This window comes from Nyctibius grandis, chromosome Z (assembly GCF_013368605.1).
Source record: "Nyctibius grandis isolate bNycGra1 chromosome Z, bNycGra1.pri, whole genome shotgun sequence".
In the NCBI taxonomy this organism is placed as follows: domain Eukaryota; kingdom Metazoa; phylum Chordata; class Aves; order Nyctibiiformes; family Nyctibiidae; genus Nyctibius; species Nyctibius grandis.
In genome coordinates, this window is record NC_090695.1 from 47,148,545 (window position 1) to 47,256,464 (window position 107,920).

The 107,920-nt window shown below is 40.4% G+C and overlaps 1 protein-coding gene and 1 long non-coding RNA gene across 10 annotated transcripts; one reads left to right on the forward strand and one right to left on the reverse strand.

Annotated features, from left to right (window-relative positions):
• Nucleotides 1-24,315: 24,315 nt before the first annotated feature.
• AGTPBP1 (ATP/GTP binding carboxypeptidase 1) lies at nucleotides 24,316-98,602 on the reverse strand. 9 transcript variants are annotated; one of them, XM_068422772.1, is made up of 28 exons: nucleotides 98,422-98,602; nucleotides 88,463-88,594; nucleotides 87,380-87,450; nucleotides 76,336-76,463; nucleotides 75,700-75,767; nucleotides 75,222-75,285; nucleotides 74,733-74,879; nucleotides 74,320-74,451; nucleotides 70,046-70,139; nucleotides 68,552-68,589; nucleotides 66,789-66,997; nucleotides 66,154-66,331; nucleotides 63,770-63,867; nucleotides 62,630-62,746; nucleotides 60,469-61,181; nucleotides 57,164-57,247; nucleotides 56,800-56,886; nucleotides 56,563-56,711; nucleotides 54,955-55,042; nucleotides 54,099-54,243; nucleotides 51,642-51,795; nucleotides 50,837-51,017; nucleotides 49,266-49,395; nucleotides 48,768-48,899; nucleotides 46,937-47,113; nucleotides 41,314-41,474; nucleotides 31,128-31,177; nucleotides 24,965-25,049 (listed from the first exon to the last, which is right to left on the reverse strand). In XM_068422772.1, exons 3-27 carry the CDS (start codon nucleotides 87,409-87,411, stop codon nucleotides 31,150-31,152), a joined length of 3,534 nt encoding a protein of 1,177 aa, XP_068278873.1. In that variant the 5' UTR covers nucleotides 87,412-87,450; nucleotides 88,463-88,594; nucleotides 98,422-98,602; the 3' UTR covers nucleotides 24,965-25,049; nucleotides 31,128-31,149. The 9 variants fall into 9 exon arrangements, 8 of the variants coding, with proteins under 8 accessions (XP_068278869.1, XP_068278872.1, XP_068278871.1 ...); XM_068422768.1 differs by lacking the exon at nucleotides 31,128-31,177 and having other exon boundaries at nucleotides 24,316-25,049; XM_068422771.1 differs by lacking the exons at nucleotides 31,128-31,177; nucleotides 98,422-98,602 and adding an exon at nucleotides 98,162-98,217 and having other exon boundaries at nucleotides 24,316-25,049.
• A 123-nt stretch (nucleotides 98,603-98,725) lies between these two features.
• LOC137676445 (uncharacterized) lies at nucleotides 98,726-104,014 on the forward strand. Its single transcript, XR_011050083.1, has 3 exons — nucleotides 98,726-99,157; nucleotides 101,268-101,503; nucleotides 102,477-104,014. It is a non-coding gene; the product is annotated as an uncharacterized lncRNA (long non-coding RNA).
• The last annotated feature ends 3,906 nt before the right edge of the window (nucleotides 104,015-107,920 follow it).

Sequence of the window (107,920 nt, forward strand, 5' to 3'; positions counted from 1 at the left end):
AAGTGGAGGCTTAATATGAACTTATCCTGAATTTATCTCGAGTGCACTTCAGATGCAGTAGTTGATGGATCCCACCCAGCGTACTTGAAGAGCAGTCATACTTGAAAGACAACCTCTTGACTTTTTCTTCCTTTAGAAAGCACAGACATTTTCAGTTCACTTCTGCTCCCTTTTTCCTGCCACTGAAGCGGTTTGTTCGCTGTATAAAATGGAGCCAAACAAGGTGATTATATGAGTCATCAGAAAAGAGCAACAGCAGTAGATGATTGCTGATCGTGATCAGCCTGAATTGCTTACTGCCCCCCCTGCCAATCCCTTGCAGACTTTGGCATCTGGAAGACAACTGGGACTTGTCTGGGGAGCAGCCTCGGTGCCCATGAGGCAATAGGTAAAACCAGTTTTATCTGAAACCTAAGCTTGCGTTCCCAAAACATTGCACATCTAACATTGTAGACTACTGCCTTAGCAGATTGCAACACATGCAACACATACAATGCCAGTAACGGAAAGTGGAGGCATTCCCTTCTAAGTATAACAGAGAATACATGCCTGCCTAGTCATGAATACAGCTATATTGCTAGATGTTAAAAGAGATGTCACGCTGCCACATAAAAATGCGTTCTATTGTCCTGAAGTTGATAGTTCAATCAACCTGTCATCAAATAGAGTAAGTATCCTTCCTGCTTCCATCTCATAATGAAAGAAAAGAAAGAGCAGATACATGTGGCATTAATTCTCATGTTCCATTACATTTTTTTGGTATGAAGAAATAACATATTATCAGAGCAGAGGTAGGTAAAGAGAACAGGAAAAGAAAATTCAGTCTGTTTGAGACTTTGCTATGCAGAAAATCTCTTCTTGTCTGCCACACTTCCACACTGCCATCTGAGTTAGAATTTCACATCATTGTGCAGGTGGGCATCTGGCAATAGTTGGAGTAAAAAGATTTTGAGGCACATGCCATCAGTATGTATATAAAAATAAGAAAGCCTAAACAATTCCAAACAATGCAAGGAAAATACTGAAATTAAAAATTATTGGAAAATGTGTTCCCCTTCTTTAATCAAATGGCAGTACGGAAGAAACTCAGCAAGCCACAGCAGTTTACACTAGAGAAAATTTATTGTTCACCGCTGCGTTTTGTAGTTTCTTTTAGTCAGCGATAAAAGTTTTGTTCATTCTGTATTTTAAAACAGGGGAAAGGGGGAAGTGCAACATTGGCCGGATCACGATATTTAGGCACTTCTTTTAGGTTCCTAGACAGAAATTAAACGCAGTGGTAGAGGCAAATTAACAGTATTATTTCATGCACCTAAGAAGTCATAAAAGGGAACTTCACTCATCCCGCTAATAGACACGACCCAGGCAGGGGGTGGCGACCGGTGCTCCCCGCCAGAGGGTCTGTGGCGGCGGAGCGGGGGGCGGCGGGAGCCCGGCCCCGCCGGAGGGCGGCCGAGGGGCTGCCTCCGACGGGCAGCGCGGACGGGCGCCCGGGCGGCGGCTCCCCGGCGAGGAGCTCGGCCTCGCTGCAGGGCTGCGCAGCCTGGGTTTGCTGGTGCTACTGGTGCGCGTCCCCGCTCTGCCCCTCGCCCCGCCCAGCAGGCAGAGCACGGAGCTCGACCCGCAGGAGACCCCGGAGGCCGCCCCTCACCCCTGCCTGCGCCGAGCGGTGCTTGTTTATCCTCCCGTTCAGAGACGGTGAGAAAGTGCCTGTGAACTGGAAGATTTTGCAGCGTGCTCTGATCTCCCAGGGATTTTGGCTGGATCTCGCCTCCTCGAGGAGCTCTGGCCACAGATGAGCACTCTCAGCCAAGAACATTTTGTCTCCACGTCTCACATGCTTCCCTCTTTTCTTCATTGCCGTGCGGTCCCGGGGGGCAATGCTGTCTCGGGACATCGCAAAGGGCCTGGCAGCTTCTCTGGTGGTCGAGTCCCGATCCGTGGGGAGTGTAAGCACAAAAGCCCAGGGCACAGGGATGCTGGGCAGGATGCAGGCAGCAGAGAGGGGATGGCTTCAGATGACACAGATGGTGGGCAAGCTCAGTGCAGATGGCCTGGCAGTGGCCTCAAGGCCTTTAAAGAGAAGCTTTGGGAAGCAAGAGACATTCCTGCCAATTCCCCCAGCATTAGAGACAAAAGATGCGGTGCAAAAAGATCAAGCATAGGGTACAGGGACCAGCCAGAGGCTTTAGCTGAAATTTGGACCCGTTGCAGTCAAAGCAATACATTCTGCGTGAGTAAAGAGGGGTGCAGCAAGATTCACGCCCTGATGCAGTTCCACACCCATCATCAATGTAGGCACCTACATTTGCATCTTGTGAGCTGGGGGTTGCCTCCATGCTCAGGGCTCAGGAAAGGTTCCCCTGCTGCATGCAGGGTGGCACCACCTGGCAGCTTCTCTTAGCCAGTAGAGGTGAGCTATCATCTGTGCTGGTGATGGGTCATCATCCTTTGCTGGAAGTCCCCAAGCCCACGGTGGCACTTCAGCCATGCATCAAGCTGTACCCTCAGTCCCAAATGTGCATCTCCTGGAGACATTACGGCACCAAAAGCATCCCCAATGGGTTCGCCCGCAATGAAAGGAGAGACGAGAGGAAGGTAAGGGGCGAGAGTGGGTCTGTATCTCACCATACCAGCCGAACTCAGCGCTGTTATCTGTGGGGGCCAGCAAGGGGGAGGGGAAAGGCAGAGGCACCAGCCATGCTCACCGTCCCCTGCTCATCCTCAACCCACAGCTCACACCACGGTGGGGGGGTCAGGCTCCTATGGGCACCAGTGGTCTGGGAAAAGCAGCTTTCAACCCATTTTGTGGGTGCAAACGGAAGACCCTGTAGAACAAAAGACTATTGTTAATTCCCATCTGCTGAAAGAAGGCTGCAGCTGTTTTGAGAGGTTTTCCTGCAAGCTATGCAGATCTGCTCAGAATTTTAATGGTTGTTTACCAACCAAAGTGTGCCATTGAAAGAGCAAGACGTTTCCAAGCAAACAAGGTGTGAACGTCATTTCAGTCTGGAAATAAACTTCTTCTTTCTTCTGAATGTTTTTCTGGGCGAGCAAAGACATTTGTGTATCTGATATTGTTTCAGTTTTCAGCTGTTCTTTTTTAACTCGTCCTCTCCCATCTAAGCAGCATACAGAAGAAGAGATTCCTTGAAATATGCAACGCATTTTTACACAAGCAAAAAGCCTTTTTAGAGGGGAAAAAAAACAAAAATTCTCTCTGTGTGGTCTCTAAATGACTGAAAGAAAAGAGTAGCCCCACAAAACACTGGTCCGCAGTTGAAGTAGTATGTGCATAAAACTGGTATCTGACCAAAGAGCCTAGCAAGGCCTGAAGAAAAACACAGCATACAAAAGATTAAAGAAGGGAAAAATGAACAGGCTTTGTTATATTCTGGGGAATGACAAGACATACAGCAGGCTTTTTCTCTTATATTTTCTGCAGTGGTCATAAACTTCAAGAGGATTGTTATTGCTAAGAAATTAACATGTCTTTAACCAAACTCTCTAGTGCATGTTATTTATATCAGGAATTAAGTCTCTGCAACCGTGCCTGTAATTTATAGCTGTGTATAACTATAAGCCCTGCTTCTGTGCTATTAATACATGCAGTTTCTCTGCAACATGTGTATCGTACATAGCTGAAAGGAGCACTAGAGAAATGCCTCAGATAGATACACATAAACAAAGATTTTTCACTTCAGTGCATTTGCAATCCAAGCTCTTTTTCTTTATCCCAATGGACTTCGAACTGTCTGACCTGCAGAGGGTATTTACAGCTGAAATGACAGTCCCTGAACGCAGCCTAGCATTTCTGGTATCACTGCTGCCATTGGGGGATGGGAAAGATCAGCTAGCATCCACCATTTAGCCAAAAAGTTATCATCAGCATCACGCATTTAGAGCGGACTACGCCTGAGAAACTGAAAAGACAAGAGATTTAAGTGACGTAGTAAACAGTGGCCAGGAAATGACCAGGAAATGAATATAACATTGAGGCAGTGCTAAGGACAGGGTTGGACAGCCTGCTGCTATTCTGTTGGGTCATGCAACTGAAAATATTAGTGAGAAAATTAAACTATTCATCTTTCACTAAGACAGAAAGGGAAAGTGATCTGGACAGTCTGACCTTCTAATCTGAGTTAAGTCAACACATGAACAATAAAAATGGACTAATATTTCAAGGAATTTCTTCTTAACAACTGTAGCTGTTCAAGTTACCATGAGATATTTTCCTGTAATATAATAGAATCCCACTAAATGGTCATTATTTGACTTCTGGTAATGGAGACACCAAGGCTCTCTGTGTGTTGTGTGTTTCTATTACAGGAGTCCAGAAGGTAGATTAGGCTACTGAGATGGCTTTCACCCATATAGACATGAACTTATTCTCTCTTAGTAAGTGGCAACCTTTAGCTTTGCATAATGGTGGTGCAAAGTGAATTTCTACTTTGTGCTAGCTAATTCATGGCAATTAACTTCTAAGACAGCATGTAATTGCAAACAGCGGTGGACTGTTAAATATTAAGGATGATTACATAAATTTTTTAAGAAATATCACACTTGCCCATTCCTTACAAATGGTTTTTCTGCTCTGCAGTTTAGCTTACAGCATAGCATAAACAATGACTGAAACAAGTGTTAAAAAAAAAAAAAAAGATAGGAAATTAGGGGAGAGATAAACACAGTAAAGTTAATGGCATAGTCTAAAATGGCCAGAGATATCAACTGAATAAGCCAAAGGGAGAAATCACCTCTTACTGCCCAATGTTTTCCTTATTAAGAGAGTTGATGCTCTCACATCTTTTGGAAGTATTAAATAGGATTTAGCTATATAATCCAGCCACCCCCAATCTTCTTTATTCATGCTGGCATTCATGGACATGATATCAAAGACTTTAGGCACTTTGATTTACTGTGAGACAGTATCAAGAAAACACAGTACCTGAAAATAACCTGATTTAATACACCACACAATTTTGCAACACTCTGCATGTATGTACAGGTGGATAAAGAAATCATAGAATCCTAGAAGCATAGAATAGTTTGGATTGGAAGGGCCCTCCAAAGATCATCTAGTCCAACCCCCCTGCAATAAGCAGAGACATCTTCAACTAGGTCAGGTTGCTCAGAGCCCCATCCAAGTTGACATTGGATGTTTCCAGGGATGAGGCATCTACCACCTCTCTGAGCAACCTGTTCCAGTGTTTCACCACATTCATCATAAAGAATTTCTTCCTTATATCCAATATAATCTACTCTCTTTTAGTTTAAGACCATTAACCCTTGTCCTATTGCAACAGGCCTACTAAAAAGTCTGTCCCCATTTTTCTTATAAGCTCCCTTTAAATACTGAAAGGCCGCAACAAGGTCTCCCCAGAGCCTTCTCTTCTCCAGGCTGAACAACCCCAACTCTCAGCCGTTCCTCATAGGAGAGGTGTTCCATGCCCCGATCATTTTTGTGGCCCTAATCTGGATTCACTTGAACAGGTCCATGTCTTTTCTGTGCTGAGGACTCCAAACCTGGACACAGTACTCCAGGTGAGTTCTTATGAGAGTGGAGCAGAGGGGGAGAATCAATCACCTCCCTCGACATGCTTTTTATGAGGCCCAGGATACAGTTGGCTTTCTGGGCTATGAGCACACTTTGCTGGCTCGTGTCCAGCTTTTCATTCAACAGCACCCCTAAGTCCTTTGCAGGGCTGCTCTCAATCCCTTCATCCCCCATCCTGTACTGATACCAGGGATTGCCCCAACCCGGGTGCAGGACTTTGCACTTGGCCTACTTGAACCTCATGAGGTTCACATGGGCCCACTTCTTGATCTTCTCCAGGTTCCTCTGGATGGCATTCCATCCCTCAGGCATGTCAACTGCATCACTCAGCTCGGCGTCATCTGCAAACTTGCGGAAAGTGCACTCAAACCCACTGTCAGAATCACTGATAATGAAGATACAAAACAGTACTGGCCCCAATATAGACCCCTGAGGGACACCACTCATCACTGATGTCCATCTGGACACTGAGCCTCTGACCACTACCCTCTGGATGCAAATATCCAACCAACCCCTCATCCACTGAACAGGCTGCCCATCAAAGCCATATCTCTCCAATTTAGAGAGAAGGATGTTGTGGGGGACCATGTCAAGGACCTTACAGAAGTCCAGATAGGTGTGCACATGTTCCACTGTGCTGTTCTCTCTGTTACAACGCTAAGTCCAAAAATGAGTAAACAAGACTGTTTCAAGAAGTGAACCAAGTAATCTACTAGGGTGTAAACCGAAAATAATTAAAATAATTGAAGGCCAGTATAAGAATTCGATGGGTGCTGAGAACACATGGCTCTGAGCTGGTAACACAAAAATCTATGAAGTTGGTGAGATTTGTGGGAAATGAGACAATGTGGCACTTGAGCAGAAAATCTGGATCTGTATCATAAAGTCATGCTTTGCAGTACAGGATCAGACTGATACCATTCTGACTGCCTGCTTGTTGTTTCTGTCAAGGACAGCTGACTTTAAAATGCTTCATATTTGTGAGGAGAAGAACTTAAGAGTTAGTACATAGACTGCTGTAAATGGTGAGGATTATTAGGCTGCATATCCCAAAACAGACTAGGAGGAGATTTAGTGCTCCCGCTGTTACTCTGACATGCCTGATCTTTGGCTCTCAGCATTTCCTGGGACACTCCTTTTCCGCCAAGCATGAACAACTTCGGAATGCACAAGGCTGGCTGCAGACATCGACTTTCCCTGGGGACACTGGCTATTGCCTGAGGAGGAGTGATCGTGGCCTGAGGCTGCCCTCTAGGCACCCAACACACTCTTGCACAAACAGAGAGAGACCAACCAGGCAGATCTCCAGAAGAGACCTCCCCCTTGCAGGAAATCCTTTCAAAGAAGTGATGAACAGCATTGAAACTTTGCTCTCTGAATATACTTTCCTTACAAGGATCATCAGCTAATGTGTAACTCCCCAGGTTTAACAGTGGGATCCTTGGATCCTAGTGCACTCCATGCAAGTGAATTATACCTTTGCACCTTGCTGCCATTTCCACAGGGTTCACTCACAGCGGTGAGGAGCTGTGCTGGGGAAAGTCCTTCAGAGACCACTCAATGAAGGCAGGGGGTGGTGGTGGTGAGGGGTGCTGGGGAACAGATGACACCCATCTGGTGAAGAGGGGTCATTTCCAAGCTGAGGGAAAAAAAGGCGAGTGCCAAGGCAGGATCTTCAAGTGCAGGATGAAAGCCTGTGTTTGAGAGCAACAGCATGTTCATTTTTCTCTGGTTGTGCAGGGCCTCTTTGCCCTGAGCCAAGCACCGTGGGGCCTGGCCCTCTGCCCTCTCAGTGCCTCTTTGCACACAGCCGAGCAGAGTGGGTCCTGGCCCGGAGTCATGCAGGACCTCTTTGTCCCAGTTTGAGTGCCTTGCCAGTGCAGGCGCCAGGCCCCATGGCGGCCAAGGCAGAGCAAAGAGGGCCTAAAAAGCACAGAGCCAGGCCCCATGGCAGCCTGCTCTTGGGAGAGGGGCCCTGCCAGGCCATCCTGCCCAAATCACAGCAGAAAGGCTCTCCATGAACAGCCGGCAAGGCCCCAGGGAGATCCAAGTCCCCATGGCACTCATATCATAACAAAGAAGACCTGCAAGTTCGAGGTCCAGGCACCATGTTGCTTATATCAGGGGAAAGGGGTGCTCAAATCAAGAAAAATTGCCCTAGCAAAGGTTGGAGGGCTATGTCCCATAGCTCTCGAATGAGGTGGAAAAGGTCGAGCCAGACTAGTTGGCCAGTCTCAGTGGTGCTCAAAAGAGCTTACAGAGCCCTTTAAGACCAGAATGCCAGGCTCAATGGTGATCGAATCAGGGGAAAGAGGCCCCACAAACCCATAGTGCAAAAACCATGGTGCCTGAATGAGGGGAAAGACCCCTGCAACAGCAGAGGGCCAGGGACCATAGTCCTGAGGCCAGTGAGCCCAACAAGATGAAGGGAAGAGTGGATGCAGATAAATAAAGCAGCTCCTCTGTAAGGCTGGTGTGGCTTTACCCAGTTCCTTCATGCTTGTCCCGCTCAGACTTTCCCTCTGGGCAAAAGGAAGCGCCTTGGCAGGGACAGGGGGATCCCTGCATCCCCAACCCCTCTGGCTGTCCCTCCTCTTCCTCCCTGGGGGAACCAGAGAGGAAGAGCAGCCTCGAGCCATTGCCCGCTCACTAGCCCCAGGGCATTGCCTGCTGGCATGAGGCAAAGGGCCCTACCAGTTCCTGCCTGCTGGGTCTAGGGCTCCTCCACCTCTACCAGGAAAAAGGTCTGCACAAACCCACCACAGATACTGCCCTCCAGCCCCTCCGCAGCTTAGGACATTGATCGCCTCCAGCTGTCTCACCACAGGATGCAGCTGGCAGATTTCAGCCTGGGAGACATGGTCAGGACCACCACCCCAGCAGAAAACACGTCTGAAGGTACCAGGGTTGAAGAAGCAGCGAGCACAGCCCCAGGACAGGCCCAGAAGGTGGTGTCTCTCCTGCAGCTCTGCCCTGAGCTGCTGTGCCCATCTGGGAGGACTCAGGACTTCCTGCCAGAGCATTCCAGCTGCAGCAGCACCAGCCTGTGCTCTGAAGCCACCTTTCTCCTGCCCCGCATGCCCACCTCTCCAGCAGCAACGCTGCTGCATTGCTAGTAATGACAGGTTAAGACTCAGTCTGTAGTTTTCATAGTTTTATTTTCTTCTGAAAGACTTAAATTACTGCTGAGAGCCTCCAAGCCCCCTTGGGGACCAACACGAGCCCCAGCTGCTGGCCTGGCCTTGCTTTTGCCAGCACCTGGGGTGCCCTCCTAATACCACTGGTTGGGTGGCCTCTTCCATGGTGCTGAAGAGGCGTGGGAGCTGCCAGCCCTCCTCTTTGAGGGGTGGCGGTACCCCCCAGGCAAGCAGTCCCTGCCCCGGCTGGGAGAGGAAGGGCCTGCAGCCCTCTGCCCCTGCTCCTTGTGATGCTCCTCACAGGGTTTACCCCGAAGGGCAGTGACCGAGGTGCTGGGGAGCTCATCTGCAGTGGGAGCAGGAGGGCTGCTGGACGGGACCAGGCTGGAGATGGGAGCACTCTCTGGGGAGGCAGCAGGGCTGAGGGCGGCCACAGGGCGGCCCTCCTGCCCCCCAGTAGTGTGGGAGCCCTCCCGGTCCAAACATCAGCAGGCTTCCTTGCTGCACCAAAGCACAACAAAGTTGATGAGCCAGCAGATGAACAAGTCTGTGTAGTCCTGCAGGGAGTGCTCCAGCAGCTGGACCAGGGCCTCCTCTTTCAGCCCAAAGATGCGCAGGCTGGACAGGATGAGGTCCTCCGTCACAGCCATCTCCCAGCGCTCAGCCCCAAAGAGCAGCTGCAGCTCCCGGTGCAGCCAGGGCAGCACAGGCTCGAGGATCTCTGGGTGGTCCCGAAACCGGGACACACAGACGTAGGGCTGGAGGCCGCCCTCAGCAGGCCTGGGCATCGGCCACGCAGCCCATGGTGGGGAGGCTGTGGGGTGATAGGGGATGTGGGTGTCCGGGCATCCCTGAGCTCTCCCTGACTGCTGGACGGTGACCAATGGCTCTGCGGTGGGTGTGATGATGACCTCTGAGAACTCATCCTCTGCTCACACCAAGTGCATGATGGAGCTGATGCACCTATTGCAGAGGGTGCATTCAGCTTAGCTCTCACCCAGAGCAGGATGCAGCCGAAACAGAACTGGTGGAGACATGGCATCATGTAGGTGGCATTCTCCCAGGTGTCAAGGCAAATAGGGCAGCAGCTGTCCAACTCCATGACCATGCTGACGTGCACTGAGGTGGACTAGGGAGAGCTGGGGATGAGGAGCTGCTGCCCCTCGACAGTGCTGCAGCAGTGGGTGTCACACTGCAGAAAGAAGAGAGGCCGTGGTCTTTTGCTGGCCTGGAGAGAGGTGGAAGGAAACTCTCCAGGTGCCTCTGCAGCTTGGCTATTTCATGTTCCCCTCCTGGGAAGGGCCAGGCTCCAGCTGTGTTGCAGGCAGCTCCCCGAGCCCAGAGCCCACCCCACAGCCACACCAGGGTGAGGTGTCCCTGCGCAGCTCACCTCTGCTGCTGTGAGCACGCTGCCTGAACCAGGCAGGGCTGGGGCAAATCCTATGACACCTCTGAGGATGGGCGTTGAGAGCTGCTGTCAGCAGCGCCCAGAGCATGACCCAGCACCAAGCCAAAGCCTTGCTCTACCCTCCAGGCCTTGCTGACATGCTCAGCTGGAGTGAAGGCACAAGACAGCTGGGCGAGATGCTTCTGCCACACAGAAATAAGCTGCAAGGGCTGTGTGGTTACAGTCCGTCAGCTGGGGATGTCACAGACCACTTCTCCACACCATCACCATGGGCCACCCTCACCCCCGGCACTCACCCCAGAACACGTGTCTCTGGCTACCACAGTGCCACTGTCCACTCCACCCCCCATATCTTTTGCCTTGTACTCGCCGTCGGCATGTCACGCCACTCACCAAGGCCTCGGCCGTGACCTCCCAGGGCCCTGTCAGGTTACTCTGGCTGTGGCACACATCTCCAGGCAAATATGGCAAGAGGGTTCATTTGATAACACCTCGTGCCTCCTTTTGAGGTTGCAGGACAGAGTCCTAGGTGCACAGGATGTGACTGCAGGCAGGCAGCGTTTGCCCTCCGTGCCATGCCCTGCACGTCATGGCCCCACGGCCGCCATGTCCTCTCCCTGTCTGGAGAGCCAGGCAGTGGGAGCACGGCACTGGGCTCAGCACGGCCCCCCCGCAGTGTTGGACAGCTTCTGTTTGGGCACCCTCAGGGTGAGAGGACAAAGCACACGGCTTTGCACTGTGAAAACCAGCTCAGAGCGTGATTGACATCCCTCAACCAGGGGAACCTGCTTTTTTGCTCTTATTTTTTTCTTTTCTTTTTTGTATAAAGAGAGTAGTAAATCAAATATCTTAAAGGAGGAACTTGATCAAGGGGACATCTACCCTGTGAAAAACAGGCTCAGGACTTTACAAATTCCATTATTTCAATTCTCACCTTCCAAACTGGGCAGTTTGTATTATAATCCATTATGTCTCAGAAGACCTCATAGGAAAAGCAACAGCTATTTCCTAAAAGAGAATTTTAAAGGTTCTGGCTGGGACCTAAATTCAGGGCAAACAGCTTATTCTGCTTCCCGCTTGGAATGCCATTAACAGGATGCTGTATCCTCTGCAAAACTGGGAAAAGCTGAGGACAGCAATTGTTGTGGCTTTTTGTTATAAAGCCACAAATGGTCCCAATCTTGGTTTTTAGACATCTGAAAAGCTGTGTTTCATATTTGTATATCTTCTGTATTTCTCTTGTATTTTTAGCAATTTCTGTAGGGACAGAATAGATCGACTATAAGAATTTCATTTTGCACTTTTACATTACAAATATCCCAAGCTTAATTCTTTATATGGTCCATTTCTAGGCTAATGAGACCCTGAATTAACTTTTTTTTTCACTATTTCTGACATTCAAGAGAGCTACTTCATCTTTGATAACCTCAATTATGATGCCAAACAACAAAAACAAACTTCAAGTTTGCAATCCTCCTTCTGCTTTCTGTAACTTTGTATCTTCCAACGTCTGTGGAAAGAAAGGGCAATTATCCCTTTTTGCTTTTACATAAAGAGCAAACAAGAATATGAATAACAGCCCATGTAAAAACCTTTAAAATAAAAGTAATTTATGTTCAGAGGAAGTGACAGATTTAACATTGGAGGTAAGTTTGCTTTTGGCAAATTACTATCTTTTATTCTGCTTCAAACATAATTATTTTGCAAAATTTCCTTTGAAAATAAAGCACAAGGTAAAAACAGAGGTTTGAATTCTTGCATGGGGATACTTTAGGGAACTTTGAGCTTTTTTATTATGTAAGTAAACTAATAATATTTGTCCTGGTTTGGCCTAAACCAGGCCGATTTTCCTTTCAGTGATTTTTACTTTCAGCTAAGTCTCCTCTAAGTAACTGCACTTTCTGAAACTAACTACATGTTTTGCAGACAGTGTCTGCTTCCAGGACTGATAACGCTCGAAGTTTGTAGTTATCGCTGAGGCACCGGTAGGGATGTTGTGCAGTAAGGCTCTTGCTGTACTTGTTCTTAGAGAAACCAAGGTCACTGCTGAATTCCTCACTGCTTATGAGTGAAGAGCCGAAGGGGGGGTCGCAGCTGCAGGGGGGAGCAGACAGGGCAGGTGACCCAAAATTGACCAACGAGGGTATTCCATCCCATACACGTCATTCTCGGTATAAAGCGGGGGGATCACGAGGGTCTCGCACTTGCTCTTTTCTGCTATGGCCGGTGTCCAAGGAGGACTCCGACTGTTTTCCTGCTGCCCCCGATCCCGATCCGTGCATCCCTGAATCCAGCTCTCGACCGTCGCTAGGCCCAGCCTGGGTCTTCCCGGAGCCTGCCCTGCAGTGCCGGTGGTGACGTTGTCAACATCGGGGGAGCTCGATCTTGGTTTTGTATATATATTTGTATATATTTGATTATTCCAATATTATTATTATACTCTTTTTCATTATTATAGGTTTATTAAAACTGTTTTAACTTTCCAACCCGTAAGTCTCTCTCCCTTTTCCCTTTCCCTTTCCCTTCGGGTGTGGGGGGAGGGTTAACAGAGAGCGTCTGCTGCAGGTTTAATAGCCAGTCCAGCTTTAAACCGTGACAATATTCTACAGTTCTCCTGTCAAAACATCTATGTGTTCTACATGTGTTAATACAAAGATGAAGAAGTTCTTGTCACATTTTTTGTTCTTTTTTCAACATGTATAACTTGATGGAATCATTTGAAGACAGTGAGATTGAAGCAGCATTTACTGGTTGCTGGAGTGCAGTGAAAGACCTAACTGTATGCTCCATATACGATTGCATTGATGTAGTAATAAAGCTGCATTCAAGAACTCCAAAGTCGTTTATACATACTCCATTCAGCCCCCATATGCTTGCAAATTATGGTGCAATCTTTAGGTATAAATTCTTTTTTCCCCCTTGCACCTGTGCCTCATTCACTGCATGAAAGAGACTCTGTACCCTTAATGAGTGAGTATCTGATACGCTATCTCTGTTGTTCAGTGTGGGATCTCCTGTCTTATTAACTTCACACTATTTAAAGTATTCTGGAAGCAAAATCCTCAAGTTCCTTGCAGGACTCTTAGGAACAGATTTTTAAAAATACAGTGATGTTCATCACTGTATTTCTATTTAGTGAACTCAAAATGTTAAGTAAGAGAGTGGGGGGTTTCCTCCATTTTTTTAGCTGGGACCTGGAGTGTTGAGAATTTAAGATGTAAAATAACTACAGATGCTCAGTGCCCTATGAGAAATGTAAAGCATTACACTCCACTTCATATATTCAGAATCAGCTCCCACCAGTTTCAGCAAGTGTTTCGGTGGTCTCAATCAGTCATTCAGAAACTGCCACTCACCAGCTGCTGAGAAGCCAGGAGCGGGGGACCCAGCTAACTCCATGAAGCAGAGGTAGCAGTGGACACCAAATCTAGATCTTCAGACTGGCGTTAACAGCTCAGCTTTATTTGCCACACAGCTCCCATGGTCAACAGAGAGGAGTCCTTCCTACCTACATTAGGCTCGCTTATGACATACTCACTCTTTTCCACATCACTAGTCCACAGTTTTCATAGGCATTAAATATTAAAATATTAAAATTTTTAAATTGCTTCTACAACCTGCTTAAATTAAGATTGTCATAAGTTTACATTGGATTTCAAACATGCATATTTTTGAAATGGAAAACTATGTTCAGTGAATTTTTGAAGTTTCATTTAAATTAAAAATCTCATATAAGTCTCTACATTTTGCAAGAAGAATAGAGACCATATTCTCCAAAATGAGCATGCTTACCTGCTGAATACAGAGTAAATTGCAAGACTAGCTGAGCTCACAAGTTTTTCTGCACAGAAGTTCAAGGTCAGACATCTGACTGTTCTGGGATAGGGACTATCGTTTTGGAGAACAATAACATAGGCAAAGAGGTTAGAGTCAAGGCAGATAGACTATGTGAAGTCTCAGTGCAGAGACCATGATATACTTGGATGTATGTCCAGGAGAAGGCTTAGTAGAATCGGAAAAACTGGTATACCACTGCCTGCAGAATCGGGTAATCTGTGGGTATGGTGCAGGGCTATGGTACGGTCTCTAATGGCCACTGCTGAACAGGAGCTGGTGACACAGGGACCACTCAGAAAAAGCTGTGAGAATGAATCCCAGTTTAGAAAGACACTTTACAGGAAAATGGGCTGAAGAAGTGTGGTCCGCTCACTTCAACAAAGATGAGATTGAGGGATGACTTCCTTGTAGTGATTTCTGAAGTGTATGCAGGTAAAGACAAAGTGAGATCAAGTACTAGATATCAACAGTTAGATACACTAAAACTAGAAAATGGGATTTTTCCTTGTCAATCACCAGAGGTAATCAGCAATTTAAGAAGTTTTCTCAGGATTCAGCAGTGCTGAACTACAAATACTGCTCTCAGTCACCACTGACCAGCCTGAGACAGGAGCTACTTAATGACTCTTTAAGCAGCATTAATGAAAGTAAGGTGTAATGGTGCCTCTTGTCCTGAAAATCTAGAAAGTCTCAGCTAATTTTCAAGCAAGTCATATGAATTCTATTTAAAAGTAGTTTCAGAATCAGCTCTTTTGAAAATTTACTGCATGGTCTCATACCACTGTCGCAATAAATAAAAAAAAAAATGGAATAATGCAGATCTTTCATATTTCCCAAAACCTGGAAACTCACAGAACTTCCAGGCATTAGAACTGAAAGGCGGGAAGGGCAGAAGGGCAGATTTGTGGTGTTAGCTGTCATTTCTTTCCATGAGAGCATTACTGCCAGCTTGGAGTATTTGAGTGCTTCTGTTCTCGAATAGTCCCTCGAATAGTCCCTCTCTCTTCCATTGTTTTACCTGCTTAGATTCCTACCTGTTAACTCTGAATTCATGATGATAGTTTAATGGCATCGTTAGCACACCTATTAAGTCTTAACAGGTATCCTGGATTTTCACTGGCTTGTGACTGTAGCCATTTCCACCTAGAAATACAACATGTGGCCTGTGGCCATCTATGGTCTCAGACACAGCAAACAGGGAATATTTAGTAGGACAGAAAAACTGTAGCACAAGACTTTCACAGGGATAAAACTGTCCCAGCACGTCATTTAAGTGAAAATATTAAACCATATTGAAAATAGCGACATCTGCATACACTGGGTATGTATGGTCAGTTAATGAAGGGGGAAAAATCCCTCTTTTGCTGCAGGGTTTTAAACAATCTCTGGCTGCTAGGAGTAATCTGCCTAGATTAGCCAATAAATGGCTCCTCATGTCTTTCCTAAAGTTGTCAACACTGGCTGATGGCAGAGATGAGGTTACAAACCCTTTCCCTGGTTCAGTAGCACAAGTCCAATGACTTTTCCAGTCTGTGAGGAAAGAAAAATTTTAACCTGGAAATTGTGCCAGTATATAGAAACATAGTGGATATTTTTTCTATGATATAGGTAGCTCTAGTTATCACCTCGTTCATAGGTTAATCTCTGACTGTTCAATAAATAAAAAGACAACAGCATAAATTAAAACAAACCAGAGGAAGAAGGTACGGGAAAACATTATCTTAATGATTCCTGGTAACATTTCATGGTCAATACCTATTGAAGGACATCTCCTTCTCCACTTCATTAGGCCAAGGCCTGCCTTGTCGTTATAGACACACATTCAAAAAGAGCAGTCACCAGGGAAACACAGTGTAAATATGACCTTCAGTTGCCACTCATAGGGCTGCCTGGAAAGGCTCCTGCCCGCGAACAAGGAGCGACATTTGCTTTTCTCCTCCAACACTTCCACAGATATGGTGTGCAATCTTCTGTTTATTTGGTTGTAAGATATTAACTTGCAGCCAGTTGTGGATGGTGAAAATAATGAAATTTAAGATGCATAAACAGGAACTCTGTAAAAATAAGATGCAGCTTCTCCTCAGAACAGTCTTGCAGCTTTGAAACATGCTACACTGCTGAATGCCATATGGACTGCCTTTTCACTTCTTTACAAGCTTTCTCAATGGATTATTCTAATAAGGGGCATCATGTGGGGATTTGAATCTTTTATATAAGTAATACTATTGGGCAATACATTCTAAGTGTACTACCAGTCATCATAGCTTTTATTACAGCAATCAATATTTTATATGCTTATATGATGTAATATAACTGCCCTTCCCAATTTACAAATCTTGGGCTGGAAAATGGTATGTTTCTTTTACAGTATTGACCTACATTATGAATGAAGCTTTAAAGGACATCACTAAAAAGAAGAAGAGAGAATGGGCTTGGGTTCATGCTGGTGGTCTTTTGTAGGAAACAGTACTGCTTCGTGTGTCAGTGTATCAGGAAAAATTTCTTTCCTATCAAGACAATACTGAAATTTAGTTAGCTTAAAAATTAATTGAGAACCTGAATTTTAGAAATTCAGAGTTTTAGTGATTACAGAAATAATAGTGAATTTGTTGTATCCAATCTGTGTCGTGTTCCCCTTTTCCTTTTTTTTTGAGGCACTGAAAATAAGTACATTTAAGCTATCTGAAACCTCTTTGCCATCTCCTTGATTTGCAATACCATAACCTCTTCGCTTCCTCTTTTGGCATAGTTTAAATCCTTAGCACTTAGAGGCATATAGAGCCTTTTAGCTGGGAATGAGAAAATGCCTTTCCAAATTTCCTGAGAGTTACTTAACCTCCAGCAGACACATTTGGTTTAAGTGCCTCTTCCTGCAAACCCCAGAGCTCAATCAACACATAAGGCTTCCCGCATGTAAGGCTGGGGTCTCAGACGCATTCTTTCTATCCTCGAATTTGACAAATACTTCTAAAGTTTTGTTGAAGTACCCCATTTATATTATTTCATTCACATGAGCACCTGCTAAGGGTGAACATAAATCCTTGCAATGTAAATCACTAAATTTAACGGGGATAACTTTGTAAGTGGATCCAGGTTTTAAGGTGATGATTTTAAGTTCTAAGGGAACGCTTATATCCCATTTTTGTAGAACATTTTTTTTCTCAGATGGAGATATTGATACAGCTGGCAATAACTGAAGATCTGTATGAATATAGGAGTGAGAATGGTAGAAATAAAACAAGCAAGTCATAACCTAGAAATACACAATGACCTGGGATCCGTGGTCCTCCTGCTCGCAGAACCATATGCCCAAGGATTCTGTTTCTGCAGACTGGTGGCTCTGTTCCTCAAGGGCCAAGATGTTGTATGATTCACTCAAGTGGGTTGATCAGTGATTGTAAGACATGTTATGACTCTTCTTTTGGGTCCATTTATTCACACATCTTATTCTGGGTGCAAAGAGATGCTACAAGCAGGATATACACAACACAAAAGCACAAAGCAATTACACACTGGCTGGCATGCATAAAACGCAGCTGGGATTTAGTGAGCTGTTAGGCAAATCACTAGTGTGCTGACCACCCCAACAAGGCTTTGGGGGCCAGGTAGGCATTGGTCCCACAGGCAGGGTTGGCTCCTGTGGGATGCTCAGCCCCAGAGAGAGCTGCCTGCCACCCACACACAGGCACTGGCACCTCAGCCCAGTGGCTCCCACCTAGCTGCCCTCTGTGTTTCCCCTAAGATTTCTAGTCTGATGTTTTCTTTCTTGAATCCTTGACCCATCAATGATCCCATCTCAACAACCCTGCTCCTGCCTCCAGTGTTACATTTCACTGCGCTGTGGGGATGCTCTCACAGCTGTGCCAGTAGCCTGGCCCCAGGTCAGGCAGCAGTGTTCCATCAGGGCCCCCAGCACCCGGCCAACCCTCGCCACGGCATGGGAGGAAGCTCACAGCAGGGATTGCGGAGAGGGAGTTTCACAGGTAGCCGAGGATCTCCTCCGGCCTCATTTGCCTCTGCTGTCCACAGACTAGAAACAAAGGAGGTATTTCCTGTGTCCATCTTCTGTTTTCTTTCACTGGCAATAGGTGATTTGCCCATAGCACCTTACCCTGGTGGCAAGTCACGGATGAAGGTGGTTGCTCTTAAGCACTAGCCTGTGTGACCCTTAGGATTGGCTAATTGTAATTTATCCTTCTCTCCCTCTCCCCATACCACAGAGCACAGCCCAAAGGCAGAGGAAAATTTGCCCACAAATCTCTAAGGTCTGTGAGGCAGATGCAGCCAGGTGAATGATGTTAGGGTAAAGACTTCTTCCTCTGCTGTGAATGACAGCATTTTCTCCTCAACACAGGAAGCTGTGTGAGAGGGAATACCAAGTGACTCGGCTTGCGAATAGAATTAGCTGACCAGGAGCCACCCCTGCTTGTGTACATCAGATTTGATCTACTTCTACTAAAATTTGGGTCCAGATGCTTAGCATAAAGGGATTTGTATAGTTAATATCTTTCTGAATTCATTCATTCCGGTAACATAGATCTGAAAAATTATTATTTTGAAATATAGTCTACTCCTGTTCTAGACATTCAGTCTTTGGACAAAAGGAACAAGTACCTGACATACTGAGTAATGAGCTACCATATTTAAACAGATTATTTGGGGCTCCTTCTTTCATTCTGGAACACACTCAAGGTGTAAATTTGATAACAGCAGAGTTTTCAAGCAATCCTGACTGATGTGATTCATAACAGAAACCTTTTGTCAACAGTGAGGTCAAACCCCAAGGAAGACGGAAATGTCACTGGCTAATCACTTAAGCTGAAGGACTGGCTTGACCAGACTGGATTCTTTAGAAGAACAAAGCAACCTAGAGCAGATGTGGAATAAATTGAACTTGCACACAAGTGTACACAATCACAAGATCTATGTAAATTGAACTCGTCCCTTTTATGATTATACACGAACTGTAACAGCAGGATGACTGTTGCAGAGAGCCTGCAAATTTTGCAACAGCCTTCACAGGACAAAAAAACCCAGGCATACAGTATTTTGCAGTACTGTCTGACACAGTTTAGGACTTTTCATTTGGCAGTGTATTGTACTAAATTAAATTAAGTGGGATGCTGGATCAAAGCCAAGTATTAAGGCAGACTGTTGGCTGAGGGTCTGTGTGAGACACCTCATTCCAGTTTGTCTTCACAAAATGTACAACTGAGTCATTTTAATCCATGGGGTCAGCTTGTATCATTAATAAGATTTATGTAAATGTGGTACAATTAAGCAAATATTATGCAAAATATTAAAGATCATCTGTCTTCCATACTCTATGCTTCATGTCTTGTTTACACTGAAATGTTTTCATATTCATTTTCTTTCGGGAACAAAGTGAGCACAAATGCAATGCTACCATTTGAGGGTGGTTTATGTTGCCTTAATAATTAGCCAGATAAGATAATGGTTCTGATTTAACCCTGAAAGGCTAAGTGAGACTTGCTAAGGAGAGTGGTCTGCAACCAGTCAACTGATGAAAGACCACCCCAGTGCAAAGCAATTCAACTCCGAAAGCCAGTAGCCTCCCAGAGCTGTTTCAGGTGCTAGGGTTAAACATAAGAAGACTGCAAGCTGTAAATAAAACATGGGCTGGGTGACCACCTGGATTTTGGTTTCAGCCTGCATCACCTTCCTCAGCTGCCTGGAGGGCAAATAACCTTTGTTTCCTTTTCATGTTTGAGGGGAAGCAAGACTGTTGTTCTGTAAAAGCTAACCCGCTGTCTTGGCCATTCCTGGGCCATGGACCTACATGTTCTGGGGCAAACCTCATTTTGACCTTGACAGCTTTTCTAATAAACTTAGAATTTACCTTAAATTGAGACACTTTATGCAGATTAAGCTGTATGAAGACTTCTACAACAGTATTACATTATTTTTAGACTCCAGTTGCCTTTTTCAGGGGGAAAAAAACCCAAAATAATTAAGTAATAAGAGTTTTTCTCTAAACACATGACAAGCTAATGTAGACCTTTTTTTTTGTGAAGTGAGGAGGACAAAAGATAGCCAAGAGTAGTCTGAGGTTTGGAAAAAAGTTCTTCATACTAAATTGTGGAGATCCTTTTGCACGTTTATTATCTTACCTCTGCAAGTCTGGAGGGACAGCACAAAGAACAGTCCTATTTCAGGCCATTTTAAGTCCATCTCCCCACTCCGTATTAACAGCAGTGTTTCATGTATTGAAGTACTATTGTGGAATTTTTAGGCAGGTTCTCTCATTTTTTAGCATTCAGCTTAGTGAAAATCTACAGTAGTGCTATGGGGTGCTGCTAGTTTAAGTATGCATTCTTCCAATCTACCATGAAAAATGAGGCATGCTAAATAACCCCATTCCAAGAAAGGTCACACACTAAGCACAAACATCTCATGGTAAGAATGCTGCATAGGCAGCAAAAAGTAGTGGCTGGCTGGCATTTGGTAACCACGTAATTTGGATCAACAAATCCTATGGTGTGCTGTTTCCTTTGTTACTAAACCCATAGTTTTCAGCAATGATTCTTTTTGAACTGCTTCAAAAGCTGCACTGACAACATTATGCTTTTTACCAAACAAACAAACAAACAGCTTTTTCTAATAGCAGAAGAATTAAGGGTGTGTGTTTCATAGTTATGAAGTAATTTACAGGGACTAAACAAATTCTCTATATGATACTATTAAAAATAGCCAAGCCATCCATAACTTAAGCTAATGTATTCTTTACTAGGTGTCAAAGCTGTTTAGCATTTCATATTTTGAAGCTCTTCTTTCAAACCCAGCTACAGTTCGTTTCTTTAAGCAAACAAGATGCAAGATCACATCTCAAATGCTTTACATCCTGATGACCTTAGAAACATTAAGATCAAAGAAATATATCCTCAGACTAATTTAAGAGTCACTGTGACTCTTCTACACCCTACAACAGTTTGGACAACAAAGCTTGTGAAGGAAGTTGTTCAACTTAAACTCACACGACAGACATAGTTGAGTAAACTGCATATGTATTTGCAAAAGTGACATTGATGATTCCTACTAACGACTTGCTCTTTTCAGGCAGCTCCGTGCAACTAGAAGATCTGTTTTTATCATAAGCTTTCCCTCAAAAAATTGTCTCAACTGTTAAAATTGCTACTGCAAAAATATAAATAGTAAAATTAAATTAGTCATCAACTGCAGTTTGAGTTGAAATGTAAAGGGATGACTTATTGAGGAATAAACTTGTGCCTTTCCTAGATCAGATGAAAAGTCTGTTAGCTGTGTAGGAGGGAAAGACTCTCATCAAAAGACTCTCCTCTTCTGTGTGCTCTGCAATGGCCTTCATTGTGGTTCTTCCAAAGTCTTCATAAGTTTACATACATTGTTGAATATTAAGCTTTTTAAAAGAGTTACAATTCAATCTATTAATATGCAGATGGTACTCTAAGCCTGCAGCACACTCATTTTAACCTGACAGAGAACAAATATTTCCTTTTTGAAATGCTAAGCACATTGCAATTCTTACAGGTAGGTACACTGCTGCAAATACTGTGATGAGAAATCCTTTAAAGACTTCTAACCAATAATAGGGAAACAAAGTGATTATAATTATTTATTATGTATTTTTATTAATAAGTATTGTTATTTGGGGCATGCATAATAACACTGCAACAATTATATCTATCACAGCTTTACAATAGAAACTATCTGAAACCTTGAATGTTTGCATTTTGTGAACAGTGTTTACTGCTACTGCAGTCTTATTTGAGATTCAAACCAGTTCTCCCTGATAAGTCAGGCTGATAAAGCAACCCACCTCCAAAAACGACCAGACAAGATTTTGTCACAAACTGCAGTCTTAGCTGTAAGTTACACTACACCAGGGGATGTCACCAGTGAAGACACCACCAAAATTTGTGCTGCAACTTGACTTATACCTGGAAAGGGAATACAGTAATTCATCATTCCGCAATTATTTAGAAGCAAGACAGTAAATAACACAGATGTAATTGTTTTTTATAACCTTATATGTTGTTATTACTGGAAAAAGATATAAGTATCTTCTTTTCCTATACAGAATCAGTCATGCTTATAGTAAAGAGCATCATTTAAAACCAGAAACCCACTGGAAATGCCAATGCATAAAATAAAGACAGTCAACTCTCTGGACAGGCCATGCTGGATGACTGATTCATGACAGTTCAAGAAGCTGCCACTCTTTGCTATCCATCCTGCCCATTTATTTGGGGTGAATGCCCTAGTAACAGAACAGAGCATGTGCTCAAGCCTCAGCTGTTCTGTTTTCAGCTAAATCCCAGACTTCCCATCAAAACATATTAAAGGGGATAGCGGCATGTGCCTACCAAAACCGCTGCAACAATGGCAACATGTAGTAGAGATGGGATAAACAGTGTGAAGCAGCTACCACTGCAGCAGTTCTTCCGGTGAACTGGCATCCCTGTGAGCACGAATGGAGACTCTGCCTTTCACAGGGCACATTAAGAAGTGCTGCAGAACGTGTAAGAGGTAACGGCCTTTGCATTTTCAGCAACGTGTGAGATAAGGACTAAGTTTCACTCTTGTACCAGAACTGCACTGGTAGAAGTTCAGACCCACAACTGCCAGACTGACAGCTCATCTAACCAAACGCTTACATCTAACCTAATGCATAAACGTAACATTATTGTTTTAGGAAAAGTGCCTGTTATCCTGAGCCAGTATATAAGTCATTCATAACTCCTCATTTTCACAGACATGAGAAGAACATATATGCATATTTCCTCAGGATGAAAAGGTGGTTTTGTACTACTAAGCCACAATTCTTTCCAGATGGATGACATACATTTCTGGTCTTGCCTGTAGTATGAAAATAGTGTTCCAGGATTAATACAGGATTCATATGGAAACTAAGGAGAAATGCACAATGGGGTTAACTAATATGTGGCATCCTGCACCTCCTGAAATTTAAGTCAAAATTATTTATGTAAGGTACTGAAGTACGAGTCCTTAAGGATGAAAATCTATTTATGCAGATAACTAGTATAAAACTGACACAGCACTATGGGCATTCTGCACTGCTCTCACTGGGCTAACTTAAAGATAGTTCAAATTCTGTGGCAAGGTTAATCCTTCTGTTTAAGCAGATTCCCAAATTCCTCTACAGTTTCAATGCAGAGGGCTCCTTCTCAACAAGGTATTAAATAAACTTTTTAATTTACAGTACGTAGTTCACAGAACACAAGGAATGATAATTTTTGCTAGAAATTTATAAAGGGACAAGAACATAAATGTGTCCATTATACCCTTACATCTCAAAATCGTGGGATTATTAATATAAATTTAAGCCTTTAAACAAAAATACACTAGCATATCACGAGGGATCAAAAACCCTTCCCCAGTTTCAGAATCAGGATGGTATGGATAGGCATCACCAAACAATGCTGCATTTGAAACAGCAGATCCTGGTGAAAATCAATGTCCCCACGAAAAATCATTGATATAGTTAATTCTCTTCAATTTTTTTTTGTCCTTCTACCAAAGGCACCCTTCCCCTCCAAAATAGTTTTATTTGCAACAGTGAACATACACAACTTTCTCATCAGTTAAAAACCTGCTGTAACTTACGAGTGTTTTTCTTCATGCTCTTAGAGCCCTTGCATGTGCAACAGAAAAGGAATGCCACAACTAGGTCACATCAAGTAAAAACCATTTTGCAAAAATATTTTTCATTGCAAAACATGTCAGTTCTGTAAACAACGTGGTACACCTTCATTTCTCTATTAGATCTTATTCTAAGCAGAGGCAAGAAGCAATAAGAATTGGCAGATGACACGAGAAGATGAAGAAGTGTAAATCCCATGCCTGACAGCTTGACTTCAAACATGAAAAACAGAGAATTACAGAATAATTATTCAGGCTGGAAGAGACCTCGGGAAGTTACAGTCCAATCTCCTTCTCAGAGCAGGGTTAACGCTGGATTGAGACCAGGCAAAAGATGTTTAAATCAAAATGCACCTTCCCCTCTTAAAGCATTTGAATTGGATATATAGTTAATGTGCCCCCAGTAAAGTCAACTCTTTTTAACTATGTGCATATTGAACAAGAAAAAAATCAGCAGCTGGGTAGCTGAACATACATACAGCGTACATATCTAACCACTTCTTCTGGTCATGTACACTAAAAAAAAAAAAACCCTCTTCATATTAAACCATGCCTATTTTATGGGAAAGAGTTTTAAATGAGTGTACTGTTCTTGTAAGCACAGGCTGCACTGGTCACTGTGCAAAACACCCCAACAGTGAACAGATATATTTTCACCTAGTACTGTGGCAAAACCCTATAATACTCAGAAGCAAGAAATAAGTGCAACAATTCATACATCACTTTTTCATTTTTAATTTAGTAATTACTGAATGGTTACAGAGCAGGCACTACATTACTTCAAACACCGTCAAGTATCTTTGAAATAATGTTTAAAAATAACCTCTTCACCTCAGTATACACACGCACATACACACTTGTCACAGTTTAAAGCATACACAAATTAATTTAGAAAATCTGTACATATATATTTTTCAGGAAGCAACTCAAAGAACCGTACCACAAAGAATTAGTTTCTGTACTCTGACACACCACAAATTATAATCCATTTTTCTGAATACAGGTTTAAGGATACAAAATGCCATGCGGTGCTATTTAGTAGAAAATGAACCAGTAAATAAATTTATCTATTTAGTGCTAAAAGAAAACACAGAACTCCTTAAATAAAACAAATGCCAGTTTATCAGAAATCACAAATGTTTATTGTCCTTGAGCTAGGCAGGCCCCAGTTATTTGTGTTTCCTTAAGACTATCCCCTTGGTAGACAAAGCAAGGAAGTATTTGACTATGAAAATCCAAGATAGTTCATTTCCTATTCCTGGCTGCAAAGATGGTTCAAGAAAGGAGTATCCTTGTTGAATCTGAGTCTGAAAGTCCACCTTCTTGATTAGATGCCTCATAATCACCCGCATTATCAGCTAATTCAATGTCTTGCTCATCATTACTCTCTGCACTGTAATCAACTTCTTCAAGGAAGTGAGGTTCATCTTCATCCAAAACGTATCTAGTTGGGCTATAATGAACAAGAAGTTGCATGAATCATGTTAAAAGTTTTACTTGGAACAATACATTCAGATCATGACTTGTCCCTATCCTGACATACAATAATCCAAAAATTACCTCAGTAAAGGCACAGTTTACCTGAAATAGTATCGATTTTTTTAATCACACGTAGAACAGCTGGGAGCCAAAACCACATTTGTAAGACCCTGAACTAATTAGTCAGTCATACACAAGTCGTTATCCAAATGTGCCATGACGAATTAGCTACACATTATAGACCTACACTAATAGCCTGTAAGAACTTCATGTAATTATAGCAGTATCAGAAGTTGTCGCAGAAAGATACAACTACATAAAGAAATAGCAGTAGCTGTAAGGTATAAATAAACTAAAAAACAGATGAGAGTCTAAAAATTCAATTGGGAAACCTCTGTATTTTATTAAAAGACATATTTTACTGAAAAGCATTATGAGCAATTAAACAGTACGTACCAGAGATGACAAAACAAGGAGTCATGTTTACACCTACAACTAAGATTAAGTTCCCATATGAATCACTTGACTCATATCAGGTCCTCACACACTTGCACGCAGTTAAAATTTGTACGTTAAGCCTTGCAACTTGAAGGCAGCGGTTTCAAGGAAGTGAGCCACTGCCCACAGAATGGTCTATGCCCTTAACTAATGGTCTTTAAGAATAAGAGGACTAACACCTTTAGCGTTAACTGGAGAAAGGTTAAAATAAAACTTTCCAATCCTCTCACTTCCCTAGGATGGGGCGGGGCAGGGGAGGGAAGTGTTTTCCAAACAGTTTTACTAACCTCCCTTGGGACATAAAAAGCTATCTACTTAAAAGCACTAAGTAATCCTAAATATTTCATAAGTAATTTTATATTTCGATTAAGTCCTAAGAAGGTTTTGTAATGCATTTTACCTCATAATCAAATAATACAGAACTCATACAAAACAGTGAGAATGTTCTTATTGAGAAAGATCACAGGGTACTCATAGAAACGTTTGCATATTAATTTTGATGAATTTTGTCTTAAGGCATACAACAGCCTAGCTTGGCTGTGGCTTTATAATTAAAAGGACTAATCACTGCTGCTTTCTAAAGGTCTTTTAGGAGCTTAAGTAGATGACCTGAAATCTGCAATGCAATTTCTTTGCAATATAAATAAATTTCACAGTATCTTTCCTCTACCTGTAGCCTCAATGACATGCTACACTGTAAGGTTTTGTGCTGTTAATTAATTAAAATATTGGGAGAACAAATGAGAAGAAATGTTAGTCCTAGTTTAGGAAAAAAAGGACAGAAGAGCTAAAATAGTAGAAAAATAAATTATCAAAAATTAAATTCAGTCATAGTCTCTGGATTTACATTTAAAACAATCTGTATCATGGTTCACTAAACAAGCTCGTTTAAGCCATGGAAAAAGGAATGCTCCACAAAACGAAACACTTCTAAAGATTACTTAAACTGTAACTATGGCAACAACCCACTATGTTGGGTAACGATCTGGGTGTTTAAAACAAAATTGTTTCCATTTAGGAGAGTCAAAGAGTGAGGAAAAAAACCAGTATCTTCGCTAAGGTGCCTCTTTCATTTTACAGCTGGGGAATCGAACATACCATAAGGATTCACGCTTTGCATGAAGAACCTGTGGTAGAACCAGCAAACGAATACAATTTTTCTGTGCTTTCATCCTGTGGCGCTTTCCACCCTAGAAGTCACTACCTACCAACACTTCTTCTAAGGGAAAAAAAGTTGAGGGAAAAAAAAGTTCAAATGTTTCATTTATTTAAAGAACAAAAGGAAGGGAACGTCATCAAATGTATCACGTTCCAACAAGCGCATAACTTTTTTGCAACTTCTGCTTCTAATCACTTAACACAGATATTGATTTGTGAGCTTTCGTATGCAAGGAATCCACACTGCAATTGCAGAATAGACTGTGTAATTCAATTCACAGGAAATGGAGCCATTAAATCTGAATGTTGGCCCAATATTAACTAATAATTCTGCATACTGAAACAAAAAACTACAATTAGCTATGTCAATGACAAAATATTTTATTAACCACTGACAATGGGATGCTAATGCACTACAGTAGGCACTTATAAAAATTCATGTTAGTGAGGTATAAAGTAGAATAGTAAAGCTCTTAAAAAATTCTATACACTCTTTTTAATAAGTGTCGTTATTTGGAAATTAAACTCACATAGTTGATCCAGTTAAAAAAATAGCAACCAACAAAACCTGTTTTAAGGAGAAAAGACAGAAGTGGACACACAAGCAGATCACATACTTGACCTCTTCAAAGTGGCTTGTCTAGTTACAGAATATGTCCCATTTTGTATTGTCTTGAAAAATACACAAGTATATGTACTCAATATATACTTTTGTTATATTTGTATAAATTTATTTTACATATTCATGCATGTGTAAGCATGCAGGCATGCCCTTAACTTCCAGAGATTCAGCCACTGTGCAGTTTTAAAGTCAGCGTGCCTGATGTAACACATTTTAGGCATTTGCTCTGGCATGTGTACATTCAAAATTCTCATCCGAAACTTAAGGATGCTTTTTGTTGACATTTCCCATTTAACAAATTAAAAATCAACATTATGAATTACTTTATTCAATAAAAGTACCATTAGAATAGATGAACAGATCTTATTTTCAAAGCTATATAAACCTTTAATGTAAAAACTGGCTCTGAAATATGCCTCATAATAATCTTAGCTTTCTACTACCATCCAGGACAATGTACCATGACTTCTCAGTCATTTATGATTAGAATATTTATTTTCAGTAATATTTATTAAGATTTTTTTTCACTTTCCCCTTCTTGAGTCTTCAGCCCTCACAAAACGGTATCCAAGTACTTTCTATATTCAAAGGAAAAACCTGTGTTGAATACCACTCATGTACATTTGCTTTCCCATGGCATGTTTTCTTCTGATGTAGCAAATGTTAACCTTGGATATTTACTTTTCCAGCAATCTTTATTCTAAAGGTTTGCATGAATCCACAAAGCGTAATCACCACTCCACTGTTTTACTGAGGCTGGGTCACAAGAAATGTAGAAATCAAAACACCTGAAAAAATTTCTTGCTGTTTAATCAAATTCTTTATTTGCCTTCCTGCTGCTCCCCACCCTTGGCATTTCTTGTGACAACATATTTTCAGCTGCCGTCATGCTGATTCTATGGGTTTAATTTCCTAACTTTTCCCTTGGGCTGTTTCTAATTAACTTGCTCAATAATCCCTCTTCCTCTACCCCTACACCTCCCGCTTTTCCTTTTTAAAAGAAACCATTATTTTTCTCAGGTTAGCAGAGGTTGTTTATCACACAACTACAGTTCTGTAATGTAAGGGAAGCCATAATCTGGGTATTTTCGTTGAAGTCACAGCAGTTAAAAGACAATACTGTACGAAAAGCTGAAGTTTTGCAGATTTTACTTCAACAATGTTTTACAGGTAACAAGATGAACTCCTAAATACCTGATTAATATACCTGATACAATACTCAGGTCTTCATGTTTATGAAGATCTTAAAGAATATCCCTTTCATTCAAAAAAAGAGTATTTTCTACATCACTTGCCATTGAATACACTGAATTTAGGAATGAATACAACTTTTTTTCTAAAACATGTTTATTATTATTTTTTTAAATACCTCACCATATTTTTTCTTATTTACATTAATGCTCCAAACATATTAAAAAATAAACCTAATTCACTAACATGGTATATTTTTTCAAAGAAAAATTTTATTTGTCCTTCAAAATATATACTTCAATTTTTCATTATCCACATGACTCGATTACAGAGAAATTAATCCACAAGTCAGACACAACCATTACCAATTTCAGTCCCTTGGAGATCAGCAGTTTTCTGAGACTACAGAGGAAGTGTATACATTTTAAAACTTTGGAAGAAAAAATTAAGAAACATTCCCTGCCAAACTATGAAGAGTTGCAGCTACTTGAGGAGTTGGGAAAGGAAGGAGAGAAAAATCTGAAGAATCAATGATTCCTTTTTAAACTGCATTGTCAGGGAAGAAAAAGTTTTAGAGGACTAAGAGTCAGGAAGTATCACAAAGGAATCATTTCTCCATACTTTTCCTTTTAATCTCCCTTTAGGGTCTATATTCTCTTCCAGGGATCAACAAAGCTGCTACAGTAGGCAATGTCACACATGCAGCTACATGTGCTGTCCCCTTCAGGAGCTCTTCACCTGTATGTTTTTCCCTGAGTACTAAGGGTATTTCCTCAAGGGAATTTCCAAGACTAAAGAAGGGAACAACATGTCCAACTCTTTTCTAAGCCATAAGAACCTGGGTATCCAAATCCCATTTAAGTCTTGTTTTTAAATATCCCCACTTTTAGAGTTAGAAAATTTCATTCCACAGCTTAATAAAAAATAATTTCAACACTTTCTTTGTGCTGTCACCCTGAAATACATCTTGTGAAAATCAAAACTGGATTAAATTAGTTTGATTCAACAATCGTTGACTGTAGCCCCCACTAATATTTGGATCATACTACCAGGACTGGAAGAAAAGCTGGAAAAATGGTATGAAGAATATATAGGCAACAGCCCACTTATTTTTTTCTATTTGGTCGGTGTCGTGTGTGTGTGTGTGTGTGTGTCCCCCGCCCCGATTACTAGTTTCCTTATTTTGCCTTAGAGAATACAAACAGTACTCTGATGCTATGGTCTACACAGAATTAACAGCAATCACTTTCACTTAGGTGGAGGAGGGTCTTGGTGCACAGGCACTGCCACCAGGCCCAACGGTGAAATTCTGGGTCTCACTTTTGATAGCTTTTTCTTCCAACCTTCTGAAAGGGACAGAGAGGACAAAATTTGCAGCACAAGATACCTTCTTTTCAACTAAGTTGTACTCCTAAGGTACTGGAAGAAAGGCCAAGAAAAGCTCAACTGTTGCAGGAAAGTGGGAAGGAAAAAACTTTTACTCCCAGGTGAAGGAGATTAAAAGTATGCAAATGTCTGGACAAAGTTTAAGAGTTATTAAGAGGGAGGGAAATAAAGTAGGACAAATCCAGTTTCTTTCTGGCAGCCTAGAGACTCTCTGCAAGAAGATCTTGGACACATTCTCACTGCACGTACCTCTCACTCCTTGCCCCACCGGTCTGATGTCTTTTCTCAAGTATAAGACTAAGTGCAGGAAATGAATTTTGCATCAGGTTTTTTCTTTCCCACAGCTCCTTTTGGCAGTCTACTTTTTCTACTATTTTCTAGACATGCCAGGTCCCAAAAGCTCAGTCTGCTTCTCTGCTATAATTAAATCAAATTAGCAAACAAAAATATGCCATGTTCTAGAACACACCACTGAGCTTCAAGACAATCAATGAAACGACTAGAATTCCCAAAAAGAGGTCAAGTTATTGCACAAAGGACAATTCCAGTAAGTCCTAACAGTTATGACTGCAGTTATGTGCTTTTGTTTCATTGCATACAGACCCTATCAAACCTGTCAGCATAACAACTATAATTCTTACTACAAGATCAGTATTACATTTAGTCTAATCTTTTCCATTTGGAACTGGGGAGAAAACATTGGAAAATGGGTTTGAAATAATTAAAGAAAAATAAAGTGGTTAATTCATCACTTAAAATGTTAAAGTGCACTGCCAGAGGGAAATAAATCTACTTATTGCTTTATTTTTCTTAAGTCAAATATGTTTCAGACATGATTCAAAATGAATTCATGAAATGGAGCCTATGTGTAATGAAATACCGGAGGTATATTTCAAAATATTAACATTTACTTGGTCATTTTAAATAGAACCAGTAAAACCAAAAAGAAATTGAGAAACCCTCAAAATCATTTGCAAAAAATAAAAGCAATGCTTCTGTGTTCAGATTTGAATGTTTGAACTTGCCTGCTTATCCTCTAAAGCATTAAAATTGTGTTTTTGTAAAATTAACACCAGTAACATTCAAAATATAAAAGAAATAACTACAATCTTATTCATTGCTCTACTCTAACATTACAGGGACACTACAGCTTTATAAAAACTTATCTTTTATACTTCTTATTCATGAATTTTTTACCTTCATTTCCTTAGGTAGCTTCTCATTCATCTCTAATGGTAAGCAGTGAGCTGTGAATCATATAAGTACAAGGAAAGCATAAGTAGCACTTTTATTATAATAGAATAATAGGAATGGAAGTCTGGGCATATAAAGCAAGGAGCTGTGTGACTATCTTCTGACCCATGACTGCCTCTGAAGAGGAACAGAAATTAGCTTTATAAATTTTACTCAGTAGAGTCTCTTTGCATATTTCCAGCACTCAAAAGAATAGATACCTAATAAATAGATACCTCAGCTGACAGATATTTCTAATATCCTGTCTAGAACCATACAGAAACACTAAAACTTCAGCACTTTGGGTACAAGGATTGAGTCAAAGGACAAATGGACAACATATTTCACAGATTTGGAATACAGGTTTCAAGATGTGTTGATTTTTTAAAGCTCTAAGAAATTGAAAAAAAAAAAAAAAAAAAAAGAAAATCTATTTCCTGATAATTACAAACAGAGAGAGGGACTTCTGCTGCACAGAAAAGCAGCCAGAACCTTACTGGGGGACGGGGGCACAGAGGAAGAAATAAAACCCTACCAAGCAAACTTTTCCTCCAAGCAGCAGTGAGGTCTCATACAGCTAGGGAGCCCAACTCCCCTGTGCTTTAGCTGTAAGACTACCTAGAAATACCAGCCATGGAGTTCTCTACATTTCATTATCATTGGACTGGGAAGTGGGAAAAGGAGAGCTCAAGAGTTTGCCAAGCCTTATTAGAGGTGTCACTAGGAGCTGGTACTTATCGTATCTATGGAAATTAGTTGTAGCCTTCTAGAAAAACGTTCGGGAGTGCCTCTCACACCCAAAGATGACAAGAAAAAATATTATTATGGAATCTGAATGAACTGCAACATCTTGAGGCAGTGTCCAGTCTTCTTTTCCCTGTACAAGGAAAATACAGCATAGCCTTGAAAACTCATTCAGTGGTCATATAAAAATACTACTTAAATAGAAACTATCCACTCCCTGCCCCCCCGCCCCAAAAAAAAACCCCAGAAACAAACTACGAAAGTCCAGGGGAAAATCCATGCTCAACAACACTTTTCAGCTGTTAAAATCTGGATATTCCTCATTCCTTTTTTTTTCTGATGAGGAGGCAAGATCTCATCAATACCTATCTCCTATGTCCTTGTCCAGTACTTCCTGAGTCAGTACAAAGCAGATTTCAACAGAATTCATTAAAAAAGACTATTATATTAAAATTTTTTTAAAATAATATCCAGAATGGAGGAACATGGTATTTCCATTACCCCATAAAAGAGGTGACCTTTAACTACCACCTGTTTTACAGTATGTGTTTCAGTTCTTAACATAAGCCAGTCCCTAAAAATAAATAACAAGAGACTTCCCCCTTGAGTATCATCATCAATAAACAGTACAGGTTTTTGAACTTTCTGCTGAGACATGCAGTGAGTGCTACAGAAGACAGGAAACTTGGACCCCAAGGATATCTCACCCAATTGTCATATGGGGAGAAGAATAAAATTGCTCTGCTCTAGACAGACTTTTCCAAGTAATTGAGGCAAAAAGTCTGATGACCTAACATATAGAGCAGAACTCGGCTTCTGAGCCTCTTGAAACAAAAATTGGATCATCTCTTCATTCCACCTATGGCAGTATTAAGCCCTTTAGCAAAGAATGAAAGAGGATAATGTGCAAACATAAATGATAAGGCACTTTTATTGCTAATAGTGGAGATACTGTGAACAAAATTATAGTTTCTTGCTGATGCAAAAATGATGTACTTACATGGCTTCTATGGCACACAGTACAGCTATCAAAATAAAAAGGAGTCAACCCAGTTATCCAGATAGCAAATTCGTATTATCATGCATAGAGATGGGTCATTCCTGTCTCAGGATACTTGAATTATGATTTTTTTTTAAGAAAATCTGGTAATATTGTTATAGATTTACTAGAGGAACATATTGACAGGCTGAATATCATGTACTTATATATTTTTCAATGTTTTTAATTAGTGATGATTGCTTAGGTAACGTTGGTTAAACAAATCTATTTGATGATGCATCAGCAAGTGCAGACAAATCAATGGCTGTGCATAAGGCTGCTGTGGTTACACAGAAAGTTTAAGAAAATTCACACTTGAAAAAAAGGGACAGTGTGATATTAGGTCAGTATTCCAGCAGTGACATAGACAACAGTACAGTTTGCACTTTTCTCTGAAAAACATTTCCTGTTCAGTGCCTGATTCCACTCCCAGTTTTAAAATAAAAAGCCCTTCCACTGAACTGAATGAAATAAGTCTCTGTATAAATAAAAAGTGATTTGATAATCATAATAAGATGGGGTCAGAACATAGAGAGTCAGGTCCAAATACACAACATATTTCAGTCTTAATGTCACATTTTAAAGATAAGTTGTTGGAATTTACACATTTAGTTTTTTCATCACAGATTCTCACATCGATATACAGTATTGCTAAATGAGCACTGAGAGCAAGGTACCCATTTTCTGACTTCATGCTACATATTTTTCTATTTTAGTGTTAAAGTAGGTTTACATTTAATAGATTTACATTTAATAAATTTAAGAAACAAAGCAATCAGACATTAGAAAAATCTAAACAGTTGTTAACATATTTCTCCAATAAAGTTCAATTCTTCTTATGTCAATGTTCCTTATCTGACAAAAACTGTAACTCTAACATGTACAGAATCTGTGTTTTTTCCACTACCTTAATATCTTTAGTGCAGAAGCATTTGGTTATTACCTTTCACTATCTGTATCTGTGTTAACACCCAAAGGTCAGAATTAGGGGAATTTTTTTTTTTTTTTTGGATATACAAATATATACATCAACATTTAATCCAGACAACAGTTTTCTGCTTCTTTACCACAATTGTACCTAATTGCCTACTCTTTGCAGATCAGTTAAAACCTTAACCCGAGTGGTAAAGCATAACCAGCTGCTTCTCCCCCTGCTACCCTGGAAAGAAGGTCAAGAACTATAGTTACTTTTTTATTCACTTCCTTCAGATATCTTTAGAACTGGATTTTTTGTGCATGTATTCATGCAAAGCGGTATGTTAGAAGGCTGACTGGTACATAACTCCTCACCCTTTTTTATCCTATGCTGATACTAAAGTGTTTCTGATGTGTCTTCAGCTCTCCGGCAGATACTATGGGGAGTGACTCATGTATGACATTCCTCAATTCAACAGGTGCTGTTTTAAGGCCACTCCATCATGAGTAACATTAACAAACTGAGAAATCCAGCACATATTTTTTTTTCAAAAGCACAGCCACTAACCACATGTGAACTGGGATGCTAACTTTCCCCAGAGAGAGAATATAAAATACAGTTTTTGCATCTGAGGCAGCTATTAATATAAAACTATGTGGAAATCTGGGGCTGTTTTTCAATGCCACCTTGATAATTAATTACTCACAACCACATCTTGATTCAAAATGACATAACTGAGGTTTAATATTTCAAAGAGATAAATTTATACTGCAGCTTAGTTCTAATAAAATTGACAATGATATAACACTTATGGAAGGGAAAAATATTGTAGTCTCATTAACATATAATAGTAGCTGCGAATGAAAAAAAAAGTAAAACTTAAAAACTGGAAAGTATGATAAATAGGCATAACATGTCAGTATTAAATTTTGATGTTCAACGTGCTGCACCAATGCACACAAGGAATTCAAGAAAGCAACACGTGCCCTTGCTGAAAGACTACGGTTTAGAGGCTAGCCACAATAGCTGTCAAGCGAAACTGCCTTACAGCCAGCCTGTATTTATGGAAGAATTTGTATTTACAGAATTATTAAAGCGCATATGGCAGAAATGCTAAGGGATCAGGAGCCTGGCTGTGAAAGTTCTGAGGGAGAGAAATGCAACTAGATTGTGATTTTAGAACCTTGTATTCTAATTACCTAAATTAGCACTCCAGTTTGAAGCTGCCCACAATACCAGTACTCAGTGTCTTTTGAGGACAGACTTAAAGACACTTCCCCCTTTTCACAGAACCAGAGAATGGCTGGGGTTGGGAGGGACCTCTAGAAGTCATCTTGTCCAACACCCCTGCTCAAGCAGGGCCACCCACAGCAGGTTGCCAAGGACCATGCCCAGACAGCTTTTGAATATCTCCAGGGATACAGACTCCGTATCCTCCATTGGAAACTTGCTCCTGTATTTAAACACCCTCACAACAAATATATATATAATCATTAAATATATACATAATACTTAAATGGAATTTCCTCTATACTTTGTGCTCATTGCCTCTTATCCCATCACCACACACCACTGGAAAGAGCCTGGCTCTATCTTCTTTACAAGCTCCCTTCAAGTATTTGTACACCTTGATAAGATACCTCTTGAGCCTTCTCTTCTCCAGACTAACATTCCCTGCTCTCCCAGGCCTTCCTCCTACAGAAGATGCTTCAGTCCATCATCTTAGGGGCCCCTCACTGGACTCTCTGCAGTATGTTCATGTCTCTCTTGTACTGGAGAACCCAGAGCTGGACACAGTACTCCAGGCATGGCCTCATCAGTGCTGAGGAGAGGGAAACAAACACATCTCTCGACCTGCTGGCTACACACCTCCTAATGAAGCCCAGGATACCATTAGACTTCTTTGCAGCCAGGGCACATCGCTGGCTTGTGTTCAACTCCGTGCCCACTGTGACCCCCACGGCCTTTTCTACAAAGCTGCTTTCCATATGGTCAGCCCCCAGCATGTACTGGTGCATGGGGTTGTTCCTCCCCAGGACTTCACACTTCTTGCTGAACTTCATGAGATGCCTGTTGGCCCATTCTGTCAAGGTCCCTCTGGATCAGCCATTCCTAGTTTCATGTCGTCTGGCAAATTGCTGAGGGCACACTCTGCCCCACTGTCCAGATCATTAATGCAGGTGTTACACAGGAGTGGACCCAGTATTGTGCCCAGGGGTACACCGGTAGTTACTGGTCTCCAACTAGACTTCGTGCTTCTGATCACCACCCTCTCGGCCCAGTTGTTCAGCCAGTTTTCAACCCACCTAACTGTCTGCTCATCCAGCCCATACTTCATCAGCTTCTCTATAAGGATCCTACAGCAGCCAGTGTCAAAAACCTACTGAAGTCAAGGCCAACAATATCTACTTCATTCCTCTCGTCTACCAAGCCAGTCATTTCATTGTAGAAGGTTATCAGGTTGGTCAACCATGACTTCCCTTAATGAATCTGTATTGACTACCCACAATCTCTTCTTTCTTCATGTGGCTGGCAATGCTTTCCAGGATTAGTTGTGGCCAAGAAGGCCAATGGTATCCTGGGGTGCATTAAGAAGAGTGTGTCCAGCAGATCGAGAGAGGTCCTCCTCTCCCTCTACTCTACCTTCTACCTTGGTGAGACCTCACCTGGAGTACTGCATTCAGTTCTGGGCTCCCCAGTTCAAGAGGGACATAGATCTACTGGAGACAGTCCAACGGAGGGCTATGAGGATGATTAAGGGACTGGGACACCTGCCTTATGAGGAAAGGTTGAGAGACCTGGGGCTTTTTAGTCTGCAGAAGAGAAGACAGAGGGGATCTGATTAATGTGTATAAATATATGAGGGACGGGTGTCAAGAGGAAAGGGGCAGCCTCTTTTCACTTGTGCCCTGCGATTGGACAAGGGGCAATGGATGCAAGCTAGAGCACAGGAAGTTCAACCTCAACATGACGAAGAACTTCTTTACTGTAAGGGTTACAGAGCACTGGAACAGGCTACCCAGAAAGGTTGTGGAGTCTCCTTCTCCGGAAACTTTCAAGACCCATCTGGATGCGTTCCTGTGTAACCTGCCCTAGATTGGTCCTGCTCTGGCAGGGGGGTTGGACTTGATGATCTCCAGAGGTCCCTTCCAACCCCTAACATTCTATGATTCTATGATCACTGTCCCAGGGATGGAGGTGAGGCTGACCAGCCTATAGTTCCCTGGGTCCTCCTTCTTGTTCTTTTTGACAACCTGAATGACATTTGCTTTCCCTCAGTCTTCAGGCACCTGTCCCAATCACCATGATCATTCCAAGATTATTGACAGTGGCCTCACAGTGACATCAGTCAGCTTCCTTAGCACTCAAGGGTGCATCACATCAGGGCCTATGGACTGTAAATCCAGTTTGCTTAAGTATTCCCCAACCTGTTCCTCTTCCACCAGGGATAAGTCTTCCTTGCTCCAGACTTTCCCCAGTCTCTGGGTCCTTAGATTACTGAAAGCTGGTCTTGCTAGTAAAGACTAAGGTGAAGAAGGCATTCAGTACCTCAGCCTTTTCCATGTCCTGTGTCAACAGGGCTCCTGCCCCATTCAGCAGTGGGCCTATGTTTTCTGTAGTCTTCCTTTTTACTTATGTACTTGTAGAAGCCCTTCTTGTTGTCTTTGGCATCCCATGCCAGATTCAGCTCCAGGTGGACTTTATCTTTCCTGTGTCTCTGCATACTCAGACAGTGCCTCTATATTCTTTCCACGTTACCTGTCTCCTTGCCAGGATCTCCTCATTCATCCATGCAGGCTTCCTGGCATTTTTGCTTCAGTTCCTGCTCATGAGAATGGACTGCTTTTGAGCTTGGAGGATCTCACAGTCACTGCAGCCAAGGTTGCCTTCAATGTTCACCTCCCCACCAGCACATCCTTGTTTGTGAGCACAAGATCCAGCAGAGCACCTCTCCTTGTTGGTTCTTGTATCACTTGAGTCCAGAAGCTGTCATCAACGCTCTTTAGGAAGCTCCTGGATTGCTTATGCCCTGATGTGTTGTTCCTCCAGCAGATATTGGGTTGGTTGAAAGTTCCCCACAAGGACCAGGGCTTGCAAACGTGAGGCTGTTTCTAGCTGTCTGTAGAAGGCCTAATCCATTTGTTCTTCCTGGTCAGGCAGCCTACAGCAGACACTCACTCCCATGCAGAGTGATCTGCTCTTCAATCCTCATCCATAAACTCTCAGTTGGCTCATCATTGATCCCCAGGCAGACCTCCATGCATTCAAGCTACTCTCTCACATAAAGGGCAACTCCCCCTCTTCGTCTTCCCAGCCTGTCGTTACTTTGAGAGCCTGTATCCCTCCACTACAGCACTCCAGCTGTGTGAAGCATCCCATCACATCTCCATGATCCCAACAAGATCAGAGTCCTGCAACTGCACACAAATCTTTAATTCCTCATATTTATTCCCCATGCTGCATGCATTAGTGTGCAGGGACTTCAAAGAGGCACCCCAGCATGCTGATTTCCTAGAAAGGGTCTGGGTTTTTTCCATATGGTTCCTCATAGGCACTTTCTTGCTTACATGCAAATACTTGAGAGAATGCTGTAAAGCAATGCTTTAAAGAAGAGAGTCAAAGTGACTCTAACTATTTAGTATTTATGAATAAGTAATTTATTTTCAGTACGACACTTACTGAAGAAGTTTCCCATAGCCCCTTTGTGTATCTCTGCACATTAAGGCTAATTCAGTTGTTCCTACTGCCATTCTAGACTGAAGCCTGTCTATACTATTCTTAATCTCCTGTGGAGCCTCTGCAACTTCCCCAGATGACTATTCCAGAACTTCATTTTTGCTTGCCATATAGAATTTTTACCTAAAGTCTAGACTGACTTTTCCTTCTAATTTAAGGTCATGACTCCTGGTCCTGTCTGCCCTAGAGAGAACTCTGCCCTAGAGATACTCTTTGTATCTGTCTTCTTGTACTTGAAGGCAGCTGCCATGTTCTTTCCTCCTTCTCTATCTCCTGGTTTTCCTTTTCATTTTTATAAAGGCCTTGTAAGGAAAATTGTAATCAAAACAATTTTATTTGCTTCCCGTAAGGCTTCCTGTACCATAAAGATGGAATTCCATCTGGTGATTTCTCTCTTGAGCTTTATAGTATGAAACATTGCCCCTTGCTCCCCAACTTTATGTCAAGGAATGTATCTGAGGTGCATTACAGAACTTTTTTCAAGCATCTACATGCTTCCTTAGCAGTTAAGATTTTTCACTTCTCAAGTTTTGGTCTCTTTTGTCAACACTTACATCTCTCCCCAAAGAACAACTGAAATGTCTATCAAACACTAAGCTCGTGAAAGAAGGAAGAATCTTAAACAGATTACCTTCAGATGATACATAGCCAGAATCGCTGGCAACACATAAGCAATTCAATTTTTTTCTCCTTATGCTGACCCTTGTCCATGAGACAAAACCCACCAAATCTATGTTTTCCTAATCCAAAATCTTAGGACAAGAGAGATGCTTTCCATAGTTACCTGATGATCAACTATCTCAGCTCCCAGCATAACAGTAGTGGAAGAAGATTTTCTGTGCTAATCTCCCTGTAGTATTGCTCATTAAACTACTATACTACACAAATGGACAAGCAAGAGACTTTTTAGAGCAAAGCAGATAATTACATTAATTCATTCTAATGGCCAACTTTTCAACCAAGGCAAAGAATAAAAGAAAAAGAGTTCAAGACCATTCACAGTTTATCCCCCCTCCATTTATTTTTTTTTTTAACATACTATAGAGATAGTGGAATATGGTTTTACACTTGCAAAACCAAGGACACCGATATTTTATTTACCCTTTCAAACTATACCTTACAAGGCTGACAATAATTCATACAACATCAAATGAAAATTTAGAGTGATACACTGAACAGTAATGTTACAAATGCAGAGTGCAGGTCTCTGCTGCTACCATTGTTTTGGTATCAATTGTTATGTTAGTACAGTAAACAACTCCAATGCATTCTTAGTGATTAAAATGCTGTGTTTCACCTGCACTGGAGACACCATGCTAATGCCACTTCAACAGCTGTAGAGCACTCCCTGGTTTTTTTCCAGCACCTGCCATATGACTCTCCATTACAAGTATGCTAATGCCATACTAGTGAGTAAATTATACTGGTGGATCCAGCCATCACTGGAGTGACAGATACCTACACATCACAGCTACTCTTCATACACTTTTAACCACTTCCTTAAGACACTCTCCTATTGTTACTCCTACTGTTCTTATCACCTTTTAGCTTATACTTCACTTTTTTTACTATCTGTAAATGCTAAGCATGAACACAAGCTCCACTCTTTCTCAGTACTCCACATTCTGATAACACTTATGTGTTTAAATGCTGGAACTAAACATCATCTCCCCCTTCCGTAGGGTACCACAGATGCCCTCCTATATCTCTGCTAGTTTTGCATGGTCTACAGACAAATTGCTCATTACCTGGCATCTAAAGAAAATCTTAGTTTCAAGCACCTCCTTGTTTCAGTTGCACAAAAACAATAATAAATTTCACTTTTTTCCCAAAATTTCCACGGTATTGCTTTAGCTAGGTTGGAGCTACAACCAAGGCCACTATAAAAACGTTTTCAGCCCCAAGTATGCCAAGTGGTAACATACTATAGTGTGCAAACCTTACTCATTTCTAATTTAATGCTTTTCTGAAGTCTCGAACTCTGCTTTATTTGATCTCTAATCACAGCTTCAGAAAGACATGCTTATACATTTGAAATCACTTACTTGCTGTGTATCCGTAATGACCATACACATGTGGATACTTGAGTGATGAATTACATGAATGGAAATATGCAGCATACTTTTGCAAACCTATCTAGAGCTTTATGAATTTGTAATTTAAAGCTAGCTACTGAGCAGACACAATACATTTCTTTTGTGACCCAAACCTTATTTCACACATTTTAAATTCTTTAAATGTTGTTACATATCTCTTCCAGAAAGGAAAAAAGAAAAAAAAAAAGTTTGACAAAAACTTACAGTTCTTACAGTTCTTTAACTCGTGTACTTTAAGTCTGTCTAAATACATTTTTAATACTGTAGCCAGTAATTAAAAAAAAAAATGCTCTCAAAGAGACAATTGAGACCTAAGATCTACTTAGTTTTACTGCATATAATAACTCTCTGATGACACTAGAATTGCTAGTGTTTATCGCAGCAACAAATGTGACATGTAGCCTAACTCTGCAGTTATTGTTTTCTTCAAGTTTGAAGCAATGGAATTAACACAATAGGTTTCCGATACACTCAGATTATTGTTACACTAACAGGTCACAAGACATCAACATTATTGTTGATACTGGAGGAATATTTTTGAAAGAATCTTTACCTCACTTGAGAAAATTAAATTTTTCCTGAAAAAAAAAAAAAGTAAATATAATAAATGTGTACTACCTTGTCACTTTACAGCTTGACTGAATCAGCTCATTTTCAATATCCAACAGACTAGAAGGCAGATTGTATTCCAAAGGTGAGGCCATTCTTTTTAAACGCAGTAAGCCAATGCAGAACTTTTCTCCCATCTCCTCCAGTTCTCTTGTCCCTATCTGCAATCCCTAATTTAAAAATAACATTTAAAAATACAAAATAGGTACATGGAGACGGACCCACACATACTGTAGAATTACTATTTAAAACACATTTCATTATTGTATTTAATACACTATCTTGCTCTAAAGACAGAACAAATATGAACTGTAAACACTCAGCAAGAGTATCTCTGAGAAAACTTAGAGAATAACTACATGATTCCTCTAAAGCTGAACAGACATTTCTGGACACATCCATATTTCTTTGGAACTTCGTAATCTACACTTCTAGCACATCAATATTAACATGACTTTACCCAGTGGCACTAGAAGAGAGACAGAGATCATATCCAAGTTTAGAAGTATAAATTATTTTAAAAGCCTGAGACAAAATTTATAAAAAGGCATTTCAAATACTAAGATTTCAAAAACAAGAGTCTTCAACAGAAGTTCCATCAGAATGAAAAAAAAACAGTGCATTCATATTGCCGCTGTGATCAAGTTCATCACTATGTTCTGACACATAAACAAGACTATTTAAGGCAACAAAGTTACTCCTTGACACAAACATCTCTTCCCCTCCTCTAAGTTACAGGCTATGCATGTTAATTCTGAAAGTATTTATTCACACATTTAGTAATTGAAAACAATGAACATGAGGCATCAAAAGCCATAGCTGTTTTCTAACTCAAATGATATACGAAGGCATTTTCCTCTGCAAAGAGTATTTAGGAGGTAGAACTTACGTAATATTCTCCAAGTATACATACATGATAAAGCCTCCCATCAGATAACCGTACACTTTTAATTTAGCCAGCAGTGCAGCATGTAGGGATAGAACCTCTGACCTCAACTACTTTATGAAAAGAGAATGATATTCCAGAGTGACCCTCAACAATTATGGAAGTGGCTAGTACTCACTGTATATACACTAATAAATTCAATGTCACAACCCAACTCAATCTCCCCCTTTGCAACTTCCATATCTCAGGAGAATTTAAAAGGATTTTAGTTTGGACCTTCTAAGCCTCTTACGGTAACAGGTAGTTAAAAAGGAGCTTTGACAAAACAAGCAGGGAAGCACAAGAACCAGAAATTGGTGGTAAGCTAAGTCATCAAGTAGGAAAATGCATGAAGCAACAAGAACGGAGTAGGAATTTTTTTACTAGAAGCTAAAAAACACACACACAAGCTTTATATATGATGCCACACTGACACTGTATTTTAAAATGCAAGGTTTACAAGAAAGTGTTATGTTGCTCTGGAAATGGTACTGTCTACACATTCTTCATGTACTTCTGTTTTGAACATACGCACACTTAATAAATGGAAAGTTTGAATTTATTTTTCTTGCAAGTTCTTTTTTTCCTCAATAGTCTTCATAAATGAGGTGCTTTTTAGTAAAAAGAAAGCTAAAGCTATATCCACTATTTCTAAACAGTGTCATCCTTCAGCCAAATGGTACAGAAACCTGTTAGCAGCGAACAAGAGTTGGATATTTGAATATTATTGTTAATAGTAATACTACTTACCTCTTTCATAATGCTTTTGTGCTGTAGGTTTCAAAGCACTTTATTAGTAAAGGAAGAATTATCCTCACTTTACTGATGGAGAAATGGAGGCAGAGAGGGTTGAAGCGATTTGCACAGTGTCTCACGGCATGTCACTGACCCCGCTGGGAACAGAAATCAGTTCTCCTCACTCTCAGTGCAGTACCTTATCCACAGAGGCCAATTTTTTGTTTTTGTTTTGTATTTGTTTGCACGTCAGTAACATTCGAAGACCCCAATCATAGCTGGGGCTCCACTACGCTAATCACAGGAAGACACAGTCCCTGCCCCAAAGAGATTAAAATAACATTAAGGACAAGAGGCAACAAGTATGCAGAAGAGGAAGGAGAAGGGTAACAGCAATCTCACTGTTACACAGATTACTAATGTGCACAACTTGATGGTTCAGAAACTTTTCCAATCATTGTCTACATCTGTTGCTGAAGAAGTTATTGTTAGTCGGCAGATTCCTTATAGACAGGACAAGACGAGTGGCTCTAAGTCGAAAAAGACAAGAGCACAGTATGAAAGAAAGTGCAAAGACAATTGTTAGAAAGGTAAATAGCGTGGTGCATGTTCCATGGCTGCTGTTTTCAGCACAGCAGAAAGAGGATATAATTAAGGTGTGACTTAAATGCATCAGATTGGAGGTGGATAACTATGAAACATCTGGATAATAAAGTTTGAATTTACTACACTGAAGGGTCTATGTACTTGCAGTAAAAGCCCATGCCAAAGTCTAGATTTGCTTCTGTCATTTCTTTAAATCATAGTGGAGAATGCAATACCACACAGCTGCCAAATACCAAATTTCTTAACCTATTTATTCTTCCATCAGCCAAATCTCTTAATTTCCAAGAAACAAGAGACTCAAAGTCTGTTTCAGGAAATAATAATAAACAGTTGCGCTAACTAATGGAACTGAGGTGAAGTTCATTTTCACTGAAGCCTTGATTACACTCCTCTTCTTGATCTTCTAATCACCTTCAGCTGTTGTTCTAGTACTTTTAACTGTGGTCTGTTGAAGTTCCTTAAGTGTTAAAAGCACTGGCTTTCAAGCACAAGCCACCTGGAGGTAGCTGGGTTTTTCTGTTTTTAAACATGCACCAATTTTCATTCCTCATACAACTTTCTTCTAGACAGTAACATTTTAGACGGCTGGTTGAAGTCTTCCTAAGCACATCATGAGAATACCTTCATATGAATAGTGTCTCAGTGATGAACTTTGCTACCTGAAAGCAAAGATGCAAAACAAAGGCACAACAGAGTGCAACCTCAAGTTGAGAAGAATCTTCCTGTAATACGTACTTAATAAATTGAAAACAGCCATACTAAGATTTGGAGAGATCAGTTGGACAGTAGAACGTGATCTTGTTCTTCTGCTTTCTTATTCAGCAGAGGCTACAAAGATGTGATCATTTTTGAGAAGTTGAAAACTCGAGATTGAAGGATCATGGCAACTGACGAAGCTTGTTGACTGAATCTTTATCTCCCAAAGTCTTCTCTTTATGTGCATTATAAAATTTCCAGATAACCAAATCTTTTTGACTAACTTAAAAATTAAGCAATACTCCCAAACTTATTGATCGCCAGTCAGTAAAGGGATTGATTTCAGTTTTCAGGTGGTTTGAATTGTTGAAGAAATTGTTCTTTTGTCTGGCCTCTTAATTATCCTCCATGGTAGATCTTGGAGCATCTTTTCACCTGAACGTTTGCTTTTCAATATCTTGGATCGCAGATTACTGAGAAATATTTGCAGGACTAATTCTCAACACACTCCAAAGACCCCACACAAGTAGTTAGAACAAGATTGCTTACAGAGATAACTGTCACCAGGGATCGTAAATTCAGGTAAGAATTGCTGATTTCAGTTCAATAGCTTCCTGGCTGGAATAGTCTAGCATCATCGCTGTCTGAGTAAAATAAAAAAATAATAAAAAGAAAAAATGATGTTCTGATATTATCCAGCTTTGGCAAAGACTCAGCATTTCTTCCACAATGAACAGAATTGTTGAGTAAGCATTTTTGTGCTTTGAACAAAATTCAGTGCTGATGCCAAACCAGAGACCGGAAAATTGCTTCAAATCTTTACATGATACACAGTCCCTCAGATCTGAACTGTCATGTCCTTTGGGATGTGAAGTAGGAGGGGAGGAATTTCTACAGTTTAACTCCTCTCTGTGTTTTGAAATAACACATTATGAAATATGTCATCTAATTTATACCACAAGTTTATTCACAGAGTTGATGGCCCCACTCCCTCCACAAAAAAAAAAAAAAAAACAAAACAAAACAAAACAAAACAAAACAAAAACCCACACCTGAGCCTTTTCATCTCTTTGACCTTCTCATTGGAGAAATGTTGCTCTTTTCTTGTCCTGTTTAGTCACCTTGGCCTTTTAGATACATTTTCTTAATAAGTCTGAGCATTATCATTGTGAAGAAAAAATTAAGAATCTTCCTGTATGTTCAGAGGATAACTAAGACTTCACAAACTGTTTTATTCCAAATAAAATGAATGACAGAACAGCAATTTGATCTCATCAGCTAGTTTATATTACATAGAAGAATGCTCTTTCAAGTACATGATTTTTCCACAGAATTCAGACAATTTTTCCCCTTATTGAAGAAGGGCTTTGCAGGTTAAGCATCTTGAAAGTTTGTCCACAAAGCATCTTCAATTCACCTTTCTTAAGAACCTTCTGTAGCAACACTGCTAAAGCTATGAAGGTTTGTGTTTGTAAGAATATTCTGGAAGTTTCAAAATAAGCAAGTTGGATGAGTTATTTTTAAAAGTTCTATAATGATGTCATCTGAGGAATAACAGAATATTCTGACAACTGCAGGAATGCTTCTGTTGTTAATTGACAAAATTAACTCATTCGTTTAGTAGTTACACACCTATTGAAATTCCTGCCAAAATATCCATCTTCCTTCTGTCTAGGGAGATAAGCATGCGTGTTGGAGCATACATTAATACATTAAACATACCTTGTTCCAACCTTTTTTCTTTCATTTGTTCCTGCTTCCCGTCCCACCCCACCCTTGATCCCAGCCTTCTGATACTCTTTTTGCCAAGCATCTTATTTGAGGCTTGTGGTCATTTTCTTGATTAGCATTCCTAAGGCTTATTTTCAAGCAGAGGAAACTGTGACTTCTTCCATGAATGTTCATTTTAAAAACTTGCTTCAATTTGTAGCTAAATTTAACCCAGTGACAGAAGTTGAGGATCAGATGTTGGGGTGGTGGTTCCTTTTTTCCCTACAAATATTTTCTTTGAAGTAAGTTTCCTACTAGTGAGGAACTACACAGGGTCACCTTTTGTTTTCAAATATCCAGCCCTGCTAACACTTTTGAAGGAGACAAATTGAAAATAGGTTTTAAGTCAAGAAGTCAAAAAACTATGATGAGTTCAGAGATGTGTAATTTGTAGCTCTGGTAACCTGATATGGAAGTGTTTTGATTTATAAGCCTGTTTCTGCAGCTACATAGGAAAATTCTGTAAGGGACACTACTAAATATCTGCTGAAGAACCATGAACTGCCATGGTGAAATTGCCATGTGTGAAGGAAATTTTCATTCTAGTATTGGCATTTAATTACTACAAAATTTTAAGAATCTACTGGAAAGAACAGTTCTGATTTTTTTTAACTACATGCATACATATATGTTACAAGCATTAATTAATATTAATCTTGTTAAAACAGCCAATAAGGATAAAAAAAACCCCTCATAGTATGTTAAGTGACAGATGAAGACTTATGCAACCTATAATATTGTAAATTATGTAATTTCACTCTAATATTAGTGTACACAGAAATCTTAGAAGAGTTGTAGAAGTTTAAAGCAAGCAAGCAAGTGGGGTTATATAGAACAAGATACCAATGCAAATGGAAGAAATTATAAAGCAAGAGCAGTTTAACTGATATATTTTCTTACCTTATATTTGCCCTGGTCACATCCACATAACGTGCTTTCCATTGTGTAGCTCCTCTGTACTCCTATCTCTCTCCAGACAACAACTCGTGCTGTTGATTCCTTGGACTTTTCCACTACAAAGCTGCAGCTGCCCATGCAGAATGCTGGGGCAGTTTGACTCAGGATCTTGGGGAGTGCCTGCAGGACAGCAATTTGAAAAATACAATGATTCTTTTATTTCACTTATTGAAGCAGGGAGGAGGGGAATATTAAATCACAAACTGTTATCAGAAAATTTCACTGCAGTTTGAATTAAAAGAACAAGTATGAAAACATTTCTCCATCTTGAATTTTCAAAAGCCAGCTCAAATGACAACAGGTTTGACATTTCTTACTTATTAAAATCCTCTTTTTGAGATTCAGTCGCTAAAATTAAGTGTTAGTCATGTGCGTAAGAATGAGGATACAAAAGAATTCTTCAAGTGATCACCATCTCCTCCTAATTCACTGAGCTAACTTTGCTCAAACTAAATGTACTACATACCCCATATAATTAACTTATTTAATTCAGTTTCAGACTGTTTCAACAACCCAATTTGCAGACCTAACACAGGCAGTATTTTATTAATTGATAAAATTCATTGGTATTCAGCAAAGCACTAGGTGCATATTTAACTTCAAGAATGTGAATCAAAGTTCAATACAAATGTTTACATAACAGCTTTGGAAAAAGACAAGAAAGAGTTATGCAAATGTATGTATTTGACCAATGCTAAATGACTACATTCTTTCCAGCTTTTCTTTGTATCAGTTAAACCAAAACACACGACTACTCTGAATTTACTATATCAGTAGTGCATTTACCATTATTAGTGCAAGCTTGCCCAAACATTTCAGTCCGCCTTTCTGAAACCAAAAGGCTTTTTCCCACAACTCTTATTGCCTGTTGTCTTTTGTGTGCTATGGTAGTGCAGGCTTAAGTGACAAAACCCCATATACATGTGTTGAGCAGCAGATGTGAATGGCATCGGACTCAGCATCCAGGAAACCATACAAGAAAAATCAAGGAGCGATAGAATTTTTTTTTATAATGAGGGAGATTTGAGGAAAAAAATCTGAAAGCATCTGTACTCGTTTACACTCACAGATGCATAACAAGCGTTTAAACTTGCGTGTGTATTCACACGCTCTTCAAGCTTAACTCCGCATCTTCTCAAAAAAAAACAAGGGGTTTGGACGCATTAGGTTGCACAGATTTGCAATTGCCACAAGGCGGCAGTGGAGCTACACAGAAGAAACAACACAATTCTTTAAATCTTTTGGAATTTTTGAAAGCTTATGCAATGAAGTGGATGTTGTTTGTGCAAGTTTATTATGTGTATGTATTAGGGGCACACGCCTTAACTACACATATTTATAAGACGAACCCTGCCTATTCCCACAAACAAAAATGAGTATTTCTCAGAGCAATTCAGTATTTTTATCTTCTTGTTGCTAGAATATTGTTTGCCATGCTTAAATGGCTCTTCTTCATCCAGCAATTATAAATGTACAGAAGCATATTTTCCATGTATTTACTACAATGGTAGTGTTGAACACAAAAAAGCATGTATTGGTACAAAGAACCAACAAAATTAAGCACTCTACTAACACTGAATCCTTAGCTGTATTAGCATACAATGTTTAAAGCTTCCAAAATACTTTGAAGTCACTCATGAACTAAAAACAGATCGTTCTAAACAAGTCTACTCATCCTATAAAGTCATTATGTGCACAGAATAATATTGGGAAGTTATTTGAAAAGTATATTTCAAATTCATGCCAAGTGAAAAGGTACAAATGTCAAACTTACCCTGTAACCGGGGTCTTCCATCAGGTCACAAGAGGCAGCATTAACATTGGTGTGCCACATTGTCTCTTTAATGCTGCAGCCATACATAAATACATTCTTTTTACGAGAGTGACCATGATAATCGCAGTAGACCTATAATAAATCGTTTGGCAAGATAAAGCCACAGTATATGGAATTAACATTTTATAAAAGTAACAAAAGGACAAATAATATTTTTTATTTGTACTGTCAGAAGTTCCAAATAATTAGGAAACACAACTCCTTATATAATTAACTTGTGCATTAAGACAAGAAACGTAGGATTCGTCTAAGGAAGGTTTAACCTTCCACCCTAGCAAAGGAAACAGATTGAGATCTAAAGGTTTGCAGAAGACCAGTTCTCCAAGTCAAATTTAAGTGTGACACAGTTTACAAGACCATATTAAAATGTTTACTTTACAGACTAGCTATATAGACAGGGTTAAAAAGATTCAGAATTGCTTACAAACACATACTCACCAAAGGTAAACGTTTTATAGCAGCCAGATATTGCAGTAACCCTTTAGCATGGTAAATAGTGGGATGCAGATCTGGATTTGGATTTTGCCACTGTCTGTTTAAATCTTCTCCACTTAAAGAGCAACGGTGGCTATTGTGGGGGGTGGAAAAACGCATGATGTAGTCTATATTATCATACTTTTAAATAAGCCTTCCCCCCACCTTAAGTTTTCCTCATCACCACTGCTTCTTTGGAAGGAGTCTGGTAAGAAACAAACTTCAGTTTTCTAACATGCCAGATAATAGAAGTATTTGGGGTTTTTTAAGTTGTGTTACAGAAAACCTAAAAATAAATTAGAAGTAGCTTCTTATACATAGTCAATTGTAATCTTGCTTATTTGCTGCTGAAACTGAAGGCTTGTGTTTCTATTAAAATGCTAGTTCAAAATGAGTAATTTCAAATATATGGTATCTTTACAATTTTGGTATGTTGACTTCTGTAATATAGAGACTAATGTCAACCAGAAATGTAAAACTTGAAACAAGAAGCTGTTAGGAGACAAGTAGCTGTGAGAAAAACAAGAAAGAAAAAAAAAAACCACAACTAAAACACCCAAAGATCATCTCTGTATTCAGTTAACTATCAGCAAGAACTTTTAAACCCGCAGAAATTCATGTTCATGCAGTCATCTTCAGTACATTTGTCTTTAGATTGTGTCTGCTGGGACAGATTTCTTAGTTGTCTCTGTATCAAATTTTCACTTGTATCCTGAATGATTTAATTCCACATGTTACGTGTATAAAGACAGGGTTCTACTCAAATCTGTAATTGGTTTGATTTTTATTACTTTATTCACAAAACCTTTTAAAATACTACCCATAACTAGATGAGAAGGAACTGTAGATTCACCACATCAAAACTTCTATTTTATATGAAATCCCTGTAACCAAGTAAACAGACTGCTGAATGCTTACTCATAGCAGTATCAAAAGGTTCTGAAATACTCCTTAAATTTCTTAAAAGTGGTAGTAAGTGAAAGAATTACCATTAATAACCATTAATTAAATCTGGATACTCTCTTACCCTTTCTTTGCACACCTATTAACTTTCCCCCTTTTACTAACATCTGTCAACAGCCATTTCTAGAATACCCTTCTAAAAACTGTAATAAAAAAAGAGAAAAATTACGTAAAACATCTTCTGAGATTCAAGGACTGTTCTTTTTCATGAGAACCATAAACTTGTTTAGCTTTTTCTAAAAGCAGCTGTGCTCTCATACAGTACTCTACATCTGTCCAAGACTGTAGTTCAGACAGACAATTAAAATGCAATGTCAAATCACATAGGAATGATTATCATCCATGAAGAACGAAAATACTTTTTACAAAACTGAAATTCATGGAACAATGCATCTGTCTTTAAAGAGCCAAAATACGGAGAACTCCTAGCAATTTTGTAAGTGTTTTTTTTTCATATTAAGTATTGCATTTGTATGTTTCTAGGACTAGTTTAGATTTTTTTTTTCCATAAATAATAGATGCAAAGACTTAGTAGTACAGGTTACATATTTGTGAGTAAACTTAATGCTTACTTTCCATTGATGACACCATCTGGATTGAGCATGGGAATAATTTTGAAAATATAAGATTCTCGTAAACATTGGGCACTTGGATTATTGCTCATGAGGTATTCCAGGGTTCCTTTCATAACCCAGCTTGCATTAGTCTCTCCAGGATGTACACGAGCAGACAGGAAAACATAAGGACGATTCCCTAGAAGAATATGCATAGACGTTGCAAAATATGATTCAAGCTAAGTAGTGGTTTGTTAAGTGAAAAAAGAGGAAATAGCCAGCTTCATTTATTACAATGCAAAATACAGTATTTGGGAGTTGAGTATTATTGAGTATCAGTATTATTGATAGAGCTTGCCAGAACATTGTTACAAGGACTGCTAATTACAGAACTCTCAGAATGGAGCTTTAAATTCAATCAGATAATTATACAGTCACAACTAGTTTGAAGTGGCAATTATATTACAGCTTTGATGGCTTTTTTTCCAACAGCCAAGAAAAATACTAGGGTGAGCAACAAACCAGGAATGACACCATAACTAAAGCTCACTTCAGATCGCAGTAGCTTAGATTATGAAATACTTTTTGACAAGATTTTTTTTGTTTTATATCCAGATATAAACATCCTTCTTCGACTACCACAAATAAATATAATTAAATACAAAGCTAATCCAGAATATTGATGCCTCTTAAATTCATGAAATTCATTAACCTTATTTTACATTGCTATTTTTACAATGCACAAAAGTTAACACTAAGTTTTTTTCATAAAGAGTTAGTTTTACTTTATTTTCAGTTAGCAAGAAAGAAAAGTCATACTTACTGAACTGACAGATATGTTCATAGTAATTGGACTCTGGCATTGCTGTAATAGTGACTAAGGGACAACTGTTGCCAGCCAGGGTCTCACAAAGAACATCTTGTCGAAAATATATCTGTTGAGGGTTGTGCATAGATTCTAGCTTCTGAAGATGCATCTTCATCCCAGAAATAATGAAAAAATACTTCAAATCTTTTGCAGTCACATATCACAGCATATTCCACAGGTACTATTTAATCTGTCTTCCTTTTTGTTGTTCTAAACAACATTCAAGTTTCCATCATAATTTTGACCATGAAATATCATTCTCTACATCTCTGACTGACAGAATACTTCTCTTTATAGCAGAATACTTCTCTTTATAGTCTGTCTTTCCAACTGCTTCGATGAAGGCACAGAGGGTACATTATTTTCTACCGGATGATACTGTAAGGGTATGTGGAAGGTAAGAATCTCTGCTTCATGAAAGTTATCTGATCAGGGACCTTTTCAGCGCAAAAGGGAATAACGAGTAAAGCAAGAAGCAATAAACAGGAACAGAGAGAAACAATCCTGGTGGTTCAAACATAACAGAAACAATAGCAAAGACCAAGTCTCCAGTCTCTAACTGATGGGCTATTAAGAATCTACAGGCAAAGCTTTGGAGAGGGACACCTGAGGGACAAGATGGAAACAAGAGGAACACGGGGATTTGGGATATTCAAGGGGAGCCTGTGGGACTATACAAAACTTATGTACCTGATCTCTACATTCTGCCCATAGCTATCTCTCTGGGCAGCCTCACTCTCTATCCTATGCATGCAAGGGCTGTGTGGACTAGGTGCAACTAAGACAGGTGTGAGTGGATTTGGGGTCAGCAACTGGAGTGAGCAAGGGTCTCGGCATCAGCAGTTGGAGATGCCACACCTCTTGGGAGCATCTCTGTGGGCACCACAGACTTTGTGTCCAACATGTCAGCTACTGTTGGGATCGAAGTGAGTGGACATGGCGCTAGCAGCTGGAGATGTAGGCAGTGTAGGCACCCTTTCCAGCTAGTGGGGTGATAAGGGTGAGTGAAGCAAGGGAGGGTGTCTCAGTGCCAGCACCTAGAGTAGGATCATGGGTTATGAGCCCACGTGTCTGGTACCAGCTGCTGGGGATGGAGGGCAAGCATATGCATCTTCCCTGAAGCTAGTGTGCATGGGGGCGTGTGTGTGCCATTTGCTAGCAAACTTCAAAGCAAACTACACAGTGAGTATGAGGCCCCAGGCCAAGGCATGGATATCAGGTGGGCAGAGATTCCACGCTGGCATCTGGGGGGAACCACAAATGCAGAGTGCCTGTGAGATGAGTGTGCGAGTACACACATCTGTTTGCTAGTGAGCATCAGGTTGGACAAGCCTGCAAGGTGGAGGCCTGCACAGCAGGTAAGTCACTGGGATCCAAGCAGGGGTATGGCATGGATGGGCGATGCCAGTCATCCACAAATGTGCGTGTGCTTGTGATTCCAGAGAGTGGGTGGGTGTGTACTGTTACTAGTGAACAGCAATTCTTACCAGCTGGAGAGGAGAAAAGGGACTTGAGTGTCTGCAGTTATCTTTTAAGCAAGCCCTGGTAGTGTTACACACAAGTGCTCTTGAAGGCAACACCCTGTGCCAGTCTGTGTAGCCAGTCGTGCTGGTGGCAGGGTGGTGTGCAAGCAGTGTGCATGTAAGTTTCTCTCTCTCTCTCTCTGTCTTTGGGATACACACTCAGACTCACTAGCGGTTGAACCTACAAGCAAACAGGGAAGAAGCAGCCATGCCCAACAGCCCAGGACAGAGACCCCCCCCGGTCCCCTGGCTGGGCTCCAGAAGCCAGGCAGGAAGAACCTCCAGGCCCCAAAGCTGTTGGAGGCAGCGGCTGCTTATGACATCCCTTAACAGGTACTTCTTCCAAGAGCAAGTCTGGCTTAGTAAAAAGCTTCATTCAATGCTGTTACACACTGGCTACTGAATCCCCAAGTTCGCTTTTACTGCTGTGACAGAAACAACCAACAGACATTCTAGCCAAGAGTTTTGCTTAGTACCAAAAGCTGCACAACACTTCTTTAGCCAATTCATTATCCTAAAAAGGTCTCTAGTTATCTTAAATACAGTAAGTTGAATAGGTCAGATACAAAAAGGTGTATGTAGAACAGCAGGATGTGAGTCAAACACAAATACTTCATCCAATTAGCACATTTCCAGTCAATTATGAAATATGATTCCCAGAAAACCCATTTAGCCTGCAAGTAAGTATCAATTTTATTTTTCCAATTGTTCTTCAGAACAAACTACACTCTTCACCAGTCTAAACACTAATATTTTATGAAAATTCTCCATTTTACAGAGCATTTTGAACTTTATAAAAAGAAATAGAAAGAATTCACCCATGAATGCTTGTTTCACATTGTCCAAAAGTATAAATATTTATCTATCTAACAGATGACAATCTTCTCACCTTTAAAGTTGAGTATGTGTATGGATAATGGTAAGCAAAGTAGCAGACATCATCTTTATGTTGGAAAGTCACTGTGAATGTAATTGTGTAATAAGATTTTCCTTTCTGACCTCCAGCAGCAATTGAACTTCTTGAAAAGTGATTCCTAAGAGTAAAATAAAGGTAATAAACACATTAGAATATTTTTTTTTTTCATATCATTGATTATTCCTGAACACACATTCCAAGAGCCAGGAAGATTCTTAGTGATTGTATTTCTTTTCTGCATACATTCAGGTTAAATACACTGGTTCCCACCATCTATACAGGTACTTTATTACAGCAATGATACACATTCATTCATATTGGAAAAAGGCAAGTAAACAGAAACAAATAACAAAACAAAACAAAAAAAAGGGAAGCAAACAGTTGTCGACCAAGAAGGGTAATGCATGGACATGCTATACCATCTCATCCTGTGTTCCAGGATTGCGCTACAATGATTGCACCAGAAAATACAGGAGCCTAAGCACAAGATCCTGTGTGATTAGTACTACTGGAAATCACTATTAAGATTTCAGGGAAGCATGTATATATACACATTCCCTTAAAAAGCTTCTCTGGAACAGTGTGCAATTTCTGACAAAAGTATAAAAGATGAACAGCTTAAATATTAGCAGTGTGCTAACAAAATAAGACCTTATATATTTCAATCACTTCTGTTACTCTTCATAGTAATTCAGGAAGAAAACTCTGTTCACAACAGAACTACTAAAAGAGAATTATCAAACTCGGAAGCAAACGTTTCTCCTCAAAAATTGTACCTCATACTAATCTTCAGTGTAAGATTTGCTGTATGTTTGATTGGTGTACTTACTTATAGTAACAAATATCTGTCCCAACACGAGTCCAACATGGTCGAGAATGTAATGCTTCTTGAACAGAATACATGAGGGGCTGCATACCTTAAAGAAAAAATGCATCTCACCTTAATGCTTGACATTAAACATCAAGATCTTAGCAGTAATGAACCACATCAACATGTATATGTATATGCGAGTCTCCGAACTACCTATACTCCTTTACTCACTATCATAGAGTGTATTTTCATGAATGCCTGGGTATTGTACAGTCTTTCAACCAGGTGACGAAAGATTCTTCCCCCTCTCCCCTCATCGTGCCCTGATTTTCCGAAAATAACAAATTAAAGACAAAAAAGGACAATGAGACCTATGGAAGACCAAATGAAATGTTTAAACGAAAGCTATGGTTAGCATAGATGGTAATCTGCAAGAAATCTTGGGTCGCGCTCCATCCAACTCACCATTACAAAAAGGCTTCAAAGAGAATACAAAAAACTGATACTATCATCCATTCACCCGGATAGCTGGAAAACAACTAATGTTTCAGGACATTTTTTTTTTTTTTTAAAAACAGTAACTCTTTAAAGTTTGTATTTTTTGGAGAGTATTATTAAGTTGAATACTTAATGTGAAGTCAGAGTAGAAAATAATACATATTAATTGAACATTATTTACTAGTTAGATAATTAGCCAAATACATTGACTGATTCAGTCAGTGTACATAAAAAATCAAAAGTAACTACCAGGTAATTATATGCAATGTATGAATGAAGATCTAAGGTAACTGACAAAGGTCAGTAAATAATTTAAAAGCATCTTCTTATTGGTCAAACTACCTGGTATTCTTGGATTTTATCAATGTGAATTGTACAATTACAACAAAGAAGAATATAATGTTACTCTGTCCCAAGAGTTTGAGGTTGTGGGTAGAGAGGGGACCTTCTCCTCCTCCTTCTTAAAGGATGAATTTCACAAAATCGAGCAGGAAAAAAAAACCTCACAAAACAAATGGTTTTAAGCTGAATGACACCCCTCCTCCCTTGACAAGTAGAAGAAAGGTATATTCAGTAAGCCAGTACTTTTGGATGAGGTGCAAGCAGCAAACAGTACTTGCTGGAAATGGCAAGGGTCACATATGAAGCCCAGTATTTCAAAGGAGACTAACTTTACATTCTCAAATAATGTGCCTCTTTTCCTATCAATAAAATAAAACTCTTTGAGAAAGTCCCTGCTTACTTTCAAATCTTAAATTACACCTCTATTCAGAAAGGGATTAACGAAGACAGCTGTCATTCTCCTTGCACCTGTGTGGATCAACAGGCTTTGGTGTTGTCCCTCCCACAATGGTCTTCGGACAAATTTTAGCTCCAGCCACCAGTAAATTTCTTCTGCTTTGGCCTCACAAAACTTCATTTTAAAAACTGACAGCCAGTGTTTTAAGATATTTTTTTTTTTAACTGAAAATTGTCAAAACATTTTCTACTAACACTATTAAAAAAGAATCTGATCTGACAACATGAATATACTACTGATCCAAGGGCAGAGGGAAGGAAACAGCTGAGCTGTCTAGGACAGATACTTTTCTACGTATTTCATCTCGAAGTATGAGAAATGTATCTTACCGTAGTTAAACTGACTGTTTGACTTTTCACAGTTGATGATGTTAAACCGGTAACCAATGCCAGTTTTCATTCCACTGACTTCAAAGTAAAACCATTGATGATAATGATTGCTATTTATATCCGAGTTCAGAATTAGATCATACTCGTTTCTAAAGATTAACAACAACAAATCAATCTTTTTTTAAGAAGCAGAAATAAAAGGCCTTAGGTGTGAAAACAAGCGTTGAAAAATCTTACTTTCTCATCTGAATAACTTTGCGCAGGTTTCCAGATTCAAATTTGGAATTAAACTTCAAAACATCTGCTTCCTCTGGTACTGAACAACTATGAGTAGAAAAAGAAAAGGAACCAAAATGAATAAAACAAACCTACCTAAAACAAACTCATTAAGTTTCTTTTAGCCTTCACTTGGTAATTCAGAAATCATTTTGAACCTTCCTCTACATACAGTCTGGATAGCAGAAACTGTTACATCAGATGAAACTTTCATTTAAGTCTGTCATAATAGTACTGCTTTAAATATTACAAATCATATCACAGAGAAAGTAGAACAGGCTTAGCGTATTTGCTAAATATTGTTTTCAGAAGGGTAAAAACTTACCTCAAATTATCAAGGTCATACACAACTTTATCTATAACGTCATTTTGATGAATCAGTCTTTCAATATCTTGAGAGATTTTTGTCCTAAAATAAAAAACAGAGTTCCCATTTAAATTGTGGCATACTGTTTCCAATTACAAAAGAGTAATTACATCATACAACAATGAAAACTAACAAAGATGTCATGAAGACAGTGGGACAGATTTTGAGAGAGATCTCAGCCTCACCCCCACTTATGTGCACAAACTGTAAGTATACTTAAGTTTAAACACCTGCATTCACAGCTGACGGAGTCCAATATTTGTATGTGAGGAAACTGAGTTTTCATGCGCACAACCCACTGGGTTTTATCGTATGGAAAAAAACGCACCATTTCATACTTTATAACAGAAGCAGGAATTACTCAAACATTACTTATGTTAATGCTTTAATCCAGGACAGCATTTGATAACATTAGTAACTTACATAAGTCCTACCATAACTAAAATTAAAGAGTTTTAGAGAGCAGGTCGTGCAGTGAGTGTGTTAGTGCACTAGCTTTTCACCTCTGGAGATCTAGGTTCATTTATCGACTATGTAACAAGTAAGAATGAATTTGGTGATGTCAGCCAAATGTCAGGTGTATGTTTATCCAGACCATAAAACCATGGCACAACTGTCAAGTATCTAGGTCCTGGTTTGGAAAAGTAAGTATGTGCTGCAGTTCAAGAATGAAATATAGTGGCAGAGCTGTGTGGAAAAGCTTGCAAAGCACCTGCAATAAGAAGAAAAGGACGCAGATTAACAATGAAGAATATAGGAACAGAGTGGTAAAGTATGATCAGGCTGGAAATTCTCCATTTAATTAAAATAAATATTGTTAACTAACGAGAAAAAGAAGGTAAGTGCACAACTCCAGTGCCTCTTATTAAACTAAAACTAACTGGGAAAGAAAATAAGTCACAAGTCCAATGAACTGACAAAATTGTAGAAAGGTTGACTCACCACAATCTATCTGATCAGGTTCAGCTCAGGGCAGAACTACAGATTTTTGATCTTGCACTTGATCTTACACAAATCCTTAGATCTCAGTATGCCTCAGCTCTAAAGGGTCATATTACTTCCTGTCATCACAGGAGTTTTGCCAAGACAAAAACCATTACTGAATATCAGGCATTCAAATACCATAGTAATAACCAAGTAGACAAAAATGAAGAAGAAATGTTATTCAAGATGCACACAAAAAGGAAAAGTAATAGTGGACATTTTCAGGTTCCGAAAAATCAAGAGAAAAGACAAGCTATTTTAAGACAATTAAAGGAAAAAATATAAAAGCAACACGGTTGATGTGGAGCTCTGTGTTTATAGGTCAGTCCTTTGTGGATCCTGATTTACCTGATGATCACTTCTAAGTGTCAGATGATTAGAAAATACTAAAGTGATTAGAGAATACTAAAGTGCACAGCAAAAAAACAACTTAAAATTTTAAGGAATGGAAAAAAGTAGGAACTTAAACCCAAATTTACAGGGTATTAAATTATATAATTTCCTTCCCTAAAAGGCAGAATAATATAAACCACTTCATTCTCAATGACATTCTTCCAAACAATAATAATTTGGTGAGACATTTGGTGAAAGTTACATGTTACTAAATGTAAAAGAAAAAGCAAAAGCACTTCAAAGCACTAGTTCAAAAACATTGCATCTCCTAGCACATTGCAAGACTAAAAAAACCTCCCAAAAAACCCACACCACATTTGCCTAATAAAACTAAAAAGAAAACCCACTAACTCCCAACCTCAGGCCCACACACTGTTTTCTTAAATTACAAGGATGGATTATGGCAACTATTTGTTTTCTACAGAAGACTTAGCTGACGAGCAGTAACTAACTGCTTACATTAAGAACATAAATCCCACTGAATGCCAAAAGAGTTTGGACACAGCTTTATAGAAGAATTAAAAGCTTATCTATGTCCCCTAGCAAACTCATTTTCACCACTTTCCTATAAACTATAAATTCCTAAAAAGATTAAGCCCTTTTTAAACAGGTTCCCTTCTCAGAAATTTGTTACATTTCAGTAACAAGGTTCAGTCATTTGTAGAAAACTGAATTCTTAGAACAGTGTACCTTAAAAAGGTGATGCAGGACTTTTTATTCACGTTTAGCAATATTACCTGATATTTCATTCTTGTTTCATACAAGACCTAAAAAAAGTTACTTTCAACATAGAAAGTATAACAAAGATAAACCATTTTAAAGTTAAAATAAAATATACTCTAAAATTACCTTCACAGTTTAGAAATAGGTTTATGTATAACTACACAAGTAGGTTTGTTAGCTAAAAGTCAGAGTTAATATAGTGCTTTATATCTAAGAAGAATGAGCACTGGAATGACAAATTTTATCTGACTTCACTCAATTTTACTCTAGAAAATTCAGAATTATTAAGTAGTACAGAAACATACATGAAGATTTGCAAGATTTTCTTAAAATGCAGTTCTTCGGTGATTTCTGACTCAAGACTATCTCCCTTCTAAATCAGCTGATGTATCTAAAAAATAAGCTTATAAGGAAGATTCTTCTCCTTCAACACTGAACAGTGCTTTCTAGTAATGGTATATTCATTACGTCATTAGTGTTTCAACACTGTCATTTCACTAGAAAGACCACTTTTTATGACATGTGTGAAACAGCTATGGATTTTAATTATACAACCTAAAGACATTTTCATTCTGTTTATTGTGTGTCATTCTGCAGGATCTAACACAAACTGCATCCTCAGCATTTGTTACCTCTAAATTCTGTTATACTGCAAAAACTAAAAACAAACACTTATATGTATTAATTTTTTAATTTTTCCCACTAAATTTTCCTGAAAGACAGCTTTGTTAGCACAGCAAAGAGAAGAGCTCAAGTATCTTTAAACTATTAACTGCTCTATCTTTGCTAAGACACGAAGGAAGCTTTCAGGTGGGTTAGTTTGTTTGTTTGTTGGGCTTTTTTGTGGGTTGTTTTGGTTTGTTTTTTTTACAAACTACAAAATTTAGATGGGGGATGGTGGGAAGGCAGAAAGGGAGACTATAAATTAAACTTAGTATTTAGAAACTGAATTACAGAATTAGAATTAGCAATTACAGAATCAGACTGTGCTCTTGTTTATGGTTCTGCATTGATTAACGCCTACTCACCTACCTTCAAACTGCTTTTCACTGAAAACAGTTTCAGCTGCCAAAGTAAACATTGTATATGTGCCTGTTAATCTCATCCTAAAGATTGTTTCTCAAGGGAATTAAAACAACAAAAAAAGGAGTATGGCAACTCACCTCTGCACCCCATATGGCCTCTCCAGAATAGGTTCCTTAAATGGGGGTGGTATATGGCCAAAATAATCTGGATAGGCCACTTCTGAATATTCAGGAATAGATTTTGTGGTTTTTACCATTTCAATATAAAGATCACAGTCATGAACTGGTGATACATCAGAAACCTCAAGCACAACTTGTTCCCCTGATGAACTAGATCTGGAATCTTCCTCTTCCTCTGAATCCACTCCAGTGCAGCAGAGCTTTCCCAGCTGGACAGATGATCCTTCAAAGAGGCTACTTCCACAGGGTGAAACACGTTCACAAGGTTTACTACAAGCAAGTGTGGTAAGGCTAGTTTTGTTTTCTTTCTGTATTACACACCCTGTACCATAATACTGATCATTTTTTGCACTGTTCTGCAGACTGATTCTGTCCAAGCCTTTCACAATTTCTTGGCTTAGACACTGGCATGATGGAAGCAGGTTTCTTTGATCATTTTGCTGATGTAAACTACTGTCTTTAATACTATCTATCTTTGGTAGTTCCAGAAAGGCTGGCCTTCTGTTGTATTCCTCTGTCAATAAAGGATTGCTCTCCTTCAAAGCAACTCCTTTTGTTGACTGGTTTACTTCATCAGAGTGCTCCTCTCCTGCTGTAGGAACAACAATAGGTCCACCCAGATTTACACCAGGTACAAAAGGCTTTGGTTCCTTGGAAACTAATTCGCACTCCTTAAAAAAAAAAAAAAAAAAGAGATAAAATAATAAAAATATTTTTTTTAAAAAAAAAGTAAACCGTTCCTGAAGTTTCATTTATATTAGAAACCTTTCTCTTTCATTGTTCCTATCTACTCGTCTTTTAAACACCTTCGGGGATGGTGACTCTACCACTTCCCTGGGCAGCCTGTTCCTACGTTTGATAACCCTTTCTCTGAAGAAATTTTTCCTGATACCCAATCTAAACCTCCCCTGGCACAACTTGAGGACGTCTCCTCTCGTCCTATCACTTGTTACCTGGGAGAAGAAACCAACACTCACCTCGCTACAACCTCCTTTCAGGTAGCTGTAGAGAGCAATAAGGTCTCCCCTCAGCCTCCTTTTCTCTAGACTAAACAACCCCAGTTCCCTCAGCCACTCCTCATAAGACTTGTGCTCCAGACCCTTCACCAGCTTTGCTGCCCTTCTCTGGACTCGCTCCAGCACCTCAATGTCTTTCTTGTAATGAGGGGCCCAAAACCGAACACAGTATTTGACATGTGGCCTAACCAGTGCCGACTACAGGGGGACAATCACTTCCCTAGTCCTGCTAGCCACACTATTGCTGATACAAGCCAGGATGCTGTTGGCCTTCTTGGCCACCTGGGCACACTGCTGGCTCATATTCAGCTGGCCATCAAACAACACCCCCCGTCCTTTTCCACCAGGCAGCTTTCTAGCCACTCTTCTCCAAGCCTGTAGCGCTGTATGGGGTTGTTGTGCCCCAAGTGCAGGACCCGACACTTGGCCTTGTTGAACCTCATACAATTGGCCTTGGCCCATCGATCCAGCCTGTCCAGATCCCTCTGAGGGCCTTCCTACCCTCCAGCAGATCAACACTCCCTCCCAGCTTGGTGCTGTCTGCGAACTTACTTGTCCAGATCATTGATAAAGATATTAAACAGAACTGGCCCCAATACTGAGCCCTGGGGGACACCACTTGTGACCGGCCTCCAACTGGATTGAGCTCCATTCATGACAACTCTTTGGGCCCAGCCATCCAGCCAGTGTTTACCCAGCAAAGAATATGCCCATCCAAGCTATGGGCGTCAATGCGATTCTCCAGATATTTTAACCAACTACTTTGAAGAGGTGCACAGCATTTAAGGAAATACCTAATGTAATAAATCTTCGTCAGAAATCTTGTGTCTGTTCTTGCTGTTTTACTTTCTGCTGTGTGCAATAATCAGACATCAGAAAACAGTTTTCCTTTTTATCTGCCCACAGTCCCCTTCTCAGCCAGATTAAAGTAACCCATAACATTTAACTAAATAACTCACTATATAGCACTCTCACCTGTAGCTCTACAACTGCAGACTCTCATTTTTTGGTTGGCTGAACTATCCGCTCAATAAAGAATGTCAAAGTGTATTCCAGAGTCAACCTGTCACAACAAGGAATGTACTGGGAATCATATACTTTACCTGAAAGTTTTCTGAAAGTTCTGGGAAAAATTGTTCATACATTTTCAGTTCTTCTATAGGTCTTCCCAATTCCTGTCTAGGTTTCAGTTTATTAATATCAGTCTCAATATCATCATTCTGAAAGAGCAACAGAACAAATTCATCTTGTATCCAGAATTAATGAACTTTAAAATAATTACATTCACCTTTTACTTCTGACATGGCCATGCTTTAAAAGCTGAATATTACTATTTTAAAATTAGCTGAACTGCACCTTTCATCATGAAGGTTTAAGCAGCTCAGTTTTATTAGTATGCCAAAGCCTCCAATTCAACAGAAATATTACAAACATCTCAGTTTCCTTGCTTTCATGCAAACGCATTATGCACAGACATCAGACTACAATTTAAATGAGATCTGTGTATAAACCAACTACTGCAACCTGGAATGTGGAGATTTCATCTGACTGCAGTGGCAAAGGAATAACTGCTTCTATAGAAGATACTCCCTTCATCAGGGCTCATGAAAGCCTTGAATAAAATTTGTCATTCCATCCTGTGGATAGACAATTCAATTAATTCCTGAATACATGTAACATAAAAATATAGAACAAGGCAGTTCTGACCAAATGTCCCTTCCTGTCCTGACTGGCAGCTGGAGAGCAGAACAAGACCTTCCCAAAGTGATACAACAGTGAGAGGTCTGATCTCTACCTCTATAGTTGGCAGAACTTCAAAGTTACCTTGCTGAAATACTGACCTAGTCAATCCCGGTCCAGAATGATGAAAAAAAGTTAAGAGCAGCTCCTACATACTGAGCGGCGTAGGTGGGAAGAGAGGGCTGAGAGAAATGCAAGTTGGGAACATAACACTGCTAAGAGTTTGCAGTTCGTTCCACTGTACTCCAGACACATCAAGTGTGAAGCAAACAGGTTTTGATAAAAGTCTTGAAGCAATCTGAACAGCAAAGGTAGATATTTTCAAGCAGCATTCACCTTCCTTAAGTTTCAGGAGCTTTTTTAGTTTTAGAAATTGTCCTGAAAACCTCCTCAAAGTCCTTTTAACACTTAAAACATATGGCTGTACACATGATTCAAGCAACTTAAAAAAATAAAAAACTGTTGTGTGTGATTTTTGCCCGTTAATTTTGTCTCATACCAACCTTAAAATGTTGGTCCTTGTCATCATCATTTTCTGTTTCAATTTCTAATTCAGTTTCAGCATCATCGTTGTCATCACTTTCATCTACTACATCATCCACTATGATACAAAAAAGTTTTGTAAGGCAGATTAGACATTTAATTCAATACATATGCTCAGAAAAAAATTCCATGTTCTGGTTTTACTTTCTTTTTCACTTACCACTTGAAAAAAACTTGAAAACCAACTAGTAAACAGTAATTACTATTACCAGAGTTGCAAAACAAAATGCTTGTTTGACAATACTGCAAATCCAGTTTATTACATTTCCATCCAGTTTTAAGTCAAAATGAAGATCTCTGGTTTAAACAAAGCAAAACAAAAATCAAAAAACACCCAACACCCCCCTTGCCCAAAAAAACCCCAGCAAGACAGCAGGTGACCATTAGAAATACTTTACAATGCAGATGTGCCAAGAAATCTCAGCATGGCTTGAGGTGGGCACAAAATGAGATGGCTCTGACACCTTTTCCCAAAGTAAGTAATAATCACTATGTACAAAAAAAAAAACTGAAGCCTCAGCAGTTTTTACTCATGTCAGCTAGTATTGACTCAGTATAAGGGAACAGTGGGACAAAGTGCCCTTTTCACCTTTTTTGTCTTGCTTAAATGGGGCCTAACAATTAAAAAAAAAAAAGTCAGAAACAGATCACTGGAAATTCAGCCAGTAAGGCAAATAATCAAGGGCAGCAGTCACTGCAACTGCTGAGCACGGACAGGTTGGGAACTAAATTTTACTCCCAAAATATACAGGAAGATGTTAGTTTTTAGACATGCGGAACTACTTGGACACTGATGACTACTTTCTACTTGAGTAGTTGAAGGATCTAGGACTTCCTCATTTTTTAACAATGAAAAACAGGGGGAAACAAACTAATTGTTTACACATGACTAATGAGAATTGGGCTTACTCCCTAATATGTGGAAGTGGGCATTAACTGGTCACTCTGGCAGATGTTCTTCTTACTAGTGGCAAATTAGATTTATTTCTAGAAATCTCATGCAGTTTGAGTGCTGGGGTTTTTTTTGTTACATTTTTTGAAAGTGTGTTTTCCATGCAGGAATTTGCTGATTGTCAGTAAAAGGCTCACCCAGAGGTTTACAAATTATACTGATTTTCTAGTGTATTCAGAATGATTACATGTATTGCTTTTACCATGCTGACTATACAAGATTATACTTTTAATAAACTCAGAGCTGTACCCACCCCAACATTCTACATCTTTTAATACAGAAGTTTTTCCTTAAAAAGAATATCTTATGTATCCTATTTCCTTAGCTTTTTCACTTCTTTTTTAATAGATAACAAACCCATTAAAAAAACCTATCAGTAGTCTACTTCAACAGAATAGGAAGTTTCTAAACAGGTATTATAGAGTACCAAAAATACTGTATTAAGTAGAGGTTTAATTTCTGTGGATTTTTGAACACAGTTCTAAATCTATTTTCTACTTTGAAGATAAAACACAAACAAACTCTAAAATCCTGCAGTTTGAGCCTGACCCATATGAACCCCAACTGGCTAGCTGTCTTCTTTCAGACTGTGATCACATTTTGTTTCAGGCAATACTGTGAGTAGGAAGATATTAAAAAGTCTGACTTTGCCTCTTCATTTTAGAGTAACTTTCTGACAGCACCTTGATCAGTTGCTTACCCAGGTGCCAAGCTGTTTCACCATATCTGAAAATGCATTAAACATTAATTATCCAAAATAATGAAAGGTGTTCACAATGGGATGAACCTATTTCCTACAAAGCACCATAAAAATGCTTTGCAGACAAGTGTTGCCTAAGAGACTGCAACAGTCCTAGAAAGCAGCTCTACTTCCCTCACCATGCAACTGAAGGAATAACCACAATAGTTTAAAAAACAATGCTTCAAATGGCACGTTAATCTAAATTCACTATATCCAGTTTATCAGAGTAACAGAAAGAAATCGAGAAATATAACACTCCTATAAAACAGTATGTACACTACATTACATTTCACATAGGAGAATGTATATTATAAGTGAGTTAAAAAGAGAGCCCATTTAAGTTTGTAGACTAATGTGTACAGCCTATGCTTTACACTTCAGAGTTTGATGAACATCACATTTCAGTTCCTGTTTTATTTTCTATTTTTATCTCAGAAACATAACCACATATATGTAGACAAAATTTTCATCAGTGAAAACTTAACATTAGAAATCGGTGCTCCACAGCAAAAGTCACAGACCCTCTGCTAGCTGAGAAGAGTCTCAGAGTTCAAGCTTTAGTGGAGAACACAAATAACTGCAATTGATTCCACCTTACATAAAGCAAAGTTAGACATATTCAAAGACAAAATATTACAAAATTACCATACCATCAGGTGGCAAATTGTACAGCTGAGCCACAGGACCACTGGCAGGAATAACTGGGAGTTGGAAATGGAAAGCACTTTTAATAGTTGGTAAAGGAAGACGATTTTTAGGAAAACATTTTCTCATTATTAGGCTGGATGTGTTGACAAGGGGATCAAGAGTTCTTACTGCAAGGCACTCCTATCAACAGGAAAATAATGAAGACAAGAGAAAAGTATCTCTCAAATTAACAGTCAAACTACATTTGTTTTACAGATTTCTAGAATTCACTAATAGCAAGGTATTTTGTTGACAATAAATTTTGCTAATGTCTCCTTTGAAGGCCAGAAGAACTTCTACCAACTCAATTTCACCTTTTTTAAAAACCCGAACTTCAAAATTAAAAGATGTTTCCCCCACTCTTTTTTAAAATTAAGTTCAACAGCCCCTCCCAGAGACAGTCATAAATAAGAGCAAATATGAATTTAATCCTGTGCTCTTTCATTCTGCTTTAGTCAAGTACAGAAAATAATCCGTACCCCCATAATCAGGAATGACCACGAATATCATAAAACAATTATGACAAATTTGAGGTCAGTATGTGTTTTTAAAGCCTGAGAAGCAAAAACAACAACAACAAAACCTGAGATAAACTTACTTGTGAAGTGTTGTAAAGAATTTTCATCCCATTGGCATCAATGAATGCTTTTCTTCCCAATTTGATGCTTGTAACACTTTTAATGCACTGTAAAACTCCTTTACGTATCAGCATGTATCTGTGTCGACTATCATGACGGTGCCAATCTACATAAATTGTTAAAAGCACCTGCACGTATCCTCTGTCTACTGCTCTCCTGGCATTTGTTTCTTTATAAAAAAAGTTAGGAAGGAAAATTAAAAATTGCCCAATGACTTCAATATTATTTTCAAATCAATGTTAAAATTTTTCTTTTTACCCAAGTAACTGAATTGTTTCACTTAAAGGAGTATTTCAGCCACACTTAGAAAAGTTTTACATGAACCTAAAGAGAAATGACTGAATAACTGAGGCCAGTAGTCTACACTTCATTTGTCAGAATAACATTGCGTGTAACTTTCACGGTTTACCAGAAGAACAGTGTGCATTACACTTGAAGGTAATAAGATATTGTCAGCTAGGAAATAAAAAAAAAAAAAAAAGGTGTTTATATAAAGCTTATCTATCACTATCCACACACACTCTGTAGATACAAGATTTGAAAGAAACTTCTTACCACTTGTAATCCATACAGTTTTGCAACAACTATCACTCAAATTTGATAAACTCTGAATACCTCTACATCAAACGCTGGGTAATCAGTATGACAACTGGACTCTACACACCAGGTATCAGTGTTTTTATGAAAAGATTTACTTATATACAGTGTATGATGTTACAATGTCAAAACCTCTCAGGACTGAATAAGACATCTCAAAATAAATGCACAAGACCTCCCGTTTCAAAGACACACCTTTTCTACATTTAATTTCTTTCCACAACATTACAGTTTAACTGCAAAGTTACAGAACAGAATACTGACAATAACTCGGAAGTATTTCTTTCCCTAAATTTCCCAAGGAGAAATTCCAAAATTAGTAAATACATAAATACCAAGGTATCACACTGATCAAACATGAGAACATTCAGCACCCTGTAATAATCGGTACAGAAGTTTCCTGTCATTTTTCTGAAATGGTTTTCTGCAAATCTAATAACGCCTTATTTCTTATCCAACTCCACTAAAACTACTAGGAATGCTGTAGCTTTTATAGAACTGTTTGGAGAGAACAAGTTTTTAATTTCTTGTCCGTTAAAATCCTGGTGCAAAATCTGCACAGATAACATTTGTCAGGATCCACTGCTGCTGGCCAAGATAGCCAATGTCTGGGAACAGATCATTGTTTCGCTACCTTTGGTTCCACTTCATGAGCATCACTGACAGACTTGTCATTAGGACCGAAAACCTAACTACTCAGAAAGGTACCTGAAGAAACCATGTATTTTCCCCTGCCCTCCAACAGATATTTTCAGATGTATATATAAAGAAGATGCACAGGAGTTAAGCTATAGATATCTATTACCGAAGGGCTGAGGTGAGTGACTGTAAAAGGCTATTTCTCCACCTTTTGATACAGATCAGTTCTGCAGAAGCAGCACAGCCTTTCTGCTGCGTTACTGAACAGACAGTAATTAATTAGTAAACATACATGTCCATACCACACAAATATTAAAGCACCAGAGACTGCAGATAAAACTGTAGCCTTATTTCTAAATTCCCTAGCCTTGACTGTATTTTGGCCACAGATTTAATATTAGTTTTACTCTGTGTATATATATATATACACACAGACACACATATATATCTCAACTAGACAAACAGTTTCTTGTAGTCAAACACTTACTTGATTTTAGCAATGCAGCAAGTGTGTCTAAAGCAACCCTGTCAACATAACAAGAAAAGTCAAAAACAACAACCAACCAGTAAGTTTAATCTACAACACTGTAAAGCTATAAAAAATATTTACTGCTAACAGATTTATTTAGCATCTATCCTCATGTTTTCCTGGTTGCACTGTATCAAAAACTGCTTTTAAAATTTGATTTTACTAAAATATCATGTAGCTCTGCTAGATCTGAAGTCTGATGGTGAAATTTAAAAATATCAATGCAATGGCTCTACAAACATTCAGTCTTTGCACAGTAAGTGACAATGTAATGTTTATGAACCATACTCAATGGATGAGACACTTTTGAAACTCATGTTTTTATGCTAGCAGCAGAACAAGTACTTCCACAAAGCAAAGAAAACTGTAGGTCAAAACTGGCAGTGTATGAATGTATCAAGGAGTAATGCTCATGAATCTGTACTACAGTACAAGATCGTCAGTGTAAGATCGTTCTTGTACACAAAGATCTTGTCTCAATAAACTCCATATGTACAACTAGAAAATGTATATATTTATTTTTATGCTCTTTGTAAAGATAGACTTCACACTGATCTTAGGCCATAAACAAGGATATCATGATTACTCACAAGACAGAACAGTAAGTTCACATATCTAATTTTACCTGAGGCTTAAAGGGGAAGGCCATTTTTTTAAAAAGATACTCCAGTGTCCACAAATACCAGATTTAGATAACATAATAGTCTTTTTTTCTTGTACTGAAGTTAGAATATCAACAACATGAGATTATTATTTTGCTAACCAGATGAAAAATTCAGTTTTCCACAGGTATGTACTTCAAAAAGGTGGTAGTGTATAAAGAAAGGTCTATCTTCAATTAGGTCCATTTATCTATTTTTACCCTACATTCCCTTCTAAAAAATAAAAAATACACAGCGGGGGAAAAAAGAAATCACCACTTCAAGGTACGCAGTGAATTTTTTTTTTTTTAAAACACAATAGCCAACTAGAGAGATATTGCTGGTGCTTCCTACTCTATGTTTTATGGTTTTGCTCTGAGAGTCTATAACTGCTTTGAAGTAAAACAGAAAGAAAATTCTTTTACAAAATAAAACAGATACCGTCACTCTAAAAACACAAAGGAGATGTGAGAGCCAATTCAACAATTTGAAAAATTATGGGATTGTCTTGATCTGTTTGTCCTGATTTGGGGACAACCATTGTACAGTTTCCATGCAGGAATATTAGAGACAAAAAAAATAACATTTATATTCCTTTACCAGTACTGTAACTAGACATTCAAATATTTTGTGTTACTCTACTGGGTAAAATTAAAGTGTCAGATTTGTGATTCTCCTTCCCACTTCCCCTCACTTCAACTTCAAAATATGAGTTACATTTGATTTCTCTAATATTACTTTCCATTTACAAGTAAGTTTTGAAACTTATGTAGGATTTTTCCATGTATTATGTTAAAGACACATTACTTACTTCATAAGGCTAGTGTTCTTTTTACTAAAAGGGCCAATGATCTTAAACATCAGTTCTACTACTCCATTCTTTCCCAAGGACACTGCATTTACAGCTGGAAGAGTTAAAACCAATCCATTTAAGATAATGTAATAAGAAAGGCAAAACAAAAAAATCAATACACTCAAACTGAAATCCATGCAAGTTAATTTTGAACTACAAAAGATGTTAGACATGTTTGTGCTTTAAGACATATAATGACAAGTAGACATTACTCTGCACATAGTGTGATAATCCAACCCTGATAAAACTTGGCAAAGAAGAAAAAAAATAATTATTACTTTACAATATGTACTACTTCCAATGCATGCTTCTGCTTTCTTTGCTATTAAGATACACCATAAAAAGGATTTTCTTCCAAAAAATCTCACAGTTTATCAAGACAGCAGGGTTTCTAAAGTTCTAAGTCTAACAAGTTCTATGACTTGCTATTACCCTTCACTATTGGGACAGACAAGCACGTCCACCAGGATTTGAAAGCCAAGTGTTTGCTGTAAAGTTTAGAAATGCCAGTCGCTGTAAGCTTTCCTGAGCTACATGCTCTCAGGAAAAAAAAATGATAAAAATAATTTCCTTCTCCAAGTGATAAAGGAACCGACGAGGAGAGGTGCCATGCTGGACCTTGTTCTCACCAACAAGGAGGGGCTGGTGGGGGATGTGAAGCTCAAGTGCAGCCTTGGCTGCAGTGACCATGAAATGGTGGAGTTCAAGATCTTTTGGGCAGCAAGGAGGGTGTACAGCAAGCTCACTGCCCTGGACTTCAGGAGCGCAGACTCTGGCCTCTTCAGGGACCTGCTTGGTATAGCACCTTGGGATAAAGCCCTAGAGGGAAGAGGGGCCCAAGAAAGCTGGTTAGTATTCAAGGGCCACCTCCTCCAGGCTCAGGAGCAATGCACCCCAATAGAGAGGAAGGCAGGCAAAAACGCCAGGAGGCCTGCATGGATGAACAAGCTCCTGGATAAACTCAAGACACAAAAAGGAAGCCTACAGAGTGTGGAAGCAAGGGCAGGTAGCCTGGGAGGAATACACAGAAATTGTCAGAGCAGTCAGGGATCAGGTTAGGAAAGCTAAAGCCCTGACAGAATTAAATCTGGCCAGGGATGTCACGGGCAACAAGAAAAGTTTCTACAGGTACATCAGTGATAAAAGGAAGACTAGGGAAAATGTGGGCCCTCTCCAGAAGGAAACGGGAGACCTGTTTACCCGGGATATGGAGGAGGCTGAGGTACCAAATGTCTTTTTTTGCCTCAGACTTCACCGGCAAGTGCTCTAGCCACATCACCCAAGTCACAGAAGGCAAAGACAGGGACTGGGAGGATGAAGAACCACCCACTGTAGGAGAAGATCACGTTTGAGACTATCTAAGGAACCTGAAGGTGTACAAGTCCATGCGATCTGATGAGGTGCATCCATGGGTCCTGAGGGAACTGGTGGATGAAGCTGCTAAGCCACTATCTGTCATTTTTGAGAAGTCGTGGAAATCTGGTGAAGTTCCCACTAACTGAAAAAGGGGAAACATAACCCTCATTTTTAAAAAGGGAAAAAAAGAAGACCCGGGGAACTACAGGCCAGTCAGTCTCACCTCTGTGCCTGGCAAGATCATGGAGCAGATCTTCCTGGAAACTATACTGAGGCACATGGAAATCAAAGAGGTGACTGATGACCAACATGGCTTCATTAAGGGCAAATCATGCCCAATAAATTTGGTGGCCTTCTACGACAGGATTACAGCGCTGGTGGATAAGGGAAGAGTGACTGATGTCATCCACCTGGACTTGTGCAAAGCATTTGACACTGTCCCGCACGACATTCTTGTCTCTAAATTGGAGAGACATGGACTTGATGGATGGACCACTTGGTGGATAAGGAATTGGCTGGATGGTCACACTCAAAGTGTTGCGGTCAACACCTCGATGTCTAGCTGGAGACCAGTGACAAGTGGCGTTCCTCAGGGGTCAGTATTGGGACTGATGCTGTTCAACATCTTTGTTGGCAACATGGACAGTGGGATTGAGTGCGCCCTCAGCAAGTCTGCTGACAACACCAAGCTGTGTGGTGGGGTCGACACGCTGGAGGGAAGGGATGCCATCCAGAGAGACCTTGACAGGCTTGAGAAGTGGGCCCATGCCAACTGCATGAAGTTCAACAAGGCCAAGAGCAAGGTCCTGCATGTGGGTCGGGGCAATCCCAAGCACAAATACAGGCTGGTTGGAGAATGGATTCAGAGCAGTCCTGAAGAGAAGGACTTGGGCATGACGGTTGACAAGAAGCTCAACACGACCAGCAGGTCGAGGGAGGTGATTCTGCCCTTCTACTCTGCTCTCGTGAGACCCCACCTGGAGTATTGTGTCCAGCTCTGGGCCCACCAACATAAGAAGGACATGGAGCTGTTGGAGCAAGTCCAGAGGAGGGCCACAAAGATGATCAGAGGGCTGGAGCACCTCTCCTATGAAGACAGGCTGACAGAGTTGGGGTTGTTCAGCCTGGAGAAGAGAAGGCTCTGGGAAGACCTTCTAGCAGCCTTTCAGTACCTGAAGGGGGCCTACAGGAAAGATGGAGAGGGACTTTTTACAAGGGCATGTAGTGATAGGATGATGCGTAATGGTTTTAAACTGAAAGAGGGTAGATTTTGATTAGATATTAGGAAGAAATTCTTTCCTGTGAGGGTGGTGAGACACTGGAACAAGTTGCCCAGAGAATTTGTGGGTGCCCCCTCTCTGGAAGTGTTCAAGGCCAGGTTGGATGGGGCTTTGAACAATCTGGTCTAGTGGAAAGGTGTCCCTGCCTGTGGCAGGGGGGTTGGAACTAGATGATCTTTAAGGTCCCTTCCAACCCAAACTATTCTATGATTCTATGACAATTTATCTGAAAAGGAGCAAATTACAAGATATTATGCTAAAACCTACATCCAAGAAATGTACACTGGATGTATATACAGCTAAAGCCCAACACCCATTGAAAATACGAGCTGCTGAAACAGGCACAGAAATCCAATTCCCAACTGAGTTTAGCAATATGCACTCCTAACAAAGTAGGAAGAGAGCAACTAAGAACTGACTTCAACGTAATGAATGCTGTCATTAATAGAATTTAGTACCTGAACCCAAGTTGCAATTTCATCATCATTAGCAGCAACATTACATCACTAGAATCTAAGAAAAATTAGGATTCTATTCTGGTAGCAACTGTACACAAACTTTAAATAGCACTACGCACTGGAATTTAATAAACTACTACTTTTTCTAAGGACTGGGAAATACAGAAAGATAGAATTGACCTAAGCAGAATTCAAATTAGAGACTCAGTTCAATCTCCCATCTTCAGGATGAAGCAAGTTTTCAGCTAAGCTATGTAACTACCTGTATTAAACTCTTCCATTTAGAAGCATTTAACCTCATTATCAGCAGCTCAACAGAAATAAAGCTTTCGTATTTTCAAAGTATTGGGACTTTATGAATTACAGGTGCTCATGTTAATGTCCTGAAAACATAATCTTATAGATCAACAAATCAATTCTCTTGGAGAAATGTGGTTATGTTTTCAATCTCTCACACTTATTTAAGAGGTTTAATGGCCAATTTGAGATCAATGGAAAAACTTAAGGGCATCTAACCAACAGCAGAGATACAGGAAAAATCACACTGTTTTCAGCTTCCTACTGCCTGCCCAAACAGTGGATTAGGCTCCTGTGGAAGAATATGAGTCCAACAGTAGGGCATGCCAACACAAGGAATAAAGGAAAGGTTAAATAAAGAAGGAAAATATTTCCTGTGTGAACCAAGTTTTAAATTAGCAATCATGAATGAAATAAAACAATAAAAAGCAAAAAACCCATGAGCATGCATAATAAAGAGAATAATTATTTAATCTGAATTGCTTTTGCAAGCACAATGTTAGTATTTCTTGTTTAGATCTTAAAGCATCAGCATTTATGCAAATTAGATTACTCAAAATTCCACACATCCAATAGCACTGGTTAAAACCCTGCCAACTATATATATATACACACACACACTCTGAACAAAAAAACAAAGATACATAAGAAGTACAAACATGCTTCACAGCTTTTATTAGAATTTAAGCAATCTGATGATATAAAAAGCAAATTCTCAGATAAAAATAATTATTTTAAACATCTAAGATTAAATACGCATTTAGCTCTGATATTTTAACCGTATCTAGGTAAAAAAAATTTATATCACATGGGAAAGAAAAGAATTATCCGCAATACTTACAGTTGGTTGAGTAAACTCTTAATACTTGAAGACACGGCAATATTAGCTTGTGGTTCTGCAAATTCTGCTTCACTAAATTCAATGATATGTTTAGGGCACCATTAATTCTTGCTTTCATGCCAATCTTTTTGTCTGACATCAAAGAAATACAAGATCAATCATACTAATTTTGAAATTATTATCAAAAAATAGAAGTTAAATAAACTCTGAATTCCTTCTACTGATAATGTCAACTTGGCATATCTGGTTTTCCCTATTCTTTCCTCCCTTCTATTCTTCTCTTTCTTTTGTTCTCCTCTACCAGTTCCGAGTACGTGGATGCTTATACAATAATAGAAAGTAAAATCTTACAGTTTTATAATTGAAACTTAAGAAAAGTATTGTGCTGTATTACTTAAGTTTATCATTATCACCTTTTGGACCAATTTTTGCAAGAAGAGTATGAAGAAGCACCATTAATTCTTCATTTGGTGGAGAGTCTTTGCTGGCAGTCAAAAGCAGCTGCAGTAAGATCTGTGTCCCTCCTTTAGCGACTAAGATGTTTGCTCTCCGACCACCACCTAGAAATTAAAACTCAACTGGTATTTCTGAAGGCAAACAACAACTAAGTAGCTAAGCTACAGTCACCATAAAGGAAGTCTTTAGAACAGCAGTATTTTCTTCATAAGTGATTGCACTATGCAAGAACATGCTGGACTTAAGACTTACAGCAACACAAATCTGTGTATGATTATTTGAAAGGTGACTTCAGGCTTTATGTTCTTTTTATTCTGCATATAGATCAGCTTTACCAAATGTCAGAAATAAAACCCAACCAAGCAAACAAAAAAAAACAAAACCAACAAAAGTCTGCAGAAGAATACAGGAATATAACCACAAATTGGTCTTTAATGAAAGCTTACCAACTGAGACTACCTCAATGAGAATATTCAGTATATTTAGAATGGTTTGAGGATCTTTTGTATTCTGCAATAAAAAATAAGAGAGATTTCTTTTGTTTAACGTAGAAGTCTAATACAATGGTTTAGATATTTAAAGCTTGGAGAAATTGCCACCACTAAATCAGAAATTAAGATGTAACCACCTAGCTAACCATCCCACTAAGAAGCCTGAATTAACCACAAAACCAATTAAAATCTAGTTTGTAGTATCACATATTAATTAGAACTGACAGCTGACAAATAATTTCTTAGAATACTTAAAGATAAGAGAGGTAAATTCTTAAGCACGTTATGATACTTAAAGACCGTATCCAATCATTACAGTCCTACACAAGTTTTGGAGACTAACTAGAATAACAATGTATTTAGCAATATGAAACCCAATGATAAACTGAAAACTTGCTATGTACCCATAACCACACAGATTAAAAGGTTTCACCTCTAGGGTTGACAGGATAACATCTATTCCAGTGGAGCCCTTAGAAGTCATCTCCTTCCTGGTTTTTTCTGCCAGTGAGAAAAAGACCATTTTTCCTTTAATATACTAGCTTGCAGAAAAGAAAATGTGATCATATACAGATTGCTCAGAAAATCTACACTGCAAATAACAAAACCTATTAAAAACTGCACATAGGTATATAAAACTAACTAAAATAAGTAAAAGACTTAAGTGATTTTAAAACTTATTTTTGCTTTCACTTGTTCAACAATTTTGTCATGCCCTAGAAAAAAAAAAGGTAAAGAAAAAATCTGTAAGAAAGCTCTCTTCCAGACACTTCTAATTCTCCTATATTTGTATATATAAACACACACACACACATATAAATACTGTGAATTATTACTTAAATTATAGCTGTTTGACAACACAAAACATGCTCTGAGTGTAACCACTACTATACCAGGTAGTATCAAACTTGGCCTTAAACAGGTGTTTTCAACAATCAGTGACAAAAACGGACGGAAAATCAAGTTGACCAAACAGAAACAAAAATGAAAGAAAAGTCCAGCAAAGAAGAAATACAACAAGGAATGCTCAAAAGGAAACCTACTAAAATCACAAAACTTAGATATTTACCTTGACTCTGAACCAGATGAAGGATCTTTGAGGTAACATATCTGGCATTGTCTCCTTCTAATACAGAGTCCAAATTGATCTTTTCCAGCTGTGACAGCAGAGACATAGTCCGTGAACTGGCAGATACACTACAAGAAAGATTTTTTTACATTCATTTTTCTATCTAGATCAGAAAAACACCCCACTAACAACAGAAATCCCATGTCAGAGTAAGGGGAGTGGCTAATTCACCTTCATATTTTATCTCAATTGAAAAAGAGTCTTAATTCTCCTTAATTCTGGCAAATTTACAGATTTTGCAAAGCCTGCATTGCAGCAGACTAATTATATCTAACAGCATCTCCAAGAGCAACTGTGAACAGGGAAATTCATTGCAGCAAATAAAATCCAGATATAGGAACAAATGTTGTTTATCTATGTCAATTAGAGTAACTTATATTTAATATAGTTTATGTTAAGTGCCAGGATACTGTATCAAACCTGCCATTCAAGGAAAAACTGGCTACAAACAGTCCCAAAGACTGTTTGTCTTACAGGCTGGTGTTTCAGAAGCGAATGAGATTATCATCCATGAAGTGAACAAACCAGCACCCACCAGCTGAAGAAAAAGAATGCCACTTTGAAGAAAAAACTTTGGAAGGTGTCCAAAGCTATCATCAGAGTTTGGATTCATTTTGAACACAAAATACACAGGTATTTTGTCCTGACATCATAAAATTGCCTTGAAAGTGTATTTTAATGTAAAAAACAATTTCAAACCAGGCATTCATACAGATAGGTAGATGACCAAGAAAGAATGAATGTAAATATTTATAGTATTCAAAATAGAGTCAGTCTAGAAATGGTTTTATTTGCTCTCCGGTTTTAGATCATAACAATTATTCACAATAGTTTTGAGATTCACATTCGCACATGAGTCATTTTTAGACAACTGTTTAACATTTCAATTACAGTCATGTAATGAACTACAGGAAATGATGATTTCCAAGGATTAACTACCTTGACTTTTCACTTTTGTAACATTAGAGTCCTGCAATAATCAAAAATAACTCATTTTACACACATACTGTTCTGTCAATTTGCAATGAAACTAAAGTATATAACATTAGCTTTATAATTACTGTCAGTTTTGTTTATAACAATGAGGAATTATTACTCCCTGATTTGTATTTTACATCTGTGAAAAGGTTTCACATTTACAGTTAACTCTGCTAAAATAATTAGTTTATATGTGGACAAAAATGTTAAAATCAAGGAAAAAAGGCAGCTGATGGCAAATGTTGTACTGCTGTGAAAGCTGTGAAACAGCTGCTAAAGAAACTGCTTCCACCACTTCCATTTTTCAACACTGACATCTAAATACGAAGCATAACCAAAAAAACAATTTCACATTATAGATGATACAAGCTGTTAACATGAGTAATAAGAAATGGTTATACTAATCATAGATCTTAAATCAAAATAATTTTATATTGTGAAGTAAGTATATCACCTTCTCAGTTATTTGCTAGACTTTGATTTTATAGTATTTTTTGATCTAAAATAAATCTGTCTTGGTTGCTGAAATATTACTTTCCTTATATAAGTAAAGCATAATCCCTCCAACCCTTTCTCATCATCCAAAACCAGGTTGAACAGTATAAAGCTGTTATTTGCATAAGCTTTGTTTTGTTTATTTCTATTCCTCCATTTATCCACTGAACTTTAAATACTCCAAAATAAACACAAGATTTTAATGAAATCCACAAGCTCTGTTGATCTGGTATACAAATGGACAAACTTCCAAAGGATGTTATCCTCATCAGCTCCACAATCAAAACAAGTAAGAGTCCAGCCAACGCACATATAAGCCAATGTGTAAGAGAACTGCTGCTTCAATTTGTGTGTGCATATATATACATCTATATATAAAATTTCCATTGCGGTGTATGAAATAAATGTAGCCTGAAAGCTGGAAACAGCCCAAGAAAGCAAAGATGATCCTTAAGAACAAACACAAAAAAGTAAAATACAAGTTTTCACAAAGACAAAAGTCACTTACAGGTATTAAAATTTCAGAGCAAACCTGATTTTTGAATGCTGCAGCCTGCAAAACTCACAGAATCACAGAATCAACCAGGTTGGAAGAGACCTCAGGGATCATCGAGTCCAACTGTTGCCCTGACACCACCATGTCAACTAGACCATGGCACTAAGTGCCATGTCCAGTCTTTTCTTAAACACATCCAGAGATGGTGACTCCACCACCTCCCTGGGCAGCCCATTCCAATGTCTAATAATAACCCTTTCTGAGAAGAAATTCTTCCTAATGTCCAACCTGAACCTCCCCTGGCGAAGCTTGAGGCTGTGTCCTCTTGTCCTATCGCTAGTTGCCCGGGAGAAGAGGCTGACTCCCACTCCGCTACAACCTCCCTTCAGGTAGTTGTAGATGGCAATAAGGTCACCTCGGAGCCTCCTCTTCTCCAGGCTAAACAACCCCAGCTCCCTCAGCTGTTCCTCGTAGGTCAGACCCTCCAGACCCTTACCCAGCTTGGTCGCCCTCCTCTGGACTCACTCCAACACCTCAACATCTTTCTTGAAGTGAGGGGCCCACAACTGGACACAGTATTTAAGGTGCGGCCTCACCAGTGCCGCGTACAGAGGGACGATCGCTTCCCTAGGCCGGCTGGCTACACTATTCCTAAAAGAGGCCAGGATGCCATTGGCCTTCTTGGCCACCTGGGCACACTGCTGGATCATGTTGAGCTGGCTGTCGATCAGCACCCCCAGGCTGAGCCGCTTTCTAACCACTCTTCCCCCAGCCTGTAGCGCTGCATGGGCTTGTTGTGGCCAAAGTGTAAGACCTGGCACTTGTTCTTGTTGAACCTCATGCCGTTGGTCTCGGCCCATCTAGCTAACCTGTCCAGATGCCTCTGTAGGGCCTTCCTACCCTCCAGCAGATCAACACTCCCACCCAGCTTGGTGCCATCTGCAAATTTGCTGAGGGTGCATTCAATCCCTACATCTAGATCATCTATAAAGATATTAAACAGCACCGGCCCCAGAACTGAGCCCTGGGGAACACTGCTAGTGACCGGTCGCCACTTGGACTTTGCCCCGTTCACCACCACTCTCTGGGCTCGGCCATCCAGCCAGTTTTTAACCCATCGAAGAGTCCACCCATCCAAGCCCCGGGCAGCCAGTTTGTCTAGGAGGATGCTGTGGGAGACAGTGTCGAACGCCTTGCTGAAGTCTAGATAGACTACATCCACAGCCCTGCCCTCATCTACTAAGCGGGTCACTTGGTCATAGAAGGAGACCAGGTTGGTCAAGCAGGACCTGCCTTTCATGAATCCATGTTGCCTGGCCCCGATTGTCCTGCATGTGCCGTGTAATGGCACTCAGGATGATCTGTTCCATTACCTTGCCTGGCACCGAGGTCAGGCTGACAGGCCTATAGTTCCCTGGATCATCCTTCTGGCCCTTCTTGTAGATGGGCGTTACATTTGCTAATTTCCAGTCAGCTGGAACTTCTCCAGTTAACCAGGACTGCCGGTAAATAATAGAGAGTGGTTTGGCAAGTTCATTTGCCAGTTCCTTCATTACTCTGGGGTGAATCGCATCCGGGCCCATAGCCTTGTGGGTGTCCAACTGGCACAGCAGGTCACTAACTGTCTCCTCCTGGATTACGGGGGGTTCCCACAGCCCCCTGTCCCTAACTTCAGGCTCTGGGGGCCGAGTCTCCTGAGGACAACCGGTCCTGACATTAAAGACCAAGGCAAAGAAGCCATTGAGCACCTCTGCCTTTTCCTCATCCCCTGACACTACATTACCCTCCTCATTCAGCAAGTAGTGGAGGCTCTCCTTGACCCTCCTTTTGCTGTTGATGTATTTGTAAAAGCTTTTTTTGTTATCTTTGACCGTAGCAGCCAAATCAAGCTCTAACTGAGCTTTGGCCCTTCTATCTTCTCCCTACATGACCTGGCCATGTCCCTATAGACCTCGCAAGTTACCCGACCCTTCTTCCAGAGCAAATAGGCTCTCTTTTTTTCCTTAAGTTCTAGCCTAAGTTCTCTGTTTAACCAGGCTGGTCTTTTTCCCCGACAGCTTGTCTTCCTACACACCGGGACAGCCTGCTCCTGAATATTTAGCAATTCCCTTTTGAAGCACATCCAGCTTTCCTGGACTCCTTTGCCCTCCAGGACCGACTCCCAAGGGACTCTGTCCACCAACTTCTTAAACAGGCTAAAGTCTGCCTGCCGGAAATCTAAGGCAGAAGTTCTGCTATTGCCCCTCCTTACTTCCCCCACTATCGAAAACTCTAACATTTCATGGTCGCTATTCCCAAGACGGCCACCGACCCTCACATCTCCCACTAGTCCTTCTCTGTTCACAAACAACAGGTCAAGCAGGGCCCCTCCTCTAGTGGGTTTATTTACCACTTGCATGAGGAAGTTGTCTTCCACACATTCGAGGAACCTCCTAGATTGCTTCCTCTCTGCCATGTTGTATTTCCAGCAGACATCCGGCAAGTTGAAGTCGCCCACGAGTACAAGGGCCGGCGACCGGGCGGCTTCTGACAGCCGCTTGTAAAACGCCTCGTCTGCCTGCTCATCCTGGCTGGGTGGTCTATAACAAGACTCCCACCGTAATGTCCGCCCTGCCAACCTTCCTCCTGATCTTCACCCATAAACATTCAACCTTGTCATCCTCACCATCTTCCTCAATTTCAACAAAGTCTAACCATTCCCTAACATACAGCGCTACCCCACCGCCTCTCCTGCTTCGCCTGTCCCTCTTAAAGAGCCTATAGCCATCCATAGCAGCACTCCAGTCATGAGAGTCATCCCACCACGTTTCTGTGATGGCAACCACATCATAGCCTTCCCGCTCTACAGTGGCTTCTAGCTCTTCCTGTTTGTTGCCCATACTGCGTGCATTGGTGTAAATGCAACTTCAGCTGGGCTAGCGGCCTTGCCCCTGATGCAGGCCTGTCACCCCTAGGTTCATTTGTGGTTGCCCTGGTCTTATCCCCCTCCCCCATCAAACCTAGTTTAAAGACCTCTTGATCAGCCCTGCCAACTTCTGGGCCATAACCCTTTTCCCCTTCTGACTCAGGTGTTCCCCATCCGGCATAAGCATGCCCAGTGCCATGAAAGCCGCCTCGTGGTCAACGAACCCAAAATCCCACCTACGGCACCAGTCTCTTGGCCACGTATTAATCTGTTGTACTTTCATAGTCTTTTCCCTATTTTCACCAAACACCGAAGGAATTGAAGAGAATATCACCTGCACACCTACCCCCTTCACCAAACGCCCCAGGGCCCTGAAGTCCCTTTTGATAGCCCTGGCACTTCTCTCTTCAATCTCATCCCTACCCACCTCGAATACTAATAGTGGGTAGTAGTCAGAGGGCCTCACCAGATCAGGAAGCCTCCTGGCAACATCCCTTACCCGAGCCCCAGGGAGGCAGCAGACTTCCCTGTGAGTCGGGTCTGGCCTGCATATGGGGCCCTCCCTTCCCCTTAGCAGGGAGTCGCCTATAACAATTACTTTTCTTTTCTCCTTTTTGGAGCTGGTTGCAACCCTCCTACTTGGTTGCTTCTGTTTAAGTAGCCCCTTAGAAGGTCCTTCACCTAGATTCGTGTCTCTCTGACACTGAGGAAGACGCTCAGGCTCCAGCACCTCATACCTATTTTTCAGGGGGACGTGGGGAGGGGAGGAAGGTCGGGATGGGATTCGCCTGCCACCCCGAGCAAGGACCTGCCTCCATTCCCCCCCATCCCCTAGGTCTCCTCCTGCTCCTTGTGGAGGAGGAAGAGGATCCTCTACTACCCGGGGAGCATTAGGCCCATCCGTTTTCCCCAGGACAGGCAGGGAACAGCACTGCCCGCCATCCTCTTCCTGGGATGCTCCTGTGCTCCTTAACCTTTCCACCTCCTCCTTGAGTTGGGCCACCAAGGAGATCAGGTCATCGACCTGTTCGCACCTCACACAGGTGAGGTCTCCGTTACCCTCGAGTGTCAGAGCCAGGCTCTGGCACTCCCTGCAGCCTGCCACCTGCACCTCCGCATGCTTCCGCGGCAGGTCCGTTTGGGTTGCCATGTCTTTTCTGGCACCCGCAAGAGACTTAGGGCCCCACCGAGTGGAAACCATACCTTCCTGCCCGCCTACTCTGCTCGCCCTGCCTGCGCAAACTGCCGGGCAAACTTCCACATCCCTGTTTGTGCGCTCCTGTTCGCCACGCTCCGGGTCGCTCTCGCTCCCCAGGGGGCCCTTCAAATCTCCCACAGTGCCTCCAGCTACGCCCCCTCCTCTCCTGGGACGGGACTCGGGGCTGCTGCTCCGGTGGCCCTGAGTACGGAACCCACCCAGTACAGCCCGATCTTGCCCTCGCCCCGCTCTCACCTCAGTCGCTGTCGCTGCTGCCACTGCTGCCGACTGACAGCAGAAGGTTCACAGCTCCTTGGCGCCTTCCTCACCTTGTGCACTGGGAGAGAGTCAGCGCCCTGCCCAAAGAGCTGCAAATGGCTGTGGCCTCCCCACCCCGGGACTCACACAATCACTGCTGACTCACACAGTCACTGCTGACTCCCCCTGTACCCTCTGGGCAGGGACTAGTCTTCTTCTCTAGAAGACTAGAGAAGAACTAGAGACTAGTCTTCTTCTCTAGAAGACTAGAGGCTTCTTATCTCCCGATCACAGGGGGTGGTGCTACGCCCTCTCCTCTCTTGATTCGTTGCCGGGAACTTCCGGGTCCTGACGCAACTCGGGGCTGCTGCTCCGGTGGTCCAGAGCATGGAAACCGCCCGGTACAGCCCGATCTCGCCCTCGCCCCGCACTCACCTCAGTCACCGCCGCTGCTGCCAACTGACTGTTTGTTATGGTTTCACCGCGTTTAAATCTCCCGCGGTGCCTCCGGCTATGCCCCCTCCTCTCCTGATTCGTTGCCGGGAACTTCCGGGTCCTGATGCGACTCGGCGCTGCTGCTCCAGTGGCCCAGAGCACGGAAACCGCAACAACTCAAGCAACACTGGCTCATGGGAGTAATATACCATGTACAGAAAGCTACAATCTAAAGCTTTTAGTAAGTACGGAGATGTTATATTAAAAGGTTTAGGAAGGGTAAGTCATTCTCACTGCTGGGTGGTATAACAATTTAAGTCCTAAGATTTAGAGATACAGTCTCCTCCTGGGGCCAGAGTTTCTATCAAGAGCAATGAGCACTCATTGTAGCAGATAAAGAGATATCTTTAGAATGGTTTTAAGCTATTCACCTTGCAAGAAGTCTTCCAACAGAAATACAGCCAAATAAACTTCACTTCTTCAGCACACTCAATAAAGTGTTCTTAAATAACACCAGCCCAGAGTCTATGCTGAAGTCCTGATTTCCTCTTAGCTATGATTTTTGTTTTCTTCTCAAAACAGAAATTGTACTCTTATTTATTAATATTCTACACCAATATACATAGTGGTTATGATACTGTGACAACTTCCAATGTCTGCATGGTAAATCAAAAAGGCTGTAGGACAGGAATTATGGCAGTCAGCCTGACTGACTCTGCACCTGTACATAATACTGCTGTGACAACCCATTTGACATAAGAACAAAACGCAAGCCAAATTTGGAATGGGACTCTTTCAGATAATTTTAACGCAAATACTTATGTTTTGATCAACAAACCATTCAGGATCCAAATCTAGAAGACAGCTCTCCAAACCAGAGAGGCACCATGGAATTCAGTCTTTTTAATCCAACATCTAGGTAAACCAAGGAAATAGTCAGAATGACACAATAAAAACTGTGTCCTGTCAGAGCGAGATTTCCTCTTAAGCTGCTGACATTGCAGAACCTCACAAGAATACCCTGAACACTGCGGCCAGCCTTTCATAGAAGACTTGTTTTCCCACAATGTGAAGAACCCTTCTTGTTACTAAAAGAGACATTTTTCACCCCACCCATTCTAAAGGCTTCTCACAGGAGCATTCTGTATCACTGTTAAGAGTCTCCACTAACTTTAGTTATAAAAATCATGACTAAGAAGCATCAGAAGAAACTTCATAAGGCCATCTAAACTATTCGCTTTAGACCTGGATGAACACCACAGCTGCTCTTCGTGACAGACATGCCCAACCAGTTCTTAACAGCTTGCAAAAATGGTGATTCAATAACCAAAGACAACTTCATTCTAACACTTTGTAACCCTTCATTTGAAAGTCTTTATCTCTGTAGTTTAATCTTTCTATTTCTGGCTCTCCTCACTACCAATGTGACTGTCCCTTTATCTGTTCCAGTGGTATACCTCTCTAAGCATGGTAACTTGCACATATTTCCATTATTAACCATTTTCTGCATTTCACAAGAGTACTTTGAAATCATTTGGTCCTCCAATATTTTTGCAGATCTTTCCAGCTTCAAGTTGTCTGAAATTTGAAAAACAACTCTTTCTTCTATTTCAGATCATTAGTCAAAGCTCAAAATAGTTTCAGTCATAAACTGTAACCAAAAAGAGGAAGAAAGAGCACATCCAGAAACAAACTGTGCACCGTTTCTTTCTGACAGCGATTAACTACCACTGCTCTGGTATCCAGTCAGTGTTCTGCTCCAGAGCACTTGGATAGAGAACTTGCCTTAGGTTCCTGATGGCAATCCTATGCAATGGTTATGTTGGTAAAGCTTTAAACGCGTATGTGGTATTTTAATGTCAATTCCCTGCTCATGGGACCTGTTACTCTCTCACGCATAAAGGATCAGGTGCATTTTCAAGAACAATTTAAACCACGTTTGGCTGTTCACAGCCTCACCCATTTGGTTAGTTCTTACAGGATCCTCCTGTGCAAAGAAGAGAAGATGGCTGATCTATAGCTACTCGGTTTTGGCTCCCTGACTCCCACAGACACAACCACTAGGTTTGCCATCTCTGTCTTTCACTACTTAATGCAAATCTCGTGAGTTCTGAAGAAAACTGATAATTATTATTCTGGGATGGATTTAAACTTTCTTTAAGCATGAGGTGAAGTTTACCAGGCTTATTTGATCCTATACACTGCATGTCTCCGTAGGCAGGAAACCCTTTCTCCATCCCACATTCAAATGCCGCAGCTCAAAACGCTCCTCACACCACCATCTTACTAGCAGAAAGGAAGCATGAACAAGCTTGCTGTCATCTCAACTGTTGCCAAAGCATACAGCGTGACTCCATCTAACCAGACAGCTTTGCGGATTTCCTTCTTCTCTGGTTAGGAAAGCTATGAGTAGATACAGAGGAAGCAACTGCCCAGACAGTGAGGAACAGAGGACTGCAGCAGTTCACATTCGAAAGAAAACACCTTCTCAAGGAAAGTTCCCTCACTGCAGGGGCATTTCTTCCAGTCCCACCAAATCCCAAAAGGTTTAAGCATTCTTACTCTGATTATGAAGAAGTAATAGATTTACAACTGTCCACTACTCACTGTACACTACTTTTCTCTATGCAAATACTAAAACACAGCAATACACTTTTCTAGGTGTCTGCTCACATTGAGAAAGATAACTCTAATGGCTCCCATGGCAGCTTATAAAAATTCAGTTATCTTACAATGGCTTTCAGCTATTCATCTTGCAAGACGCCTTCCAAAAGATAACAGTCAAATGAAAGCCATCAGAAACGTTGTTTCCCAACTGTACCTACTTCCTCTGAAACTGCTGTTTGCAGTCGGCCAGCACACTGATGTATCAGGGAGTGTCTTCCTTCCCCACAGCAAACAGGTCTTCTGTGTTTCAGCATGTTACAGTGAGCCTTTAAAAAACTATTTTAAAGTAGGTAGGCTTCTCATGAGCTTGTTTTCATTTTATTCCAATGCAAACCATTTCCAATTTTTCTTTCTCAACCACTTCCACAGTTACCACATAATCTTTAGAGAGCTGATACATCTATTTAGTTCACAGCTATCTCTGTACAACAAATCCACCATAATTTATTCATGACTTAGGGAACAACTGTTTTGAATTGCAGGGACGGAAACTTTCATTTTAACTCAATAACTAAAGAAGAATAAATAGCACTTAAGTAGCTGCTCTGCAAAAATCTAATATTCTTTGTGATTGTATACTTTATGTACTTTATTAGTAGTATTTCCAAGAATATCCATTGCTGACCAAGAGTTTGACTTTGCTTATCATAATGCCTAAGGAACTAAGATACCGTAAGTAGAAAACATAATAGTTACTTTACTATTTCTTTTGATCCATTTCTCACACAAACAGGAACAACCAGTCTCTGAGATTAAGCCGTTCCACTGTTAAAATCAGCAAAAGCAAAGACGATTCTACATGCAAGCATTTACGTTCAAATTTTAAATCCATCCCAAGATATAAAATTAATCCACAGCAGAGCATATCCTCATGTAAATTCATCCACTCATTTAGGAAGTAATCGGTATTTCAGAGAACTAAGACAGAAGCCAAAATTCCCTATTTTGCTGCCTTTAGATGATTTTTTAAAAATCTGATTAGATGGTTTAATTTAACAAGGTGGTTTAACCTGTGCTAGCTGATCTCATAAGTTTTTAAAATATTTGCTAAAATAAGATATCATGAAAAAAACAAACACAACTTTTCAACTCTTGAAATCTTCTGTAATCTCACTCTTGTTTGTCCTAGCTGTGTGTTGGATTGTAGGATTGTTGGAGAATGACGTACATCTTATGACAAATTCATGGCTCTTATTCAGTATTAGAAACTTGTCCCTTAATTCCTTCAGTAGAAATCATTTTATGTTTTGCCAATATTTGCATGAAATGATTAAATTAATTGAGAATTGTTTCGATGAAATTTAAGGTATATTTTATATTTGAACACATCTAACTAACTGAAAATTGTAAATTTAAGAAGTTATTTATTAAATGTGAAGCTACTTCATGCTAAGCAATATTGAATCCCTCAGTGTTTCAGGACACCAACGTACACATTCTCACTAGGGATCCAAAACGTATATTTTGTTTATCTTACTATTAAGGTAAAGACTGCTTTTTCACAAATCTCAAATAGCTTGATGTTGAGAAGTCACTATAGTTTTAAATTTACCTTTTTTCAGATGATGCTTTTACTTTGTTCATATTGGAAACCTGATTCTTCAAATCACCATCTCTGATAACCTGGAAGACATTAAACAACCACAAATTAGCAACACCTTTTGTTCTTTAATGATGAAATGCTACCACCATATAGAAACGTTAAATAAGTTAATTAGCACTGATTGCACTTCTCCACACTGTCACAAGCTCTTCTCTCTTTAATCTACTTGATCCAGCTTTTAAAATAAACTATTACAATGAAAGTATGGAGTATGGTTCTGCATTATAATTCAGTCCTATCAAGTTCAGAGTGTTTGATTATAATAAAAGAGAAATTTGTATCAGTTACTTAACTGACAATATTTTCATGTTCATGACAGTATTTTATCACACAAAGCTTTTGCTGAAGCCAGTAAATATACTTCTTTAAACTTCCTTGACAATGTTGTGAGATGCCACAACACACTTGTTTCTGAGTGCCATTTCATGTATCTATAGGATAACTAGGACTAGAGGCACAGTGAGAAATACAGAGTGTTTGGTGTTCTTATTTAAGCAAGACCTGAATACATTTCTTGGACAGAAACCATATCATGCTAAGGACTCAATTTTCCTATCCTTTTAAGGACATAGTGTCCTCAGGGTACACGCTTCCTCAAACAGTGCCTCCAAGCAATTAAGGTTGCAGTCTACAGGACCATTAACTGAACCTCAGTACTTCCATTTGAGATCTAATATGAATGATAAATGTTCCCACTGTGAAAAAAAAAGTGTCCTCAAAGGGCACAGTGGTTAGTTTTAAGGTAGAAGACAGAGTAAAGTGAAAAAGGGATGTTCAAAGATATGGGTGGTGAGAATGAAGAAGATAAAGCATTTGTTGTCTTGGGAAATGCAGGCAAGAAATTCAGTCAAGCATACACACACACAGCCCGTGCCCCCCTCCGCCCCCGCCAGAGAAATTTGTAAGACTTCTCAAAATCCTTCTTATTCAGCACACATAATAATCACATTTTTATTACTGGTAAATACCACTCTGCACTTGCTAAAAGCCTAAAGCAGATGAAGTATGAAGCAAGCTTATTTCCAGACTTACCTGAAAGCAGAATCTTTTCCCAGCAGCCAGGAAGCAAATGCTTAGCTTTTCACAAGAATTCCAGCTTGACTCAAGTTAACAGGTGTCTTAGATTTGTCCAAGTACCCTTCAAGTGTAAACTATCTTGGCTTCCTTTAAAGAAAATGAATAGTTACAAGAGAATAGCTGTGTCCACCACAATGCAGACAATTTCACAAACTGTAAGGTCTGGATTATTCAAAATAGGCTGCAAGTCTTACTGGGGGGAAAAATATTAGATTCTTGAATTCAAGTAGCCAAGTGCCGTTTTGCTCGCAGCGTTGACCCGCTGTCAGACAGATGATGAACAGTCTGCCAGTGCCAATAGTGTCTACATAATATAGTGTACTGAACTGCTGTACAAGTGGAGCCAGCTACAGAGCTGAACTATCTTGAACTGCAAAGTCTTAATTTGTTTCACTCTAAATTCACTACGAAGTATTTCAGTAAGCACTAATGTGCAAATGTTCCAGGTCAAGGGGAAAAAGACAAGCAGATAAGAAAAAGCACAAGAACCTCTGCAAAAACACAGTGAGAAGAAGCAGAGAGAAAAATAAAAGCTATAGAAATGCATGTATCAGCAATCCAGAGAGTTGTGGAACATCTACGCATACTAAAGTAACAAAATCTCTCTAACATTTTACTAGGTGACACAAAAAAGCCACTTCCAAACTATTTTAAAAACTTTTAACATTATGCTTATTTTGAATAAAGGATTGATAGGTAAAGGCAGAAGGTGCATGAGTCTCAGTTTAAACGTAGTTTTAAAACACATTTAATGCCACCTGCCTGCCAGTGGTAACAGAGCAGAGGGTAAACTAGCATCAGTTCTTCTGCATTTAAAAGGCCAACAAGAACAATTAAAAAAAAAAGAAAGCCTCAAGTTGGAGCGGAACAGAGGAGAGCAGGGAATGCTGACTAGTTAAACTTCAAGCTGATATATGCTGGATTCTACACAACCTCCCCCTGCCTTTTCACTTGGTCTGTGGAACATTATCTCCTCCATCCTCCAACCCGCACAGGGCAAACAAGCAGCTTCTTCATAGGAAATTTGTCCAAACAGGTGAAGTTCCAAGTGAGAAAGCTGCACTGGTAATAATCCTACCAACACCAACATAAATTAAATGGACTGCAAGAAGTTATATATAATTGTCACCTTTTCCTTTTTCCACAGAAAAACAAAGACATGCCTTACGTGACCTGTATTTGCCTCCCTCCTGGGTTAATTCTTCGTCAGTGAGCCACTGACTCACCTTCTCTGCTGATCCATCTTTTCAGCCTTATGAAACTTTGCCGCTCACTGGCAAAGCTCATGCAAAAGGGTGGAGGATACCCCCGTAATATCTACCTTTCACGTAAGTTTTGGCACGTGCTGAAATGTAACAGAATAACACAGAACCCAGACTCCTACTTCTTGGATAAATACTCTAACCACAAAGCTACTGCACAAAATGGTGAAGACTATCACAAAGCTATTTTCTTTTGCTCAGAACAATAGCTAAAGAAACAAACTGGCACCATTTCATTCAGACCTCACATTCAGGCATGTCTATTAGCCATTACTGGGAGTGCCTGTTAGACTACAGAGGACTCGTAAGGACACCATCTTCCTGAATACTAAGTTGATTTACATGCATTAGAAGAACACCAAGATGCTCAGCCTCTCCAAGCCAGGAGTAATTCTGGTCAGACACTGTAACAGGATTCAGAGAAAATTTTACTGACACAAGTTAACTAGCAACACACATGGGGGGTGAAAAGGGGAATTAGTAATTCTGGTACTGTGCTCTTAATGCTCGACACTAACACCATTCTGCTAGCACAGGTGACTGGACCTCAGGGCTTCCGCAAGAAAACATAAAGGCATTATGATCAGGGTCACAGAATAGAGATGTTCCTATCCTCTTTTATAAACAGCCTCAGCCCCAGTTCTTCTCATGTGGATGAAGAAACTTTCAGATTTGGCTTTTTTTTGCCGGCTGCCAGGTTTGAGGTTTCCTTCCTTACCGCAGCCCCTGCAGATTGCACAAGTATTTGTGATGTTTCCTGTCCAAACTCTTCACTAGGGACACCAAACAAAACCCTCTTTTCCCTTGATCTCACCAATCTGTATCTGATGCACAGTCAGAACCGGCTCCTCATTCTTCCAGAAAGGAGTGTCTCATTCCCATTTTAGGCATTCATTTACTTTTCTGACACTAAATCTGCTGCTTTGAGCAAAGAGAAATCTAAAATGCCACCTGTTTCAAAAAATAAGCAAATAAATAAAAGTCCCCTTCACTAAAATCAGGCCAGTGCCTGTCCCCCTTCCCTTTTTGGTCTGCTGTCTTAGAGTAATCCTTTTTAATTTTCACGCAAATATCAGAAACTTCATACCACAGTAGAAAGCCACCTAATCATCAAATTTACTCTCCATCATCTACGTAATAATGGAAAGAGGGAATTAAAAAAAGTAAATGCTACTAACCAAATACATAGCTCTTCTTGCATCTTCTTTAAGATTCTGATACTTAAACTGATGTGTGTGTTTCAGGGGAATGTGAGTACACCCTTTATTCATTGCAAGCCATCCAGGTGGAATTTCTACATGCTCTGAACAGACATCTTTAACTAAAACTGAACAAATCCAATTAAACCCAGTACAGTAATGCACAGTTCACTGCAGTTAAGTGTATTCACTGTAAATTGTTTTCCCTTTTATCTCCCATTAATCACTAATGGACAGTAAAGAAGGCAGACACAAAACCAAACTCCAATCCTTACTCTAACTTATAATCATAGTAAGATAAACTGTATAGTCACCATTACAATATGTCAATGCTGAGCACTTTCGTTGTCATTTTGATAACATCACATCTGAAAGAAATTATCATGTCAAACACAAGTAACCTCACGTCTGAGGCCCCAAACTTTTATTTTAACCAACAGCAGCTTTGCTTTCCTGGTTGCTGTTTTATTTTCTTTTTCACTGAAACTGGAAGTTTTTTAAACATACATTTAAAATACATACCTATATTTAGGAACTATACCAGACTGTCCTGCCATCAAGGCCATTTTATTGCAATGGAAAATCTCCCCAAAAAGTATGTTTCCAAACAACTGCTATGGAAGACAAATCCTTCAGTGTCTGGTAAGCTAATGAGTGAGCAGTACTAGTCAGACAGGGCAAAATGACTCTGCCACAAAAACAGAGGTGCTCAGAAGCAACATGTACAGAGTATGCCAGATAAAGCCTACCTCCCAAGACCATGGAGGCTGAAAAAAAGAGTTTTCATGCTAAAACTGCTATTAGAACTCTCTCTTAGGGAAAAGAAAGATAATCTGTCTTCTACTGAAGCTGGAAGACATTCTGAGTTTACATAAACAGAATTCACATGCTTCAATTGACCAGAACACTTTAACATGGTACATGCCTATCTTGGAAAGATAACTGTAACTAAAAAAATTACAGTATCTTTGTATTTTCTTTTCTTAATCACCTCCCCCTCAAAAAAAAAAAAAAAAAAAAAAAAATCAAAAAAACCCACCCCCCCCCCCACCATGGCCACAAACTAGAAAAAAAAAAAAAAACCAAACAAAACAGAAAATAAACTTCTTAAAAAACCCAAAGACTTTGAAATTTACCTTGGTTAACGCTAGGACTTCCCTGCAAAGTACTTTGTAACTACATTCCAAAGACAACAGTTCTTTTCATCAAATGAAACTAGAAAAATCAAAAACAAGTATGGATATTCACGGTTTATTGATACTATTAAACCTGTTCTACTTGCAGTATATTCTATTTTCTGTGGTTTTATTTTCCAGAAACTAATTTTCTTAACTAATATACTCTATCTAAAAAGAAGTGCCTATTTTTCGAGTCTGTTCACTACATATTAAAATATATTTTATTATAATAAATGAGTTGCAAAATCCACATATCAAATCATATTAACGAAGAGACAAAACAAAGCTTCAGTTTTATTGTGTATATCTAGCATAAGTCTACAAAACCTGTAAGACTGTTAATCCAAATATATTTCCATGTTTTGCTTTGTATTCAAAGCTAGGCACAACTCAAAGTATTTTCAAAGCCAGAGCTCAGACTTCACTTATGCTTATGATGGAGCTATTGATTTGAAAGGTTAAAAAGAAGTCACCATGAACAAGTACACAGCAAATAAGTTATTTCTTTTCTGCGTACTTATTTCTCAGACAGTGGAGGCAAGTAGCTGAGCAAAATCTTTGTAAATGCTACAGTATGAAAAAGAAAAAACCTGGTATGCAAAAAAGGAACGAATACAAAAGTTCGAAGGGCAGAATTGTGTCAAAAAGCAATTAATTTAAAAAATAAATAGAGTAACCCTAGGTATGAATTGAGAAAATGTGTAATGATTTAAAATTTCATAAATGGTAGGCAGGAAAAAGGCTAAATCAAAACATTCCACTACATCAGGTGATTGTATTCTGGGCTATGCTTCTGAAACACACTTCTACATTTCACGGAAGAAAACGTGAGTCCCGTCAGTCCCAGCACAGATTAAACCAGAAGCAAACTGGCTGTACGTCATTTCACATACTCTGAAGTCTCAGAAGCTGTTCATAGGTCGAAATACTCTTTTTTCAAGACACTGAAAAGTCTGTTTAAACACAACTGTATAAAAAGACCACTGCATTCTTTGTGCTCTAGGCAATCTTAATTCCAAAATACTACTTGTGGTTTACTTTTTCAAACATAAAAGTAAATTGTTTGCAGGAACAGACTATTTACCTAAGTAAATCTACACTTGTAGGAATAGGCCCTGCGTTGAAAATTTAGGCTAAGGAGTAATATGTAAGAGCAAGAGTCACCACCTCAGTACCAAAAAGTAAACTACTCAGAATGCTTGTAGAGAGCAAGTTAACACTGTGATAACCAGCATCCTAAATACGGCAAAACCCCACAAATATTCCTGCACAATATGGAAAACGGCAATGTGTTACTTGAGATTACACAAGAAACATTCACCAGGACAGCATAGCGCTCTTCCTTTGGCAGCAGTAAGAACTGGCCACTGCTATTATAATACAGTGGTGCTGTATATCCATCGTCTCATCCTCTTGCACCATAAGGAGGACTGCCACTTTGCAAAAGGCTTAGAAATCACACCTTAAATAACCCCTCTGGCCATTTAATCATTTACTCATTCACACATGACACTTGGGGTACTGAATTGGTAAACAAAGTGACAACTCCTACAAGTATTTTTTTGAAAAATTTTTTTTTTTGACAGAAAACACTTCTATTTTAAAGCCATACAAACTAGCAAAGTTATCAGATGCGAACAATTTCCTTAATAAAAACAAGAGAGCTAATGTTACATTAAAATTCTCACCAACTATTTTGAGATGCCACAGTTACTTGTACAAACTGCTTTGTATCCTGAAAGCTCAATCCACGGTACAATATATAAAGGTTTTGGTTATCTATAATCCAACTTTAAATTCTAGTGATTGAAAACATGAGGAAATCCTTCAAGCTTCACAACTAAGATTGAAGTTGGCAAATCCTGTACCGTACTCAACCACAATCTAGTAAACAGAACCCATATATATATAAAGAGTTATAACAAACATGGCAGTGAAAATCTGTTTTCTGAAGTTGCCTATTCCTAGCCCAGTTCCTGAACCTTCTTCTACAAGCACTGGGAAACAAACACATAGACTTCCCACCCCATCCCTAATCTTACTTTGTGGAAGTCTCGTAGGAATTAAAGTCCTAGCCAATAGCCCAGAGAGAGACAATTTCCAGGGACAGCTGTTTCTTAAATTAATTTAAATTGTAAATTAGGACAGAATAGCTTCAAGTACACACTAAACAGTTATCTCTTCCTAATACTTTAACACGTAGCAGTACAAAAAGCTTTTAGTGTCATCAAAAAATGATCATGTACCTAAGGGTACATGGAAATGGCAGGAAAAAATCCCTTTATCCAATGACTAAAGCTAATCAACTCCTCTAAGTAGCAAAAAAATCTTAAGTTTTTGGTGGAAAAGAGTCTCATTTTCAATTCAAAATAAAATGAAAAGGCTAACAACCTTTACTAGTCAAAGAAAAAATACTTCTGAAAATCAGCTACTGCCTTTTCCTGGTACACTTTGCTACAAATATTTACAGTAGGAAACAAAAAAGTCAGCTGATTAGTTTACCCATTGCTGCACTATAGCAAAGTGCTGACTTTTTGATGTGACTAGATAAACTGCAGTATATAATCAGAGATTCAAAATGACATACACAAAGCTTCACAAAGACTGAAGCACCAAAGCCCCGTACAGCAGCTTGCCAACTATGTCATGCAGCCGATTACCACCAGTCCACTTAACTGTAAAAACCATCCGATACATGTAGCCAAAAAGAGCTGTAAATATCTGTGATTCCCTTTTTAAAAAAAAAAAAAAAAAAAAAAAAAAAAGTAAAAAAAAGCATTTATTGGGAAAAGAGCAAAGTAAGAAAACTGTACTTCATTTCTTGCCTGGAAAGAAGCTTCTAGAAAGTTACTCGCACGGCAAGCACAAGGTTACCCCTCAAGACATGACAAACTTGCCATCACCAGGCTCACAGAGTATCACATTCAAAGCTTGCATGATTTAAGTTGATAGGAACATTGCAAAAGTCAGCTACTTCTTGCCCAGATAGCATAACCAGATAGCATCAGGTAGAAGGTGAATGGCACAGGGAGGGAGAGAGCGGCAATAAAAACAGGCAGGAGGGAAAGGACAACCATACCAGAAACTAAGCATTTCCCTACACCAAAAACTGAACAAGAACTGGAAACGCAGTAACTTTCCCCAGCTCTTGGAAATGCTTCATTGATACAGTGCTAAATGTCAGAAGTCCTTTCCAGCATCTAATCCAGCGACTGCTCCTTTGGCTTACACTGTCTTGATGGCTAAGGTCAGTCTGTAAAGAAATCAACCCAAACATCTAAACTTACTAGTTCACCAGCTGAGTTAAAGCAAACTGTCAAGCCTAGTTTCAATTCAGAAGAAAAAAAAAGAAAAGAAAAAATATCTGTGGCTCCATGTTGCAGATTTATTTACTCAAATATACGTCCAGCCCTTCGACCCCATTACTAAGCAGAAACACAATCATCTCACAATCTATAAAACTCTCAGCAACCATTCTCACTTTCAAAACCTTGATTTGTACCATTTAGCTTATGAATTATACTTGAGGTAGGTAATACTGTTTTAATTGCTTCCAGTATGCAAAACTCTGGACATCCTGCTTCTCATAAACTGTAATGTTTTTTAAAGATGTTGAAAATGTGTATGTGCCTTTTAATGTATTAAGCTTTTAGGATGACAGTTTCAGGACCTTCATCTCTGCAGCTGTTGCAAAAGAAAGGAAGGATGTTTGGGTGCTTCCCTCCTCCCCGCTACTGCCAGTCCTTCTATGTTTAACTGTAACAAAACTGTATTTCCAAATGTAAACCATACTGACTCGTCCATCTATCCAGGACACACTGAACAGTCCATAATCTCCTTGATGTTTAGCACAGGATATTGGACAGTTAAACTGTGGATAGCGGCAGGGCTTAAAAACATACCCAGAGATACACTGCCATTACAAATCACTCCTAAGCGCTCATCCAAGCAGCTGCCTTGTTCAGCACTCTCACACTCACTCCAAGAAACCTGACTTCTGCTCTAAGTTGTTTAAGCAGTTCAAACACTTCAATTACTGCAGTTATACACCAGGGCCAGGGTGACTAGAGCAGCATTCAGTTCTTTTGGACATTAGCAATCCATATCACAGGATCAGCCTCCTAAGAGCAAGCAGCTCACAGATACTGGAATTCAAGGAGAAGTTTCAACCAACATATCAAGAGCCAAAAAACAGGTGGTTCCCAGACACGTCCAGCAGAGTATCACCATGGATTTTAAAGACTGCAAAGTCTCTAATCATAAGATACATTGCCGACAAGTTGTTGAGTGACAAACTGAATGTCTTCCCTAGACTAAAAACTAAACATGAGGTGAAATAGCAAGCTCCTCCTATAAGCCAAGAGGACTTCAGAGAGTCTTCTCCTGAGTTTTCTCTAATTGTAGCTTCTCATGCATAATTTCACTGAAGTTGCTCTCAGCAGCAGTAAGCTAACTAGTATAAATCAGCTGATTGTGTGCTACCAAAACAACATTTTTCAAGTTCAAAAGCTTCCATCTGGAAGACAATTTGTGAATTTGTTGAATATGAAAACTTCAGTACGAGCACTGCCATCTCCAAAACCTGAACTGAAAGCTGAGCCTGAGATAAGGTATCACTTCACACAAACATAGATCAGGTATCACTTCATACACTAAGACTGCTCCTTGGTTTGGGATCCTTCCTTTCCTTTTTGAAAAAAATAAAAGGAGAAACTTATCTGTACGAAGCTTTCAAAAAAAATGTACTTCCCTTAGTTTATGCTGGCATTAAAAAAAACCCGACAGTAGTGAACTGAGACATCAGAAACTAACAATAAAAATTTGTTCTGCTGAAATAAAGGCATGCGATAAAATTATCTTGACATTAAATAGGAAGGTCTCTAGAAAAGGAGGTTATCTTGCCACTCCCCAGCCCAAAAAATAAAAAGATATTCCAACACAGACTTGCACTTGCACTCACAAAGCACATCATGAGGTATAATTTCCAGAAAAACACTTAGGTCACAAATATGATTTCACTGAAGGATTAACCAGAAGATGGGGCTATCCCATCAGCACCATCCTGTCAGCCATCATTATATGCAGCAGCGAAATACACACTGAAAGCTACTTGCAAAACAGGGAAGCCTCTTCTTGAAATATAAGCTATAAAGGTGGTTCACACACGTATTTCTCTAAATGAACATCATTAGTGGGAATCCAGTCGTTGGAGGGCTAAATTCTCTCATGATGGAAAAATGAATACACAAAAATCATCATTCATACCACAAGGCTATACAGACGTTTCATAGTGTTTTCACACCATACAGATACATAGAAGAATCTCATCTCCGCCGATAACATACCACAGAAAGCTTACAGCTGTAAGTTTACATAGTAAAAGTTCACCCAGCTCAGGATCCCTAAACACCTGACAAAGCTCAGTATCCAAAAACAGGTTACCCTGAAGAAAAACACCACACCACCCCCCGCTACGCAGCCTATTTCTCAGATTCTGTCAACCATTTGACATTTTTGAGAAACACTTGCTATTCTAGATTTCCACAACTGTAAGAGGGGGCAGGAAAAGGAAAAAACCTCAAAATATTAATAAACTCCTACCCGAGGACCGTTAAGTTACACAGACGTTCAGGCGGCCATGCTACTCGGCACGTTCAGCAACCGCTACCGCAGCCGCTGTGTTCCCCACGCAACACCGCACCAGGTCACCCAGCCCGGCAGGGTAGGGGGCCACAACGCCGCGGCGTGACGAGGGCAGCGGGGCAGGGGCCACCCACAGCCGTTCCGCTTCGCGGAGCGTAAAAGTTTCGCTGTAAAGCCGCCTCGCAGAGCGGAGCAGCGGGCCCGAATGGGCCACGCACCGCACCGTACAGGGCCGAGAAGGAAAGACGCACCGAGAGCACCGGCGGGCGCCGCGCCGCCGAGCCACCGGCTCCACCCCCTGCCGCGCGCAGACCCGAGCCCCGGCCAGGCCCCGAAACCAGGCACCCCTCCTACCGCGGGGCCTGTAACTACCTCCGCAGGTGGGAACACTCAGAGAGCGGCTCGCGGAGGGAGCTGCCGTGGCCATGCGCCCCCGCGCACACCCACCACTCCCCGACGGGGGTGGGCCCGCCGCCTGGCACGAAGGAGACCCGGCGGCCGGGCGGGGCGGGCCCCGCCCCACCCCACCCTACCCCGCCCCGCCTGAGTCCTGGCCCCGCCCCGCGGGCGCCTCGCCTCGCCCCGCCCCGCCCGGCCCTGTCCCCGCTGCGGCCCGGCCCGGGCTGCTTCACCTTTGCGGCAGCCGCCGTGCCGAGGGCTGGTGTTGCCCCGCAGCCTCCCTGAGGGGCGGCAGCGGCGACAGGAGGGGTGCCCCTTACCCCGCGGCCCTCAGGAGGGGGCGCCGTGCCGCGCCGGGGCAGCGGCTCCGCGCTGTGCCCCCGCCGTCTTCATGCGAGCGGCGGCAGCGGCGGCGTCAGGAACCTGCCCGCACCGCAGCGCGTCACGGCCCCCCCCCCGCCCCGCCGCGCCCCGGCCTCGCGCAGGCGCTCCGCGGCGCCACCGCCGCCGCCGCGGGGTGTGCGGTGCCCGGCCTGTGGGGCGCCGCTGCGCGGCCCCTACTGCCGCCGCCCGCAGGTAGAGGAGCGGAGCCGGCGGCTGCTGGCGGCGGCGCCGGAGCAGGCTGCGAGGGGAAGCCGAGGAGGTCGTCACTGGGCCACGGGCCGCCTTCTCCCGGCCCGCCTCAGGTGCCGTGCTCCAGCGGGCCTTCCCTGCGGCCACTGAGGCAGGCGCCTCGCCGGTGGCCAGGACCGAGTGGCGAGGGAGGGCGCGGGCTGCCCCAGGCAGCGGCTGCACGAACCGGGAGGTGCGTGGGAATCCTATGGTTGCAGGATCAGCGTGACAAGTGGCGTGCATCTGCCTCGCCGGCAGCGTCACCCTTCACGGGGCCGCTGGCGTCTGAGCCTGCCTTATTCCCTCGCTGCGCTTCCCCCGCCCCGCGGAACGTTCACACCCGATTTGTCACGGCAGGTAAGTACTCACCACTGCACTGAAGCCACAGAGCCCGACTGTCTACGGCACTGAGGGAGCACTGAAGCACGTAAGAAAACTCAGATTACTGATTTGTAAAAGCCAAAGGCTTCATTCTCTCTTTTTTTTTCTCCCACTCTTGCCCCTCCAGATCTTTGCAAAAGGGGAATAATACTTCGTTCAGTGAAAAAACATTACATTTTACGGCAGATTAACCTCTATGTGACCGGTTCTGAGCCACTCTATCACTGACAACTTCTGCAACTGGGCAATTTAATCTCCCTCCCTGATACTAATCTGTAACAACCGTGCAGTAACATTTCCTTTTTCATGATGTTCCGCAAATGAAAAAAGGAAACTGCTAAGAATTCAGAGGTCAAATCCTTATCCTTAGAGTTCACAAAACTTACAAAGGAGAAGCAGCCCTTTAGTGAAGGCTGGTAAATTGAAATACATTTCAAATCTCATTTCTACCAACAATAAGTAATGATACTGTCACCGGAAAATAGTAACCAAGAAAACTCTCTAAACCAAATGATAGTTTAGAAAGCCGACATTGGTTTATTGCAGTGCTGGGTGCATGGGGGATCTCTCCTCCTAGCATGCACACCTAGGAACAAAAGCACACTCATTATATACATTATAGAAAAATGAATATTCATATAATTCCAAGAAAAGCCCACCTATTCCAAGAAACTTATGCATATGCTCATACATTATGTAATTGTCTTTGCGCATGCGTACTAAATTGGGGAAGGGGTCTTGGGTGGTCCCTGGGGGGGTCTCTAGTGGTCGCAATCCCCCCCATAATTGTGCTTCTGTGCAAGCATGGTTGAGGCCTTCTAGTTGACAAGTGCAGGTGGCCTCAACGAGAAGATGTTGTTCTGGTTCTCACTGGACTTATCTCTCCTCCGGTGCCAGAGTTTTTGAATCAAGTTAATTTAGACATCACAAAGTTGTTTTTCACAGTCCTGTTTGTCTTTGGCCCTTCTTTATAATTAGCAAGGAATTTAACAGAGACCTTGGAGTTTCTAAGACTAAGCGCAAGCAAGAATCATTGATGACTATAACACCGTTATTAGTCCCATAAGCAGACCCTATCTACAAAACATGCAGTTTGCTTCAGAACATACTGTTATTCTCTGTTATTCTAGCTGAAAGGAAACTTACTGACAGGAAAGTTGATTCTGTGTAAAGGTAACACAGAGCAGGCCTTTTAGAGCCTACTCTGAGGCCTACTCTTGCTAAATCGTTGCTAAACTGTCTGGTATCAATACAGGCACAATCCCTAACAGAAATATGCAAGGTTCATTTCCCAGTAACATTGTGTAACGATGGAGTTACCCATTCTAATTCTTATTCAGCAAAAAGCAGATTTCAGATCCTTTAAATTGTACACACTTGTATTCATCTTGCCTTTCAAAATACATACACCTGCCTACAGCACTTGCAACTACTGTCTTACACACAATAGTTTATTCCCCTCACAAAGACAGGAACAGAGATACCCAAGACTTTTCTACTGCCTAAGAAGTAGCTGTGCATTCTGGGTGCCAGTTGGCAACTCTTCCTTAGGGCTGATTCACATGAAGAACTGTTCATAGTTACTGATTGAAACCCCTTTAACTCAGGTGGTGCTACAGTGTTAGAAAGGTAAGTTCTGCTTACCGTCCATGCAACGGTCCACAGATGATCTGTGCAGAGAACATATACCTCTGTACCTTCCGGACACAGAACAAAGCTGCTTTACTGGCAAGCCAGCAGAAATGGCGCAACTTAGGAGCAGGGGACTACTTCTGCATAGCTGTGACGGACGGGAGATACCAGTCCTCCTGTCTATCTGGGTCTGGTTCAATACAGTGTGTCTAGCTAATTAGCATCAGCCAATTTCTACCCATTAAATCAGGAAAGTCAACTAGAGTTTTGATGCAGTCAATTCCAGTTTACAGTAGTATAATATTCTTTAGTCTATTATCACATAATTTATCCATAAGTGCTTCATTACATTTTCTTAAGTCCCCTTCCCACCATATTAACACAAATGGATAGGAGTGATTAAGGCAAATAACCAGTTGTCCTCGATTTTATTACTCACTTGGTCTTTCTCCAGCAAATAATTCAACAGCCACATCTGGAGTACTGTGTGCAGTTCTGGGCCTCCTAGTTCAAGAAAGAAAAGGATCTACTGGAGAGAGTCCAGCGGAGGGCTACAAAGATGATCAAAGGACTGGAGCATCTCTCTTATGAGGAAAGCTGAGAGAGCTGGCTGAAGGAAAGAAGCCAGAGAGTGGTGGTCAATGGGACAGAGTCCAGTTGGAGGCCTGTGTCTAGCGGAGTCCCTCAAGGGTCGGTACTGGGACCAGTACTATTCAATATATTCATTAATGACTTGGATGAGGGAATAGAGTGCACTGTCAGCAAGTTCGCTGATGACACAAAACTGGGAGGAGTGGCTGACGTGCCGGAAGGCTGCGCAGCCATTCAGAGAGACCTGGACAGGCTGGAGAGTTGGGCGGGGAGAAATTTAATGAAATATAACCAGGGCAAGTGTAGAGTCCTGCATCTGGGCAAGAATAACCCCATGTACCAGTACAAGTTGGGGGCAGACCTGTTGGAGAGCATTGTAGGGGAAAGGGACCTGGGGGTCCTAGTGGACAGCAGGATGACCATGAGCCAGCAGTGTGCCCTTGTGGCCAAGAAGGCCAATGGCATCCTGGGGTGTATTAGAAGGGGCGTGGTCAGCAGGTCGAGAGAGGTTCTCCTCCCTCTCTACTCTGCCCTGGTGAGGCCGCATCTGGAATATTGTGTCCAGTTCTGGGCCCCTCAGTTCAAGAAGCACAGGGAACTGCTAGAGAGAGTCCAGCACAGAGCCACGAAGATGATTAAGGGAGTGGAACATCTCCCTTCTGAGGAGAGGCTGAGGGAGCTGGGTCTCTTTAGCTTAGAGAAGAGCAGACTGAGGGGTGACCTCATTAATGTTTATAAATATGTAAAGGGCAAGCGTCAAGAGGATGGAGCCAGGCTCTTCTCAGTGACATCCCTTGACAGGACAAGGGGCAATGGGTGCAAGCTGGAACACAGGAGGTTCCACTTAAATTTGAGGAAAAACTTCTTTACGGTGAGGGTGACCGAACACTGGAACAGGCTGCCCAGAGAGGTTGTGGAGTCTCCTTCTCTGGAGACATTCAAAACCCGCCTGGACGCGTTCCTGTGTGATATGGTCTAGGCAATCCTGCTCCGGCAGGAGGATTGGACTAGATGATCTTTCGAGGTCCCTTCCAATCCCTAACATTCTGTGATTTTGTGATTCTGTGTTTAGGCTGGAGAAGAGAAGACTGAGGGGAGATCTTATCAATGCTTACAAATACCTTTGGGGCCGGTGTCATGGGGATGGGGCCAGACTCTTCTCAGTGGTACCCAGTGACAGGACAAGAAGCAACGGGCACGAAATGAAATATGGGAAGTTCCATCTCAATATGAGGAAAAACTTCTTTACTTTGAGGGTGACAGAGCACTGGAACATGCTGCCCAGAGGGGCTGTGGAGTCTCCTTCTCTGGAGATATTCAACACCCGCCTGGATGTGACCCTGTGCAACCTCCTCTAGGGGGACCTGCTTTGGCAGGGAGTTCAACTACATGATCTCCAGAGGTCCCTTCCAACCCTAACTATTCTGTGATTCCGTGATTAATTGCGGCGGGCGGCAAGGAAGGCACAGACTCTGAGATCGAGGATGCAAGGGCCTGAAGCCGAAAGGCCTAAGGCTTTTTATTGTTATGCTACTACCCTATTTAACTGCTACAATGCAGGAGCCAGACTAGGCAGTTCAAGATAACATCAACATTCACACGCTAAGCACTCATCACCCATTCCGGGAAGAGCCAGTGTTCTGGACTCAAAACATCAACAACCATTCCTTGTTTTCAGCTCTGTGTTCAGAACTGACCTTCAACACATGTTTACTTCTTTCATGCCTCAAAAAGCCCTGTGAACTGGTCTCGGCTCCTTTATCTTAGAAGCAAGCAAAAACTATTCTCAGTGCAGTGTTCCCAAGCAAATCTTATGCTCCCCAAGAAAAGCACAGCTGTTTGCAGCCTGAGGGTCTTCCACAATTAATTATGCTTCCTAGAACTTGTAAACCTCTGGGTTACGATCAGAAAATACACATGTATTTGGAAGAAGATTCCTCCCTCTCCTACCTTCCAGGTTTCTCCAGTCATCTAGCATGAATGAGAAGAATGCTGAGAATCAGAATGCAGGAATTTACCAGCACATTGGCAATGGGTAGGAACAGTCTCACTTGTTCCAGAACAGCAGTCACATTGGATGACGATTAGGAGAGAATACTTTAAAACAGCAAACAGTACAGCTACAAGTTTTCTGTGAAGTTCTACTCATGGAATTATTTTAAAAGCATAACTTTGTCTAAAGCAAAACAGACGATGTGGAATAAACTCAAGTATGACTCAGGCAAAGACAAAAATAGTTTCAGGCAGGCTCTGGCAAGTAAAGAGCAAATAAGGGGGGCATAGATAAAAATCTCTCAAATTTTTTAAAGCTGAAGTCAAAGTCAGTTTACTTAAGTTAGTTAAGAAAAACGTGTTTTTAAACAGCTCTGTGTGTGTCCTGGCACATGACAAAAAGAAGTCAGTAAAAAATATGTGAATTCTCTACTGAAGAAAGAGTACACAGTAGTAGATCCAATTAATTTAAGACTGGCAAAAAGTGTAATTTCATTTAAGAAAAAACGAGTGATAGTAACGTGCCTAATACAAATACTTGTATCGATTACTGAAACTCATTAACTTTTCTCACTGTTAATGTAAACAAAGAATGAAGAAGATAAAAGTTTTCCTTTTTTTTTTTGTGGCTGCATTTATCTTAATTATTTCAGGGGTTTTTTTGGCCGATAAAGTGATTCCAAGTTTCAGATGTATTTCTACAGAGACAAGTTTATATTTAGCAAACTTTGCTCAGGTGTACAAATGCAGTAGCAGGCCACTGCTGTTCTTATTTACATAGTAATTCTCACCAATTCAGACACAGTTTATTTATATGACACTGCAGGAATTTGCCCTAACTTTGTCTGTTTTTGAACACATTACTGTGTGCAAAAGTGAATAGTTTATCCATTGAATCTTTTGTAAAGGTACACTTAAAAATCCTGTCAAACAGAATACAATTCTAAACATTTATCTGATGCTATGAAGTTAATATAATGGTTCATTATTCTCTTGATTTCACAAAATTTTACAACATTTCAAGTAGAATCTTTAACAGGCATACAAGACTTGCAAACAATTAGCATTTTATTTAGCTAGAGAAGATCATAATCTGTGGTATTTTGAAAATAAGGTGATGGCAAATTATATTGTTGATAAATTAAAGCTTGACAAGGAGCCAGACACTCTTCTCTGAAAATAGCAGCAACAGTAATACTGCCTTGGAGAGCAGAGTGGGTTCCACACAAAATTAAGTCTCTGATTTTTGTATTTGTAGGGAATTCAGTCATGGGAATCTACGTAATGCGACAATCCAAGCACTTAGAAAAAAACTAACAAATATATGTCAATCCTACACACAATGTGGAAAGGCAAGGACATCAGAGGTGTCCAGCATCATAAGCTAAAAAGCAGCTTATATGTTTACAAATCACATTGCATTCATTTAATATTTTTGACAAGGCAATACAAGCAATAAGTTGAGAGACAGCTTGCTGATGTTTTTGCAGAGACACAAGTTTTCAAAGACAGGCTCCCCACTCTCAACTGCGTGTTTACAGTCTGTCAAATCAACATTTACTACTATGTAAGCAGTACAGTATAACTTCCAGGATCAGACTGTACAGCTAAAGTAATCACAAATAATTTTAAAAATTAATGGTTATCCTTTCTGGGAGCAGGAAAAGCAAGGAGAATAAGAAAAAGCTCTTCAAAATACTTTAATGGGTAGCAATGTGTAAGCATCAGTAGGTCCTGTCCTCTTCCTTTGTAATTATTACCTGGCTACTCATTGTTTCCTATTAAATCTTAATCTGTACTAGTTAAATCTGCCCTGTCTGTTTCCATACTCCTATGTACTGAACATATCCAGTCAGTTCCGTATGTGTCTCTACATACACACTGGAGAATTTGGTTTTGGCTCTTTATCTCTAGATACGATGTTCCTCCCTAACCATTAGAACGCTTGGCACTTTTCCAATATAGCCTCTGTTCTTTTTTGCCTTTGAGAAGATCTTTTGTGCTTCGTTATGTGTGCATTTCAACGCACACAAAAGCATTTCAGTTCAACTTCACATCTGTGGTTCATTCAGCTACTCTTGCTTTTGTAATACTACAAGTGAAATAACCCATCAATATTCTTCGCACAGAGTAATTCAGAATGCATAGATTTGTACCCTTGTGGATATTTTCATCCAAGTGTTCTGGGGATTGGGGGTGGGAAGGAGTTGGTGTTGTTTTTCAGGGCAGGAAGGGGACAAATTTCTAAAGTGACGCACCATTTTTCAAAGGCTCGTACCAAGTCAGTCACTTTTTTCCATATGCTGACTGACAATCATATTTCATTTATATATGCAGGATATTAACACCAAAAAACCACCAAAACCAAGAGTGAATCTTAAATGTTTCAGTCAAACAAGAACCACCACACTCACAGTTTTAAAAAAAAAAGATGCATATCATTTTATTTTGTGCACTGAGGGCAACACATTGCTGCTACTTCATATCCTGACTATTGTCATAGGTATTTTTAGTTATATCAGTGCACCAGATTTTGACAGCTTATATTAGGACAAAGCTGTCAGCTAAGCACTATGAAGCTGCAAACTGTGGCAGTTTTTCAGGTTGTTTTGTTTCATTTTTAAACAGGCCCTTAATCTGGAATAGCCTGTGGTAAATTCCTTCATATACAGGCACATCGAAGAACAGCAAGAATTAAAATGGACTTTGGCCCAGCTGAAGGTCACCTTCTTTCTATTTATGAAAGTATTTGCATACTTTAACATATATCCATTTTCCTTTTCTCCCTGCACCAATTACTTCCATTCACAAGGGCATCCAAAGCAATGGTAAGTTCCTGAAAAATCAGCTGTACTTTCAGCAAGGCAAAAGGTAAAGAATAATCTTCACAAATGACGATGAGATACCTACTTCTTCGGGGAAAGCTAACTGAAAGTAACTCGCAGCAGGTGACCTCTCTTCCCATGATGGACTTAAGACACTTCTTCCTCGAGGGAGAGGAGGGTTCTCAGTGTTACTCAGAAAGTGATAAACTCGTGATGTAATTTTGTACAAACAGGTCAATATATAACTCTACACACTTAAGATTCTTGATCCTTAGAGCAAACAAAGGAGACTTATCTCTTAAGTCTGCTTCCATTTATTTAGCATGTTTTAAGAATACCATCCAGAGCAATAAGAAAACTTATTGGTAAATTATGTTTTTCCATTTGATTTAATTGACCTTTGTGCACACAGTACTTCAAAGACTGCAGATGCCTTTTTGCTTAGCCAGTCAGAATTCCTTTTACAGGATTTTTTTTTTCTTAAGCTGAACAGTAGAGGACAAGTCTGCTCATTTCTCCTCTTAAGTATCCTTAAAAAATTCATAATGCTTTAGTATGAGTTTCTGCAGTGTAAAAATAGACACTCTGTGTTACAAACTCATACAAAATACATCAGTACCTTCAAAATTAATGTCACATCATTTTGAAAAGACAAAAATAGCAGGCAGTCAACTGACGACGCACTAAACTGGTACATGGTTAGCTTAAGTTTTCTTAGAAGCAGCCTATTTAAGCCAAGTATATGATGACGTGTTCTTACTGTACTCCAAGAACAAAAGTACTCCATAATTTCACACTAAAGCAAGTTCCTCACAGTTCTTACATTTAATCTACTCCCACTTCACCAAGGAGGAAGCACACAGCATGTTCTAGACACAACAAACAAGAATTATCTGGAGGTTGCTTTTCTGTTTTGCTTAACATTGAGGACTACCTTGTGGATCCTACACATATGTGCTTGACTAAGAAGAGGAGGGACCCTTTGTATTAAACACCAAGGCATTTTAAATACTAGTAACTTTTGTAACCTATGCCCCCCAAAACCAATAGTGTGTGTGGAACCTAAAAGTAAATAAAAAGCTGTTTTATTTCTCTGGATGTTCCCATGCGAGTATCACATGTACGAGGAGTTAGATCAGTCCTTCACAGCACTCTATCAATGCACTTCGTTGTATCATATCAGGTTAAAGTGCTTTGATGTTCTCAAAACAAAGTATCTCAGCTTAGGTGTTACTTCAGTGAACATCCATAAACTTTATAAAACTGCTACAGTCATTTCACACATACATAACCAACCTGCTGTTAATTTTTGATGCCTGGTATTTTTGCCAAGACAAGTGATAATTGCTTACAGTTAGTTACAATGCATCCATTGGTCTACTGAGACTTGAACTGAGATCACCACCAGTACTTCACAAAAGCCAGGTCTTAATTGCTACCATTCAGCCTGCGCAGAAGCATAAATAGGTATTTGCTAACAGAAGCATCTGTGACAAACTTCAAACATACCACCTTTTCAGAACTAATTTTCATTAAATATCGGGCATTTTTGTTAATTTCATAGTTAAATGATTATTAGAGATTATTATGTGGGCTACAGCCCTTCTCTTGAAATTAAAAACTGAATTCCCTAGAAAATCAACAGTTTGTCTACAGAGCAGAGTTCTGGTCCAGGTATCACTGTTTTCTGTATTAAAGA

What these genes read in the sequence shown, in the direction of transcription:
- AGTPBP1 (XM_068422768.1), bottom strand. Translation starts at nt 87,411, where the DNA reads ATGAACAAAGTAAAAGCATCATCTGAAAAAAG. An exon ending in AACTTTCAGAAAACTTTCAG is followed by an intron (nt 61,182 to 62,629) that starts GTAAAGTATATG and finishes TTTTTTTTTAAG; the next exon opens with GAGTGCGAATTAGTTTCCAA. An exon ending in TGGAAGACCCCGGTTACAGG is followed by an intron (nt 47,114 to 48,767) that starts GTAAGTTTGACA and finishes GCTGTCCTGCAG; the next exon opens with GCACTCCCCAAGATCCTGAG.